This window comes from Podarcis bocagei, assembly GCF_964188305.1.
Source record: "Podarcis bocagei genome assembly, chromosome: 10".
Lineage (NCBI taxonomy): Eukaryota > Metazoa > Chordata > Lepidosauria > Squamata > Lacertidae > Podarcis > Podarcis bocagei.
Genome location: NC_138135.1, coordinates 58609753 through 58753931, shown reverse-complemented (window position 1 = coordinate 58753931; position 144179 = coordinate 58609753). Strand labels below are relative to the sequence as shown.

At 42.7% G+C, this 144179-nt stretch overlaps 1 protein-coding gene across 10 annotated transcripts; it reads left to right on the top strand.

The window, feature by feature from the left end:
• Positions 1 to 83768: 83768 nt before the first annotated feature.
• Positions 83769 to 142992, top strand: ANKRD26 (ankyrin repeat domain containing 26). 10 transcript variants are annotated; one of them, XR_014012523.1, is made up of 39 exons: positions 83769 to 84418; positions 87025 to 87139; positions 87365 to 87538; positions 88862 to 88968; positions 90222 to 90359; positions 90691 to 90833; positions 94973 to 95023; positions 96672 to 96705; positions 96784 to 96847; positions 97310 to 97370; positions 97477 to 97676; positions 99941 to 100076; positions 101617 to 101678; positions 102374 to 102449; positions 102735 to 102779; positions 103827 to 103997; positions 104461 to 104513; positions 106374 to 107399; positions 108186 to 108397; positions 108793 to 108942; positions 111070 to 111103; positions 112175 to 112316; positions 113128 to 113344; positions 114305 to 114488; positions 119249 to 119395; positions 121045 to 122001; positions 122624 to 122776; positions 123413 to 123567; positions 123778 to 123871; positions 124432 to 124509; positions 125962 to 126096; positions 127775 to 127887; positions 129568 to 129709; positions 130028 to 130276; positions 130491 to 130726; positions 131910 to 132156; positions 134303 to 134360; positions 135506 to 135551; positions 141893 to 141983. XR_014012523.1 is itself a non-coding variant. In XM_081211348.1 (38 exons), exons 1-38 carry the CDS (start codon positions 83784 to 83786, stop codon positions 142024 to 142026), a joined length of 7887 nt encoding a protein of 2628 aa, XP_081067474.1. In that variant the 5' UTR covers positions 83769 to 83783; the 3' UTR covers positions 142027 to 142992. The 10 variants fall into 10 exon arrangements, 8 of the variants coding, with proteins under 8 accessions (XP_081067474.1, XP_081067476.1, XP_081067478.1 ...); XR_014012524.1 differs by lacking the exon at positions 141893 to 141983 and adding an exon at positions 138264 to 138432; XM_081211348.1 differs by lacking the exons at positions 97477 to 97676; positions 134303 to 134360 and adding an exon at positions 97757 to 98727 and having other exon boundaries at positions 141893 to 142992.
• Positions 142993 to 144179: the final 1187 nt, after the last annotated feature.

Here is a 144179-nt window from a genome sequence, read left to right as displayed (position 1 = left end):
AGTTGCCAAAAGTTGGGCTGCATGGGCAAGTGTAATATTTGACCACGTTTTGAGCTGTTCAGGAATGTCAAACATACACGCAGTGGGTTTTTCTGTTTGATATTTGCCCTTGCTAGCTGGCATTTGAGGGATTGCTCTCTCTGTCCTCTTTTTCAACTGCCAAAAAATAAAACTTCTCTTAAAATCCTAGATGAACCTTTATAAACATTCAGCTGAGCTCACATGGAATTATTAATATATTACACTCCATTACGGAAGGAAGGTCACAGTGACATCTGGTGGCCTATTAAATTTGTCCCAGCCAATTGCAAAAGGTAGTAAATTAAGAGGGAATGCCAATTCCATTCGTGCAGTGAAGTTATCCCTTTTTCATTATTATTTTCTTATACGTCTAGCAAGGATTAATCAACGCCTTACCAAAGAAGCTGGTAATGAAAGTCTTGCTGAAGAATTGTGGCTTAATTAGGTATCATGTTACTACACACAACTGGTGACACAAGATGCAGAGCTCAGAAGGCTTTTCTAATTAATAAAGAAAAAATCGGAAGCTTTCATAAATAGCAATCAACATTGATACAGCTGGCACTGTAATTGCACCATTACCATGGAAGATAGTATGCACTTGCATGAGTGGAAAATAACTTTAGGGAATTGTTTTCGAGGTGCCATTCAACACCACTCCAATGAAGAATAGAAAAAGGAATTCTAGTTTGCCTAGACTCTCAATCCAGGAATGGGTGAGATCCATACTATTTGTGATATATTCAAATAATTGTATTATCAGTATCATTTTTTATTGATTTTATGCTGTTTGCGTGTGGAGGTCCCCAAGCCACCCCTCAAATAATTCACAAATCACACGTAATTTTAGTTTAAGGTTTTTGGCACTATTTTGGCCACAACTTTATTAAAATACAAAATCAGTGAGTGGTTGCTTAGGCATTGGTTATGGCTATCTGTCCCCGTGTCCCCCCCCCCCCCCGCCTGGGACAGAACTGACTATCCGAACTCCACTGGACGCCAGTGAAGGGAAAACAATGTTGGGGATCAGTTGAGCTGAGCGACAGTCCCTCACCGCTCACCCAAACAGCTCCCCAAGGCTTGCCGGCCCTGGTCCCATTTCAGGGATTGGACGAAATCGTGGCAAGCCCCAGGATTCCTTTAACGGAATTCCCTTCCAGCACCATTGGAGGGGCAGGCACAGCCTATCTTGACCCCTCCACCACCAATTTTTATAACCAATGCCTAACTGCAACCTTACAAGTTGTGATGAATTGCTAAGTAGTAGGCAAAAACCAGATGGCACCAGCCAATCAGCCAAATGGCAAAATTCCTACTAGGCCCCTGCACCAAGGCAGACGTCCCCATGACAGGCAAAGCAAGGTCAACTAGAACACAGAGCGGGCGGGCGGGTGATCCGATGCTCACTGCGAAAGAGAAAGCAGAAGCAGTGAGCCCCAATATTTAAAGCCTATGGTCCCACCCACCCAATTTGCTACATGCAATTTGCCCCAGCAACCCGGTCAGACAATCGTTGCGCCAGGCAATAACCATTAACCTGCCTGGCAACAGAGGGCTGGCCTGATAGCCCCCACCGCAACCCGTGCTCTCATTTTAGGGAGAACACGCTTTGCCACCATATGTTTTCTTAATGTTACAACCATTTCTTGCAAATATTAAATAAATATGAAATTTATCTGGGGGCTGAAGGCTCAGGCCATGTCAAACACGCAAAGTTACTTGATATTTTCCAATTGGATATATTTATGGACACAGAGCAGTTAACGTGTCTGCTGGCAAATATTGATATCCTATTGCCACAGATTTAGCTAGACAATACTCAATCATAAAAAAGGGGTGGGTATATGTATCCATTACAAATTCTCTCTGCGTTTTATTTTTCCAGTCTTAAGTACAGTTTGCCACATATCTGCGTCAGGTTTTTCTTTTTCAGTCCTCATGAAAATTTATGAGCATTTGAGTGCACATTTGTCACAATCCATTTTTGCAAGCAATTCCCACTAATATAATGCATTTTTATGTTATTTTCAGTAATATAGTATGCATTTTGTGCACACTTCTCCCTAACACAAACATTTGTGTAGACATTTTTTCAGTGGAAGGTTCACATTGCAAAACTTGGAGAAGCGTGAATTTTAAAAAGATAACTGCATATCTGTTTGCATATCATTTCAGGAAGGGTGAATTACACAGGTTTGCGTTAACATGTGCACTTATACCTTGAGCTGTGCATAAACCCGAACCTAGAGTCCTTCTTAAAAATCCTCCTCTGCCCTGTCCTCCAGTATTTGTTTCCCACTCAATCCCAGAACTCACTTTCAAGAGTGCATTGCATGATTCCTGTTGATGAAGAGTGGCACAGAATACTGCCCCTCTTAATCCCAACGCAGAAAGGCAAAGTAAACAAACACCTGAATCTGACACATTTTATATTCTGTTAGGTATGTTAAAGTATTTCCCACTTCCCGTGCACGTACAAATGCAGCTTTTTCTACTTAGCTTGTTTTGTTTATTCCAGTCACTAAACAGTAAAAAAATCCCCAAAAGAGGCCTCACCTAACCGACCAGAAGTCTTATAAATCTGTTGGTATTTGCAGATTTAAAAAGTATCATCATGTTGCAAACACACACACACAGTAATTATTAAGGAGAGTGAATTCTTTACACACAGACACACACAGAGAGATAAATCTTAGGTTGTAATGATGCTCCACCAACCTCATTATTTCAAATCATGACCTAATATAGCCCACCCACAGTTGCTTCTACTGCTGTAAATTAAGAACACTAAATATTAATGTTCAGCCTCAGAAACAGTAATACATTTTCCACTGCCAGCTTATTTTATACCTACTGATGATCAAACAAGGTGGGCAATGATTTGGATCAGATCCACTGATTCATCGCAATCTGAAGCAATTCAGATATTTAAATGGGTCTTGCGTGATATAAAAGTCTGTGCTTTGGATCCAGAATGGCCTATATAGTATATAATTTACTGCAGATGTATCAGAGATCTCCAGAGCAGTGAGAGGAGGCTGCTGGATTTACTTTCTTTGAGAGGGCAGATGAATCACGTACCATCTCATTTGGCCTTGTGTTCATTTGTTTGTTTATGTACCACACACAAATATGTGTGCGTGTGTGTGTAGATATCACACTATTTATATACTTCTTTATTGTGATAAAGCCTCAAAGCAGTTAAACCAGCTTCTTAACCCCAAAGCATATTCACAAGGCAGATCACAACATTTAAAGCATAAATTGCATTTTAAAAAACAAAACAGCAACAGATGAAACAACCAGCAACAAAAAAGAACCATCTACAGAAGAACCACCTCAAAGTGATTTCCAATAAATACCCAATTTTAAAACATATACAAATGTAAGAGCAGCATCAAATCACATAAATAAGCAGGGATGTGGGCATTTTAAGTTCTTTCTAAAAGTCACTGAAGAGTGAGGCATAGGAGAACATTGAGAAGATGAAAAGATGCCACGATGAAGAAAGCTGTTTCTTGCTACTACCCACCTCACTTCAGAAAAACGGGGGTGTTTCTGTCACTATTTGGGGATGGGATTCAATCACAACCCAGTAAATTCTTGCTGCAGTTACAGGGAACCAGGCAGAGGGCCTTCTCGGTAGTGGCACCCGCCCTGTGGAACACCCTCCCACCAGATGTCAAAGAGAAAAACAACTACCAGACTTTTAGAAGGCATCTGAAGGCAGCCCTCTTTAGGGAAGCTTTTAATGTTTAACAGTCTATTGTATTTTAATATTCTGTTGGAAGCCGCCCAGAGTGGTATAAATAAAGTATTATTATTATTATTATTATTATTATTATTATTATTATTATTATTTACAATTAAAGATGATTTGGAGCTCTTGCAAATAAAATTTAAAAACTTGCTTCTCCAAAAGATTGGACTTATTGTTACAAGCAAAATAACAGGGAAATGCCCTGGAAAGTGCGGAGGTAACACTTGCTTAACGTTTGCAATGTCATCTAATCTCCCCACAAACAAATCAGGCTAAACGCTCATTAAATATCTGGTGTTGTCTAATCTCTCTGCAAACCAGTCTGGATTCTCATTAAACAGCTCATCTGGGAGCACCCAGACCCTCTGACAAAAAAAAAATTGAAGGGCTGAGCAGATTCACGAGGGAGCAAGAACTCAGCTTGCTATGGAATCCAGCTATTTTAAAAAACTTGTAAATACTGTTTAGCCACTATAAAGTGGCTGAATACAGCAGCAATCTGTCTCTCAAAACTTTGCAACGTGACCTCTAAACAATTGATTAACAAACAAACAAAAACTTCAGGGATTCGGGGGGTGCTCAGAGGTCTCGTTTATCTTCTGTCTGCCAGCCCACCAAAAACTGCCAGCCGTTCTGTTGCAAGCGGCCAAGCCTGCCTTCCTCCATCCAGAATTGCCAGAGGCACTATATGCACTTGAATGGCTTGATTCTAGGGCAAACCTTAATTTAAAATTGCTCTAATAAATTATGAGATTTCAGCATTCAAGTAAGGCTTGTCGGGTTGCTGGCAGCTCAGAAAGTCCATATGCAGTTCCCGCGTGTAGCACAGGCCACTAGCAATGGAGTTCAAAGACACCTCAGAATCAGCGGCGTAACCAGGGGGCTGCAATTCACACCTCCCCGCTTTATATTTTTTCACACAGCTGTTTCATTACGCCTGGCAAAAGAGTTCTACTTTCTTTTGGTGGATCAGCTCAAAAAACGGATGCCGTGCTATTTACATTTAGAGCACTGACACATCAAAGTTACCGCGAAGTTAATGAATCATGCAGTAGTAAAGGAGCTTCCTTTTTCCTTTCCCAATATGGGCCACAATATCAAATGTAGCCACCCTAAGCAAATGTAATAATCTTTAAAAATTATACTCAGTCCCTTGGCGTTGGAACAAACTGACAATATTAATGAAGGATCTAGCAGCACAGCAGTCGATGATCAGGGGAGATATTGGGCGCCACAGGCCAAATGTTTGCATCTTACCTTCCAACCCCTTAAGGGAGTCATAGAATTGCAGAGTTGGAAGGGACCACTGGGGTCATCAACTCTAACCCCCTGCAATGCAGGTATGTTTTGCACAATGTGGGGCTCGAACCCACGACCCTGAGAGGAAGAGCCCCCTGCTCTACCGACCGAGCAATTTTGGGAGGACATTTCTAAACCCAAGTTGCAAAAGCCACTTCCGCCCTTTGGAGGAGGTGGAGTTGCGGGCTTCAGCCCCCCCCCCCCGTGTGATTGGGGGGACTCCCGACTGCGTCACCACCTGGCTAGCCAATCGGCTGGCTCTGGGGGTGTGGCCTGCCCTATTTAAAGCAGGACGCAGCCGGGGATCTCCCAGCTGTTCCTGCTTTTCCCGCCCTATAAGGTTTTCGTTCCTTGACCTTGCTATGGACCTTGGTTGGTCGCCATTGAGGGGCCTGGTAGGAATTTTTCCACTTGGCAAATTGGCACCAGCCACTTGGTTTTCGCCTAGGTAAAGGTAAAGGTACCCCTGCCCGAACGGGCCAGTCTTGACAGACTCTGGGGTTTGTGCACCCATCTCACTCTATAGGCCGTGGGCCAGCACTGTCCGGAGACACTTCCGGGTCACGTGGCCAGCGTGACAAAGCTGCATCTGGCGAGCCAGCGCAGCACACGGAACGCCGTTTACCTTCCCGCTGGTAAGCGGTACCTATTTATCTACTTGCACCCAGGGGTGCTTTCGAACTGCTAGGTTGGCAGGCGCTGGGACCTACCTCATAGCAAATTGTCACAACTTCCTTGGCATTGGCGATTAGGCATTGGTATAGTTCTGTAGATGGAAGAGGGGAGGTAGCGCCATCACCTGCCCCGCATATTGAAAGGTAGTCTGATAAAGGATTCTGGGGGGCATGGCCCTGTCCAAAGCCTGTGGAGGTGAGGGCCTAAGGCACACCCCCTATCAGTGACCCCGGGGGAATTCCTAGTTGATGTGCATCAGCAGGACTCCCCCTACTGATGGTTAACCCTTCCCGGACTTCAAGCGGACAGGCTGAAGGCGGATATAGTCAGTTAGGACCAATGCCTAAGCCAATACTGCTCATCACCCGTAACCAATAAAGTTGTGGCCTTATTTAGCCCATTAACCTTAATAATTGTGTCGTGTCATTATTTCCACTGGGGGGGGCGGGAACTCGCCACACAGCAAAGGGACTGCTAGAAGAAAAAAAGGCCCCTTATTTTGTTTCTGTTCAGTGTCGATTCCATGCAGAGTCATGACAGATCATAAAAGAATAATGCAAATGTTGAGGTAAAGCAGAAAAGCTGACAACCAAGCGCCAATTGGGGTTGGAAGAAGAAGAAGAAGAAGAAGAAGAAGAAGAAGAAGAAGAAGAAGAAGAAGAAGAAGAAGAAGAAGAAGAAGATGATGATGATGATTTTGGATTTGATATCCCGCCTTTCACTCCCTTTCAGGAGTCTCAAAGCGGCTAACATTCTCCTTTCCCTTCCTCCCCCACAACACTCTGTGAGGTGAGTGGGGCTGAGAGGCTTCAGAGAAGTGTGACTGGCCCAAGGTCACCCAGCAGCTGCATGTGGAGGAGCGAGACGCGAACCCAGTTCCCCAGATTACGAGACTACCGCTCTTAACCACTACACCACAATTCATTTCTCTCAACTAGCAACACAAAACCCAGTGAAGAACAAGCACTGCCCCCTGGGTAGGAGGTGAAGCTCCTTGAGCAAGCAAGGCTTTTAAGCACTGGGCGCACTCTCAGCTCTCATGGGATCTTGCGAGATCTGGAAAACCCCTCTTCCCACTGCCAAGACCCACACCACCACCACACCATTTGCACCCTGCGCACAGAGGTGCACAGAGATGTGTCTTCTAACAGTGCCATACGATGTGTACAACCATCAGAAGCAGAGCATGTAAAGTGGCGGCAGCCATGCTGTGCAATTCACTCCCATGTTTACTAAAAATGCTCCTTCAATTTTATCCTTCAGATGCTTGCAAAAATAATTTGTTTAACCAAGCTTTCTCTGAAGATTGGGTGCCTAATGTGCTACTAGTTTATTTGATTGTTGAATTGTTTTTAATGCTTTGCATTTTACATTGCCTAATGCAATCTTATTGTTTGCTGTTTGAGAGAGAGAAAAACCTTTTTGAATGAGAGTATATAAGCTTACTAAATAAAACAATAAAAGTATTAGTACAGTGGTACCCCAGGTTACAGATGCTTCAGGTTACAGGCGCTTCAGGTTACAGACGCTTCAGGTTACAGACTCCGCTAACCCAGAAATATTACCTCGGGTTAAGAACTTTACCTCAGCATGAGAACAGAAATTGTGTGGTGGTGGCGGGAGGCCCCATTACCTAAAGTGGTGCTTCAGGTTAAGAACAGTTTCAGGTTAAGAACGGACCTCCAGAACAAATTAAGTTCTTAACCCGAGGTACCACTGTAGTTGAAGACTACTATCCCGTTTCATTTTCAGGGATGCTTCTCCACTTGACAACTTTTGAGCATTCCTCATGCTGGACGCTTCAGTGATCTGTTGCAGATTTATGATTAGTAGCCTCAGAGTCAAGGATCAGATCTTACAACCCTGTCCCAGTCAGGTTGCCCTTGTCTAAAAGGCAGCCTTGTCTCATCACCAAACTGAGAAAGATCTCACCTTTGAAAGAGGCACAGCATGAATAGTGTTAAGTTGTGGGTGAACTTATCAGACGACACAGCGATTCTTCAAACAGCTCTTGTTTATTCACAGGCCAGAACAGAACTGAACTGAAGGGTTCAGCCAGCCTGTTTATATAGAGCAGTGTTTCCCAACCTTTTTTGGGCAAAGGCACACTTGTTTCATGAAAAAAATCTCGAGGCACACCACCATTACAGCCCCGTGACGTCAGCGCGCAGCGTCACGCCGGGAGGGACATGAATTGCTAGCAAATTACATAATCACCTCCTTGAGGGCTGGCTCATGTTCTCCGAAGGCAGAACCCCATTAATTAACAGCACAGACTCACACCATAGCCAAGACGAGGGGGGAAAACCTCAGTCATGCACAGTCATGCACATGTGGGGGCTAAATGAGGACGAAGACCGGGCAGAGAGCAGGGTTCAAATCACCCCACCTGGCCAGGACAATCCCTGGGTGCTCCCTTGGGCCACTCGCCTGACCCACCTCGCAGGGCTGTTGTTGCGAGGATAACACGGGGAGAACCACGCGCGCCCCCGGGAGCTCCTTGGAGGAGAAAGCGGGCGATGAATGCAATGCACAAAATATATGAGAGGCGACCAGGTTTTGCAGGTGAGGGGCCCCCGCCAGCCTCCGCTTCCAACACCCGGCGCAACGACGCCGAAGTTTCCCCCTGGGCTCGGCTCGGGGAGCAGCGCTGCTCCCCCCTGGCTCCCCTTCGCCCTCCCGGCTCTCTCTGCCGCCCACTGGGGACCCCCCTCACCTGCCAAGTCCGGAGCACCGGTGGAAGTTGCATGCATGCATGCAGGGCGCCGCGTTGCCATTGCATTGCACTGCACTCCATGCAACGCCTGCACGCATGCATTGCCTTGCACACCCGCCAAGGGGTCTCCCCACGGTCCGATGCGTCCCCTCCGGCGCGGATGCAGCATTGCAAAAATAACACACACCCCCGACGCAGCCCTACCTGGGGGGCAGCCTCCGCCTCCGCCGCTCCGCCTCCGCGGGGATCCCCGGGCTCCATCCTGCCGCCCAATCTCCGCGGGGGCGCAGGCAGGCTGCGCGGGGTCTGCGCGGAACAGCCCCTGCCCACCCAGCCGCCGCTGCGCTCATTCCATGGCCGGGAGAAGAGCGCTTCAAACAAAACGCCCGGCCTGCCAGGCCATGCTGGGAAACGTAGTTCGCGCACCCCGCGGGGGCGCGGAGCCCAAGGGCGAGGGGACTACGGATCCCGGCAGCCCCCGCGCCGGGGACGGAGGGGGAGAGGCCGGGTGCAGGGATGGAGGGACGGGTGGGCGAGCGAGTGAGTGAGTGGCAGCCGCCAAGCCTTGGCCGAGAGCCAGGAAGGGCATCCCCGGAGGAGGAGGAGGGAGGCGCAGAGCGGGAGGGAGGGAGGGAACCCCAGGGGTCATCTAGTGACGGCGCCCCAATCGAAAATTTGACTTTTTTAAAAAAATCTTTCGAATTTTTTAATTTTTCCCGCGGCACACCAGGCAACATCTCGCGGCACACTAGTGTGCCACGGAACAGTGGTTGGGAAACACTGATATAGAGCTCCACTAGAACGCAACAGTAACCACTTTCTGTAACTATCCAATCACTGAACGTCACTTTCAATCCCTTATTGAAAGTGAATCTGAGTGAAAACTATCTACAGTATCCCCCTGCTGGCCCAGGGTGAGAACTTCAGTACATAACAAATAGTTTATTTCTTACCTGTCAGACTGGGATCTTCAGCCCAGCATGGTCAAGCTCAAGAAAAGTGAGGGCAGTTGGGATGTACAGGAGCTCTTCTTTCCCCCTGGCGTCTGGTCCCGCCTCCTCTGTGGACAAAAGAACAGCTTATTCTGTTGCCTTTTCTTTTCCTACTGTCTTCATCTAGCAAGTGCTATTTTTCTAGGAAAAAGAGGTGCCAGAACTCACCATGAACGCCTCCCTTGTTCTCTTATAATGGCATTATTATTATTCTTATTATTCTTATTAGGAGGAGGAAGGCTATCCTTCAAGTAACTTTCAGGTAACCAAGTAATTCATGGCTTTAAACCAATACTTTGAATTGTGCTAAGAAATGAAGAGGCAGCCAGGGTAGTTGGCACAAAAGGGAGATAACATGAGCTCTATATGGAAGGGAGTATCTTGGAAGAGGGGCTAGCTGGCTGTCCGAAACCCTGAACATTGCAACATTAAAAGGTGTTTTATTTGCAGGTCATAGGATTATGTGGAGTTGTCTGCTTAAAATTTACTAATAAGTAAGTGAAAACCAGATTCCCTCATATTGTTGTCAAAGCATGTAGGTAAACATCTGCCTTGTTAACTTTGTGTACGTAATTTGTGCCCACTGCTTCTAAAATAAATACTACTGAGCACCTTCTTAAGAAGCTGTGAATTTTGGCTCATCTGTACTGTACCTTTTGAGTGTCGTGTGTAAAATGCATTTTAAACATTTCTGAATATGCTTGTTATTTCTGACTGATGTTCAGCCAAGACTTCTTCTTCTTCTTCTTCTTCTTCTTGGTAGGTTTCTGGTACAAGAGAATTTGTTTTAAAGCAGCATCAAGAAGGAGAAAAGCTCCCCAGAGAAATGCAATCTTTAGTTTTCAAAGTAAGAAGTTTGCTTTCAATTTACATTGAAAACAGGCAGGGCTTCTGGCTTGGAAAAATTATGCAGATATAAAATGCATTGATTTTCCTAATACCCTAGATGCCTTTGAATTTAATGCTAGCATTAATAATTTACACCAATACTTTAACATACACATATATATTGCAGCCAATGGACTTATATATTCTTTAACAAGCAGGTAGCATTCTATCAATGTCAAAGAGATTTGTAATCTACCCTTACCATTTCATTTACACTAGGTCAAGCCGGGATTTTAAATTGGCTTAAAAGACCAATTGAGGTTACTGCCTAACTTGCTGTTTCAATAACACTATGTTATATAAAAAAAATACTTTTCCCTGAGTCATTTTCTCCTAAGGAAAAATAAATGTCTGTTTCTTATTGCAAAACCTTACCAGTTTTAACACCCTGTTCTATGCTGCTGTAATTTAGGGTGCAATCCTGTACTGTAGTTACACCAGCTGAATGACTTGAGAATAGGGTACATTTCCGAGCACAATTCAAATTGTTGGTGCTGACCTTTAAAGCCCTAAACGGCTTCGGTCCAGTATACCTGAAGGAGCGTCTCCACCTCCATCGTTCTACCCGGACACGGAGGTCCAGCACCGAGGGCCTTCTGGCGGTTCCCTCACTGCGAGAAGCCAAGTTACAGGGAACCAGGCAGAGGGCCTTCTCGGTAGTGGCGCCCTCCCTGTGGAACGCCCTCCCACCAGATGTCAAAGAGAACAACAACTACCAGACTTTTAGAAGACATCTGAAGGCAGCCCTGTTTAGGGAAGCTTTTAATGTTTGATGTATCACAGTATTTTAATATTCTTTTGGAAGCCGCCCAGAGTGGCTGGGGAAACCCAGCCAGATGGGCGGGGTATAAATAATAAATTATTATTATTATAGGGCTGGGGGAGCTCCTGTGGCCCTCCTTTTTATCTGGTCCCACAGGTTATAGTCCTCATTGGTCCAGGTTCACACCCCAAGTGTTTCTGCCCACCTTGAACTCTGATTAATGCCTCTTGTTTGTCTGAATGGACGACAGAGAGGGGTGCGTGAGAGAGTACAGGCAACTCCCTATTTATATGCATCCAACTGACACACGACCATGCTCATTACGCCAAACCTGGAAGTACCTTTAAGAAATGTAATTTGGTTGGATTTGTAATAATTTGGAAAATTAATAGAAATAACTGGAAAGAATAAAAATGGCAAAAAACGACCCTAAGCTCAGAAAGCACAAAAATGGTGCCTAGCAATCCCATGAGCGTTTTCACCAACCTTTGTGGCCTGTGGAGAATAGAGTTTGTAAAAGGAGGTTTGGAGGAAGTGATTGTGGTAAAGTTTGGTGGTCTGGGGAAAATGCTGCTGGTTTTTCAAAGGGTTTCCATAGGTTTTTAGAGAATGTTTGCAGGCTTTCCCAATGGTGTTTCAAATATTCATGATTTCACATAAATTGGGAGTTGCCTGTAAAGTGGTACCTCAGGTTAAGTACTTAATTCGTTCCGGAGGTCCGTACTTAACCTGAAACTGTTCTTAACCTGAAGCACCACTTTAGCTAATGGGGCCTCCTGCTGCCGCCGCGCCGGCAGAGTACGATTTCTGTTCTCATCCTGAAGCAAAGTTCTTAACCTGAAGCACTATTTCTGGGTTAGCGGAGTCTGTAACCTGAAGCGTATGTAACCTGAAGCGTATGTAACCCAAGGTACCACTTTATATAGAAATTCCTCTTCTGTGCCCACCACACATCCATTTTATGTGACTTCACGGAGAGCTGAACTAGAGGGACTGAAGGCCATCTGTGCACAATATCGAACTGTTATTGTCAATCATGGTAGGAAGAGAACCAGGAGGAAGGGGACACTGCTAATGGTGGCAAGTCCAGTCAGCTCAAAAGGACAAAGTTGCCTCAAAGCTCTAGACGGCAGCGAGTGGCTAACTGCATCTGAAACACAAAATGGAGGTCACTGTTCTCTGCCCTTTCTCCTAGTCAAATAGACACAGCGTTCTACCTCAGCAGGTTCCACACATTGACACTGCATCGTATGCTCCTCCAGACCACAGCTTACAGTCACCTGCCGATGTTGCAGTTTGTTTTTGACAAGCCCCAGACCAAGCATAAGTTATTTTTCCATCACTGAATTCAGTGGAAAGAGGGATTCACCGTCCACAGCCTGGGCCACATTGGCACAATAACAGGAAGGATCACAAGATATTATGTAACTTCCTTCTTAAAACATTGTTCTGGGCAAGAGAGGCAAAAAGCAGTCGTCACAGTCAGAATTTGCTTCTGGTCTATCAGGAAGTCCCCGTTGAACTCAATTCTTTGATCAAAGTTTTATGTCTGAATAAAAAAGGGTGTGTGGGATCCTCAACAGGGTCATCACATAATGTCCTGGTCGCCCTGAAGTCAACAGAGGGATTAAATTGTTTTACAATTAAATTGTTCACCAGAGCCGAGTTAAAATTTGTATTATAGCATGCCAATCCAGTGTGTGTGTATGTGTATATATATATATATATATGCAGGTTTTGGTGTCTTCGGGTGTCTTCCCGTGTAAGAGTTGGGGTGTCTAGGCGACGTTTCGACGAGGTCTCACTCGTCATCTTCAGGCTGGTGCTTTCGGCTTCTTGTTACTGGAACAGAGCAGGATCTCAGTGTTTGAGTTCCTATAAATACTGTTGAGGGGGTGTGGTGTATAGCCTCCAACGTTCTGGGCAGAGAGGAAGTTCCCAGGTTAGTGTGTCTTTTCTTCTTTTGTTCATTAATTACTTGAGGGATATCTTGAGTGATTTCTTGAGTGATATTCTGAGTACCACTTAGGAGGGTCATTAGGTGTGGATTAGTTGCTAAAGCTTTCGTGTCTTGACCTCTTGACCTTGTGAAGAGTTTTTTCTGAGAAGATGGCTGTACTGCACTTAGTTGTGCTCTGGCTTGGCTTCGTGTATAGGGGCGAGCTGTGGTTTTGTGCCCTGTGCCAGCCAGATCTGTGTAGGGATTGCAGGGGGGTGCAGCATCCGGAGGTGCCACAAGGTCAAGAGGTCAAGACACGAAAGCTTTAGCAACTAATCCACACCTAATGACCCTCCTAAGTGGTACTCAGAATATCACTCAAGAAATCACTCAAGATATCCCTCAAGTAATTAATGAACAAAAGAAGAAAAGACACACTAACCTGGGAACTTCCTCTCTGCCCAGAACGTTGGAGGCTATACACCACACCCCCTCAACAGTATTTATAGGAACTCAAACACTGAGATCCTGCTCTGTTCCAGTAACAAGAAGCCGAAAGCACCAGCCTGAAGATGACGAGTGAGACCTCGTCGAAACGTCGCCTAGACACCCCAACTCTTACACGGGAAGACACCCGAAGACACCAAAACCTGCATTCCTGTACCCGTGAAAATCTACGAAAGCATATATATATATATATATATATATGCAGGTTTTGGTGTTTTCGGGTATCTTCCCGTGTAAGAGTTGGGGTGTCTAGGCGACGTTTCGACGAGGTCTCACTCGTCATCTTCAGGCTGGTGCTTTCGGCTTCTTGTTACTAGAACAGAGCAGGATCTCAGTGTTTGAGTTCCTATAAATACTGTGGAGGGGGTGTGGTGTATAGCCTCCAACGTTCTGGGCAGAGAGGAAGTTCCCAGGTTATTGTGCCTTTTCTTCTTTTGTTCATTAATTACTTGAGGGATATCTTGAGTGATTTCTTGAGTGATATTCTGAGTACCACTTAGGAGGGTCATTAGGTGTGGATTAGTTGCTAAAGCTTTCGTGTCTTGACCTCTTGAGCTTGTGAAGAGTTTTTCTGAGTTTTTCTGAGAAGAGTTTTTCTGAGAAGATGGCTGTACTGCACTTAGTTGTGCTCTGGCTTGGCTTCGTGTATAGGGGCGAGCTGTGGTTTTGTGCCCTGTGCCAGCCAGATCTGTGTAGGAATTGCAGGGGGGTGCAGCATCCGGAGGTGCCACTATGGTTTGGCTACTGGATGGTATCTGTAATTTATCTGTGGAGAGGGTCTGGGTTTGGGTCTGGTGTGGTTGAAATTAGCCCTCCCCACAAAAACCGACACCAGAACCAGAGGCACACAGAACGCCATCTCCAATCAACCACACCAGACCCAAACCCAGACCCTCTCCACAGATAAATTACAGATACCATCCAGTAGCCAAACCATAGTGGCACCTCCGGATGCTGCACCCCCCTGCAATTCCTACACAGATCTGGCTGGCACAGGGCACAAAACCACAGCTCGCCCCTATACACGAAGCCAAGCCAGAGCACAACTAAGTGCAGTACAGCCATCTTCTCAGAAAAACTCTTCTCAGAAAAACTCAGAAAAACTCTTCACAAGCTCAAGAGGTCAAGACACGAAAGCTTTAGCAACTAATCCACACCTAATGACCCTCCTAAGTGGTACTCAGAATATCACTCAAGAAATCACTCAAGATATCCCTCAAGTAATTAATGAACAAAAGAAGAAAAGGCACAATAACCTGGGAACTTCCTCTCTGCCCAGAACGTTGGAGGCTATACACCACACCCCCTCCACAGTATTTATAGGAACTCAAACACTGAGATCCTGCTCTGTTCTAGTAACAAGAAGCCGAAAGCACCAGCCTGAAGATGACGAGTGAGACCTCGTCGAAACGTCGCCTAGACACCCCAACTCTTACACGGGAAGATACCCGAAAACACCAAAACCTGCATTCCTGTACCCGTGAAAATCTACGAAAGCATATATATATATATATATATATATATATATAATCAAGGGCTTCCAGTTTCACTTCAGTATAGGATCTGGGTGCTTATCTCTGTATATTGACTTGGAAAATCTTCTAGTGGAGGTAGTCTGGATCAAAGCACATATCTACCTATGCTAGACTTGAACATAGTATCACATGCTAATAGAAATGGAGATGATTTTCATCAATTGCCCCTCTCTCCTCCAGCCTTTTCCACCCTTAATGATCCAAATGGAGTCCAGAGAGAATTAAGACTGATAATACTTTACTGGGTAAATTGAATAAAAACAGTACACAATATGAGGAGAGCCTTGTTCATAGAAAGAGGACGCTACACTTCAACTGGAGAAATTCCCTCAAACTATACAGCCAGTCAGAGCACAGGTTACCTAAGCATGCCACTCTGATTGGTAGCTAGGCAACACCTCCACCACCCTTCTTGATTGGCTGACTGTTAACAGAGTTAACCCTTAGGTTGCTGATTGAATAGTCCCTGCTGTTCTACTTCTAACATGGAAAACCTCTAGAATAGAAGGAAAGGAAAGAGAATTTGTAAAAATCATCTCTTAGTCATTCTGTTATGCAGGAGCCTGCACTAGGTCAAAGGTCCTTCCATGAACAGAAGGCATATGTCTTTCCAACCAATTTATATTAAGTTTATCTTCTTTTTTACACCATACTTCTTCCCATCCCAAAGACTGCCATGTCCACTTTTAATGTCTTAGGCAACTGCAGAGGCAAACAACAAGAACAATAAATTGTCTACACAAGAAACAAAGAGAAAACACCAGCTCTTGCCTGCTGTTGCCAAGAAAATATTGAAGGCAGAGCGACAGCACAAACTAAGGGCTCTGGGAATAAAAGAGAAAACGACTAAAAATCACGATTTTTTTTGAACATCTCTTATTTTAAAAATATGTGGAGCTGGTAATTCTACTTATCTTCAGTTCCATATGTAGGCCTGTCTGCACTTCACTGGCTCTTTACTTTAAATGTATAATCCAGTATCTGGCACAGAATTTGGCATTTTGAGAATTTTATCACCCTACCCCTTTTCTCTTTTATAAAATCAAAATAAAATGTTGATTAAAGTGTTGGCTCTGTTTTCTGTTGAAAGCTCATAAGCCAGCAGAGGTTTGGGGCAGATAATTCAGCTGTCAGGTGAGTTGTTGTCTGGCCTGTAACAACATTTTCTTCTTTTCCCCAAGACAACAAGCTTTTATCTTCTATCTCCATCTATCCATTTGCAACCCATCTTTCTTCTCTTTCCCTCTCGCATCATGGATTCTGAGAGGAGAATGGGAACTTCCTTTATCAATGTTGCCAATGTTTGCAACTCAGTTTCAGAATAATAATCACAGCCACCTATAATGGCTGTCTCCCAGCTTAGTAATAATTTCGATAGTATAGGGTACCACCCCATTTTTGGGTTGCTATTTTTGTGCTGCTTTTCTCAATATATAAAATAAAGTACCTGGACATGTACGATGCTGCTGTATGCTTTAATCTGTTTTTATATCTGATATTAATATTTTTTAAAAAAATATTTCAAATAGTTGTTTTTAACAACCTTTAACAATTTTTTGGGTTGCTTTATTCTTTTTGTAAACTATTTTAAGGGCTTTTTTTTTACAGTCAAGCAGTGCATAAATTTTCTTAAATAAGAAAGAGATGACTACTGGAACCTCAATTTTTAAGCAACCCCCTCAAACAAATCAAAACAATGATAATAATTATGAATTAAGATCCCATTACACTTCCCTAATAAAGCTCCTTTTTTATATTCTGGATTTATTGTTCTTTCCTAACAGAAAAGCATTCACAGATGTGTATTCTCTTATTATTTTCTTCCCGCCCTGCCCCCACAGGTCCAACACAAAAGTGTTGCTGATTTGTTTGTTTGTTTTTTTACAGCTCTCATAAGTTTCAATAGGACATTCAAGTCTTACGAGAGATTATGTCCATGACAGCCATATGCCAGGTATGGTGGGAAACCTTCACTGATGTGAAGAAATCGGATGCTCGGCACTCTTGCTCTCTTCTTACCCATGAAACAGATTTAAAAGATTTCTATCTCCCTGTAAATGACAAAGAGAGCAGAGGGAGCAAAGAGTGTTGGTAAACTATGGGTGACCAAAACAGCCAATATACCACTAGATAGATCTACTATCACATATTTTTTTTTAAGGATCCAAGAGAAAACATCGGCAATTTGAAATAACTGGGCCTTGCTATAATTCACTTTCGCTAATAACTGATTTTACAGTCTTGTCAGTTTTGCCTGCAGACAGAGGTGGAGCATGGAAGGAAGCCACAATGATGGAAGGAAAATAATAATAGTATAATAATAATAATTTATTATTTATACCCGTCCCATCTGGCTGGGCTTCCCCAGCCACTCTGGGCGGCTTCCAACAAACTATTAAAATACAGTAATGCATCAAACATTAAAAGCTTCCCTAAACAGGGCTGCCTTCAGATGTCTTCTAAAAGTCTGGTAGTTGTTGTTCCCTTTGACATCTGGTGGGAGGTCTGTATTGGGTACAGCTTGCAAGTAGCATGGTGTGGCATTCAAGGAAGAGAGTCCTGTTTCTGCCAACCCAAATGCTGTCAGAATGGCATTGCTCAGCCTGCCTGCTGGATGTGTGCTGGAAGATGGGAAGAAGCAGCCACTGACAGCTGGAGCCCTGGACCCAGTCATGCATTTCTTGGAGGATGGAATACTGGCACTCTTACCAATAATAGTGGGGAACACATGGCCCTCATTCCCATCAGCCCCAGCCAGCTTACCCAAAGATCAGGAATGATGACTGAGCAACATCTGTAGGGCCACACATTCCCCACTCCTCCAACTATACTTGAGAACCTCCAGACTTACTCAGAGAAGAACTGTGCATTTACTCAACGGCCTCATCATTATTAAGTTGTGGGTGAACATATCAGACGACACAGCGATTCTTCAAACAGCTCTTGTTTATTCACAGGCCAGAACAGAACTGAACTGAAGGGTTCAGCCAGCCTGCTTATATAGAGCTCCACTACAACGTAACTGTAACAACTTTCTGAAACTATCCAATCACTGAACGTCACTTTCAATCCCTTATTTGCATATGTGGACCTGAGTGAAAACTATCTACAGTATCCCCCTGCTGGCCCAGGGTGAGAACTTCAGTACATAACAATAATTATCTTGCACTGTCTCTGATATAACTGGTTTCTGGCAAGCTCAGCACAATGACCAGGCAACATTGCCTTTCCCTGTGATGGAGGAAACTGATAGGACCATTTCATACGTACCTAAAGTATGGAGTTTTATTGTGTGCACCCAGAAATATAAAGTGAGGTATGCTCAGCCAGGAGAAGTGACTGGCAGAAGAGCCCAAATGAACGTGCACTTAGAGGCAAACTTATGTTTACCTCTGTGCCATGTGTGAAATGGCCCCTAGGGTCTGGCAGATCAAGTGAAGACCATCTGTGCACTTTCCTGTGGATTCAGAGCAAAGATGGAGTCTGTACCAAACTGCCTTAAGAATCCTGTTTTGAGAAACTGTGCTATTTATCAAATTAATTAACGTGTTTTGAAGCCTCATAATCAGCAAACAATGTTTATTCAGCAAACAGATAATGAGAACAGAGAAAGATTTCAATTAACTGAGAGACATTAATGCTATCTCTGTTGTTCCTTCCTCTCACCTCATTTTCCAAAGTAGTTCTTTAGAAAGAAACATTCTGCCACTTTTGGAACCTGATAAAACTCTCTCGTTCCTTTAACGTATCTGACATATTTTGCAATTGCTTCCTCTGAAGCAGATTCTCAATCCATTTGTCCCCTGGCTAGTTGTTAAAATTATGTAAACTTCAGTAGCTTCTAATATTAGCTGGCTGGCTGAGGCTACAATGCAAGTTAGAGCATTGGAAAAAGAACAAAAATGCTCCAGTTCTTCAACAGTTGCATTCGATTCACTTATTCAAGAACTGTTTCATTTGATTCCCTGGGAAGGCTTTTCTAATCTGCAGGGAAACTAGCAAACTCTTTGAAATGCCAGAAGGCCTATCAGTCCCTTCCCTGACATTCTAAGTTTAAAATAATAATAAAGTACCATAGCAGTAAAAGCTGACATAACATTTCCTCAGCTTTTTTTTTTTTAAAAAAAGACAGTATTCTAATACTCAAATGATTCAGAAAGTGAGAGAAGGCTGTTCTTAATGATACCAACCTTGTCTATGCCAAGCGGCACTGGATAAATGCTCTCGCCATGCTACATTATGAACCCTTTGAAGACTGGTATCCTAAACCCACTGGCAGCATTTGGTAATTTACAAACTTACACAGAGGTAATAGTTGAATACAGCATTCCTCACTTCTAGTCAGGCAAGCTGTGTATCAAAATGTTCATACACTGACAGGCATGGTCAACGTAGGGTAATAAGATGATTGTCCTTAGCAGGGGTGCTAGTTTCATGATAGCTTTATGGAATGCTTATGTGGAATGTTCTTATGTGATTTTATGGTATATGTAAGTAATGTGCTCCGTTATAAATCTAATCGGCCAATCAATGTGTGCAGTGGAACCACCAGGACCAGGCAAGTGGGTGCAGTTCCAGAGCTCTACAGCACCCAGAAGGCCCTGAGAAACCCAGGTGACCTTCAAGCAGGCTGAGGGGGTTTGGCCTTTTTCAGAACAAGGAAGGGCACATGCTGCCTCTTACACTATATATATATATCTATGAGGTGGCTGAGGGTAACTTGGTCTTGTTTTCTAACCTTTAAAAGAATGATATTGCAGTGCTCACAACAGCGCCATGAGACTCTCTCCTTCAGTGTCAACACCCTCAGCCCTCTCACACATTTACAGTAAGGGGTGATTGGAGAACACCTGGAAGGTCACAAGTTCCTCACCCCTGGTTCATAATGTTATAATGTTGACCTTTATAAGGCAGAGGGTGGAGAGGAAGGTCTCAAACTGGGTCTTCCCGTCGTCTATATCCTGCCCCAACCAACACCTTCATATCCACCACAAGTCCTGTCAGACTGAACTCTGTGGTTCAAGGCTGAACTTCCCTGAGCATTAATAGCTGGTCCCAAAGGCCAATCTTTGCCCACCAGGTGCTATGAAGCCCTACCATCGGTCTTGCCAGTTTCTCTTGGGTGTGATGCTCCAGTTTCCTAATCATTGGTAATCTTGATATCTACTGGGTTTTGACCAAATCTGTCCCCTTTGATCCTTGCTTGCTGTTCTGATGTTCTTCAGAAGATGCTCTTGTCCATGCACTCAGTCTATAGCACTGAGGCTTGTTCCTCTACACTTCATATGGCATTTTGCTTCCCTCTTGCACTTCTTTGCTGAACAACTGAATTCAATAACTGTCCTACTAAATTAAGAGTCCTTGCCCATTCTTTTCTTTTTCTCTCCAGTCCTTTAATAACTATACATTGTCTTAAGAAATGCTCTCTTTTGTGGCAGAGTGTGAGCTCTTGATCATATGGTGACACAAGACTCACCGCAGGATGAACTAATGATTCACTACCAGGCATTTGAGGAGCTAAAAGCAAAAGAAAGAAAAAGTGAGGTTTGCCAGCTCCCTGGCAGTGTAGGGTAGCATTCATGTCGAGCTAATTACTGCCTTCAATATAAGCAGACATTCTCTTGGAAATGAAAGAAGCCCAGCTTCCGTTTTCATCTCAAAATAATTCATATTGTTCCAGGTTTTGTGCTTGTTGAACAAGCTCCTTTCTGTTTTTAATTGGACTGTAATAAAGTGAGTTCCCAGGAAAACAAAATGAGTTTGGGTGTATTGTCTTTACCGAGTTACCATTGCAATGCTCATTAGCTCTGCCATGCTAAATGCATAGTGTTACAGGTTACTTTAAAACATGAGGGAGTGAAAGAATGTTTCAGGCTCGTCCTAATTCTGTCACCACCAGGATGACAACCTTTTTTTAATTTTTATTACCGCCAGTCAAAACTTTTTAACCAAGCATGTCTCTTAGAATAAGATACTATTTATTGGCCCTACCACTGGGTAAAGTGGGTGTCATAAAAGTGAGGCAAATTGCTTGCTATTCAATTTATTTGTGCTGTGTTTTTCCTTCCAGCAAGAGGCAGAGGCACTTGTGGGATTTTCTCCCTGTTGCCAAAATAACTTGATCAGCCTTACATAATCATCACCTTACCTGGGAAGGGGATGCCTTTTGTTCCTATGTCTCCGACAACAAAATGTCTTAGGCCAACGCTGACTGTTTATTAACCCAAATTACAAGCCATAGAAGACAATCAAGAACCGTAATCAAAGAGACACACAGAATCCAGTTTTAGAAGTGATGTGGATGTGATTAAATACTGATCTATAAAACTAAACAGGAACTAGAAAACAGTTGAAAGGATGCTGAAAAAATGTCTTAGGCCCAGCATCATATCATAACCTAATTTCATTTTGGGCAACAACAACGACAACACATTATTGTTCTTACTGGTTGGTTGGTTGGTTGGTTGGTTGGTTGGTTGGTTTGCTTGCTTGCAGCATTATTATTATTATTATTATTTACTCATCAGCCAAAAAAGGCTCCCAGAATGGTTTACAAATATCAATACTAAGACAGGCCCTGCTTCAGGCTTACAATCCAAAAGATACAACAAAAGAGGAAAGGGGATTGGAAGGAAGAGGGTGGACTCAGACGCTAGTTCCTAGTTACATATTTGGTTAGCTCCCAAACTTGAGGAACCATCTCAAAAGTCACTGTAATGCAGCTAGATGTTGACGTTAAGATGTAGATCCTCAGCCTTCTTGGGTTTATCGGACAAGTGCAGCCATCTTTTCAGTTCCTCCAAGGAAAATAAGGTATGGGAGGGTTCAGGTGAAACTACCACTCCAGAGCAGATAGCACCAATTGAAGCTTTCTTCCAATACACATAACGGTATTCGGAGCATGGGGGGAGGGTTAGACTTCTCTTCCCTATCTACTGTATTGGTATTCCTGCATAGGTTCTGTCATCAAGGCTATTTGCATTTCACAAAACATCCATGCAACAAATGCATTTAATGTCTTGTTCAGTTTGACCTTCAGGTCCTTGGTGCATGGTTGATAGGCAGAGGTGATAAAAAAAAATAACCGATCAAAATCAACAGACCTTAGAAATGCCTAAGTTTGGCTGGGTTGTGCCTTGCCTGTTTTTATTTCATAGCAAATGATTGGATTTGTGCATTAGAATGCTTGTGGTGCATAAAGCTGAATCTACTATAGCAAATGTCAAGCAGTAGGAGCTAACAACATTTTGGGAAGCAAGAGTATGCCAACATATTGACAGGTTCTCACTTTTTCTTCCCCTCAGTATCTCTGAAGAACTCCCCCCAACACACACACACACACACACACACACACACACAGATCCCAGACAGATCTGCTACATACTAGTATGCCAAGTCACTTTCAGAGAAGCAGACAGATAGATAATCTGCAGACAGAATGCGTGTAGAGTTCTTCAAATATATCACACCCTGATTCATAGCACCAGAAGCCTACATTATTTGCTTGTTGCAAAAACCCATGACTTCATAAACCACCCCTGTGACAATAAAGGTTATTTACCATAGTACGGAATACTACGTACACCCCACAAAGACATAACATATGAACAGATTGTTTGATTATCTTTCACTGCAGATGAGTGTTCTTTCATTTTAGGCTGAAGAACCAGAATTATGCTCACCCCAGCTTTAAATACTTGAAGCTCTGACTGACTCAGGTTTTTATAAGTCAATCACTTCTGCATGAACATTCCAAGGTAACGGCATGCAATCTGAATATATGCCTTTCCCCTCTCTCCTGCAGTTAATTATAGTGAAAATATTGATAGGAAAGCAGCTTTCGACACCTAATTATATTTTTCATTTTATAACTGTATGTTAACTTTGCTGGCTTTCATTCGCAGGTCATTTATGTTGATAGCAGTTTTCCTGTTCTTGTGTAGACAGACAGACAGACAGACAGATAGATGATAGATAGATAGCCAGACAGATAGATAGACAGATAGATAGATAGATAGATAGATAGATAGATAGATAGATGAGAGAGAGAGAGAGAGATGATAGAGAGATGATAGATAGATAGATAGATAGATAGATAGATAGATAGATAGATAGATAGATAGATAGATAGATAGATGATAGATAGATAGATAGATGATAGATAGATAGATAGATAGATGATAGATAGATAGAAAAATAGATGATAGATATAGAATCCTTATCGTCATGAACTTCCTTGGGGAGCCTTTGGGGTGGGGATAGTCCAAAAGGCAGCAAATAAACATTTCTTTAAATGACTAAAACAGTTGCAGCAGCAGCAACAGCTCTTCCTATACCAAGAAATAATAGAACATTCATAATTCCCAGATTTCACTGTGTTGGTAGGTAAGGAAAATGGGACACATAGAATCCCGTCCGGTGAGTCTTCTGCAGCATTTCACTATCCACTTATATTCAGAACAGCAGCAAATTCAATAAGAAGCAAATGTTCTATGAAAAACAAATGTCACTGGCTACATATAAATTAATATACTCACTTGGAGTCCTATAATGCTTAATGCCAGAGATGATGCAGTTAGTGGTAAGGTACAGAAGGATGATGACAGCTGGGAGTAAAGAGATTTTGTACCTTATGTTCTCAGGAAGATAAGTGAGGCAATGGGGAAGAAAACAGGGCATGTGAAACCCTTGAGTGAAATTATAAATCTATACAGCAAGCAGGTAAGGAGGTAATGGGGTGTTACATTTTATTTTGCATCCTGCTCCTAAATGGGGCAATTTATTTAAGGGAGTATAATACAATATTATAGCCAAATAGAAATGTAGAGAGAAAATCCAAGGAACTGTTATTTAAAGCCACACACCTCACGTTCTGAAGTGTCCATTCTCCATAGATTCAGGTTGTTTTCAGCTCAACCCCTATTCATAGTTGTTTTAAAATAGTAAAGGCACCAAATTTGTCTTTTTCCATGGATATGAGTATGCTGAACTGCTTTTGTGTGATATCCTCTATGCAAAAATCACAACATCCTTTTCAAACAGCTCTTTTCTCCAGACTACAATGGGTCACAATCTGAAGGTGCGTTGAACCATTTGCAGAACAAGTTCAACGCAACCAACTCACCATCACTTTAAACTATGTTGACTTCCTCACAAATATACACTGGCAAGTGTATGGGTTGTTGCAGTGCTGTGAAAGCCATACAGTGTCTAAGGAGATAACCTTTGGGGTTCAGCCAGGGGTGCCTTTGTGGCCTCATCCAAAATTGAGAGAGTGCAAAGTGTTAAATATCATATTTCACATTGCATGAAGCATCCACATAATATTATTATGGATATTATCTCAGTTGACTGAATTTGCAATGTGAAATGGAGATGGGGGGCATCTCTTAAAGTATGCCCTAAAGTGACTTTTCTAAAAAGAAGAATTTTCCTTTGAAGTTACCTTCTCTGGCTCATTTCATTCCATGCAACTTGTGGCCAATGAAGGTTTGCGAGTTTTTGTTTTTTGTTGCTCATCACTGCTAGTGATATCCAATGGATAGAGCAATTTTGGAAGGACAAAATTGCTGCTGTTGCATCTTGGCACAGCTACACTCCCTAATCACCCACATTATGTGGCTAATTGTCCTTATTAGTTAATTTCCTCTGTGAATTCTGCCATGCCAAACACACCAACTAAGCCCAATAGCTTAGAGCCATACAGAGCAATCCTAACTGTGTCTACTTAGAAGTAAATCTTATTGAATTCAATGCAATTTACTATCAGGTAAGTGGAGTTAGGATTGTAGTCATAACTGATAACTACAGATTATTTAAAAATATTATGACATGCAATTGAATGAAAAGTTACGTTTTGTGCAAGTTTGTCATGAAGCACCACTTCCTGAACAGAAAGGGAGCTTTAGGAGAGGTCAGTTTTGAGTGCAGAAGAAGCAGAGGGGGGGGTGCTTTCCCTGTTGAAAGCTTTTCTGTTCAAAATAATAATAATTTAATAATAATTTATTTTTATACCCCACCCATCTGGCTGGGTTTCCCCAGCCACTCTGGGCAGCTCCCAACAGAATATAAAAAATATGGTAAAACATCAAACATTAAAAAACTTCTCTAAACAGGGCTGCCTTCAGGTGTCTTCTAAAAGTCAGATAGTTGTTTATTTCCTTGACATCTGATGGGAGGGCGTTCTACAGGGCGGGTGCCACTACCAAGAAGCCCCTCTGCCTGGTTCTCTGCAATCTCACTTCTTGCAGTGAGGGAACCGCCAGAAGGCCCTCAGCGCTGAACCTCAGTGTCCAGGCTGAACGATGGGTGTGGAGATGCTCCTTCAGGTATACTGGGCCGAGACTGTTTAGTGCTTTAAAGGTTAGCACCAACACTTTGAATTGTTTTCGGAAATGTACTGGAAATCTCCTCTCCCGTTGCTTTTCTCCAATGGGCAAGAAAATGGCAATGTTCCGCTGCAATTTCAACTACAGTGGTACCTTGGGTTACAAACTTAAATTCGTTCCGGAGGTCCATTCTTAACCTGAAACCGTTCTTAATTTGAGGCGCACTTTTGCTAATGGGGCCTCCCACTGTTGCCACGCGATTTCCATTCTCATCCTGGGGCAAAGTTCTCAACCAAAGGTACTACTTCCGGGTTAGTGGAGTTTGTAACCCAAAGCATTTGTAACCCAAGGTACAACTGTACTCCCTGGACGATGGTACAATCTAGTCAGGATTTTGTGCTGCCCATTTCCCCAACAGCCTCTGGAGTACTGGAGTTGTGGGACCAAACTAGATGCCATGTCGGAAATCTTTGAATGGTATCTTACATTAACAACAACAATCAATCCCAGAGGCATTTGAATTATGATCACAGAGTTTAAAGGAGGGAGGTTAACTTCCCTGCCTCCACCCATTCATGTTCCTAACTTAAATCCACCCCCAAGCCGCTGGTTTCCCCTCTTGTTGGAAATGAGACATAGGTCACTGTTAACCAGGAATCAGGTGTTTTGCTTGGGTGAAGCCAGGAGATAGAGCCAAGTATCAGGAGGCCAGACATAACGCAACAGAGCCAGAAAGACCACTGTGGCCCAGGCAAGGTCCCAGACTAAGCAGGAATACTTTTATAGTTCTCCCTACTAAGGAAACCAACTTGCCAGCCTGGATGGTGAGAGCCCCTATAATATATGGGACCTTTTTTTCACTGGCCTGCATGTATGAACAAAGACCATATACAGAGATATTTTTTTGCCCAAATACTGTCCTGATGGCTCACCAGCTGTCTATGGGTTCTACATACCCTCCAACATTTCTCTGATGAAAATGGGGACGTCCTATTCAGTTAATAAATTATTATTAGCAGTAGTAGTAGTAGTAGCCAAAATCATGCACCCTGACATTTTGCAGAATTTGCACTGCCTTTAAAATTCTTGCTTCTTAATCATTTCACTACCAATGAATTATAAGCAATTATAAACACTGCTGTGTTTACACAGCAGTAGATTTATAGCATGTTATCCCCAGGCTGTGTTGACATGGTTTTCAACAGTATTTAAAGTCTTGTGGGTGCTGTTCAGCAGCACTGTATTGAACAAATTTTTACACAATGATACACACACACACATTCATAGAACCCAGGTGGCAAATGGGCATATCTGGTTTGTGATCACGTTTCTGCTGCTTAATTATATAAATCAATTAAAGGGAAAATTCTACAGCTGGAGCAGTGGAGGCTTAGTAAACAATTTTAAACACAGCAAACATTTATTCACAGGGGACACCAAACTGAGAAGGTAGAACACATATATGCAGCGGTTTTCAGCGAATGTCATTTTTGCTACCTGATTGAAACTCTCCACATGTATTTGTGTGAAGAAGTGTCACCCATCAACTCTAAAACTCATCTCTAACATCTCTCTCTCTCTCTCTCTGGAAAATATATTTGGTCAGATCAGATATCAAACATAATTTCTTACGTTAATAATACTGGTGATGTTTTGAGCAAATATAACCTGTCTACCAACTTTGCTGCTGTTGACAGCTGTTGTTGTTGTTTAGTCATTTAGTCGTGTCCGACTCTTCGTGACCCCATGGACCAGAGCATGCCAGGCACTCCTGTTTTCCACTGCCTCCCGCAGTTTGGTCAAACTCATGCTGGTAGCTTCGAGAACACTGTCCAACCATCTCCTCCTCTGTCGTCCCCTTCTCCTTGTGCCCTCCATCTTTCCCAACATCAGGGTCTTTTCCAGGGATTCTGCTCTTCTCATGAGGTGGCCAAAGTATTGGAGCCTCAGCTTCAGGATCTGTCCTTCCAGTGAGCACTCAGGGCTGATTTCCTTAAGAATGGATAGGTTTGATCTTCTTGCAGTCCATGGGACTCTCAAGAGTCTCCTCCAGCACCATAATTCAAAAGCTTCAATTCTTTGGCGATCAGCCTTCTTTATGGTCCAGCTCTCACTTCCATACATCACTACTGGGAAAACCATAGCTTTAACCATACGCACCTTTGTTGGCAAGGTGATGTCTCTGCTTTTTAAGATGCTGTCTAGGTTGACAGCTGTACCATCTATAAAAATTTCAGGTGGGAATGGAGAGAGAGAAATGTTAATGTCCTACAACCAGAGCCTTGACTTAGTTCAGATAATCCCAGCTTCCACCAACCTGTTGTCCTCAAGATGTTGTGGACTGCAACCCCAGTCAGCAGATTGGCGAAGGCTGGATCAGCCCTTTCATTCTCGCCATCATATTTTTAGCCATCTGGGTTCTCTTCCCCCGAAACTTTCCTTCTCTTACTGCAACTCAGTGCCTCTCCTAATGTGAGGTTTCCTTCAGGGCTCCTTTCTCTTTAGCTCAGCTCATTTTCTGATTCTGTGCCTCCTCTGTCCTTTTGTCCTTAGGACAACTTCCCTCCCCTTTTCTTGAGTTCCCCTGCATACTTCTCTTCACAATGAAAAAGCACTGTAGGGCTAAAACGAGAGGTATGATTGTGTTACTACTCAGCTGTGGAAGCTGTTGCAGAAGAACCAGAGGAAAGGGGAGTGTTTAGGTGGAGGAAACCTCAGTTCAACAGCATACAGGTGTACAATTCCTGACTAGTCACCCCTGCTGTCATCAGAAGCCGCACACAACCCCCTTTTTACCCATCACACACTCTCCATGTGTCCCTATTTTCCAGAGACAGTTCTGGATTTACAGACGCCATCCCAGTTTCTGATTTGATCCTGAAATGTCCTGTTTTTCCCTAGGACATCCCTATTTTCATTGGAGAAATGTTGGAGGGTATAGAGTTATGTGGTGCCTGAGCCAAAGACATAAGTTGCTATACAACCTTTAGAAGACATCTGAAGGCAGCCCTGCACAGGAAGGATTTGTGTCATGGAACTGACATCGGAGACCAGCAGAGAGAGAAGTCGCCCCGATAGTGCAGGAGAGGGAACCAGCAAGGAGAGAGAGGGGGTTTCCGAGGGGGGAGGGAATCAAGGTGACTCCAAGAAGGAAGGAGGGAATGAGAGCACTTTGGAGGGAAGGCTCAGGGACTCTTCCAGTGAGATCAGCGGGGAGAGTGCCGGACCACCGCTGGGCACGCCTACTCTGCGCAGAAGGCTTCCGCGCAGGGAGGCTAGGCGGAGACTGGCTGTCAAGGAATTCTTATGTTGGAAAAAGTTTAGGAAACACCCACTAACGGATTCTGCCAGCGACTGAAGCAGACGCACAGGGGTGCGCTTCAGTTAGGGAAAGGTTTAAACAAACAAGCAGTTTAGGGAAGTCGGTGACTTATACACAAGCAACTACAACTCCCATTACAATTTGTTTTAATGTTTAATTTTTTATTATATTTTTATAAGTTGGAAGCTGTCAGAGTGGCTGGGGCAACTCAGTCAGATGGGTGCGGTATAAATAAAATTATTGTTGTTGTTGAATAGGATGTCCCTGTTTTCATTGACGAAATGTTGGAGGGTAGGCCATCATGCTAGTGATTCATTCTAGTGAACCACAGTTTCCTTTGTTATGGAGCTAAGACAAGAGCTTTAAAGGTTCCTTGTTGCTTATCATCAGAGTGAAATACTCATTCGTTCCCACTTTGACCCATAGAATTTAATGGGGCTGATGAGAGCTGATCCAACAAAGAAAATGAGGGGGTGGAAATCTGACGCCTCTCCCAACTCAAATGGCACCCCTCAGTTCATGACATCCCTCATTTTAAGCTTCGTTGCTTTCTCCCATACAAGTGACTGCCTGCTATTCACCTCTGTTGAGGAAAGCAAACTGCACATGAGGGGACATGTTGATCTTCTGTGGTGTTATGAAAGCAAAAAATATAATCCATTGATGATATTGTGCAACCTGTCCTCCACTGACAAGAATTCTGCATTGAGTTTAGGTGTTTGGGTAAGCGTGCAGAGATGCACTAAATCTGCACACATTCATAACTGGTCTTTCTCCAGTTACTCATAAAAGGAATTACAATGATTTGCTTTTTCCACAAAGAGTCCTATCTGAATTTGCTTTTTTGTGCACATACAACAAAAAACTGTGAAACCTCACACCAGATGGCCTAAACTTTCCCCTCATACACCTTCCTGAGGGATTTCAGTTCAGACCAATGGAAGTTCAGCAGAGATGGGGGTCTAAGAGAGGTGAAGTTGAGGCAGCTTAACAGCACCTGAGCTTTGACCTACTCTTGCAACAGCTCGTGTTGGCATGTCTGAACTAGGGAACAGAAGATGAATGACAGAGCTGAGTGAATGACAGGCATATGGCAAAGTCGTGCTCCTATTTCCGGAAGTCAGCTCAAACCCTAAAGCAGGCATTTGACTCTATCTGCCTTTGACAATTTCCAGCATTGCCTTCTACCTTCAGGTATATTTGACAGGAGGAAATGATTTAGTGGAGTCTGAGTGTGTGAGGAGATGTGCAGGCAAATTCTAGAGCTCCATCTCTTCACACAGCAGTTGTCAACTACAGACAGACTGTCCTCCGCAGGACAAGTATGCTGGCTGTCACCAGTCACTTCAGGCTAACAACAAGGCTGGCTGAACTGTGCGTAAAATGTTCTATTAATTCTTTGCCTGTGGCTCTATAAATCCTGCTGCACTGGTAAATCTGCCAAGGCATTTCTAAAGATTAGGCACTTTGTAGAATTTCCTTTTGATGACTGGCATCTGAAAAAAAAGTCTTATGAAGTAAGGTGGAATCATTACCCTTTGTTTGAAAGCCAACGTATATTTGTTCCTAAATATACCTCTCAATTTTGACTTTCATCTGTACTGAGGAATTGAAGAGGTTGCTACATCAGCCTCGGCCCAGTATGCCTGAAGGAGTGTCTCCACCCCCACTGTTGTGCCCGGACACTGAGGTCCAGTGCCAAGGGCCTTCTGGCAGTTCCCTCCCTGCGAGAAGTGAAGTTACAGGGAACCAGGCAGAGAGCCTTCTCAGTAGTGGCACCCGCCCTGTAGAGCACCCTTCCTTCAGATGTCAAGGAAATAAACAACTATCTGACTTTTAGAAGACATCTGAAGGCAGCCCTGTTTAGGGAAGTTTTAATGTCTGATGTTTTATTGTGTTTTTAATATCCTGTTGGGAGCCACCCAGAGTGGCTGTGGAGGCCCAGCCAGATGGGTGGGGTATAAGTAATAAATTCTTCTTCTTCTTCTTCTTCTTCTTCTTCTTCTTCTTCTTCTTCTTCTTCTTCTTCTTCTTCTTCTTCTTCAACCCCCAATAAAACGTCTGCCCTAGCCAGAGCAAACAGCAGGAACTGGGATACAATGGTTGCTTCTCCACTCTCAAAGTGGAGTTTAGGATTGCTCCACTATGGTCCTAGTTGTTGAGCACAGGTTTCAGGGAATCTAGCGGATAATATTAGAGTAGAGGATATAGTATAACCCAGGGGTCAGCAAACTTTTCAGCAGGGGGCCGGTCCACTGTCCCTCAGACCTTGTGTAGGGCTGGACTATATTCTGGGGGGAAAGAAATGAATGAATTCCTATGCCCCACAAATAACCCAGAGATGCATTTGAAATAAAAGCACACATTGTACTCATGTAAAAACACGCTGATTCCTGGACTGTCCATGGGCCAGGTTTAGAAAGCGATTGGGCCGAATCTGGCCCCTGGGCCTTAGTTTGACTACCCATGGTATAATCTGAAGATTAAATTTTATTAATGATACTCTAATGCATTTGTTGTAGGCAAAACCATTTACTGCCTGAACCCATTAACCCAATATGGTCTACCTGTAAAACGTTCTAAACTGCATTGTGATTTGTTATTGTGAAAAATTTAATCAGAAAGTTAGGTTTGCATACCTCAAAGTATTATTATTATTATTATTATTATTATTATTATTATTATTATTATTATTTTAAAAATCTCCTTAGAAACTCTTTAATTAATGTTGACAAACTTGCTGGTGCATCAAAAGACATCTCATTCTCTACCTCTAGCAGAAATGCCAAAATGATTTTTCAATTTATATGCACTGTTACTTCTGCAGAAGAATGTCTTCTTCGTTAATAACATGCGTACATTAGATACCAATCGTTTAAGCACTCATTCTCAGGTGCTCTATAGGCACTTTGATCTGCTGTAGAGAATACTAAGTGTTGCCAGCTAACAGGTTTTGAAGTTTTGCTGTTGTTCATAGCCTTTTAAAATATACACAAGGGAACGACCCCTTCCATTCCATTCCGCCCGCCCCCCAAGAAGAAAGATTGTTTCTCGTTTAAGAGATGTAACCCAGCCTTCAAAGGCCTGGTTAGAACTCACATCCTTTTCTTTCTCTAAACTCTTGAGAAAAGAATCTGGAGAATACCTAAAGCTAAACTTGAATCTGAATGAAAAAACGGACTGAACCTTATTACCAAACCCTGCTCAATCTAACGCCCATAATTCCAGAAAGGAGGCAGCACATGTGTACAGAGAACAAAAATATTTGTTCTGAGTCAACACAAAACAAAAATGGAATGAAATAGAAATGTGGTTCAAAGCCTGATAAATAATAGAATTGCAGTCCCAGCCACAGTGCCTCGCCCAGATTAATACTATGTAAGGTGTGACAGCGCAAACTCAGGCGGAAAACAATCTGGGTTGAAAATAGCCACATTTATTGATTACAGGTGTAGGTGAAACTTTGGCGTAGGCATTGGGTGTATATCCACTCCAGCCTCCTGGTGGAGGGCTAGAACCACTTGAGAGTCAAGCCAAAGATTTGGCCTCCCCAAGATGCCAATCTACTAGGTGGCTGTCCTAAGACTGCCACTGGAAGCACTATGACCTGTCTGCACCCACGCTTGGCTTATGGATAGGGACACCCTCTGAGACCTCTCTAATGGGGTACCCAGAATACACCGCTGCTTCAGTACTGGTTGATGCACCAGGGACGTGGGTAGCGCTGTAGTCTAAACCACTGAGCCCCTTGGGCTTGCCAATTGGAAGGTCGGCGGTTCGAATCCCTGTGACGGAGTGAGCTCCCGTTGCTCTGTCCCAGCTCCTGCCAATCTAGCAGTTCAAAAGCATGCCAGTGCAAGTAAATAAATAGAGACTGCTGTGCCAGGAAGGTAAAACAGCATTTCCATGTGTTCCTGTTTCCATCACAGTGTTCCATTGTGCCAGAAACGGTTTAGTCATGCTGGCCATATGATCCAGAAAGCTTTCTGTGGACAAACGCCAGCTCCCTCGGCCAGAAAGCGAGATGAGCACCGCAACCCTACAGTCACCTTTGACTGGACTTAAGTGTCCAGGGGTCCTTTAGCTTTACCTTTTTACTGATTGATGCACCACTTCACCCAACGCTTGAAGACTAGGATTCCACCCAGTGCCTTACCCACCAAAAGTTGTGGCATTTTGCTATGGGAAAAGCAAAACCTCTAGACCAGCCAATTTGTCTGTAGGGAAATTCCTTCCTGGCTCTGAATACGGCAACCATAGCAAGGTCAAGAACCACTGAGTGTTTTTACTGAATAAAACATAAAGAGGAAAGGAAAGTTAAATAATAACCTGAAAAGAAAAGAAAAATCTAACTTCAGGAGGGAAAGAGGCCAGCAAGCTACCTTCCTTTTTCCTATGACATCCTTTCCCATTCCACTTTACTATGAAGTGGCTTCTGCAATGGGCATACAGAGTGATATTTCCCATAAGGCACCATAAGAATTCCCACAGCCCTACTAGTACGTCTGCCATTCAACAGTAAGCATCTTGGGAGTCCACTTTTAAACCTAGAGAACCTTGTCAGAAGAAGAGACAAAAACAGAGCGGCTTTTTCCTCCACAGAACTTCAGCTAGATACGTAGGTATAGGTGAGAAAAACGAGATATCATAACTGTCAATACAATACATTTGTATAGGGAAGGTTTTTGATGTGTAAAGATTTATTATGCTTTTATATATGTTGGAAGCCACCCATAGTGGCTGGGGCAACCCAGTCAGCTGAGCAGGGTACAAATGACAAAATGATTATTATTAAATTATTATTTGAAGTAATATAACTCATGGTATTAGGGTAAGCCCACCCCACTATAATGAGGTGGCTGCCTCAGGTAGCTAATTCCATACCCCACAAGAACCTGGGAAAATCAGAGCATGGAGGCCATTTTGGGTGCTGTGATCTCATGCTGAGACCTCAGACACACCCCAAGTGCTTTTTGGGGATGCAATCTCATTGTTGTTGTTGTTTAGTCGTTTAGGTCCGACTCTTCGTGACCCCATGGACCAGAGCACGCCAGGCACTCCTGTCTTCCACTGCCTCCCACAGTTTGGTCAAGCTCATGTTGGCAGCTTTGAGAACACTGTCCAACCATCTCGTCCTCTTTCGTCCCCTTCTCCTTGTGCCCTCCATCTTTCCCAACATCAGGGTCTTTTCCAGGGAGTCTTCTCTTCTCATGAGGTGGCCAAAGTATTGGAGTCTCAGCTTCAGGATCTGTCCTTCCCATGAGCACTCAGGGCCGATTTCCTTAAGAATGGATAGGTTTGATCTTCTTGCAGTCCATGGGACTCTCAAGAGTCTCCTCCAGCACCATAATTCAAAAGCATCAATTATTTGGCAATCAGCCTTCTTTATGGTCCAACTCTCACTTCCATACATCACTACTGGGAAAACCATAGCTTTAACTATACAGACCTTTGTCGGCAAGGTGATGTCTCTGCTTTTTAAGATCACTGCCTTGTCGTGGCAAAGGGGCTTGAATAACTCAAAGAAGCTATGAGTTATGCCGTGCAGGGACAGCCAATATGGACAGGTCATACTGGAGAGTTCTGACCAAATGTGATCCACCTGGAGCAACAACCGGCAAGCCACTCCAGTATCCCTGCCAAGAAAACTCCATGGACAAAGACAACAGGCATACAATCGCATACGGTGCCCCAAAACACATATTTTATCAGTGCTGTGAGAGCACATTCCCAATAAAACTGTCTTTCAGGCTCCTTAAGCTCACATGGGTCATGTAACTTCTGCAGAAGCACGGATGGGAAGGCACACATCCTAGTTTTGGGACCCAACATGTTGATGGGTATGTAATTTTGGGTGTCACGAAAGGACAACAAATTTTAGAAGTACAAAATTCTTTTTTCAGCTGCTCCAAAACAGTTGAATGATGACCGAGTTTGCTCAGAAGCCACAGAATGTAGAGTGACAATTGGAAAAGGAAAATGGGAATTCAGCAAAGGGGGAAGTGGGATGCCCTGTTCAAAAGGGATGGGTGGCTGGCTGGAACCTTGAAAGGGAACATTCCTTTTACAAGGGAGGATGTACTGCAACAATTTGTTCCCCAGTCCTTTGTTACAGGACTATTTGAAGCTCAGGAGTTTCTTTTATTACACTAATGCTAGACCTACAAGGGGGGCAAACGACAAGTATGAAGTGCCCAGCTATGTTTCCCAAACTTGGGTTGCCACCTGTTTTCTGGACTACAACTCCCATCATCCCTAGCTAGCAAGACCAGTGGTCATGGATGATGGGAACTGAAGTCCAAAAACAGCTGGAGACCCAGGTTTGGGAAACAATGGCCCAACTCTATGGTACTCCCTCTCAATTTGCCCCTGGCAAAGTTTAGGCAACAGGTCAAAACCAGTGCTTTTTTCTAGAAAAATAGGTACTGGTACCCACCATGAAGGTGTTACAGTAAGTGCCACACTCTTTAACAACAAAACGGTGCCGGTACTGAGTACCCATGAGTACCCCCTTAAAACCTGCACTGGTCAAAACCATTTTATTTCAGGAGGCCATGAATGCTGCTCTTGTTGTTCTTATTTTCTGATGTTTTAATTTTTTTTCTTTGTAAGACTCTTTGAGACACAAACTAAAATATTTAGTTTCCCATGCATCTTTCACAGAATGATTATTTTTTTATATATAAAAAAAGCTTTCCAACGTCTTCCATTTGTCATGTACTCCAACAAAATAATGAAGGCCAGTCAATAGCAATCATCGGCAACATGTGCTGCGAAGTGAATCATTCCAAGCTGATTCTGCCCCTTCTTGTGGCTAATGGTAGCTGATCCAGAAACAGCGAATTCACTGTGTACACAGTCCAGGTCTGGCTATGGCTGATACATTTGATAAACAGCTTCAGCTGCAGGACTGCCAGTTACAGCCAGGAAGGCAGATGTTGTCACTGAAATTGCCAGTTAATAAGGTGCAAGCCAGGCTGAGAAGCCAGATAGCCTTTACTCTCAGAGCACCGGCCAGCGGCAGGCGAGAAACGATAGCATGAATCACCAGCCACAGAAACAAACATTATCTGTAGAAAGCGAGGCACTAAGCTTCAACTCTGATTAGAAACTACATTTTCCGACCTGGAAGCTCTGCTGCCAAATCCTAGGTGATTGAGGACCAAACGAGCCACAATATTAAACACATCACCTGAAGTGCTGCGTTGGCTTATTATTAGCTACCACAGAGACAGGAGAGGGCAAGGCTCTTTGGGACAAAGGCATGGAAGGAGGAACACGGAAGCGTTGCCTCCTGGCACAGCCCCAACAAAAACCACCCATCCCCTGTTATGTACTAAGCTTGGATCCTAGAACAATAGGCAGGTAGGATCCTAGAATGCAGCAACTGATTGGCTTGCAGGAGAAGACCAATCAGGCTCCAGGAGGAAGTTAATCAGCCAATCAGACGGGACTCATTGTGTAAATAATGTATATAAAAGCCTGAGGTTTGGGGGGAAATATGATCACTGTTTTACAAGCCGCAATAAAGAGCATGAAATCACTGCAGGACTCTGAGTATATTTCACTCCCCATCCCCTGTGGCAACTAATAGCATTATAAGCTCAGGGATATCTCAGATGGTAGAGCATGAGACTCCTAATCTCAGTAGTGTGGGTTCAAGCCCCACGTTGGGCAAAAGATTCCTGCATTGCAGGCAGTTGGGCTAGATCAGGGGTCACCAACCTAAGGCCTGGGGACTGGATCTGGCCCAATCGCCTTCTCAGTCCGGCCCGCAGACGGTCCAGGAATCAGCGTGTTTTTACATGAGTAGAATGTGTCCTTTTATTTAAAATGCCTCTCTGGGTTAGTTGTGGGGCCTGCCTGGTGTTTTTACATGAGTAGAATGTGTGCTTTTATTTAAAATGCATCTCTGGGTTAGTTGTGGGGCCTGCCTGGTGTTTTTACATGAGTAGAATGTGTCCTTTTATTTAAAATGCCTCTCTGGGTTAGTTGTGGGGCCTGCCTGGTGTTTTTACATGAGTAGAATGTGTCCTTTTATTTAAAATGCCTCTCTGGGTTAGTTGTGGGGCCTGCCTGGTGTTTTTACATGAGTAGAATGTGTGCTTTTATTTAAAGTGCATCTCTGGGTAGTTGTGGGGCATAGGAATGTGTTCATTCCCCCCCCCCCCAAAAAAAAAAATATAGTCCGGCCCCACCACATGATCTGAGGGACGGTGGACTGGCCCACGGCTGAAAAAGGCTGCTGACCCCTGGACTAGATGATCCTTGTGGTCCCTTCCAACTCTATGATTATACAATAAGGTAAACTTTCATAGGTGCCTATGGAAGCTTCTAGGATTTATTATAGCCACCATAGTGGCAGACTGACATTCATCAATGGCATGTGATGGACAGCTGGTGGGGTGGGTCAGCACAGCATACTTGGTCTCCCATCAGCCACGTCATTGTGCTTGCTGCATACCCTTTCAAGTGTCCCTATTTTCCAGGGACAGTCCCGGAATTTTATTTTTTTTTATAATAAATTTTTTATTGGGATTTTCTCAAAATTTTTTAGACAAACACAAAAACATAAACATATACAACAACACTACACACAAATAAAACATATAATTTTAAAACCTTATTTTCTTAACCACTTTCCCGGACTTCCCCCACCTCCCCTTCTTGCATCCCAATTCCAAAATTTAGCTCAGTAAGTTCTTTATACCCAACTTATCCCTTATTAATATTTTGCTTAATTCGTCTTAATTAGTCAATTTTAAACTTCTAAACCTCATTTTAATACTCGACATTAACCCCTTTTTCTAAGGTTGACCCAAGTTCCCTTTCACGAAGTTCCCAATTATTAAAATAATTATAAGACTACCTATCAAGTAAAACATATAATTATACCCCTTTGGATTCCAAATCTTTCCCCCCCCTCCCCCAGTTTCGATCCCCAGAAATTGTCCTTCAGTCTGTCGGCTCTCAGCCTGGATCTATCACATCCGAGGCTCTTAAATCTCTCTCAGTCCCTTTCAGCCGATTTTGTTGACAGTCCTTTATGTTGAACATCAGATCTCGGAGCATCTTTGACCCAATAGGGTCTGTATTTTCTCCAGCCAGACCATCATATTCGAAGAAAGAGTCCAGATCTTGCTTCTTACTCTTTCTAAGTCCAAATGTCCCAAATGTCCCAAACATTCCAATTTTCGCCTTAATCAAATTTGTAATCCATAGGTCTTCCAGACTCCCCATAGGGAAAAATCCTCAGTCCTCATTCTCCATTTCAAACCAAATTTTCGTCATCCAAACCTTGCTTTCCTTATATTCCAACTTAACAGGCCTCTGGCTGTCCTTTTTCACTTGTTGCGTCTCTGCTCCTCCTTCGCATTCTTCCAAAACAGCACATGTATCTTCCTTTCCAGCTGCAGATTTTTCTTGAGTCAAGTCCTTAACCGCTTCAGCAGATTTGTTTATTTTAAGATTCAAGGTTATAAGATTTGTAGCCATAACATCACTCTGCTCTTGCAGTTTTCCCAGGAAATCAAACACCCTGTCCAATTCTGCCTTTAATTTTCCATCTGTAGCCATTGTAATGTCTCAGAACCCCTCTAGAGGGATTCTGGTTACAAAGTATTCTTTCTCCAACAATCAGGTTATTTTGTTCTTATTTCCTCTCTTATTTCAAAAACTCGCAGTCCAATGTAACAAAAATAACCGGCACAAGTAGCAAAAAATAGAATTTCCTGACTTTGACAGCTCGCTTGACAGCTGTCAAACTCTGTAAATATCTTCTGCAGGCTCTCTCACGGATCGCTCCCGGTCCCGGGGGGGGGGGGTGTTACACTTCAACTCTAACGTTCAGTTCTCATCCTCCAGTAATATATTATATATCCAAGTCGTGAAATTAAAAATTTTTATCCCGAAAAGAGGAAAACAGTCTCTCGACCTTAGTTATCTAATTCTTGCTTTAAGTTGCCTGCAAGGGGGGGGAGGCGGACTTCCTTTTGGCACCTCCCCCGGTTGTACCGAATTCAATTGAAAACGTTTTTTAATTCCAATTTCCGTATTACTCACGGGTTGTTACTTTTTGTAGTCCAAATGATCAAGGAAAGAAGTCAGCGCTCTCCAGCCATGGCTTGCGGCTTCACTCCGTGGAAGAAGCGGTCTACTCACAGCACCACGCCGCTCTTCGCCACCCGCTCCGAAGCCTTTAAAAAGGCTTTTTTGCAAGTCGGAGGGGGCGCAAATGGTGCCCGCCGAGTCACCAAGTCCACAGGCATCCATGCCTGTGGTTTCTAAGGGTCCCCGCGTCACCGCCGCGGCAGGACCCCTCTTCCACCGAGCCGATTCCCTCCGGAGCTCGGAGGGAATCCGCCATTTGCTGATTGCGCTAACCCGGAAGTCCGACAGTCCCGGAATTACAAAAGCCATTGTGAATTCTGATTTGATCCCAGAATGTCCCTGTTTGCTGCTGCCAAGTTCAGGGAAGAGGATGAGCCACTGCCTGTCCTTGGCAGTGGCGGCAGCGAAGGAGCATCTCATTGCCTCTCCATGGCTGCCACTGCCAGCCTCCTCCCTCTGGCAGCTCATAGCAGCTGCTGGAGAGTGGGCAAGGTGGATGAGAGGGTGTCGCTGCCAAGACCCAGGCTCGTGTGACATGTTGATTCTGAGGTGCAGACAGAGGGCAGGAAGAAAGGGGGAGCGGAGTACAATGTTTAATCCATTTATTCTAGCAGTTCACTCATCGTAGCCTTCCCCAACACCTCCAGGTGTTGTTAGACAATAATGTCCATCAGCCCAAGCCACCGTGAAGGCCATTTGATCTTCTGTGGCAGAAGTGGCTAATCTGGGTCCATGCAGATTTTCTTAGACTCCAACTTCCATCAGTCCCAGTCGGTGTGGCCAACGGTCAAGAGATGATGGAGTTGTAATCCGACAGGTTTGCCACTTCTACTCCACGGTGAAGGAATGATCGCCGGGTGTTGAGCACACTACCACCCGTTGGGTGTGGAGCACACTTCCACCTTCAGACAGGCCTCAGCTGTCTGAACATCACGCCATCTATCTAACCTTTGCTCACTTAGTGGTCTGCTGTGCCCTGTCTGTGACCTTTGTCTCTTTCGTCATACAATGTTCAAGGGGAAAATGACGCGGTAGAAACAGGTGCCAAAATAACTATGTACCACCCCACAATCGCGGGATTGGAAGATGTGTAAAGATCACAGTCCCAAATATATCTGACTGGTTTTGCATATTGTGCTAATAAAAAGAGCCTCTACAGAGCTAGCAGGCAGCTTGTCTTGGAGCATGCTTGCCAGCGTGCTTCTGCACAGCTCACCTGCATCCAACCCCCTGTCGTCCTCCGTTATTCCTACACCACGGAGTACTCAAAGTACAAAAGCCCTCTAAGAATTTACATTCTCAGGCAACCACTGAGAAATGGTGAAAAACTAGGAAGTAATATGGAAGGGGTGGGAGGAGAGACTGTAGAGTTTGAAATTTTACGTAAATAATGTGAGGAAAGAAGGGCACACTATGTGTGAGGAGCATCGCAAGTGAAGAAAGAGAAGGGGGAGCACCTGGGAAATAGAAAAGTTTTAGACAAAGTGCACAAGTTTGCTAATAAGCCACAAATAAAAGCAAAAGGCTAGGCAATCCTTGGAAAGTGCGTGCCCCACTGCCGAGGCTACAGCAGCCACACGGCGCCAAAGTTCATTCGAGATGCTCGCCTTTAAATTAAATGTGCCACAAAATTCCCTCGCTCACCCAACTTCACTCGAGTCATTATTCTTGGATGTCAGCTACACATCAAATTGAAAGCTGAATACATCTGTAGAGATTCAGGCAAGATGCGGGAGGTTTGCTCTTTCTGTTGCCCTTTTGTCGTTCTTTTTTTTTATAGATGAGCAAAGGAAGCTTCAGTTTAATTCCTCTTCTTTCCCTCATGGAGCTCTGGAGAATGAGACAAGCTAGATACCTGGCTTCTCACTTGATGCAATTTGAAGTTTCTCTGTAGACCAACGAACCATTGAGGAAAGTTGTGGGGCAGAACCTTTTTCTAAAAAGGGGTTAGTTCAAAATAATATTGAGGATTTCTGCTGACCACACTCAGGGGAGCTAACACTTCCGATACCTTTGTGGTTCTGCTAAGATTCTCTGAAGAATTTCAACAGATGCGAGTTGAGAGGGGAAAGGATACACAAAAACATACCGAAACTGAAAGTGAGCTGGAATGTGGGGAGAGGGAGGACAGTAAACAGGAAGCAGCTGTAGGAGAGAGATTTGATTCAGTGGGTCTTTAAAGGCTCTAAGTCTCTTTAGGTTGCCTTGGGCAAGATAATGCAACTAACAAATTTACTAATAATAATGGTGAACCAACATCATTCACACTTTCCTAAATGATATGCAAACCAAAACAGCTATCCTTCTTTGTGTTGCAGTTTGTCAGAAAAAAGTAATAAAGGAGGCTGCCTGGGAGGGGGGAGGTAAAAGCACATGGATCCTCAGGGGTTTTGCATTGGGTCACCCCAAATTCACCATCAGATCACATAGCATGTCCATGGCTATAGTCTGCATCAAAAAATCCCGCATCCACTGTTTCGTGGGGCCGCAATGGCACAAAAATGTAGTTACAAAGCACAGATCTACATGGATCCTCAGGATTTTTGCATTGGGCTACCCCAAACTCACCGTCAAATCACATATCATGTCTGTAGCCACAACATGAACCACAAAAATCATACATCCACTGTTTCATTCAGAATATTTTTTTTCTTGCTTTCCTCTAAAAACTAGGTGCGTCTTGTGGTCAGGTGCATCTTATGGAGCGAAAAATATGGGTATGTACAAAAATGCATATAGTACTGACAATAACATCCAAAATATATGTTTTATTAGGGGATTTGCATTGCAAAAATATGTATCTTCGGTGTGTATCTTCTATCAACCAACCTGCTACAGGTTTATAATTATTTGGCAGGGTTAACCATGGTTAAGAATCACACATCAAATCAGGGTGACCCCTCCAAGATCCCCCATTTTGGATGTGCTATGGCTCATCAGCCCTGTCTGGGCATCCGGACGGAAGTACCTCCCACTGGATTGCTTTAACAGAATATCCTGGTTCCTTGGTAGGGGCTTCTGCCTCCTGCCTCCCCCCGCAATTCCATGTTGACTAAGAATCCAGCCCAATGCCTTATATGCTATCAAGTTGCAAAAGTTGCTACGAAGTAGGCAAAATCCCCTTGACAGGCCCAATCTTGTCTGAAGGATAATTCTCCCTGGCCCCGAATACCACACCCAAATATTCCCAAATAGAAGATATTTGGCAAGACCTGCCCAGTTACTTCTGGGCAGGTCTTCAGCATAATGCTTAGGGTAGGTGGGTGGAGAATGCAGTGCCAACTGAGGCCAAGTGCAGGGTGCAGCTGGCATAAATAGCCATGGAGTGGACCAGAAGAAGTTTTCCCTCTGGTCTGGTACCAGAGCCATACCCCCGCCCCCAACTTGCCCATGATTTGCTGCAATCACAGGTGAGCCCCAGCAGGCAGCGTGGCCTGTAAGGAGGAAGTAACATCTTCCCCCAGCCTGCACCAAAACCGGAAATCTGCCTGGCAACACCATGGCCATGCCAGACCACAACCACCAGTCACCTCTAGCAGCCACTGAGTGGCCCTTTCCTATTATATTCCAAGTGTACCGTTAAAGGATTGTTTCAACTGTCTTTCAGGCTACCCATATCTACGGAATTGTACAGTAATTCCTCTGCCTATTTTTTTATCATTTCATTTTTTAAAAATGATTTATTATTCTTTCTGTATCCTCCCAAGACCCTTCAACTTCCAGTCGTATTTCTGTTAGATTTAACAGGACCTACTTTCTGAAGCGGGAATGTTTTCCGCTAATTACAAAGCCTTCATTCTTGTAACAGTACAGGTTATATATATATATAAATAATATCAACATGTGTATCACATTACAACAGATTTTCCTCAGTACTTCACTATGAATGTGGCAGCATTCTTGTCAGCTAACGGCTCCTGTGAAGAACAATGGCAGGCTATCGATGACAAAGAAGAACTGTCTAATTAGTCTACATTTTTCAAAGAATAATTGCCTGTCAAGTGGTTAAACCATCTTTCTGGAAACACATTTCCCAAAGCTGCAATTGAAATTACAGGTATGCTCATGTGGATCCTTAGTAATATAAATCTTTCTAAAGAAGCTGTCCCACTTCTATTGTTTCATACAAAAATATATTTCCACTGTTATTTTATGTTGGAACTACAGACCATAAAATTAAGCGGGGGGCAAGGGGGGGGGATATATTTAAAGGGCATTCAGATCTCCAGAAGCTGTTCCGTGCAAACGGTGTGCAGTAGCTCATTCCAAATAACAAGGCCAACAACTTATTTTACATTTCATGGCAAGTGTTCCCCATTTAGAATGGTCTAAAACACAGCTATTAGAGCCCACCTCCCTTTCCCCCAGCCCCACTAGATGCCATTGGCACGAATACAATACAGTCGGGTTGAAGACTAAGGCTCTGAATATTAATGCTGACACACAAGGTAAAATGGGAGCTATTTTTAGTGTCTCCTGTTCGGTTGTGCTCAGAACAGTAATTTATTCATTATCAGCCTCCGTAGGGAATTTTGCTCAGTAAAACTTACTCAATCTGCAGTGTAACAGGGGTAAAAAAAAGACTACCCCGGAAATCATAAAGCACATTTCAATAAATATTAGTATCTTTAGCAACGCTCAAAGGAGATATTTTCCAATACCTCATTATGTCTGGTGCCTGCTAGTTCTAATGGTAATTACACACTAGGGGAGGGCCAGATCTGAAATCGGGATAAACAACTAAATTAGAGTTGCTATTTGCCTATTGTGTTCCACCTGTATCGCTGCCCCAGAAACTGAAGCTGATAGAGACAAAACAAATAAAACACTTACTGTGGAACACTCTGTAGACATTCCTGGCGACTTTCTTTCTGCTGCTGCTTCTTTTTCAAACTGCAATACGAAGAATTTGTCAAATCAGCTAATATCCTGTATTCAAAAGCAAGAGGTTTCACAATGCAGAACACCTTAATGCAAGTATATATTTATTAGATCAAAAATATAATTTATGTATTGCCGCAACATTCATCCACTATATAGTGCAATATTATGTATATTATTTCATGCTGAGAGTATATATTTACATGCTCAGTACAAGAAACAAACAGCATCTAGAATAACTAAAAACCTAGGAGCTGATAAAATGCATAACCAGTACTCTTGTTTATTCTTTTTTTCCCCCTCCCAGGACAGATATGTCTGTGGCATAATTTAGCCAAGCATCGATACCAGTTCCTCTTGTTATTCACATTATATTGCTCATCTTGTGTTTGGGAGCTTCAACATTTATTTGATCGGGGTGATGAATAATGATTTATTCATAAACCTTTGCAAAGAATTAGGGATTTTTTTTGCAGAAAGAAGTTCTGTTCTCAAGAAAGGGTTGTAGCCAGGTATCCATTCATTGTGCCTGAATAAGACTCCAGCAGGGAGCAGCCATCAAGGCACCCAAGCAAGCACCCAGCGCCCGGAAGATGTTGTGGTCAGGAGGGAGGAGGAAGACAAGACAGCCAAGCATTGGACCCAGCTCCACCTGAGATCCCCTCCCACCCCACCCCAAAATTCACCAGCCGCATCTAGCATTCAATGTAATGAAGGCAACTACCCATTCATTACACCCAGGTAGATGTTGTCCTTTCAGATGCCATTTGGGACCATTGGCCATGTTGCCTGTGGCTGAAAGGAGGTGGCATCAAAGAAGATATGAAAGGCCACAGGTTTCTTGAAATATACCCGGAGTCGATTTCATGCACTTTATTCAGCTCATAGTAGGGAGGAATGAAAGTTCCCCCAGAATGTCTGCTTTATATACATTATTTACACAATGGGCAGCATGTGATTGGCTAATTCCGGGATTCTCCTGTAGGCCAATCAGGTTGCGGATTCACTTCCACCTGGAGCTGGATTGGGTGGCTCCTGTGGACCAATCAGACTGCTGCATTCTGAATCCTGTTGTTCTAGGACCAATCAGACTGCTGCATTTTGGATCCTATTCAACTCAGTACATAACATTTCTCATCCTTCCTTCACAGCAACAAATGATTACTCTGGATGAGGCCCGTACATGACCTCCCAAACAGAATGCGGTACGTCAGCCATACATGGGAGCCTAGCTTTTCCACTCCCTACTTTTGACTGCACAAACCAGTGACCTACCGGGTATTTGTTAGGCCACAATACATGAGTGGTGTTAAGCTCTGTGGATAATAAGCATGCAAGGCCGTGGCACACGGTGCAATAAAATGATGCACCCTGAGCTTACGCCTCACAGAACTGTGGTTCTCTGCACACTGACTCATTGTGTCTTCTCTCCCCTATGGAACAGTCAAGGCTACCTAAAAATTATTCTTCCTGTACAGTGGTACCTTAGGTTAAGTACTTAATTTGTTCCGGAGGTCCATTCTTAACCTGAAACTGTTCTTAACCTGAAGCACCACTTTAGCTAATGGGGCCTCCTGCTGCCGCCGTGCCGCCGGAGCACAATTTCTGTTCTCATCCTGAAGCAAAGTTCTCAACTCAAGGTACTATTTCTGGGTTAGCGGAGTCTGTAACCTGAAGCATATGTAACACGAGGTACCACTGTATTAACTCCCCAAAGAAAGAAGCCCCTGAGCCTCTAAAAGTAGGTTGTTTCCTGCTGAGTCTATATCTGATCATAGGCTTTTGCTTCATTACATAGCTTAATTCGGGGAAAGCTACACCATGGACCCCAATTTAGACCTGATTGTGTGAGTTACGACTACCCCAGTCACGTTGTTGTATCATGATTTACATTACACAGACGGAAACAGTGGTACACTACGTGGCATTCCCAGCCTCTCACGGCATGATGCTGATATATTATTCAGTTTCTGTATGTTTTGACATATTTACAATATTCAGCTGCCAATAAAAGCAAATGCAATTCAACAGAAGCAAGGCCCCCTTCCAGTTCCTTACATTTTAATGTGTCCTTGAAGAATAAAATTCTCTCCCACAATCAAGCAGCAGGAGCCCAGTCAAAAATCCATGCCTTTTTGCGTGCCACATTACAGACTTCACAAACAATAAAACTGCAGCATATATATCTCACAGTAACCATGCTAATGTTAATTAAGAGTAAAGGCAGAAGTGCACACATTATGCAGTATGTAGTTTCTGCAATTCTCTCCTCTGCTCCAATCTGTATTTTATTAGCTGCAGGTGACTTCATTCGGAGAAAAAGATTGGAGATGGGAGGAGTTAAATTTTAACCCTTTCTTTTCCAGCTTTTTTTTAAAAAAAATTATTCAGACAAGGATTTATCCATATTAGTAAAATAAAAAGGATAAAGAAGTTTGAAATTTATAAGGAAATATCAGCAGCAAAGGCAGCAACCTGAGAAAAATAACATTACAGGGGTACCTTGGGTTACATACGCTTCAGGTTACATATGCTTCAGGTTACAGACTCCACTAAGCCAGAAATAGTACCTCGGGTTAAGAACTTTGCTTCAGGATGAGAACAGAAATCGCGCAGCGGCAGCAGCGGGAGGCCCCATTAGCTAAAGTGGTGCTTCAGGTTAAGAACAGTTTCAGGTTAAGAACGGACCTCCGGAATTAAGTACTTAACCCGAGGTACCACTGTAGAGGAAGGGACAAGGCACAGGACATGGGTAGGCAACCTAAGGCCTGGGGGCCGAATCCGGCCCAATCGCCTTCTCAATCCGGCCCGCGGACGGTCCAGGAATCAGCGTGTTTTTACAGGAGTAGAATGTGTCCTTTTATTTAAAATGCATCTCTGGGTTATTTGTGGGGCATAGGAATTTGTTTATTTTTTCCCCTTCAAAATATAGTCCGGCCCCGCACAAGGTCTGAGGGACAGTGGACCGGCCCCCTGCTGAAAAAGGTTGCTGACCCCTGGCACAGGAGCTTCCTCTGGCAATACAGCAAGACTCAAATGCTTCACAGGGGAACACAAGAAAACGTTGCTGTTTTTTGAAAGTGCTTTGTGTCATTTTAACATACAAACAAATAAGCAAAGTGCATATACATAGTACTTCCATCCATTTCCAGTAGTGCAGGGCCATGAGTACTGTTTCAACCCTTGCCACATAGTTTTTGGGAAGAAGGTCTTCCCAGAAGATTATAATGGTAGGCCAGCCCTACTGTTAGGCAGAGAGAGGCGACCGTCTCAGGTGGCAGAGGCTGGAGGGCAGCAGCTGCCTAGCTGCTTCTCCAGAGCCTAATGGCTATACGTATATTGGAGGATAGAGTTGTGTGCCGTGTGACCTGCCCCACACACCCACAGCTAGCTGGCTTCCCACTGCCATTACTGAAATAAGATTCAGTTTTCAGTTCAGTTGGCTTCTGCACATGGAACAGTGAGAGCACCTTGTTCTTCACCTCAGGCATTTATGGTATCTGTGAGAGCTATGAAGGGAAACTAAACACCTACAAAACAACCTGGCTGCGCCAGTGCTCAGTATACCGCATTTTGCGCCCTATAGGACGCACCGGCCCATAGGACGCACCTAGTTTTTTTTGGGGGGGGGGAATAAAGAAAAAAAAATTATTTCCCTCCCAGGTGCGGGGCTGGAAGAACCAGGTCGGGGAACAGCTTGTCCCCCCGAGCTTGTGGGGCTCCCGATGGCTGCGCAGAGCTGCGCTCACCCTGGGACTGCAGGCAGCTCTGCGCAGCCTTCGGGAGACCGGCGCGAAGTGCACACCGACCCCTCTCGCTCTCCAGGCTTCAGCGAAAGCTGCATTCACCCCATAGGACGCATACACATTTCCCCTTCATTTTTGGAGGGGGGAAGTGCGTCCTATAGGGCGAAAAATACAGTACCTGAAATATACTCGGAGTCGAGTGTGAATTTCATGCTCTTTATTCAGCTCATAGAAGCAATGAATGAAACTTTCCCCAAAACGTCTAGCTATATATACATTATTTACCCAATGGTCCCCGCGTGATTGGCTAATTCCGGGCTGCTCCTGTAGGCCAATCAGTTTGTGGATTCACTTCATCCAGAAGCCTGATTGGCAGCTCCTGCAGGCCAATCAGGTCACTGACTCACTTCCACCTGGAGCTGGATTGGGTGGCTCCTGCGGACCAATCAGACTGCTGCATTCTGGATCCTATTGTTCTAGGATTCAGCTCAGTACATAACAATACCCTATTTGGCTGTGTTCACTTCACTGCCAAGGCCAGTTTCCACACTTTATCAAGCCAGTCTCCTTGCATAAAAGAGGATGAGGATCTCCAAAGGTGTGATCTCTCCATCCATGCTGCTACACACATAATAAAGGTAAATGTAAAAGACCCCTGGACAGTTAAATCCAGTCATCTCTTAAATAATATTTATTTGAAAAATACAGGCGTATAATAAAACAAAGGTAAGCATTTCTCTTTATGTGGCGGGACCCAACTAGCTTATTAGCTTTTTTTTATTTGCTATCCCTCTCCACAGAGGGGTTGGTCACTTTCCTTAAGTATCACTATTTAATGTTCTACTTCCTATCTGTTAGACTGTGGCCCATCCTAGGCTTTGTAAAGAGCAGAAAACCTCACAGAATGAGAAAAGTGAACCAAAGAAAAGTAAATGCTAGATGTGGGAGGGATAGAGAATATGTCGCCCTCCAGATGTTGTCCATGATCACAGAGAGAGAGTTGTATATGTGATTATGATTTTCTTTCCCAGGGATATATTACATTTTTTTTTTTTTTTACAAATAAAATGTATAAATATAAGATTTGGCTCCGAAGCGCCCTCTCTGATTGCATGGAGCCCTGACAACCTGTGGTTTTCCACGGATCTGAGGGCAATGAAACAATTGTTGAGACGGCTAGAGCGCTGGTGGCAGATAACTCATTCTGAAGCTGGCCGGACACGGGTTAGAGCTCAATGTCGAGCCTACCAAGTGGCAATAGTGACGGCGAAGAAAACTTTCTTCACCGCCTCTATTGCATCTGCAGAAAACAGCAGCAGGAGACTCTTTCAGGTGGTTCGCAATTTAGCGGAACCACCTACTCCATCGGGGCAACATGATCTCCTGCAATGATTTTGCAAAGTTGCTCAGATTCAAGAAGAGGTAGACTCCACCGTGGGAGCAGGGCTGGGGTGGGAGAGTGCTAGAGTCCTGTCTAGTCAAGTTGTGTGGGATCAATTCCAATATGTTACCTCTGAGGATGTGGATAGGCTGCTTGGATGAGTGAAATCAACCATCTGTCTCCTTGATCCTTGCCCATCCTGGCTTATAAAAGTTAGCCGGGAAGGGCTGGGCGATGGGCTTCGCTGGGTAGTGAATGCTTCTCTCTGTGAGGAAGCCTTCCCAGACCTGCTGAAAGAGGCGGTTATCAAACCGCTTCTTAAAAAAACCATCTTTAGATGCGGCCAATATGACCAACTATTGCTCAGTCTCAAATCTTCCATTCTTGGGCAAGGTGATTGAGTTAGTGGTTGCTGAACAACACCAGGCACACCTGGAAGAAGCAGATCATTTGGATCCCTTCCAGTCGGGATTCAGGCCTCATCATGGGACTGAAACTGCCTTGGTCGCACTGGTTGATGATCTCCAGCGGGCTAGGGACAAAGGTGAGAGCTGTTTCCTAGATCTGCTGGATCTCTCAGCGGCTTTTGATACCATCAACCATAAAATCCTTCTGGACTGTCAAGAGGGGCTAGGAGCTGGGGGCACTGTCATACAGTGGTTCCGCTCCTTCCTCCTGGGCCGTTTTCAGAAAGTGGTGATGGGGTATGAGTGTTCAGACCCCTGGGCTCTTACTTGTGGGGTGCCTCAGGGTTCTGTCCTCTCCCCCGTACTTTTCAACATCTACATGCAGCCGCTGGGAGAGATCATCAGGGGGTTTGGGCTGGGTGTTCATGCAGATGATACCCAGCTCTACCTCTTTTTCAAATCAGAACCAGTGAAGGCGGTGAAGGTTCTGTGTGAGCGTCTGGAGGCGGTTGGTGGCTGGATGGCGGCTAACAGATTGAGGATGAATCCTGACAGGACAGAAGTACTGTTTTGGAGGGACAGGAGGCGGGCAGGTATGGAGGACTCCCTGGTCCTGAATGGGGTAACTGTGCCCCTGAAGGACCAGGTATGCAGCCTGGGAGTCATTCTGGACTTACAGCTGTCCATGGAGGCACAGGTCAATTCTGTGTCCAGGGCAGCTGTTTACCAGCTCCATCTGGTACACAGGCTGAGACCCTATCTGCCTGCGGACTGTCTCGCCAGAGTGGTGCATGCTCTAGTTATCTCTAGCTTGGACTACAGCAATGCACTCTATGTGGGGCTACCTTTGAAGGTGACCCATAAACTACAACTAATCCAGAATGCGGCAGCTAGACTGGTGACTGGGAACGGCCGCCGAGACCACATAACACCAGTCTTGAAAGACCTACATTGGCTCCCAGTACGTTTCCGAGCACAATTCAAAGTGTTGGTGCTCACCTTTAAAGCCCTAAATGGCCTCGGTCCAGTATACCTGAAGGAGCATCTCCATCCCCATCGTTCTGCCCGGACACTGAGGTCCAGTGCCAAGGGCCTTCTGGTGGTTCCCTTGCTGCAAGAAGCCAAGTTACAGGGAACCAGGCAGAGGACCTTCTCAGTAGTGGCACCCGCCCTGTGGAAGGCCCTCCCACCAGATGTCAAAGAGAAAAACAACTACCAGACTTTTAGAAGACATCTGAAGGCAGTCCTGTTTAGGGACGCTTTTAATGTTTAACAAACTATTGTATTTTTATATTTTGTTGGAAGCTGCCCACAGTGGCTGGGGAACACCAGCCAGATGGGTGGGGTATAAATTTATTATTATTATTATTATTGGCACAACCAGTGCTATTTTTCTAGAAAAAGTGGTGCCGTAACTCACCATGAACTCTTCCTTCATTCTCTTATAATGGCAATGGTATTCATGGTGCCGAAACTGAGTTCCGGCTGAAAAAAAGCCCTGGGCAGATGAAAGTTCCCATTTATTTCAAGGGGAGAGCTAACACACACTTCACTGGTCTGTCCAGTGAAATCAATGGATCTCAGAAGTGATTCACTTTCTCAAGATTATATCCAGGTTTCTTGGGCTATGGATGTTAAGCAGTTTTTAGACTGAAACCTATTTGGAAGTAAGGTTCATAGAGATCAACTGAGCTTTCGTCTGATCCTAAGCTCATTAGCCCTGAGAGCCACACTTTCATGTGTCACACAGCCTTTCCCATCTTTCTGTTCTTGACAACTGTTTCCAAGGGCCTCATGTCATGGCTGAGGAGAGGTTGTCATTCTGACAGGGTGGGCTTATCTCAGGCATTCTTTCTGACCCAGCTAATTCATAATAAAATGAGCTTTCAAGTTTTCAGGTTGTTTGTCTGCATTCCCGATTAGAAAATATAGTTAATTGGCTCTAATGATATTGACATGGATGTCATAATTTCAGGAAATTTCTTCATGCCCGATAGCATGACTTTTAATGCAACCAAAATACTTCCAACCTTTCTTACCCGTTTGTGTTAAGGATAAGTTTATACAATCAATTCTGAAGAAAAAGCGTCAACCTGAGGTGACATTTTCCTTTCCTTTTCCATAAGTCATTAGTTCTTTTTAAAAATGGTCTTATCAACCTCATACATCCTTGGGACTTGAGGGTGAATTGAGACGCAATAAAAATGCAAGGGTTGTGTTTTTGTTGCATTTATGTGGTTGTAAATGTGCCATTTGTACATCTGCAATCATTAGTAACTAACCAAGATAAATAGTTACAGATCTGTGTATCTGAAGAAGTGTGCATGCACACGAAAGCTCATACCAAGAACTAACTTAGTTGGTCTTTAAGGTGCTACTGGAAGGAATTTTTTTATCAAGATAAATAGAAATGCCTTTCACATTGTAAAGGTCTTTGTCCGTAAAATCTAACTTTTCCAAATCCTGCCTCTTTCTTCTCATGCCTTATATTTGTGCTTGCCTGATTGGAAGTGTTCCCTAATCCAAATTCTTAATGTAGAACACATGTCACTGTAGTTTTAACATGCTTTGACATTATTTTCGAGGACAGACCCTAGGTATCATTAGACCCTTTGTACTAATGTAGATTCTCTGGCTCTTATATCCAATACTAAAGAGCCTATGTAATGCAACTCCAGCTGAATTCAATATATGTGGAATCTACTTTGTCAAAGTGAAGTGCTCATTACTATAGTGAAGTTAGCAATCCATATTCTCAACAAAGACATTATAAATCCTCTGATAATGCCAAATCTTAAAGGTCACCCAGGGTTTCTTTGAGGAAACAATTCAGACCCTCACAGAGTCACCGTCAGAGTTTAATTTCTAATAATAATCCTTCAGGCAACTGGAGACTACAGTGAAAAACAAGAAGCCACTAAACAGATTTGAAGTGACAGAAGAAGAAAAGCACTCAGAAAAGTATATGAAGCATTGCAGCCATCCACTTTTCCATGGCAGAACCCCATAGAGCTATTTTATGTAATAGCTGAGTGGTGGTGGGTGGTGTTTTTAAAAAAATGCAGCCAAGTTTCCCCAAAGGGAGCGAATATCCATTACATAGTCACCAAATAGAACTGTTTTTGTGGGCTGAAGTGGTTATATCTACAGGATTTTTTTATTCCTTGCTGGTATTGTTGCACACCACCTGTAATGATCTCCAGCAGGCAAGCAAGCTCCGATAACAATTAATGAGTCTCTGGCAGTTTTATGTATGTTTCTTTACAATTTACACCCAGAGAGCGGCTCCGGCTCTGCTGCCATTAGCTACGAGTTGGTCACTCTGAGTCTCCACCCTTCTCACAGCATGATGGGCATCAAAGTCCTGTCCTTCCTCTCTTAGCCAGTGTGGTGTAGTGGTTAAGAGCGGCAGTCTCGTAATCTAGGGAACTGGGTTCGTGTCTCCGCTCCTCCACATGCAGCTGCTGGGTGACCTTGGGCCAGTCACACATCTTTGAAGTCTCTGAGCCCCACTCACCTCACAGAGTGTTTGTTGTGGGGGAGGAAGGGAAAGGAGAATGTTAGCCGCTTTGAGACTCCTGAAGGGTAGTGAAAGGTGGGATATCAAATCCAAACTACTATTCTTCTTCTTCTTCTTCTTCTTCTTCTTCTTCTTCTTCTTCTTCTTCTTCTTCTTCCACTTCCATTGCATTTTAAGCTCTTCAGCTCTTCTGGTTCAAGGAGAAGGTGGGTGAACTCCGCCCCCCACCCCACCCCGGCTATCAAACGAAAATTCCTCTAAACGCTGCCTGCCTCCTGGTTGCATAGCAACCCCCTCAATGTCATCTATCTCCTCCCCTCCCTCTGCCTGTGGGCTTTCCGAGTCTGGGAACCCTTGGTGAAGGGGGGGCGGACTTGCACACTCCTGCTCTAGCTGTGGCTGCGATTCCTTGTCTCCCGGGTCAGCCTCTGTCTCCCTTTGTACAGGCATTCCTTCATCTCCAGAATCTGGCCCTTCCCGGGTGTTTGATTCAGCCACGTCCCAGACACCACCCCAACCTCCAAGTGGTGCAAGATTGGGGAGTTCCAGACACTTACTCAGGGTCCATGTTTCCTTTTGGAAATGAGGCATGGCAGAGACTGTGATGTCTTTATGGCATATGGTTTACTGACAAATATATATGTGGTATGCTGGCTTGACAGCCCCAGACAGAAAGTCTCTACAGAGGGTGGTGAATACAGCACATGATATCATAGGCTGTCCCTTGAGTCCGCTAGATGACATCGCAAGGGATTGTTGCCTTAGGACAGCATGAAAAATTCTCAGGGATGCCTCACACCCCATCACCTCTTTAATCTTCTACCCTTGGGCAGGGGATATAGAAGTATAATCAGCCGTACCAACAGGCTAAAAAATAGCTTCTATCCACGGGCTGTTAGGCTGTTGAATGGAAAATAACACAGCGCAACTGACTTGTGAGGTGGTGTGTTGTGCGATAATCACACAGAGTGTGGTGGGGGAGGGAGGCTCATTTAGTTTCATTGTACACAGGTTGTACATTGACAAGGTATTATTATTATTTACAACCCGAGCTTGCGATGGGCAGGGCGGGTTCACAGCATCAACACTCCAAGTGGGTCTTGCTTCTCCTTTAGTGGCAGCCTTGGATTTAAACAGAAATCCAAAACCGAGCCCTGCCTCTCTGCCTTTCCAGCCTGCCGCTGTTCTCCTAGGTGACATTACACAAACTCTGCCCTGTCTGAACTCAGGCCTTGTCTTAACTAAGAGATGGAGGACAGGCTGCATCCATAGGGCAACTGGCACAGAGCTCCCCTCTCCTTTGTTGTCTTAATGACCCATCACATTTCTTTTGTTCTCTTAGTGGCACATTACCCCAAGCAATCACCTTTACACAGGAAGTTAGCCTGGCTTTTATTTTAGCACTTGCTAGAATTATAGGTGCCTGGCACCCACAAACTCATAATATTTTTATGTCCTGGCATCGAGATCAATGTTGTGCAAGGTGCAAATGGAACCACAGGGTTCATCACATTTGTTTCAAGGTAGTTGGTGGTGAGGGAAACGACTCCATTTGTTCATTGAAAAATAAAAATCCTAAGCAAAATAAGAAAACAGAAAAACTCTCCTGGAAATAGGAACATCTGTGTAGTACTGAGCGCTGAATCTATTATCCCTCCACTGAGGCCACATGTTAAACACTTATAGCTCCCAGAACTAATTGAAAATGTTTATCTTCCCAGAAAGAACTTAGGCAGTCTTCACTGAATGACTCTGTAGAGCACTCCCAGCCATTTTCTCCTCTACTCATTCTTGGCAGCTGTCCAACAGATCATATATAACTGAAGTACTGTAGCATTCACTGGAACTGGAGAGCTTACCACTTTAGCACGAAACAGATGATGTAATGGAAAGGCTAAGGCAATCCCAACCACTTCCTTCTTTCCCCTTCAGTCATACCCTTAAAAGCATGCATGCTATGAGGGGAAAGGTCTGTGATGTTGACAGATCTCCCTCTAGAGACCTCTTCAGACAAGAATTGAGGCTCCAGTATGGGTACCAGAGAGCTGGATGAACTATCTGAGGTCACCATGCTTTCAGAGAGCACATTTAAAACTTTGAGAGTGTGTCATGGACACCATTCCTTTGGTTGGTCCTCCTCCTTTGCCCAAGTTACTTTTCCACTGCCCTCAGACAGACAGAAAAACGTGCTCCTTGATTTTCTACGTTAAAGGATTTCAGGGATGGGGCAGAGAAAAAGGCAACAAACTGAAGGGTAAGAAAAGTGTGTCATGAAGCCCTAGCCTACACAGTGGCAAGTCAGTATGTCAAGTCCAAAGGTCAGGAAACACAGTCCAGAGTCAAACCCAAAGCACAGTCCACAGAGGTCCTGGACATGGAGCATCCAAGCCAAGGTCCATCAACATGGGCAGTTGAGCAACCACAACACCTCTGCTCTGCTTCCCTTTTATACATCTGCGCTTGATGAGGCAGGTGACCCTTGCCTGCTCTGAGCCTACTCAAGCTGAGGAATCACAACCCTCCTCCCAGAGCTAGCGAGCCCCACTTGGCCAGCTAGGGAGCTGGGCTGTGGGCCCTTGCCTCCTGGAGCACCCTTCCTGCTCCGTACGCCTCAGAGCCCATTGTGTTTGTGGAGACAAGGACTCCTCTGTCTCTGGTGATGGGTCCTGCTGCTCTGGTTCCCATGCACTGACCCTCATTACTCCTCGCCACCCTCTGTCGCCCTGTGAGGACTTCCTTCCTCGTCCCCAGCTTGCCCTGGTGTGTCCCAGTCCCAGCTACACCCCTCAATGGGATCCTCTTCCTCCTTGCTGTCATCCTGCCCATTCATGACAGAGAGGAGAACTGCTGACTACGGAAGGGAATATTAAAAATATATATATCTGAAAGTAAGGTAGGGTAAAGGTAAAGGACCCCTGGATGGTTAAGTCCAGTCAAAGGTGACTATGGGGTTGCGGCGCTCATTTCGCTTTCAGGCCAAGAGAACCAGCGTTTGTCCACACTCAGCTTTCTGGGTCATGTGGCTAGCATGACTAAACTGCTTCTGGCACAATGGGACACCATGACAGAAACCAGAGCACATGGAAATGCCGTTTACCGTCCTGCCACATTGGTACCTATTTATCTACTTGCACTGGTGTGCTTTTGAACTGCTAGGTTGGCAGGAGCTGGGACAGAGCAACGGGAGCTCACTCCGTCGCGGGGATTCAAACCGCCGACCTTCTAATTGGCAAACCCAAGAGGCTTAGTGGTTTAGAGCAAAGCACCTCCCTTATCTGAAAGTAACCATCTTGTGACTGAATGGAATCCAATGAAACTCCCAGGCCTCGCTTGAATTACAGTTTATCTAAGTACATCTTCATTTGTTCTTCTAGAAGTACAAGTGGGAAAGATACATAGGAGGGGGAAGAGAATAACACCCTCTCAGACCAAAAAGTGCAGCCAGGCCAAATAATGGGAAATTGCATGATTCCCTCTTCCACCACTCCACATGTCCTTGTCAAGATCTGTGTGTGAAGCTATCACTACCTTTCATTACCTTAACGAACACTGACAGGTTCAGTTATGATGCTGTGCACTGTAATATGAAACAGAGTGTACTTGCAGCACAGACTATGATAGTCAATAACCTTCCCTGTGGTAATCTGAGAAAATCAAAAACATCATAGAAGGTAGATCAGCAAAATCCATAAATCTAACCAAGATATCTGCATTAGTCTTTTCTCATGTAGGAGAGACAAGGCAGGCTGCAGCCAGCAGTTGTCATATATTTAATTTCTGGCAGTTTTCCTGTTAGAGTACATCAAGTAGTAGATAGTAGCCACTATACCCTCAGTTTTGTAAGGTAATAAAAGTGAGTAAGAATGAATGTTCAGGATAAAAATAGAAGCATCAGAGCTGGACATAATACAAGAAGCAAAATCTCTCAAAATCACTTAGAAGTGTATGGCCATCTAATATAATCAAAGATGTTTTTATGGTGCTTCACTTATCAAATAAATTGACTGCCTGCAGTATAGCATAGTGCAATATGACTCAAAGAAGCACACACACAAAAATCTGGCTGCCCTTCTAGTGAACCTTTCCTCTTGGAATCAACATGTGTTTCTTGAGCTTTAGCAACAACTTGCAGTATTTAACCTTGTTTACTAGGGACAGAACATGTTCCGCTTAGTTCTTCCTCTTGGTTTTGAACCGTTTAGGAAGGATGTGCAGTGCTTCTAAAACTCAGTTCCTTGTCAAACCTAATTTATTACTGATTTGTTTCATTCCATCACTTCTCATGAAATATCTCAAAGTGATTTTTCAGTAATTTCACCAGCAATAAAAACAAGTTCATATGTAAAAAAAAAACCAAACTAAAATAATTCCATATACAGTGGTACCTCAGGTTACATACACTTCAGGTTATATATGCTTCAGGTTACAGACTCTGCTAACCCAGAAATATTACCTCGGGTTAAGAACTTTGCTTCAGGATGAGAACAGAAATTGTGCTCCGGCGGCACGGCGGCAGCAGGAGGCCCCATTAGCTATAGTGGTGCTTCAGGTTAAGAACAGTTTCAGGTTAAGAACGGACCTCCGGAATGAATTAAGTACTTAACCCGAGGTACCACTGTATAAACAATTTAGAAGAATCTCATATGAGAACAATACTGAATCCAATACACATAGGTGTAAGGACCTTCTGCCATCCCAGCAAATGGAGAAAGATGATAAACCAAAGGTCCCAGAGTTTACCAAGGTGACACCAATCAAAATTCAGTCTGTTGGATCCGATGGAAAACTAACATCTCACCTTGATTTCAGTGAGTCTACACTGTATAACTGACACCGTCTCGTTCCAGTCTGCTAAACTGGATTAACTTGCTTTTGCCAGCTTTATACCATATTGACTATCCTGGTTTTATAAAAAATTCCTGTAGGAAACTGGTGTCAGGGAGCTGTTTAGAATTATTTCCCATAGAACTACAATTCCCACAGTTCCCAAGAAAAAGAGAATTAGAGTTAGAGGGGTTGAGCTCTGCAGCAAGGACATTCCACAGTTATTTAACTATGGAAACAAAGACTTTGCCTGCTCCCAAACCTACCAGGACACGGGTGGCACTGTGGGTTAAACCACAGAGCCTAGGGCTTGCCGATCAGAAGGTCGGCGGTTCAAATCCCCACGACAGGGTGAGCTCCTGTTGCTTGGTCCCTGCTCCTGCCAACCTAGCAGTTCAAAAGCACATCAAAGTACAAGTAGATAAATAGGTACCGCTCTGGTGGGAAGGTAAACGGTGTTTCCGTGCACTGCTCTGGTTCGCCAGAAGCGGCTTAGTCATGCTGGCCACATGACCCGGAAGCTGTATGCCAGCTCCCTCGGCCAATAAAGCGAAATGAGCGCTGCAACCCCAGAGTCGGCCACGACTGGACCTAATGGTCAAGGGTTTACCTTTACCTTTAAACCTACCATGACACAACTTCTGGGGAACGGAAGTTTTATTAGGAATACCATGTGTCCTCCTTTACAAAGGACTTACATAAAAATGCCCCACCATTTGTGGCGAGCACAAAATGCAAAGTCCCCTCCCCCTAAAATTAAAATTGCATCACTGAAGGCTCAGACCAGCAAATCCTTGTTAATTAACAGCCTCCAGAGAGTTTGGACACTGACGCATGTGGAGTGAGAATTCAGACTGGTGAGGAAAGCCGTAATTTGAAGACACAAGACTACAGTGCAGCAGTGTTTCAAAAAGTAGATCTTGCTTGGAGCAACTCAGTGAGAAAGTACTCCTCTCCAAGTTGGCAGGCAGCCATCCAATAAGAAGTGCTGAGGACTACTTAAACACTCCCCCCCCCCCCCGCATATTGATTCATTCAACACAACATCATACAAGTCAGCACAAATATTTGCATCAGCTATGATAATGTGATATTATTGGTACAAATGGAGCAAGCGCAGACAGATGAGAAGTTACATTTACATTTCTGCTGCTTCGGCAGATTCAACCAATATTTACTTCACTTGCCTTAGCTTTAATATGAACTGCAAAGAGATTTCAATTCCTCAAAATGCTTTGTCTCTTTAGGAAACCAGAATGATGGATGTAAAATGACAACACTGCAATTAATCCAGAATGCGGCAACTAGACTGGTGACTGGGAGTGGCCACCGAGACCATATAACACCGGTCCTGAAAGATCTTCATTGGCTTCCAGTACGTTTCCGAGCACGATTCAAAGTGTTGGTGCTGACCTTGAAAGCCCTAAACGGCCTCGGTCCTGTATACCTGAAGGAGCATCTCCACCCCCATCATCCAGCCCGGACGCTGAGGTCCAGTGCCGAGGGCCTTCTGGCGGTTCCCTCACTGCGAGAAGTGAGGTTACAGGGAACCAGGCAGAGGGCCTTCTCGGTAGTGACACCTGCCCTGTGGAACGCCCTCCCAGCAGATGTCAAGGCAATAAACAACTATTTTACTTTTAAAAGAAGAAGAAGAAGAAGAGTTTGGATTTGATATCCCGCCTTTCACTCCCCTTCAGGAGTCTCAAAGCGGCTAACATTCTCCTTTCCCTTCCTCCCCCACAACAAACACTCTGTGAGGTGAGTGGGGCTGAGAGACTTCACAGAAGTGTGACTGGCCCAAGGTCACCCAGCAGCTGCATGTGGAGGAGCGGAGACGCGAACCCGGTTTCCCAGATTACGTGACTACCGCTCTTAACCACTACACCACACTGGCTCCCAGTGTGACAACTAAAGGCAGTTTAGGGAAGTTTTTAATGTCTGATGCTGTATTGTTTTTAATATTTGGTAGGAAGCCGCCCAGAGTGGCTGGGGAAACCCAGCCAGATGGGCAGGGTATAAATAATAAATTATTATTATTATTATTATTATTATTATTATTATTATTATTATTATTATTATTACTACTACTACTACTACTACTACTACTACTACTATGCACCAGTGTCTACAAAGAGCCAGAGGCAGAGCAGTGAAAGCATGGGGAAGTAGCAATGTGAGCCCATTCTCTAAACCATGAAGAAAGCCTGTTGTGTGAACCAGGCCCTTCACACAACTGCCCATTTAAAATTATCTACATCTGCTTTTTTTTAGGAGAAAGGATGGCATGAGCCAGCCCTCCATGCAACTGGGCATCCGTGTGGCCCTTTTACTCCACAGGCTGGCTGCATTGTAGAGGCTCACAACATCCCTCTTGCAATAAACTGCAGCCTTTCCTCACTAAATGTATAAACCAGAGCTGAGAGGAAGGGCCATGGAATGCAATTACAAGTAATTTTGCCTTTTTCATGCCTCTTAGTAGTGCACCTGCTGGACTTTCTTTAGAAGCAGCAATTATTCGCCAGCAATAATGTGTTTAGATCTTGCCCAATCGCATTTTTCAAAAGCAAACAAACAGGAGGAGAGGCCCAACTTCAACAATTCCATCCCCTCGATGGAAGAAAAAGTTAAGAACTTAACCATTATTTCTGAAGCAAGCAGTATACCGTATTTTTCTGTGTATAAGACTAGCTTCTTTTTTCCTTTAAAATAATGTAAAAAATCTGGGGACGTCTTATACGCAGATATATCTCCCCCCCCCCATGGGGGCGTCTTATAGACAGAAAAATACGGTAATTTCTCTTTCTTTCTTTCTTTCTTTCTTTCTTTCTTTCTTTCTTTCTGCAATACAGATACATGTCATAGCAGGGCATCATCTTAGAAAAGACATTCCTCCATGAGAGAAAAGTGGGGGAATATGTCTTTTTAAGACGCTGCTTGGCACATGCAGTTTTTATAAACACCTATATTAAACCAGGGGCTATGGCCATTGCTTGCTCTGCTCGCCAGTGCTGCCAATCCCCTTTGCCCCCTTTTCTCCCCACCTGTTCGCCTCCTTCCTTTAACACGTGACCAGCCCTGTCACCCCTCACTCACCCCACCCTACACAGCTTGCTCCAACTGCTCCTCTGCTCAGCATACCCCAACCCCACTGTTCTCTGCCAGCTCACCCAAACCCCCACCCCATTCCCACACATCTTGCCCCAAGTACACAACCTCATCCCTCACAGCTTGCCATTTCTCACAGCTCATTAAATGCCTAACAGGGGTTGGGTGCTTCAGAGAACAGTTTGCTAAACCATTCTCCAAAGCACTTTCCACCCTTCTTTAAATGCCACTTCTATGACCTTGAACAGGGAGGTGCTTCAGAGAAAACCACTCTCTGAAGCACCTCTAATCTTCCTTTAAATGTTTCGCCTTCCTCAACAGCTTGCCAGGGCTGCCTGCCACCTGCGCCTCTTGCTCGCTTCTTGTTCTGTTGTCACACTGCAGTCGGCATGGCCACCTAATGGTGTGAACTGCAGAACAATGACAGTTATGCCTACAAAAATATACCATATAGAGAAATATAGCATAGAGCAATTTCCATATAATAAAGATACATGACTGTTGCCATGATGTAGTTTTCATGCTGGCAGACAGATGGCGCTGCGAACTACTATATCAGGCTTCCTCAAACTTGGCCCTCCAGATGTTTTGAGACTACAATTCCCATCATCCCTGACCGCTGGTTTGAGGAAGCCTGTACTATGTGATGACAGGCACTGGATGGGTGACCCTGGTGGGCTGCAGAGGGACAGTCAGGACAGGCTGCAGCAGCCACCCAGTAACTGTTCTGCTGGCTCCTCCCCATGCCAGCCCTAGGCCTTAGTCCTCTGGCGACGGAGGAGGGAATGAGAAGCTCCCACTGGGAGCTGAGCTGAGTTGTAGGGACAAAGGTGATGGGATGGGGTTGGTGAGCAGAAGCAGGAAGGGCTCTGCCCTTACATACAAACATATGTATTATGTATACACATGCACATATATATTTAAATGCTACCCAAATAATTGGTGACACCAATTTCAATCTGTTCATCTTATTGTTTGATCTATCAAACACTACCGCAGCAGCATCCCACAACTTGAAGTTTCTGTTCAAAGGTAGTATGACTGGAAGAGAGTAACATGAGCCTCTACACCATGCCATAACATAGGTATAAATAATCAGAATTGGTGTCCTGGGCAAGAAACATCTGATGCCTTCTTCTCTGCTTTCAACAGTTTTTTTCTTGTAGAACAAGAATCTGTTCCATCTTACTTTTCTTTCCAACATAGGTAAAGGGTAAAGGGGACCCCTGACCATTAGGTCCAGTCGTGGCCGACTCTGGAGTTGCGGCGCTCATCTCGCTTTATTTGCTGAGGGAGCCAGCGTACAGCTTCCAGGTCATGTGGCCAGCATGACTAAGCCGCTTCTGGCAAACCAGAGCAGCGCACGGAAATGCCGTTTACCTTCCCGCCAGAGCGGTACCTATTTATCTACTTGCACTTTGACGTGCTTTCAAACTGCTAGGCTGGCAGGAGCAGGGACTGAGCAACAGGAGCTCACCCCGTCACGGGTATTCGAACCACCGACTTTCTGATCGGCAAATCCTAGGCTCTGTGGTTTAACCCACAGCGCCACCCGCATCCCTTCTTTCCAACATATACAGATGCAAATTTCTTGCTCTGCTTTTGCAAAGTTTCCAGTAACCCAGTTCCATAAGTTTAATCCTGAGCTACCATGGGATTTTGACCTAGACAATTCATGCCTTCCAAATTACGAACGTGCGTGGTCCAGACACATATGTTGAAAGCGCATGATTTTGCATATTGTTGAGAATGCATGACTGTTAAATTTATATATGGGTTGAAATTGGCTATAACAGCTCTCCATTCATCAAAAGCAGGTATATTTTGCATGTGCATAGATAAAATCTATAGAGGCAGCTAAGTGCCCCTGAAAGAACTCAATTCAATCCCAGCTAACATACCAGATGATAGACTGCTATTGAGCTTTAGCTATTGAGAAGGTGCGCTATGTCATAATTATTGAAGTATGTTTGTTTGGAGTTGGGCAGCTCAGACTTATTAGCCATTTCCAAGACTGTGTATTGCTTGTTGTGGGTTTCTCTCAGAGGTTGTGCCAAAATTATGCCAAGCTATGCAACCTAATTAATCTTGCTTTATGATTGGTTAGTTTGGTTTACTGTAATTATTTACATATGCTTGGCAGTATGACTGGTATATATATAAACTTAAAACATGAAAAAATACCCATTAGTCTGCCCCTTGATTAATATGTAGTCCTAGCTATAATGGCACAATGTCTTCGGTTCCCAGCAATCCTTTAGCTTGTCGGTCAGGTGCAAATAATTCCTGCATATTTTTGAGTTAAGATTCCTGCAGAGGTTCAAATGAAGTATGGGGGAGAACTGTTCAGAACAAACAGCATGGCTGCTGAGCATGCATAATGTAATAGCACCTAATAAGGCAAAACAAGCAGGCTAATGGGAACTTCTGTAGTGGAATATTATATATCTAATAGGTGTGTTCAGCCTGAATAATGAGGCAAATAGGGGTGATTTGAGTGAGTTTTTCGGATGACCAAATTGGATTGTGTCATTAACAAGTCATATCAACTTGGAACAGTGACTCCCTAAAGTCCCAAGTCACTCTCTTTATAAAAAAATGGCATTTTGGCATTAAAAATAAAGTGACCAGTGTGGTGTATGGGTTAGTGTCGGACTAAGGAAACCTGGGTTCAAATCGCCATTTGGCCATGAACCTCACTGACTGACCTAGGGCCATTCACTCTTAGCCCAAACTATCTAAAATGTGATTTTATGTTGCAAACCATCCTGAGACCTGCAGGTATAGGGCAGTATACAAATTTTAATACTATTACTACTACTACTAATAATAATAAATAATAAGGTAAAGGTAAGGTAAAGGACCCCTGGATGGTTAAGTCCAGTCAAAGGCGACTATGGGGTTGTGGCGCTCATCTCGCTTCCAGGCTGAGGGAGCCGGCGCTTGTCCACAGACAGCATGTGGTCAGCATGACTAACCCTCTTCTGGCACAAAAGGATGCTGTGGCGAAAACCAGAGCAGACAGAAGCACCAGTTGCCTTCCCGCTGCAGCAGTACAGTGGTACCCCGCAAGACGAACGCCTCGCAAGACGGAAAACCCGCTAGACGAAAGGGTTTTCCGTTTTGGAGGCGCTTCGCAAAACGAATTTCCCTATGGGCAGGCTTCGGCATGCCGGCAACTGTCCGCCAGCAGCGGCAGCGCTGCCGCTGCTGGCGGAGAGGTCCGCGAAGCCTGGGCGCGCTGATGTCAGCGCGCGCAGGCTTCGGCATGCCGGCAACTCTCCGCCAGCAGCGGCAGCGTTGCCGCTGCTGGCGGAGAGGTCCGCGAAGCCTGGGCGCGCTGATGTCAGCGCGCGCAGGCTTCGGCATGCGGGCAACTGTCCGCCAGCAGCGGCAGCGCTGCCGCTGCTGGCGGAGAGGTCCGCGAAGCCTGGGCGCGCTGATGTCAGCGCGCACAGGCTTCGGCATGCCGGCAACTCTCCGCCAGCAGCGGCAGCGCTGCCGCTGCTTGCGGAGAGGTCCGCGAAGCCTTGGCCGGACAGCTTTTGAAGGCAGGCGGGGGGGGAGCAAAGACTTTCGCCCCCGCCAGCCTTCAGAAGAGGTCCAGGACCTCTTCTGAAGGCTGGCGGGGGGCAAAAGTCTTTGTCCCCCCTGCCTGCCTACCCAGGGGCTTTTAAATCGCCCCGGACAGCAGAGAAGTCCTCCGCTGTCCCGGGGCGATTTTAAAATGCCGCCCGCCAGCATTTTAAGATCGCCCCAGACAGCGGAGAAGCCCTCCGCTGTCCCGGGTTTTTTAAAATGCTGGGGGTGGGAATCAAAGCCCTTGTCCCCCCCCCCCCAGCCTTCAGAAGAGGTCGGGGGACAGACTGTCCCCGGACCTGGTCTGAAGTCGGTTTCCCTAGGAACGCATTAATTGATTTTCAATGCATTCCTATGGGAAACCGTGCATCGCAAGACGAAAAACTCGCAAGAAGAAAAAACTTGCGGAACGAATTAATTTCGTCTTGCGAGGCACCACTGTACCTATTTATCTACCTGCACTGGTGTGCTTTCGAACTGCTAGGTTGACAGAAACTGGGACAGAGCAATGGGAGCTCACCCTGTCACGGGGATTCAAACTGCCGACCTTCTGATCAGCAAGCCCAAGAGGCTCAGTGGGTTAGACCACAGAGCCACCCGCATCTCCTGAAGAAGAATAACAACAACAACAATAATAATAATAATAATAGGAGGAAGAGAACCATGTTTGCTACCTTGAACTCCTTAGAGGAACAGTGGTATATAAGTGGAGGGGGGACCAATTGCCTTTCCAATGAAAACAAGGGTTTTCCTGGAGAAATCACCAAGACAAAAAAAGAAAGAACTGCTTGGACACAGATCTGGAAAGCCCAGAACTGTGCCTAGAAACACAGGGCAAGCATGGTGAGCCCTCTCTCAGTAGAATTTTCAGTGTCATCCAGTGGGGCAGAACTTGGGTGGGTTCTTTGCAGATTTGCAGATTCAGATCTCCCACTCTACCATGATTATTATCACCATCAGGAATTCATTTACCCCATAAGAACTTATTTATTCAATGCTACTCATATGACTTGGGACTTACTCATCAAGCCGTCAGGGCACATAGTGGATATAGGTAAAGAATTTGCTTGAAACTGCCTGTTAGTGAACTGGCTGGGAGTTGTGCATTTCAAGCACTGCTTGGCAGGGTTTGACTTTTGTCACACCTTTACTGCAAAAGCACAAAAGGAACATTTTTAACATTCCATCTCTGCATGACTGTTAACTGATCTCATTCACGGCCGCCTCCCTAATGTTTTAAAGACCGTTGTCTACTGAAGGCATAACACAGTAATCAACATTAAAAAGAATTTAGAAGAACTCACGTTTTAAAGGAACCCTCCTTTAATCCATTTCCTGTATCCATAACTTGATTAATGATGCCAGTGTCTTAACAGAGCATTTGGTTAAATGGCAAAAATACTGCTGAGTCCAGGAATTATCCCTAATTTTGATCAGCTGTTCTGTTACCATCATCAGCACATTTAAATATCTTACTGTTCATTCCCTCATTTTCTGTCACTTATGATAGATAAGGCACTCTAATAGTCTTAAAGATGTTCCCAATGGTTTCTTCACTAATGGCCGTCTACCAGCATGAATATCTGCCATAAATAACGCTCTTTTATACTCTCTTGCTAATTTTAATATACTGTTTCTTTTCATGCAGTCCCAGCAACTGCATTTTACAAGAAAATAGTTTATGTAACTTTTTAAATGAAATAGCCATCCTTTATATTTTATTGGCTCAAACAGAAAATGTGTTTTCACAAATCTTTTCATCCAATCCAAGATACCAATGTAGCTTCTGATCTCACGGTCAGCTGTGTAGATGATGCTCAGTTATTGACTTGACATCATACTGAAACTGGGGGCAGATAGCCCAATTTCATGAATCATAGAATTGTTGAGTTGGAAGAAACCCCAAGGATCATAGAGTCCAACCCCCTGTTATGCAGGAAAATGCAGCTGTCCCATACAGAGATCGAACCTGCAACCTTGGCATCATTAGCACCACGCTCTAGCCAACTGAGCTATCCAGGCTGAAGTTATGGATCAACTGTGTCATGGTCCAGTTCACTGGTGATCAAAGTCCTGGCTGGGGACGTCGGGACCGGGGGCAAGATGGCGGGGTGGGAGCAGGAATGGGAGTCCAGAAGCCAGGAGTCAGGAAGCCAAGAGTCCGAGGGTCAGGAAACCAGGAGTCAAGAAGTCCAGGGTCCGAGGATCAAGAAGCAAGGAGTCACAAAGTCAAGGATCCGAGGATCAGGAAGCAAGGAGTCAAGGAGCCCAAGGCAGGAAACACTTTGCTGTGGCAAAGAGCCAAGGGGAAATGCTGACCTTATATCCCTTATATCTTCTTGCCACCAGGTGCTGGGAGTTACCAATCGGCCTCACCTGTGTGGCATTGACTTGCCTCTTCAGAACAAACTTAGGAAGGTCCCAGTCCTGCAGCCCTTCAAACAGAGCAGACATTCCAAGTGTCCCTGTTTTCCAGGTACAGTCCTGGATTTACAGAAGCCCTCCCATGAGTCCCTGTAATGAGTCCCATTAGTTATCACGGATAAATATGTTACCTCAAAATTCCTCAAAGGTTTCCAATCCAGACAACACCCACTTAATGGAAACTACGACGGCTCCTATCCTTTTTCATTTCTTATTCTGCATTTCCAACTCCACCACTACCACCACCACCTACCCACACTGCTTTCTTTCTCAAGCAGTAATTTAAAATAATAATAATAATAATAACTGCTGCATTTTGCTTACAGAATGTGACTAGAGCTATTTAAATAAGAGTTGATGTGTAATTTTTCATGAAACGGTGGCATGATGAAAGGAGCATTTTATGCATACACTCAAGAGACTATAAACACAATAAGAAAAATTGCATGCCACGTTGAAAGTGTAAGCACCAGCAATATTTGAATTTTATTAACAAAGAGCCATTTTAATAAAGACAATACCAAATTGTTAATTAATTAAACTGAAAAAAAATTGTTATTGCATTCAGCCCATTTGAAGGGGACGATATGAATGTAGCCAAATCCATTAAATGCCAACAGAAACGTCAGCACTACCTAACAGTATGTACGTGGTGTTTCAAAAGACTCCATAATACACCAGAGATACAGTCTTTTTACTTTCAAAGTTCCCGGTGGGGAATTTAATCCTGCCTTCTTACACAATGACTGTTTTCTCTCAGGAAAATAGTAAAAAATAACTTCAGCTATATGGGAATGCTATCACTGAACCAGTAGTTTGCAACCAAATCCTGCTCAGGGGTCATTGGCATAGTTTGTGATGTTTATTCACTTCAGGGAGTATACTCAGAGTAGGACTAAATTGAATACCACCCATTGGGACAAAACAAAAAGCTTTTTCATATGACACCTTTCTCTTCAGGGAACACATGGAGAGGGGCAGCAGGATTGTGCCCAGTACATTCTCCCCAACCTCCACACAGGCAGCTGAATGCCTTCATAGATCACACACACACATATACACATACAGAACTTTCTGCACAGTCACAAACCCTGGAAAAGCCAAGATTCCAGTTGCACAAACACCCCATGCGGGCATTAAATGTGGGCATTCAAAATAAGTTAGGAGCAGGATGTTGAAAAGGTCTATATTTCCACATTTTACATTTCTGCATGTTTTGTGATTTTTTAATCTCTCCTGGGGCTTTCTCACCAAAGAGTATTTGCCCCCAAACCTGGATCTAGGCACTGAGGGAATCCTCCATTCCTTTTACCATATTTAGTATTTCCCCCTCTAAACCGACCAACCAACCAAACAAACAAACAAAAAAAACCCCCAAACACTTACAATGAGCATGCTAGAGACCATATGAAGCTTCTGGGTTTAACCTGAAAACCTTAATTTCACACAGTCTCATATCTTGCTTCTTTGCCTTTGCTAGTACCTCAGCGTTGTGAATTGAAGTTAATATATAGCTGTTTTTACTTTAAGACGGAAGAATATACTTGCCTTCTGCAGATAACTATAGAGCTATTTTTCCTCATACATTTGTTTGCCATGCATAATAATGCAAAAACTTTTGACACGCTTTCTTTGACAGCTTCTTTCCATAAATAATAGCAATCCGATCCCTGTGAAGCAGCTCATGGTGATCAGTGTTTTTTGTTCTGTTTAATCTTTCTAGCTCTCCTTCTTACATTCTCTCTTCTCACATTGTAGGATACCTCTGAGCTCTCCCTTTCCTCTCACCAGCTGCTCTGAGTGTAGTTTCTTACATTCCTGCATTGTTTTCCACCTCCCTAACTATGATGGTCTTTCAGCCTTTTTTCCTAGTAGACCGTGCCTGTCAAGCGCTGGCAAAAACAAAATCAACATTCTCCTCAAACTGACATGTTCATAGTGCCAACAAGATAAATTGAATCATTTATACCCTGTATTCTTCCTACATTCTCATTTATGGTCTAGGGCATTTGCATAATTTCTGTTCACATCATAGTAATATTAGTTTATCTCTTTTGTTCTATCCGTAATGCCAACCACGGAGTTTTGAATTCTGAATTGCCTTCTGTCCTCATCAAAACATTAACAGAGAAGGGATTAATTGTTTATCTTGTGTCTCCACCCAGTAAAACCCTCGCTGGGAAATGAACTCATTTCTTGACACTTTAAATAAAACACACACACCCTGAAAAAAACCCCACACACCTCCTTTTCTGCCATCACTACAGATTTCAGAGACCATCGGTGATTTTCTTCCTAGTCTACAATGTGAAATATACTCTGTGGACATTTTGTATTGGGCAATCTCAGTCAACATGCTGTACGCTATAATAACGAGAACTGATCTAAGCAGTTTGTCTGTGATGTTAAGATTAGCCAGTCATTTTGGCAGGACATAGTACCCACGTAATACGTTTTGCGCTCAAAATGAAAGCTTAAAATGTACATCCCTTGTTCTTAACTGACTCAGGTTTTTTAAAAAACACACACACAGTGATGGATTGTGTAGATAAGGAAAGCTGCACCACTTCTGATTTGAGAAGCTAGGGTTTAACAAACACGTTAAAATCTGGTCCATCCTAGACACTGATATTTACAACACGGTTCAAGGGATGCATCGCTCCCACCATTTCTCTAAAATCTTTTTCTATCATTTAAAAACCGGCAATCCAGCTGCCCATAGCCTCAAGCTAAAAGAGCGGGTTTTCCCTAGTAAAGGAAAGGGGAAACCCCTCAGAACCTGCTTGGTTGAGCCCTCCATGTTTAACTATTCCAAAGTTCTCAGGTGATCTTTAACGCAGCTATCTCTTTCACAACAGCTGTCTGGTGCCAAGCATCTTATAGAATTGCCTACTAATCCAGATGGTGAACTGGTCCTGCTTTAGACTGCAAGCAAAACAGATACTCTGTGCATGATATCCAAAATTAATAATACTTAGATTGAGAGTTTACTCTATGTATCACTAACATTGACTGTCTCTCCTTGTTCTGTATACTTTGGAAGAAATATGGTTACTGTGCTATTGGGGGGGGGGGGCGGATGGGGACGACCAGGAGTTTGAAAGTTATGTTGTAGCTTTTGCAGCTGAGCGTTTTGTACATACTTGGATGGTATCTTACTGCAAATATGGTTTATGCTGCAATATCCTCTGCATTTTCCCATTTTTATGATCTGTAGTTATAGATAACTATATACTCAGCTAAAAATAACACGTCAGATGGTTCCAGCATCAATCCCTAAATTCTTTCTCTGATGTCTAGAGTTTACTGCTGATCATTTCAGACAGAACAAAGGCAGAAAAACTCTGAAGTCCGTAAAATGAACAGAACAGCAGGGTACAAAGCCCACTCTGCCCTCAGAGGCAGGAAATGCAATAATTAAAGTAGACTCTTGAAAAGGTATTAAAGTTAATGGACTGTCCTGCAGTTTCTTGGAAAAGAAGATACAGTACGGTAGACTTCTTTTCAACAAAGTAACTAACTTTCCTCAAAGCCAATTCAGTTAACAACATATTTTACCAACTCTTCCTCCGTTCTCTATTCACCCCTATCGATTGCCATTAAGAAAAGAAATTGTTTACTTGGTTTGCCAGAGGTATGGCAACTTTTAACCCATGTTCTTGATATTGCTAATGGGAGATCTAATACAGTGGTACCTCAGGTTAAGTACTTAATTCGTTCCGGAGGTCTGTTCTTAATCTGAAACTGTTCTTAACCTGAAGCACCACTTTAGCTAATTGGGCCTCCCACTGCTGCTGTGTCGCCAGAGCCCGATTTCTGTTCTTATCCTGAAACAAAGTTCTTAACCTGAAGCACTATTTCTGGGTTAGCGGAGTCTGTAACCTGAAGCATATGTAACCTGAAGCGTATGTAACCCGAGGTACCACTGTATGTATCTGCAAAATGGGGGACGGGGGGTGGTAAGTGGTCAGTAAACATAACCATAAATTGAGCTATAGTGTATTCATAGCAAAACTAAATAAATACAGAAGACTGTTCATTGGTATGCCAGGGAATCATGCTATCGAAAATAATGACTGAAATCAGGGAAACCATTGACAAGATTAAGATGCAGGACATGAAATGGGAAAAGGCTTTGCTGTCCTATATTCATAAACAGTGGCCCTTGACACCAGGGCAGGTTCCTGATACTAATCACAATGTACAGCTCAGCTCCCTTGCTGGCTCAATAAGATGACCATACTACGTTAATGTTCTCATCCTCCCAAGGACATGGGTGGTACTGTGGTCTAAACAACTGAGCTTCTTCGGGTTGCCAATCGGAAGGTCGGCTGTTCAAATCCCCACAATGGGGTGAGCTCTCATTGCTCTGTCCCACCTGCTGCCAACCTAGCAGTTTGAAAGCACACCAGTACAAGTAGATAAATAGGTAATGCTGTGGCGGGAAGGTAAACAGCGTTTCCATGCACTCTGGTTTCCGTCACGTTGTCCCATTGCACCAGAAGCGGTTTAGTCATGGTGGCCACATGACCCAGAAAACTGTCTGTGGACAAATGTCGGCTCCCTAAGCCTGAAAGCGAAATGAGCGCCGCAACTCCATAGTTGCCTTTGACTGGATTTAACTGTCCAGGGGTCCTTTACCTTTTTACCTTCCTTCCTCCCAGGACTGGGCCCCTTAATGGTGACAGGATAACATGGGGAACATAATAATGTGTTGAAATCAAGCCACCTCCTCCACTCTAAAATATACCCCACCACTTTGCCTATGTATGATGGCCATAGGAAGTATATTGCAGATCATTTCAAAATAGGTATATATTATGTACCTAATTTTTTCCCCTTGCCACCAAAAAGGAATTGAGCTTGGAACCTTTTGCATGCAAAGTAGATGGTCTACCACTGATCTAGTGCCATTTCTACCTGTCTGGGTGCCTACTGAGACCTTCTCAGAAAACTGCCATTATTTCAACAAGTGGGACCCCAGTTGTTGAACTCTCTTCCCAAGAAAGTCAGCTGGCATCCAATTTGTGACTGTTCAGGTGCCAAGGGAAAACAGTTTCATTCTTGCAGACATTTAGTATTTCACTCTGCTGTTAGGATTATTATTTTAAAATTGATTATATTGTTTTAAATTGCATGTGCAAGACGTATTGTTGATTATATAATGTGTTTGCATGATTATCGTTTTGTGGATGCCTCTGTGATACATTTTGTGAGGAACTGTGTATAAATATGTAATAAATAAATTATCAAACAGTTTTCGGTGGAAGAATGACAGAAGCACCTGTAGAAATGGAGAGATGCCAGTATTTATATACCAGGTATACGACTACTAGGTACTGAATAGGGTTCTTTGTAAAATAATTGTCACCATTTATGCTCTACTCATCGGTATGGAAAATGATTTATGCCCTCACTAAATCTTCATATTCCATTTTGTATTCCCACCAAAGGCGAAAAAAATTGTGATTAGCAGCTGAAGGCAGAAATCATGTCCAGTTCTAATTTCCTTGTTAGTAGTGAGAAATGGATTCAAATGTAATAGCATTCACTGAAGTTCACAACATGAACCAGCTGCAACAGCAAATGTGCAGGAATAGAGTGATACCTGCAGACAAAATCAAGTAGTGCACCTGGTCTTTTTCATGCCAAATGAAGAAAAGGTTTTTAAACAGCATTTTGGGGTTATCCATAAAAAATTCTCTTGATTTCTGCTATTACAGTGGTACCTTGGGTTACAAACGCTTCGGGTTACAAACGCTTCAGGTTACAGACTTCACTAACCCGGAAGCAGTATCTCGGGTTAAGAACTTTACCTCAGGATGAGAACAGAAATTGTCCTCTGGCAGTGCAGTGGCAGCAGGAGGCCCCATTAGCTAAAGTGGTACCTCAGGTTAAGAACAGTTTCAGGTTAAGAATGGACCTCCGGAACGAATTAAGTCCTTAACCCAAGGTACCACTGTATTGTTATTATTTTATATTTATGTTTATACCCACTTTTTCCTCCCCTGACAGAGACTAGGAAATATTCAGGCATGAAAGAAGAAAGATCTGTCTGTGATAAGCAACCACAGAACAACAGGTACGAAGTCATATACGTAACTGATTAACTACTAGGACAACCTTTGGCATATTTCCAGATCTATCATGCCATGTGCTACTTCAGGCATTTTCAATATAAAAGTGGGATGTAAATAATGATAGTGAATTGTTATTACAGTGGTACCTTGGTTTGCGAACTTAATCCGTTCCGGAAGTCCGTTCTTAAACCAAAGCATTCTTAAACCAAGGCACGCTTTCCCACAGCAGCGGGGGACTCAATTTACAAATGGAATACACTCAACATGAAGAAAAACATATTCTTATTCCAAGGCAAAGATCACAAACCAAAACACCTACTTCTGGTTTTGCAGCGTTCTTAATCCAAGTTGTTCATAAACTGAGCTGTTCTTAAACCAAGGTAGCACTGTATTCCTGTTATTCTTATATTGAAATACATGGCCCACTGAGGGACAGGATAAGCTTCGAAACACTAATGCCTAGCATCAATTGCCTGGACTCCATGGAGCGAAGACTTGAGAGACAAGAACTGGTATAAAAGATCTAAAGTATTTTAACTATTACTTACAATATTCAGCAGTTAAATACAATCAAGTTTTCTGCTGTGGGCATTTAACTCTTTAGAGTCCAGAGTGGGTAGATAAGCAAATGGCCCCTGTATCCTAACATGGGCAACTCCACCCTAGCTTGAAGCTCCAGGAATAGGCTAGTGCGCAGCTTTATTGCCATCTCACTGTGAAGATGTACTGAGGAGGCACTTGCTAACTGTTCAGCATTAGGCAGTGTAACCTCAGCAGGTCCTAAGAATATCAAGTCAAGTCGTCCTTTTCCCTGCACACACACACACCTCGTGCTGGAAGCAATGGGTGGTGGGTGGTGCGACGCTCTTCACGCCAGAATGCCTCAGAAGCAGCCAAGGTATTTTACCTGACTGCCAGCACTAAAGCTGTGACAGAAATAGCAAGGAGCACTTAGTGGCCTAAGTAGGCACTTTAGTGGGCATGGTGAGCACTTAAGTGGGCTAAATAGACACTTAAGTGGGCATGGTGGGCACTTAAGTGGGCTAAGTGGGGAATTAACTGGGGACTTAAGTTAGCTAAGTGAGAACTTAGCCAACTTAAAGCAGCGCCTGGAAGTCATGTCAGAAGCCTTGCAAAGGCCTCGGAGGTCATGCTTCACGAGGACCCGGAACACTACATCTTTTAACAGCAATTGGCAATGCTCAAAGGCAGGGAAGGGAGAGAAAACACTGCATTCATGCTCTACAGTGAAATGGCTTTTTAGTGTGTAAAGGTAAAGGGACCCCTGACCATTAGGTCCAGTCGTGGCCGACTCTGGGGTTGCGGTGTTCATCTCGCTTTATTGGCTGAGGGAGCCGGCATACAGCTTCCGGGTCATGTGGCCAGCATGACTAAGCCCCTTCTAGCGAACCAGAGCAGCACACGGAAACACCGTTTACCTTCCCGCCGGAGCGGTACCTATTTATCTACTTGCGCTTTGACGTGCTTTCAAACTGCTAGGTTGGCAGGAGCAGAGACCGAGCAACGGGAGCTCACCCCGTCGTGGGGATTCGAACCGCCGACCTTCTGATCGGCAAGTCCTAGGCTCTGTGGTTTAACCCACAGCGCCACCCGCATCTCTTTTAGTGTATAGGTGTCACCGTATCCCTAGCCTTGAGCTGTGGCCTAGATGCCGACTCTGAGAACAAGTCACCAGAAGGCTGTGCTCTGCAGTCTACAAAGGAACAGGGTATACTATATCAGATACAAGCACAACTTCCAAATTAGCAATGAAACTGCAGGTAATACCATCATCCGTGCTTTTATGAGTTATTATATTTTTTTAATGTCACTGTAACTAAGCATAATATTTGATCATATTAATGCTTTGCTGCTAATTTGGAGATTCAGCTGGGAAGACTACTATCCCTGCCTTTTTATAATATAAATGTACTCCAGTAAATGGCTCGTTGCATCTGAATTAGCCATTATCAGTACAGGGGAAGGGAATACATACATTTAAGTGGTACTGGAAATGATACCTCTAGACATCAGCCCAATGCAATCTACAGAGGGAAACACAAGTATTTCAGAAGCTCAAAATTTTGCTGCATGGCTTCTTAAAATATAAATTGGTTTGGTTGGGTTGGTTTGCTTTGACTTTAAGGAAATAATATTTGTCAGTGCCACACAAAAAAAATCACAACACATAATATTTCAAGGGTGTAAAACACTATGTTTCTGCCAGTAAAAAGGTAAAGGTACCCCTGCCCGTATGGGCCAGTCGTGTCCGACTCTAGGGTTGTGCGCCCATCTCACTTAAGAGGCCGGGAGCCAGCGCTGTCCGGAGACACTTCCGGGTCACGTGGCCAGCGTGACAAGCTGCATCTGGCGAGCCAGCGCAGCACACGGAACGCCGTTTACCTTCCCGCTATAAAGTGGTACCTATTTATCTACTTGCACTTGGGGGTGCTTTCAAACTGCTAGGTGGGCAGGAGCTGGGACCGAAAGACGGGAGCTCACCCAACCATGCAGTTGGCAAGTCCTAGGCACTGAGGTTTTACCCACAGCGCCACCCGCGTCCCACATTTCTGCCAGTAGGTGGCAATAAATATCTACATCACATATAATAGCAATTCAGATTCTGAACTAAAACTTTTAAAGGCATTGTCAGGAGGCAAATAAAATTAACATTTCGCTCCTTGAAATAAATAATCAGATTTATGCTCATTCCTTACTTCCCACTCAAGCTCTTTGAAGAAGAATCTGTTTTCTTGGGTTAATTTTCCAAAATGACATGTTCATATATATATTTAAATTCAACCCCCACCCCACCCCCAAAAAACCTAAAGAGATTCACTCGGTTGTCTCATTTATACAGCAAAACTGAGGCATTGGTTAGACTATAATTTACCCTTTTTTAATATACCACAGAATAGTTAAAAGCGTCATTCAGATCAGGCAAGTTTTGAAAGCATTTTGACTTTTTTATGGCTCATTACTTGTGGCTCTGTAGGTTTTGGGCTACATGGCAGCTCCTTAACCATAGCTGAGGAGGAGGTTCAGGTTCAGACATAATGCTAAGCTATGGTTAATATTAAGTATAAACCACCTACAAATTTTGATTAACCATCAACCTTAAGCTACTGGACTGGGTTCACACACAATGCAAAGCCATGGTTTAGTTTCATAAACCATGGTTTAGGATTACATGTGAACCAGGCCAATTTGAGTTTATAGCAGATTACACCTCCTTAGAAGGATGTACCAAAACAGCACCCAGGTTGATATGGTTGACTTAATCAGTATTTATTTTATTTAGCTAGATTTTTACCCTGCTTTTTTAATACAAGATATTAAAAAATAGCTACAAAACAGTAAGACATAACCGATAAAAAATAGATGGCATAGCAAAACATGCAGAAGAGACACAGAGACTTCAGAAACATCAACAGGTCGCATTCAAGTCAGCAACAAAATATCATTTGGAATAAAGAAGGTTCTATAGCTGCCTTTTGAAAAGCTAACAGCACAGCAGTAAAATCACTAGGGTTTAACGTAATCTAGATGCCACTACGAAGTGGGCAGCTTTGAAAGTATGGGTTAGCTGGTCAAGTGCCAACCTATTTCTGCCATCTGTCCACAACCTCCTGGCAGACAAGGAAAACTTTCTGGAAACCAATCTGATCCACACTTTCAAATACAGTCATACCTGGGAAGTCAAATGGAATCTGTTCCAGAAGTCCGTTCGATTTCTAAAACATTTGGAAACCAAGGCGTAGCTTCCGATTGGCTGCAGGAGCTGAGTCGGACGTTTGGGTTCCAAAGAACATTTGCAAACCAGAACACTCAATTCCGGGTTTGTGGCATTCAGGAGTCAAAACGTTTGACTCGCAAAACGTTCGACTTCTGAGGTACGACTGTACATCTCATCCTTTTCAGGCTCAGAGCTGGACAGCTTCCTGGCTAAGAAAAGCAGAGGAGAGGTTGGGAGAAAAGCGAAGGGTGGACCTGGCATGGCAGCAACTTAGCGGCCTCAATGTGCTCGTTTCACCTCACCCTCCAGTCCCATGCTCTGCACATAAGTACATACAAAGGCAGTCTGAATTTCCTTTTCTGGGGCTCTATCTACCTTTCCCATTTTAAAAAAAAGAATTTCTGCTTTTCTGCAAATGTCAGCATTCACATGTGGATGTGCCATTTTGACTCCATAAACAACAGCACTCACCACATGAAAAGTGAAAACAGAGGTTGGTGGTAATATTATGATTATTTCAATTCATAGTTCCAGATCAGGTTAACAACACTACGGTGAGTACAGCTAATATGTTAAATATGGAGAGTTTTTTAAAAAGCTGTGCATTAACAAGTGGAAACATCACCTTGTACAGAATAACAAAACTATTATAAAAGCTACAAATTCTGCTAAGGCTTAACACAAATATCCTGTCTCCGTCACTTCCCACTCTGTGGAGTCAAAACATATACCCTCATGTGATAGACAACAATCCCATGACTGCAATCATGGAGCAGGAATTCTAACACCGCCCCCCCAAACCCCAGGACGATGAGCCCAGCCACCTTTTATTCACAGTCACATAAGCACTAGAATACAGCATGGCCATAAACCTGTACGGCCAACCGCTGAAATACACACCCAACATGTAGCAATGGAGATTTATGTTACTGCTTTATGAATGAACACTGTGTTTTATGAGTGGACTCTGTATTTTTGGAATTACCTAAGAGCCACCAATAGGGAGCTCTAGAATCTGACAGCTAACCAATTGGGGACTACCAAACCGCGATCCCTATTGCTGAAAGCAGGTAACCAGCAGGAAACGCTTCAGCTCAGCCTTTGCACTGTTGACTGAAAACCCTCTGCTGTGCACATAATGGAGAAAGCTCATAAATTGTATCCCTTCTTTCGTCCAGGCCAACTCTATTGTTGTTGTTGTTGTTTACACATTTAGTCGTGTCCGACTCTTTGTGACCCCATGGACCAGAGCACGCCAGGCACTTCTGTCTTCCACTGCCTCCCGCAGTTTGGTCAAACTCATGCTGGTAGCTTCAAGAACACTATCCAACCATCTCATCCTCTGTCGTCCCCTTCTCCTTGTGCCCTCCATCTTTCCCAACATCAGGGTCTTTTCCAGGGAGTCTTCTCTTCTCATGAGGTGGCCAAAGTATTGGAGCCTCAGCTTCACGATCTGTCCTTCCAGTGAGCACTCAGGGCTCATTTCCTTAAGAATGGATAGGTTTGATCTTCTTGCAGTCCATGGGACTCTCAAGAATCTCCTCCAGCACCAGAATTCAAAAGCATCAATTCTTCGGCGATCAGCCTTCTTTATGGTCCAGCTCTCACTTCCATGCATCACTACTGGGAAGACCATAGCTTTTACCATACGGACCTTTGTTGGCAAGGTGATGTCTCTACTTTCTAAGATGCTGTCTTGGTTTGTCATTGCTTTTCTCCCAAGAAGCAGGCGTCTTTTCTATTACGCTGGTGTAAACCCTGGTGTACCAGGAGCCCAGAATAACAGCAAAGAAAATCTGCTCTTATGTCAGCGACTGATAAGACTTGTCAACCTGTTATTCCAAAGTCTTCCTAGATCATAAAGCTCCAAAATACAGACCAAAAGAGAGCAGGTCTGCAAAGAGTGAGCCATACAGTGGGCAGCACCAGTGAAAAGGTCCTGTTCTGTGTAGCTCCTGCCTTGTCATTTGATAGGGTGCCCACTTGTCCTCCTTCTTGACATGAAATGCTCTCTATTGGCTTCTCCAGGTCCAATATAAAGACCATAAGAAGGGAGAGCAGGGACCTTCAAGTTCCCAACAGCTGTTAATCAAGCAAGCAAGCACACAGGTCACCTTTGTCACAGGACGCTTATGTCCTGGCCAGACCTGCACCCAATTTTGTTTCTGTACACTCTTGTTTGTTCTCAGTAACCAAAATCATATATCAACATATACAAGGAGAAAAGTTGTTTTCCTTCATTTGCAAGGAATTGTACAAAACAAAGTGGCACTAATAAAAGTTCCAGGGTGGCAACAGAAAGCAAACTAAAAATGCTTTTGCAGTTCATCAGAACTATCCAGCAATGTCAAGTTATAGGAAAACCGGTGCTATTAACAGTAACCGTAGTTGGTTAATTGATTTGGCACATAAGGTCTGATGCTAATCCCCCTCCCCCCAAGAGTTAAATGATAACTCATCAGAGGCAGCTACAGTTGCAAATGGAAACAAAATATATATGATAGGAAGAGGAGCAGGTTTGTTCAAGTGTGTTGCAGGTAGAAATACTGTTTGTAATGAAGTGAGAGCAGTAGCTGCTCGAATAAACAAATAAGAAAGTTTTGAGGATTTGCATGCGAGATTAAAATTCATTTTAATGACCTGTCAGGTGATTAACTCATCTGTCAGGAGAGCTATGAGATTCAGGTGAGGGTGATATGGCTTGTCAATCCCAGCAGGTATATAACACGAAGGCCGATGGCCTGCCCAGGCCATACCTGTCAACATCCTTGGCTTCACTCAATTTTGTATATAACACTCTTCCATTTTCTTCTAGTTGTGAGGGTGGGGGGTGGGGAGGGGCCTCACAATTGGAGTAGCCTAGGGCCTCTCTTCATCTAAATCCGGCCCTACTCCTGAGTCTCACAGGGGTGCCGCAGAAAGACTGTGGCTGGTTAAGGGAGCCATGGCCTCAAAAATGTTGAGAACCTCAGCTATAGCAAAACGTACTACATCACTTTTCCCACTAGATGTCATAGCAATGTAGCTGTAGAAATGTTATCTTAAGAAGCTAGGCTGATTTTCATGGGTAACACTAAAAACAGGATTGCAGGTGTGCAACTTCAAGACTGAGCAATAAGTGAAGGGGATGCTTAATGTTTCTCCTGCCTTCACCTTCTCTTGTGATCTCACTGCTTTCCCCACGGTGGATTTTTGTGTGTCAATATCAAGAGCATTACCTACAGTGAGGACTTTCATTAATAATTTGGTGTAATAATTTGGCTCCTACACATTGTGGAACTATCAAAACTGATTCTTTTTTCTGGTTCTCTTAGCACACTAGGAAGTATTGGGTTGAAATTAAATAAAGAATGGACATCTATAAATGGGGCAACTCATATTTATATTTTAAAGTGGCACTGGTCCCTCCTTCTTTCCCACTACACATAGTGTACGAACACATCGTTTTCAAAAATCCAGCCAAATTGCAAGTATGCTCCCAAGATGCCTCTGATATATACAATCCATGAGCAAAACAATGAGCAAAAGGCAAGCAAGGTTCAAAGCAGCATAACAGGGCAAAGGCAGCCAGGATGAATGCATGTTTGAACCATTATAATGTGGCCATTCCGGGCGATTGATTCAGGAGAGTTAAACGGACACATTTTTGCATGGACGCTATATTTATGCTACTTATCTGCACATGTAGTCCAAACAGGAACAGAGGCAGCTCTGTACTCACCTTCACCTCAGAGTAAGCCTTGTGTAAAAGTTCTGCATTGCTTAAGCTTCATTTAAGCTCCACATAAAGATCTTAAGTAGAGATAATACTTTGGCCACCTCATGAGAAGAGAAGACTCTCTGGAAAAGACCCTGATGCTGGGAAAGATGGAGGGCACAAGGAGAAGGGGATGACAGAGGACAAGATGGTTGGATAGTGTTCTCGAAGCTACCAACATGAGTCTGACCAAACTACGGGAGGCAGTGGAAGACAGAAGTACCTGGCGTGCTCTGGTCCATGGGGTCACAAAGAGTCGGACATGAATGAATGACTAAACAACAACAACAAAAGTGATATATAAATCACTTTAAGCTGTGTCAAAATTCACCATTATAATAATGTTGTCAACCTAAATCCACATGCTTTTTTATCATAGAATCATAGAATCATAGAATCATAGAGTTGGAAGAGACCACAAGGGCCATCGAGTCCAACCCCCTATGTCTCTCTCTGTATGTGTTCAGAGCAAAGTCATCACAGGTAAGTTCCCAAAGGTGACAGATGGAGTCTTCTATATCAATTCTGGACTTCCCACTATGTCCATTGCTGTCATAGGCGCCGACTCCATGGGGCCTGAGGGGGCCGGAGCCCCCTCAAAAATTCATTTGGGGGGGCTCCGCCCCCCAATAATCTCGGGCGCCCCTCCAGCAGAGTGCCACCGCCGCCCCTCCCCCAGCCCAAAATGCACAGGGTCGGGCTGCATGCCTCCTGCCCTCCCTCCCGAGCAAAAGCTCCACCCAATTTCCTTCGGAGCTGATTAATAGGCGCAGCACGCTCTCCCCTATTCGCTCACGAGGAGGCGGCGCCACTTTATCTGCATATTCATGAGCTTATTTATTATTCATGAGCTTTCCCGGGCCCCCCCAATATTTTTTATAAGTCCGCGTCCCTGATTGCTGTCTTTGCTCTCAAGGCACTGAAGGGAGAGAAGTGGGGATCAAGGGCTTGGTTCAATGTGTAACTGAGAGGGCTTGGGTGAGACACCCATGAGCCTCAACATGTCAGGCCGCCTTGGGACTTTTGTGGGTTCTTCCAGATCTTTAGTTGTAGTGGGGGTTTTCTATGGATGGACAAGACTCTTCCTCAGCCGAGGTCTCCCTGGGATCCTGATAAATGCTCCCCAAAGCACTTGAGATTAATCAGAATCAGAAGAATCTTTATTTGCATCAGCCACTAGCCATAGCAATAAAATGTACTGAAGATAGAGGTAAAAAAAACTTAACTATAGAAAATACATTTTGGGGGTTTACATCGATAATAAAATAATAGATCTTATTCTAATTGCCCCCGGTTAAAAACCTTGCAGTTTTTGCTGTCACCTGATCATCTTGATCTGCTAAAGAAAGGACACACTTACAATGGTTGAGCGACCCGGCATGGACAATAATAGAGGGGTGATAACTTCACTCCTCAAAGCTTTATTTATTTATTTGATTTTCCAAAATATAAACATACAGTGGCGTAGCATGGGGGGTGCCAGGGGTGCCAGCCGCACCGGGCGCAACATTTGGGGGGCGCGTTTGGCCGGCCCTCCTTGAGGAAGCAGGAACGCCACTGTCCAGGCGGAGAGACCTCCTCCCGCCGCCAGCCTTCGGAAGGCTGCTCCGAAGCCTGGCGGTGGGGCAGAGAGCAGTGGCGTAGCGTGGGGGGTGCAGGGGGTGCACGCCGCCTGCCATGCCGCCCTGGCTGCTTCAACCGCGTCCGACAGCCGGCTCGAGGCTCCTTCCGGCCGGGTCTCCCGACGGGGCGCTGCGGGCGGAGGCTCCGGCACCAAGCGCCACGCCGCCCAGGCTCGGGTCGCTGTCTGGACGCGCGCAGCCCGCCAAACGCACCATCTGCGGCGCTCTAGTGCCTGCGCGCCAAGACCGCCCACCCGCCCCAACGGGCCCCCCCTCACCCGTGCCGGAGGCCGGCCGACGCACTGGCCCCAGAGCCGCCCCCTCCCCGCGCCAGAAAGAAGCCGCGTCGGGACTAGCCGGGCCGGGGAGGGGGACTGAGAAGGCTGCGCCACGACGCCCAAAGATGCGCGTCTTGACGCAAAGGGGCCCGCGGCACCCAGACGCGGAAGGGACCCTCTCCCCCTGACCCGCCACTGAACTGCAATTTCCAGCTCCCTTGGCAAATCCCAGTCCCCAATCCCCAAGATGCTTTATTTGAGGCAGGGGTCCTTTAATTGCAAAAACAACACCACGGAGGGCAGTAGTCACCACGACGTTTGCCCCAGAGTAGAGCCGTCAGTATTAATGACCATGGTTAGGGGTTAGGGGGCGCAAATTACTTGCCTTGCCCCGGGTTTGGGGGCGCAAATTACTTGCCTTGCCCCGGGTGCTGATAACCCACGCTACGCCGCTGTAAACATACAACAAAACCGTTTCCAAATCTACTTATTGAGATTACTCTGAATCTCCTGACTCCCCCACCCTGCTCCCTTCTATGGGCACTGTTGATTCTACTTCAACTGCATATCAATACATCTATACATTCTGTTACATTACAAGTGTGTTTAAAATCCTGCTAATGTTTTGACCTGTTTACAATGATTTTGTATATACATTATAAATATTTCCCATTCTTTCTTTAAATTTCTTGCCTTCTTGATTCCTGAGCTTCCTAGTTAGTTTTGCCATTTCGGCATAGCCCATCAACTCGAACTCCTCAAATCTTTATCAAGAGTGCAAGCCAGAAGCACATGAGCCACTGACTCAATACTGTCAAGCACTGGAGATGGTTTACAGTGTCACACAAGACCTGGCGGCGGGGGGGGGGGGGAGAGAGACAAAAACAATGGGGGCGCCAGCAACACTGGAAGTGGGTGGCACGCAGCAGTAAAAGAAAGGGTCCCAAACAAGACAAAGGCTCCCAGGATAGCGCCCTGTGGATGTTGCACGCTGAAAACACAGTGCAATGCAAACGCAGCGTAGGAATGGGCACAGCATAGCTGTCAACTTTTCCCTTTTCTTGTGAGGAATCCTATTCGGAACAGTGGCGTAGCGTGGGGGGTGCAGGGGGGGCCGGCCGCACCGGGCGCAACATCTGGGGGTTAGGGGGCGCAAATCCACGGGTTAGGGGGCACAAATTACTTGCCTTGCCCCGGGTGCTGACAACCCACGCTACGCCACTGATTCGGAATAAGGGAATTTCCCCTACCCCACCCATCTTCCCCCCCTCCACCCCTTTTCCCCCCTCCCCCTAATGTCTCAACAAATGAAACGGATTTGTAAAACTGTTACATGAAAAAATACGAGAGACATTACACATACTTCTGTAAAACAAGAAAATCTTTTAATAATAATATAAAAAATACTCAAAAAGGGGGAACGTTGACAGCTATGGGGCACAGTTGTGTGAAACAAAGCACATGAAATAAAGCCACAGAGAGTTTTTGTCTCGAGCCACGCGTGCAGTCCTCCTCATGTAACCCTGGGGCAAACCGAGGCTTCGCACGCAACGCACGTGGCAACCCAGCCACGCGCACTTAAGAGCGGATGAGAGGAAGAGAACCCGTGAACTTCCAAGGGCAGCGCGGATGCGTCACTTTAAAAGGAAGAGACCTCGCTGCCGGAAAGCCTTTCTCTCCGAGCGCATGCGTAGCTCCGCCCCGAGGAAAAAGCCGTTGCCTTGGCGGCGAGCCGCGCTTTCCTCGCCCCGCCCACCGTCGCGGTTCTGAGGCGGCCGTTGGCGGCTCGCGCGGACGGCCTTCTCCCCCCACCCCCATCCCCAGTTTAGCCAATGGGCCGTTGAATGTCTGTCAGGGGCCGCTTTCGTTTCCCGGCGAGAGGGAGTCCAGTCGGCCGGCGGCTGCGCCCCCCGAGAGCCCCGCCGCCGCCGCCCCGCTTCCCTTCCCCCGGCCTCCGCCGACAGGGATGAAGAGGCTGAAGGGGATCTTGAGGCTCAAGAAGAGGCGGGCGGCGGAGCAGCAGCCGGCGTCGGCGGCGTCTAGCGAAGCGGCCGGCGAGGTTGTCGTGTCCGCCTGCGCCTCATGCCTCGCCAGCGATGGCGCCTACGTGGTGCGGAAGAAAGAGTTGGGCCAGCTGCACCGGGCAGCGGCCGAAGGGAGCCTGGGCGACGTGCAGCGACTCGTGCAGAGGCACGACATCAACGAGCCGGATAAGGACTCCAGGTGATGAGGGCGAGCCGCGGAAAAGGCTCCCCCCTCCCCGAATCTGAGACGGAGGAGGCTTCTTGGCATTTTTTTATTATTATTATTATTATTATTATTATTATTATTATTATTATTATTATTATCATTATTGTTGTTTCGGGAATATAGCGCCTCCTCCTCCTACAAGATTTGGCGCTCAGCTTGGCCTGCTGCTGCTTCCTTTGAAGATACAGTGGTGCCTCGGGTTACATGCGCTTCAGGTTACATATACTTCAGGTTACAGACTCCGCTAACCCAGAAATAGTACCTTGGGTTAAGAACTTTGCTTCAGGATGAGAACAGAAATTGTGCTCCGGCGGCAGCGGGAGGCCCCATTAGCTAAAATGCTTCAGGTTAAGAACGGACCTCCGGAACGAATTAAGTACTTAACCCAAGGTACCACTGAACAGTCACTCCACTGTATCTTCACAGTAGCCCTGTGAGGTAGGCCAAGTTGAGAGTGAGTGAGTGACAGTACCCCAAAGCAAGGAATTCAGTCCCCTCCTTGGTCGGTGCCTGGCCCTGAACCCACTGCATTCTCATCCTGAATGCTGGAGATTGCTTTTTCAGTGATTCAAAGATCAATAATAATAATAATAATAATAATAATAATAATAATAATTTATTATTTGTACCCCGCCCCCCATCTGGCTGGGTTTCCCCAGCACTCTGGGCACCTTCCAACAAAGACTAAAATGTCACACATTAAAATCTTCCATGAACAGGGCTGTCTTCAGATGTCTTCTGAATGTCAGGTAGTTCTTTATCTCTCTGACATCTGACGGGAGGGCGTTCCACAGGGCAGGCGCCACTACCGACAAGGTCCTCTGCCTGGTTCCCTGTAGCTTTGCTTCTTGCAGTGAGGGAACCACCAGAAGGCCCTCGTCACTGGACCTCAGCGTCCAGGTAGAACGATGGGGGTGGAGATCCTCCTTCAGGTATACTGGGCCAAGGCTGTTTAGGGCTTTAAAGGTCAACACCCACAGTTTGAATTGTGCCTGGAAACGTACTGGAGCCAGCTCCTAGGGGTTGAGGTCCCTTCAGCCTCCCCTCCTAAAATATTTGAGGGGGCCAGTCCTCGTCTCCCAATTTTTTATTCAAGTTGGCACCAATTGAAGGAATGCCAGGTGATATAAGCAACAGTCACTGTATCTTCACAGTAGCCCTATGAGGTAGGCCACGTTGAGAGAGAGAGAGTGTGGCAGTACCCCCTTAAGCAAGGAATTCGGTCCCCTCCTTGGTCAGTGCCCGGCCCTGAACCCTCTGCATCCTCATCCTGGACGCCGGAGCACTATTTCAGTGGTTCAAAGATCCATAGGAGCCAACTCCTAGGGGCTGAGGTCACTTTGTGCCCCTCCCATAAAATATTCAAGGGGGCCAGCCCCTACCCCCAAGTTGCTGGGCATGGCTATTCACGTGATGTGTGTGCACCATGTCTTGTTGATTGATTATGTGGGGTGGGGCTTACCTGTTGTCGTCCAATATTTTATTCAAGTTGGCACCCCTGGAAGGAGGGCAGAGCGATATACACAGCAGTCACTCTGCTGTATCTTCACAGTAGCCCTGTGAGGTAGGCTAAGTTGAGAGGGGGGCAGTACCCCTAAGCAACGAGGCACCACCTCGGTCGGTTCCTGACCCTGAACCCACTGCATCCTGGACGCCGGAGCACTTTTTCAATATGCACTTGTGTCCAAAGATCCAGAGGTGCCAACTCCTAGGGTCCAAGGTCTGTTCGGGCCATCCCCAATAAAATATTTGAGAGGGCCATCCCCCAAGTTGAGGGGCATTGCCATTCAAATGTGTATGTGTGCTGCATCATGTGATCTGTTATACTTGGCACAGCTTCCCCCCCCCTCCGAAAATATTTTATTTAAGTTGGCACCCCTGCAAAGAACACATAGCACCTTTGAATGCTTAACATCTGGATTTAGGGTGGGTCGAGCAGTTCCCCCGCACAGGGTGCTGAACTGAGGGGGTGCAAAATTGGGAAGATTTGTGATTGGGAATATTTATTAGGAAGCGCCAAATTTTGGGCTCACACAGGGGGCCATATTATGAAAGATTACCAAAGTCTGCCCTTAACATTACATGAATAGGAGCATAGCTAAACTATGTGTCTTGAAAAGCAGCAGCCAAAGATGCTTCTGAGTAGGAAATAATCGGTCATTTGCATGATGTTTCCCTTACATGGTAGAATGCAGGGATTGTGTAAAGCAGTCTTGGAGTCTTCAGCCCCTTCAGTACATTCCTTGGGGTTGTTCTTGCCTCACTATTTTCAGGCACCTGTTAACTTCTTGCAACTTCTTACTTAATAAAAAAATAATGTAAATAATGCACTAATATTGACCACGAGAAGCAGTAGGTGTGGGGAGTCTTTATTAAGTTGTGACCATACTTGTCCTATGAAGTTTAATAACTATGTGTCAATGAATAATCTCTCAGGCTTTACTTTTAGGGTTGTTGTGAGGGGAAAATGGGCAAAACCAAAAGTGTAAGATAACAAATATTAAGTCAAATAACACATAGGAAAAAACTCTTGCTGTTCTGAGTGATGTATTGATTGTACTCAATGGTATCCCTTCCAGAACACCTTTGCATCTTGCCTGTGCTGGTGGATATACAGATATTGTTGCTTTCTTGGTAGGCAACAAATGCCAACTAAATTTCCGTGATAATGAAGGGAAAACTCCATTAATGAAGGTATGTATGAAACAGTAATACAATACCACATTCTATAAATGCCATATCTACGTAGTTGAAAATGCCAGTTTAGTACCACTTTTTTTGTTAATGACAACCATCAACAAGTTAATTATTATAATGTTAAAGTTACTGCTTCATGTTTCATTAAATTCCGACAGCATTAAATATTTGTTTGTATTAACATAATTTGTGGGCCTAATTTCCTTTCTTTAATTGTTGCAGGCTGTACAATGCCAGCAGGAATTTTGTGCAATTTATCTGCTTGAGAACGGAGCAGACCCTAATATTGTGGATGCTCACAGTAATACTGCCCTCCACTTTGCTGCTGCTAATTCTGGTGTAGCTATTACAAAACATCTCCTTAAATATAATGCTGATATTGAAGCACAGAATGAGGTAAAGTAAAATTAGCTGAATACCATAAAATAATTTTTGCTTCTGAATGCTCTTTTGAATGTTAAAATAGTTTATTGAAGAAAAATAATGTTGCTTATGTTGTCAACTTGCATGCAACTTGTCTTTTGTGGCAAGAGAACATTGTAATGAGTAACTTTTCTATATTACCCACCCCCAATCAAGTGCAACATGTACAATTTACCAAGCATTCATGTGAAAGCATAGCATTCTGGTTCTGGATTGAGTGGGATATTATTCAAATGATTTCCCCTCTGTGGGAATAGGAAGGAGAATAGAGAGACCTACTCAGAGTAATTAGGGAGTGGCGCTGCCCTGTCCTGCCGCTGGTTACTGAAGTGGGAAGAGAGTAATTCAAAGAAGCCTGAAGCCATCCTATGTGCTTTTAGCACCTTGTATAGTACTAGTTTGGGTGCACAAAGCCCTAGAGGCCTTAAGATTCAATGAGTATTCTTCAATGTTCTTCAGTACAGTGGTGCCTCGCAAGACGAAATTAATTCGTTCCGCGAGTTTTGTCGTCTTGCGATTTTTTTTCGTCTTGCGAAGCACGGTGTCGGGAAAGTTTTGGAAAAGCTTCAAAAATCACTAAAGTCTTTAAAAACCTCAAAAAAGGCTAGCACACCGCGTTCTATGAGTTGCTTCTCGAAGTCAAGTCGCAACTGTGTTAAGAACTTTCTTAACAGTGTTAAGAAAAAGGAAACAAACTTGCAAGACGTTTCCGTCTTGCGAAGCAAGCCCATAGGGAAAATCGTCTTGCGAAGCAGCTCAAAAAACAAAAAACCCTTTCGTCTTGCGAGTTTTTTGTCTTGCAAGGCATTCGTCTTGCGAGGTACCACTGTATTCTTCAATGAGACCTGTGAGTATAGGGTGGTATATAAATTTTAATTATAATATAATATAATGTAATGTAATATAATTAATATAGCTGGGAGCATTACGTTACGTTACATTACATTACATTACATTACATTACATTACATTACATTACATTACATTATATTATATTATATTATATTGTTCCCAGCTGTGTTGGACTTCAATTTTGGTCATCCCTAGACAGCTTAGCAAGCTGTTCAGGATGGTGGGAGCTGTAGTTCAACAATATCTGAGAGCTCTGGATTGAAGAACACTGTCTAAAGGAGCTCCCCTCACCTTCAGACTTGGAGTTCTACCACCTTACTTTGTGCAAGCTCTGTTGGAGGCAGACAACTTTGGTCCACACACAAATGTCCTCAAGTTCTATGGAAAACAATAAATATGTGTGTATTGCAAATTTTGTCTGCTAATTCAGTTTTATGCTTACAGGATGGGAATACTCCTCTAATTGTTGCTGTCACAGAAAACAATCGAGAAATTGTAGAGTTTCTTTTGGAAGAAGGAGCTTCTGTAAATGCCACAGATAATTCAGGAAGGTACAGTCTGGTTCATTTATCTGATCTAAAGACTTAAGGACTATTTCTAAAGAAAACTGTTGCAGTTTTTGTCCCATGAACTGTAATATATGAAGAGACTATGGGTTGTATGCAAGAAAGTAATTGCACTTGCAGAACTACTTCTACTTTTGCAACAAAAGTTCTCCCACCGTGTGCCCTGTAGACCCCCCTGCAATCTGCTTTGAAGGTTCCTCCAACCTTTTGAAGCGGATTTGAGGTAGGGTCTGTTCTTAATAATCACCAGCTCTCCATGTTTTTATTCTTGCAGTAGAATTTCACAACATTTAACTAGTATGCTAATGTGGACAAAGACTGCTGCAGTGAATAGATTTTGAATCTTATTCTGAAAAGTTGCTTTGCTGGTGTAACAATATAGTAGCCTAATCTAGACCTAATCTTGACCAAAAAAAGAGAATATCTGCATGGAACTTCCTTTCTGTGCTGCCCACCTTTTTATGTCCCTGCTTTCTTCTTGACTCTTATTTCCATGCTTCTTACTCCGTCCTTTTTGGCAACCTGCTTTACACCTCCATTTACACCTTCACCCCAGTCTTGTAATGTGCTCTGTGTGGGGCTTCCCTTGTGCCTGATTCGGAAGCTGCATTTAGTGCAGAATGGTGCAGCACAGTTGCTGATAGGAGTGAGACCTTGTCAGTATATAACCACCTGTGCTCAGATTCACACTGGTTGCTGATTTGTTCAAGCCGTTACTATTAGTATATCAAGCTCTTAAGAACTTGGGACCAATTCACCTGCAAGATCGCCTTACCTCATATATGCCCACTTGACCAGTTTGATTGGCAGAATCGGCACTAATATAGGTGCCACATAACGCACGTTCCACATTTGTAAGAAATCAGTCTTTTGGTGTGGCAGCATCTGCATGTTGGAACTCATGCAGGTTGATTGATATCAGGCAGGCGCCTTCACAGTGCCCACCCCGAAACACCACATTCTGTGAGTATACCCTGACTACTAGTGGCAGGGATTGCACTAGTGGTAGCTTACACCTGTGCTGGATTTAGATAGGCACAGTTGAGAGTTCTGCAACACTGGTCCCACTCACTACTGGCAGAGTTTGACAAAGCTGGGAGGAGGGGATGCCTTGCCTTATCTACATTATTTCCAGTGTAGCAGATCTTGGTTTGTATTGTTCTGTTAACCAGCAGCGGGTAGAAGATCTAAGTTAAATTCATCGATAAAATTCAGCTGTCCTTCCCTTTCTGTTTCAGAACTCCACTGTTGACTGCTGCTTCTGAAAAACACCGTGATTTAACAAACGTTCTTCTTCGACATGGCTCAGATGTTTTTCATAGAGATGGAAGTGGATGGTCAACAAAGGATTATGCTCTGAATAGCGGAGATCCCATGTAAGCTTTTATTTCTAACATTTAAGATTATTCATTGACCATAAATAAATAGGTTGAATTTGTTTAATCATTGCTGGAATGAAAATATCTATGTAGCTACTCGCGCGCGCGCGCGCGCACACACACACACACACAAATAAATAAATGGATCAACTGTTATGTGAGAGTGGATCTTTAGAAAGTCAAAGACCCTTTCAAAAGTTAGGGTTTTACTCCTTGAGTTGATGTAAAACTGTTCTTCTGGTTTGAGGTATGTTCTTATTCTCTTCATGAAGAATCAATTGTTTGTATTGTCATGATTTGTAAAAATTATCTCCCTTCTACCCCTTAGTCTTCTGCAATATGTATCTGAATTTTTGAACTACAAAAATAAAGAACAGAGCTCTGGAGATCAAAAAGTCTTAACTTTATTGAGCAGCCCAGAAAAACCTGGATATTCTGGCATGTTGGGCGCACCAGCTACAAACAAAGAAGGTACGATTTTATATACTAAAACGAGAATCGGTCCTTGTTCTGACATGCAGTCTATGCAACCGAAGTGATCAGGCAAACTGAAGCTACCCTTTCTATGTTTCAAGTACCCAACTGGTGACTAATAATATTCACAAAATGATAAGAGTTGGAAGGGAATTTGGAGGTCAGTTAGTTTAATCCCTTGTTCATTGCAGAGTAGCCACATTCCTTATGACTTCTGTGTGCCTCCTACTAGGGGTTGAGTTTTCATCCTGAAACATGCCTGTGCAGTATGTTAATATGGTGCAGAATGAGTGTGTGTGCGTCTAAGGATTTCTTAAAGTTTATGGCACCTGAAGAATTCAGGGTTTAGGCTACTGAATTACACTGTACCTATATGCAAACTTAGTTAAATGTATGCCATATTTGAGGGGCTAGAATAGAACAGCTTCTATAATACTGCAGTTACTTTGTGTCATTGGCTGCTTAGTAAAAAATAGTGCATTTAAGCATTTAAGTTTATACACACACTTTATAGAAGTAATTAATATTTGTCCTCTTAAACCCTCATTGTAATCCTGAACTTAATCATAATATCTCCCCCAATGGGGAAAGGGGGGGTGGGACTTGGGAAGGGGTGGTCAGTTTGGAGAGAAGCAAATTCCATGACAAGGTACAAGAATCAAAACAGCAGTACACTAGGATTACTTTTTTATTCTTTGTGGGGTGTCTGCTTATTAAAAGAAAAAGAAGTTCAGGATCTTGCAAGGAAGGTCCACTCTTTGATCTGCAAACTTAGTGCATGTGTATACTTACAGAGCTAGGCCCTGATACAAAAAATGATTGCCACAATGCTGCTTTGAAACATTACCGTATTTTTCGCCCCATAAGACGCACTTTTTCCCCTCCAAAAATGAAGGGGAAATCGGGGTGCGTCTTATGGGGCGAATGCCTGCAAGCCTCGCGCGCCCGGCAGGAGGTCCGACCGGGTGCGCGAGGCTTGGGGCGGCAGCCTGTCGCCCGAAGCACGGGGAGCCCTCTGGAGGGCTCCCCCTGCTTCGGGCGAGTGTCTGCAAGCCTCGCGCACCCGGCAGGAGGTCCCACCGGGTGCGCGAGGCTTGGGGTGGCAGCGGACTGCTTGCGCGCACCGAGAAGCTTGGGGCGGGCTGAGCTCAGCCCGCCCCAAGCTTCTCGGTGCGCGCAAGCAGTCCGCTGCCGCCCCAAGCCTCCCGCACCCGGCAGGAGCTCCCGCTGGGTGCGCGAGGCTTGGGGCGGCAGCGGACTGCTTGCGCGCACCTAGAAGCTTGGGGCCAGCTGAGCTCAGCCCGCCCCAAGCTTCTCGGTGCGCGCAAGCAGTCCGCTGCCGCCCCAAGCCTCGCGCACCCAGCGGGACCTCCTGCCGGGTGCGGGAGGCTTGGGGCGGCAGCGGACTGCTTGCGCGCACCGAGAAGCTTGGGGCCAGCTGAGCTCAGCCCGCCCCAAGCTTCTAGGTGCGCGCAAGCAGTCCGCTGCCGCCCCAAGCCTCGCGCACCCAGCGGGACCTCCTGCCGGGTGCGGGAGGCTTGGGGCGGCAGCGGACTGCTTGCCGGCACGCAGAAGCTTGGGGCGCGCTGACCTCAGCTTGCCCCAAGCTTCTGGATTAGCGCAGCGCACCTGGGGGGGAAATAAATTTTTTTTCCTTTATTTCCCCCCCCCTAAAATCTAGGTGCGTCTTATGGGCCGGTGCGTCTTATGGGGCGAAAAATACGGTATATACCTACCTTCATGTGAGACATCATGCTGCAACTAGTGCAACACATACTGCCTATTCACTTATTTAATGGGTTAAAAGGAAAGATGAGTTACAAGGTCACTTCTAGCTCTGTCATTCTGTGTGGAGGGTATTGCTTGCACGTTCAGTAGCTTTGGTTGCATGATAGATTCAGTTGCATTTTCTGGTGTACAGAGAAGTCTGGGGCTTAAGTCTACCCCCCTGCCACTGAAAGCTTTAAGGTAGTGGTGAAACTTCAACTAACCAAAACATATGATACCATGACATATTCATATTGCCTAAAAAAAACATTGCTAAGGATGTGGCCCTTAGCAGTTGCAACTTCCCAGCGTTTTGGAGCTTAAGTGACCATGGAAATCCCTAAACATAGCATGTTAAACTGAAAGGGGTGCTTTTTTGGGGGTGGGGACATCAAAACTTTGCTTCAGCCATTTCATCTCTCATCTTTGTGCTGTCACTTCTGCAGTAGAAACCTGAGTCATAGTTATTGACTTCTAGTAATATTGTAAATTGCTTCTGGATCCCTCATGGGAAGTGATTCATATATTAAATGATGATGATGATGATGATAGTAATAATAACGTCTCTGAATGCACTGTGGAATGAGAGTTGCAGCTTAATTTCTGGCTGCATATCGAGCTTGCCAACAGTATTCAATTTGAACAACAGCCCTGGGTTCTCAATAGTGGTATCAAAACAGCCAAATGAACAGTGCTCATAGAAAGTAGCTATAAGCTGGTGGAATCTAGGTTGGATACGTATTTCTTTAACCATAATTATCATAGTGTAAACCAGGGGTAGGGAATCTTTAGGGTCCAAGGGTTGCGTTTTCTAATGTCTAAGCTCCCAAGGGCTGCATATCAGCCATGGTTAGGACTAACATAAAAAAGTGGATGAGTCTCCTGGCTCACTCTTATACATATGCAAATTGTTGCATATTCACAAGTAACATGTTCATAACACTCATTCAATCATGCCCACAGCCCTTATACACAGAGAGAGACATGCACATACACATTTAAACTTACTGTCAACACCCTTTTTACAGTTAGTTAATCTTTCCCTCCTCATCTGTAATCTCAGCAAGGATCCTCACACCCTTGCACAGTAATTGGGCTTAAAAATGCTCTTTCGTTGGAGCCACTGAGATACTTCCCCGCCCCCATCAAGCCTAATTAAGTCCTGCACGGGATGAATATTTGATGGCATTGCAGTACATGTGGAGGGTTAAGTTCTTCCTGCCCGGCTCTCCTTTTGCTGCACATCTTCCCCTCCCTCCTCAGCAGTTGGGCTTATTTTTTAAAAAACCTTCTGTTGCTCCTAATGGAACAAGCTCAATTGTTGTGCAGGGGGCTGTTGGGGGGACAGACGTTTGTTTCTGCATCCTACTGTCCAGATTCTTTACATTTACCCTTTTTACATATGTGTGTGTGTGTCTGTATGTATATATCTGTCTCATGTGCCCCTCAATCCTGTTTTAACTGTTTAGTTTGGTGTTTTCCAACTGTTAAAGTTACATTGTATCAGTGTTTCCTAAGAAATCAAAATGTAAGTCTTTCCTTCAACATTGTCACTTTTTTTTTATTTAAGAAATGATCAGGAAGCTTCCTGCCTGTATATATAACAAAAGTGAATACTAATGTGTCTCTTCTTAATTGGTGTTTATAAATTGCTCTAGAGTAAGTTTGTAGCATGAGAGAATTTATTTTGGTTGTTGTAACATACCCTAATACCGGAAGGGTCAGGAGGATTAGATAGGCCCATCCGCTTTGTATCCTGAGAAGCTGCAATCCTATATAGTGCTCATTTAACTGGAAGTGAGCCACATTTATCTCAGCTGGACTTATACTGCTATCTTAGAAGTGCCTCCTGAGAAATAAGACAAGAATGTTAGCATATTCATCTCAATACATTAATCTATGTAATCTACCAAAATATGTAAAGAGAAAAAACGTGCTTTCATACTTGTTAAGACCAGCTCCAGATTCACAGGCAAATAATGCTAAATGGAATGGAAAACTTTCATGCCCTGTATTGGTAGCCAGTCTACTTAGAGGGGGGGGGGCATATCTATTAATGTGGTGATCAGGTACTGTATTCCCAAGCAGAGAACTAAATGTATCAGCTACATCTTTCCAAACTACATTTTTTATCTCTAGTTGTGTCTTTGATCTTTTATGAGAAGTGGAGAAATCCAAATATCTGAGTGTGGTAGAGCGTTGGATGATTTGCCTTTCTTGAACTTGAATTGGTGGTTTGTTTTTCATTGCAGCATACTCATTACATTGAATGACTTGTTAGTGTATATGTGTATTTGTGTTTCTATATTTGTAATTGTTTTATGAATTCACTCTTTTTATCTATTCCTTCCATGCCTTGGCCTAAATAGATAGACAAGTGCACCTGACACTCAGTCAAACAGCAGGAGATTCAGGGAAAGGTATAACAGTCTCCAAGGGTCAAATATGTAATGATTCATTTAGATTTAGATTTTTAATTCAGATTCCCTGCTTTGGTTTGTGCTTACTGCTTTTAGAAAATCCATAGTACATAGTTCAATTGTAGCAAGCTGATGTGGAAATAACGGGCAAACTAGATGATGGGTTTGTGTGTGTCAGGATTGAGAAATATGGTAACCAAGGATGGATGCTTAAATCCTCTCCCCCTGCCATAGTTGTCGTCCCCCCGCCCCATGCTTTTCCTCCTGGGGAAGAAGTTGCTATAAGCATCAGTTTTATCTTTCATGGACTTGGGTCTGATCAACATCCCCATATCTGCAATTTGTTTTAAAATGCAGAAATGTGAAATGCAATTTCTCATTTTACCTATCATCTAATTTAGCCCTTGGTATCTTGTTCTCTTCAAGAGTGAATGATTTAGAAGCTATTGTTGCTGTTCTGTACTTCTTGGATCCACTGTATGCTAGAGCTCCCATTGTGCACATGATGGGATTGTCTAAGCTTCACAGAGAATGTTCCTCAGGCAGTGAGGAACTTCTCATCCATGGGGTAATGGCCTTGCTTAACTAGCGCTCACAGTGTAACATGTCAGCAGAGGTAATTTGGATGAGTGAATTGTATCTTTGGTCTCTGAAAGTTGTTTCTCCGTGCACTAGCCTATGTTAGGATGTGGGCTGTTTCTTCTGTGTAGCTTCTCATTCCTTTTCAGCCTGTTATGGGAAGTGACATTCTTCAGTCTCCTTGATTTATCTATTTGGAGGGGGGAGAGAATTTCCAGAGTTCTCATGCATGATGAACAGGCTCAGAAGCTTCCTTTGCAGAGAGCTGGAAATTTAGGAAAAGTACTTTGCATTTCCTACCCACCCCCTGCCCCTGAAACAAGTAATTTTGGAAGACAATAGGGCTGACAATGGTAGAACTTCCGTAAATCAGAACTTTTTGAGCTTTGGATAACTCTTGGGGAAAGCCCTGATTTCTTTCCCCTCAGAATTTCCCCAAAAAGGCTCAGAAAGACCCAGCCATTTGGAATTGAGATAGTGTGAGTGCTCAAAATTACTCCCAATATGGAAGGTGGCTTGTGTGCTTGTTTTATTGATTGATTTTTTTAAGAAAAACAACACTGACCTGCCTTTCAACAAGGCCCCAAATACACATCGAGGCATCTGTGAAACTTTCTTGTACTTTGGCTTTAAAGACAACTTCAAAATTAAAATAAAGATATGCCTATGGAGCCATTTTTTTACATTGATGCAATCAAAAAGCCACGACTTGAAAAGGAGTTGTGTTTACATAGGTCCTTCTATTCATGCACACTTGTATCCATGTATATCGTTGATTATGGATTTGTATGCTAAATGGTCATCATTTCCACCATTCCCAATACCATAGGGAGTGATAAGCTTTACAATGGGGGAATCTTAGATCCCTGCTTGCTGTTTTTTATTTAGCTAGTGAACATGTACAAAAGTGCACAAGGCAGTTATTTTCAGATTTTTAAAGATAATTTATCTATGTACCTTAATATCTTTAGAGATTTGTACAGTTTAAAACGTTTTAACTGAAATTGTTCCTTAAAGTTTGTTCATTGTCTTGATTTTTATGTTTTTATTGTGCATGCTTTTTAAACAGTTATTGATGACCATTCCTTTGGAGATTCATTCAGGTAAGATTTTACATGCTTTTGATAAAATTAGTTCTACAAAACTGGATTTTTATTCTGATTTTTAAATGTTCATTTCAGAGATTCTGGAAAAGCAGATAATGACAGCTGGATTTCTTCAGAAGAAGAAGATTTCAGTCCTAAGGTATGTTATAACTTGCAGAAGTCAGTTGAACCATAACCTGTTAGACTTGGGTCCACCATCTGCTATTGGTACTACACCATACCTCAACCAGTGTGATCAGTGTTTTTTGTTCGCCTGTGAGTTTTCCCTGTTTGCAAACTCTAACTCCAGCGATGTACATATTTTAAGTACACTTAATTAATATATTGATTATTAAACCCCAGATTGATTGTTCTTATTGTTTATGTAGAGAATTATGCAGAAATTATTGTTTAAATAGGCTGGCTGTTTGCCATAATAAACACATTGGTTGGTTGATCCATTGATTGATTGATAACTCCAGTGATGGGTCATTATGTAAAAGTCTTGGAGCTTTCTTCACCCACTGCTGAGAAAGAAACAACATAATGTGGCCTTGTTAAAAATATAATATGTGAAGTGTTGCTTCAGCTAAATCTTAACATGCTTAAATTTTGTTTCCAGAAACCAGAGAAACCAAGTTTGGCTCAGATAATGAATCTTTCCCAGCAAATCAAGAAAAATGGTAAGTTGCCTGTAAAACAGGTTTATTATAACTTGCTTCAGCAATTTTAAAAAATAATTATTTCTCCTGTGTTTAATTTTTTGTGTGTGTTTGTATTTTGATGTAGTAGATGAGAAAAGTAGCATTATCAGAGCAGAACCTATAGCCATTTCACAACAGAATAAATCAGATTCTGAAGCTGAAGATCTGAGAAAGTCCCTTCCTAAGCCTTTGTTCCAAGTTCAATCCTTTCCTCATCCTGTTCTGTCCTCACCCGGCTCCTTTTCAAAGTGTTCCCAGATGACTCCCAAACTGGACCCTAAGCAGGTAAAAAAATTAATTTACAAGTTTCAATCTATCATATGTTTATCAACTGTATTTTTATACCCACTTATGTTTGTATAAAGACAATGAAAATAATCAGTCATCAAAAGAAAATATACAAGCAGTATCCATTAATTCCCCAAAGCAAGAATTGAATGATCCAAATGATTCTTCAATCATTGAAGAGGAAGAATGTGAGGAGGAGGAGGAAGAAGACGAGGAAGAGGAAGAGGAGGAGGAGGAAGAAGAAGAGGAGGAGGAAGAGGAGGAGGAGGAGGAAGAAGACGTGGAAGAGGAAGAAGAAGAGGAAGGAGAGGAGGAGGAAGAAGAGGGGATAAAGGCAGAAATGGAAGATAACTTCAGTGAAGAAAAGGAGAATAATTTTAGTGAGGAAAACATAGAAGAAAGTTTGGGCAAGATAGAAAATGTGAAAGGGGAATATATTGAAAACCCAGAAGGCAGAAAAACTATTGCATCCAGTGAGCTTAAGCAGGAGGGAAATGCTTCTAATACTAATAGTGAAATAGATTTACAAAACCAAGCACTGAAAGAATCTTTTGGCGTCCCTGTATCTTTTATTGATGGGCAACATGAGCGTTCAGATGAAAATAGAGCTATTAGCAGTGTAAATAATGAACTGTCCAATTGTTCATTTGAAAAAGAAAAAAGTTCTAAATATGAAGACCAATTCCAAGAAAATGAGAAAAGCACCAATATGTCACATGAGAGCCCATCTGAGATTTTTGAAGCAACCAAAGATTGTACAAAAGATGCATTTTCATCTCCCTCAAACAGTTGCCGTGATAATGGGGTAGATTCAAACATGGGTGATGACATTGAAAACGTTGATGATCCTGGGTCTGAGACAGAACTTGAAAAACACAAATCTAGAAAACAGAATTCCAAGGATGCTGATCTTTTGGATAATCAGAACATTGGAGAAGAACAGTACATGGATTCAGAAGAACTGGAAGAAGCAGTATTTGAACCACTAGTTCAGAAAAGTGAGAATATTGAGGAAGAAAATCTAAAAGCTTTTCAACCTAGTGCCAAAGTAAGTAAATATAAAATGATGGAAAAAATCATGTAGTAAAGCAAAAAATGAAAGGTAAAGATGAACTTCAGCGAAGGAATCTGCATTGTGAATTAAAGGTAAAATCTATAGTTTCATATTAGCCACCCCGTCATTTTTTGTATAACTGCTGTTGGATTACTGCAGAGATAGTCAGCCGGGCTAACAGCTAGGGGTGAAGGGAGCTGTAGTCAAAGACATATTTAAGATGGCTCATTGGCTACCTCTGAACTAGTGTAATGCATTTTATAAATGACTGCCCTTAAAAGTTATTTGGGAACTGCAGTTGGTTCAGAACATAGCAGTGTAATGGTTAACCAGTAAGTGCTAGCTTTATTGTGTTTCATCAATGCTACAAAATCTGCATAGGCAGATAGGCAGTTTGTTTCTAGTCACAGTTCAAGGTGCTGGTTCTGGCCTGTAAAGTCAGAAATGGCCTGGGACTAGGATACAAGAATGACAGCTATGAGCATGCACAGTCTTTAAGAACTGCCTCAGAAATCCGTCTTAGGGTGTCTACTCTTTTACAGTTGATAATTACTGTTTTTTAATTGTGAACTGCTTTCGTAAGTCCATAGAGGAAAAGCACATAGAATTACAACGATAACGGATCAGTAATAATTTATGGTTAATAAAATAATGGAAATGGAACTATGTTAAAAATAAGTAAACTATGACAGCAGTGGCCTACAGGCCTATAATTAAGCCCAGCAGGTTTCCCCAAGCCATGCCAACCTGCCACACACCTCATATTATATCTGATGTCTGGTGAGGGTAGGTAAAGGTGTGGCTGCAAATGAACAATCAAGAGTTCTTAATTGTTCCTTGGCAAGTAGGGCTCACTGACAACACCAATCAGCTGACTGGTTTCTGAGAGAACCCTCTTCAGAGTGGTTTGACAGATTGATGGACATTTCTCCCCCTATAATACATTGGCAGCAGTCTGAAGCAAGATGTTTCAGGTAAAAAGCTATTCTTAGTGTCTCCCACAAGAGGACCCTAGAGTGGTATTTTTAACTTTACAACACAATTCTATATGTACATACTCAGAACTAAGTATCATTTTGTTCAGCGGAGCTTACTCCCAGGTAAGTAGTACAGGACTTCCGCCTTAAATCTTACAAAATTTATTTGTATGTAGATTAAACAATAAGTGGGAAGTTTAATTTTAAAATTAGTACATTCTTTGCATTAGGGAGAATCTTCAGAGGAAGATGCTGAGAAAGAAGATGACGAAGAGAAAGATGGGGGGGAATCAGATGTTGTCGATAAAAAAAGGATACATATCGGGAGCCCTCAGAATCCCCTACAAGATGGTGTTGTTAAAAAGGGTACAAAACTCAAATTTTCTTTATCCATATCACAGATTATAATGTTAATATCATTTTGGAATTTCGTTTTGGTCACTCGCATATTTAAAATCTGCAATACAGTGACTTGTTGCAAGCATTGGTCTCAGTCTGCCCTCAGACAGCCTTTACCTGTGTAACTGCCTACCTCTAACCCCGTGGTTCCCAATGTGGGGCACACGCCCCACAGGGGGGCAATTTGATTTTTAAGGGGGGCAATTAGGAAGCTTGTTTAGACCAAGGTAATGGCCTTTTAGGCTTCCTCCACGTGAATAGGAATTCACTTTTTGAATAATAAGAATTATATGTCACGGGGGGGGGTGCATCAGGATTTTAGAGATGCTTAGGTGGGGCATGGCCAAAAAAAGGTTGGGAAACACTGCTCTAACCTGTCCAGGGGATGGAATTGGCTGTCAACTTCTTCCGCCTTGTGTTGCTCTTGTAGAACTCAACAGGAAGGAAAATGGGAACACAATAAGAATTAGTTGACTGCTTTCAATTGAGTTTAGTTCCACCGACTGTTGGTTGACCTGTCCAATGCCCAACCAGCCACTACTGGTTGCAAGTATCAGCAAGTAGCAGAAAATCATATTTATTTGTGTGCGAATGCTACTATAACAGGATGATCCTATTCATATTCTCCTCTAAGACAATGTGCTCCAGCTCAGCCATCTTTTGTCAACTCAGAGTGTTCCAGCATCAAAATAAGGATTCCTAGACATGATGACACTCTCCAAATGTCTTTGGCATATGTATTTTATCCTAAAATGCTAGGACCACCACCACCCCGTCTATCCTATGGCCATGCACTCTCAATCTTCACCCACTTAGATCATAAACATTTCCTTACTCATCCTTGATTTGTTCTGAACTAGGTGCTGCTTATTTCCTGTCTTTCCTGCCTCAATCCATTAAAAAATTTCTCTGCCTTTTTAATTTTAAGTCTTAACTGTCTGGTTCCATCCTGTTTCAAGTGGAGTTTTCTTCTTTTGGACAGACCCTGTTTGTCCCAAAATTTTCTCTGGTGCTAAACAAATCCAAAACCCTTTCTACCAACACCACTGTCTCATCAAATATAATATAACTTGCCATGGTACTCCAATCTCTGGTGACTTCCAGATTGCATTATCCCAATGCATTCTATGTGGGGCTGCCCTTGAATCTACTCGGAATCTTCAAAATGCAGCAGTCAGATTACTGGCTGGGGTTCCCTTTAGAACTCATATAACCCCAGTTTTAAAGGAGCAGTATTGGTTGCCAGTTTGTTTCCAGACCCAATTAAAGGTACTCACATTAGTTTTTAAAGTTGCTTAGGCCACAGATATCAGAAAGAGTGTCACAGTGCAGTTAAACTGATACTTTGATTAAATGAATACTAGTATTTTCTCTAGCCAAGCAAATGCTCAACTCAGCTTTGCTGCTTTGTCACTTCCTGTGATGATTTGTCAGCTGGGGGTGCCCTCTTGATTGTGGCGGAAAAGTTCTTTTATAGAGAAAAATCCGTTGATCTTTTATTTTGTAGCTGCATTGACATTTGGAATGTATGAGGAAGAGGAAGAGGAAGAATCTTCATGGACTTCAAAGGTAGGCTGCTTTGCACTACTGACAAGGCTTTCAAAGAAACATTGCTCTTTTGAGCCTCTTCTTGATTTCCTTATATATTATCCCATATGGGGATTGAACTTGCAATCTTGACATTATCAGCACCACACTCTAACCAACTCAGTATGTTCTATACATACTTACCAAATCATAGTGCATATATGTGAGGGAACAGGTCATAGGTAAGCTTTGGAAGTGTAACATTGAATAGCAGAATATGCTTTTTTTTAAAAAAAAAAATTATTAAAGTTTTCTTGGTTTACAAAGGTATGCGCAATGTCTCTTTTTTCAAGTTACATTTTCCATAGGTCAGTTTCATTTGTTGAGACATGGTAGATGAGTTGCAACCAATGTATCATGGAGAAGCTGCGATACTGAGGTCACCAGTAATGGTCCTAGGAAATGTTTTGCTGCAAGCATTTGACCCTGCTTGAGTGAATTTTATTGTGTGAGAACAATGGGAGATATGTTAATTTCTATATGTAGTACCCGGCATTCAGTCATGAACTTGCTTTACACCATTAAAATTACTGGTCCAGCAAACTTCCCACAGTGGAAGAGGGTATCCTACACTGAGTTGGTCGTCTCACATGAATCTAATTACTTCAGTTAATCATCATAGCTAACGGTCCAATTCAGATGTTTCGTCTTTCTTTTTTGGATTATCTTTGTTGCAGCCAAAGTCTGATAAAGCTAACTTCAAACATGATGCTGATCCTCAGAGGGCAGAAAGCAAAGAAAAGCAAAAATCAGGTAATGCGTTTTATGATAAATTATTTGGAGGAAAATACACATTTTGTTTAATACAGTCATACCTCGGGTTACAGACGCTTCAGGTGCGTTTTCGGGTTGTGTACAGCATCGAACTCGGAAGTACCGGAACGGGTTACTTCCGGCGCATGCGCAGAATTGTGACCCGCGCGTGCTCATACGCAGCGCTGCGGGTTGCGAACGTGCCTCCCGTACAGATGACGTTCGCAACCCGGCATCCACTGTATCATTTTCAGCTGACGTACTTTGTATTTTTTCTTCTTTCAGATTTAATGGAAGAACTTGGACTAGACGCTGCAGATGATCTTGAAGGTTCTTAGTTATTTTTATTTGTATCATGCACTGAAAATACAACATAAACTATCCTATGCTTCTGAAGAAAGAATTTAAGGCCACCATATATTAGCTTAGTCTCTCTCAGGGCAGGTGTCGGGATCAGGTCAGCAATAATTCAGAAGGTGTCAATGAATTAACTCTTTATTCAAAGAAACAAAACAGCTCAGGCTTGGTGAGCACAGGACTTCTTCCCAGCAGGTCTTGCCCTGATGAGGCAGTTGCAAGGATTGAAGGCCCCTGCCTTCTCATAGCTCCCTAAGTGTCCTCCTTCCCCGGGTTCTCCTCAAGCAATCTGAGGCTCCTTTGTCTTGCCCGTCTTTGCTCTGCCTGCTTCATACCTCTCCAGTTCTGGGAGACCAGGGAGGAGGAGAGCTGGTCATAGCGGGAGACTCCCTGGCTTCTTCAGCATCCTGCTTCATCTCTGCCTCATGCCCCGCCCCCCAGCCCGCTTCTGCTTCTGGACTGTTCTCTGTTACGGACTCTTCCTGCTCACTAAACCATGTTACCTGTTCAGCTTCTGACACCTCCTCCTCTCCCTCTGACCACTCATCATTGTCCCACCAACAATCCCCAGGCTCTAAGCCTTCTTCCCTTGCGGGTTCCCTAGCTGGTTCCTTTCACCACTCCTCTGCATCCAGCCAGTCCATGACACACTGTCAAAAATAAGAGAGAGATTCCCACCATTAAGTTCTTGAGAAAAGGCAGACAATGTGGACTTGGTACATTCATTGCTTCCATATACAAATGTTTCTCTTGTGAGAGGCATGAGCAAGTATTGTAAACAAGATCCTTGCAAAGAGGGCTACCACTGAAATTCCTGAAGGAGAGCTGTGGTCATCTATTTTGCAGAGATGAGTATTTCAACTCTACGGAGCTTTCCTTTGTTCATAATAGGCCATAGATATTTCTATCCATAAATTGAAAACATTAGGTAATTTTGTCTGTTTTCTAGAAAAAGTAAATGTTTCATGGCGTTTACTTAAATGCATTTTGAACTTTCTAAAACTATTCTGACTTTATCAGATACATCTGACTGGGATTCTACCAGTAATTCATTGAGGACTGTTCCTTCTGCTAAACCGTTTAGCTCTCTGATGCAAGATGATGCATCTCCACTACAGTTAACTAAAAATACCGGTGTTGCTGGGAGAGCAAAAGAGTTATCTGATGTTCGAACAAGAATTGCTTCAAAAGGTAGTTGGTTTCATCTTTGCAATATTAAGATCTGCTTATATACCAAAGAGCAGAGAAAATGCCTTACAATTCTATTCACAACTAATTTGATATTTAGTGGGCCCACTTAACAGAGTTGTGGATAGGTTTGAAACTGGGTTAGTTGTTTTAGTTAGTTCTGGTTCTAAACTATGTTGAATAATTAATTTTAGTGCAAGTTGGTATTTAGAGGGACGTCCTAACCACATTTCCCCCCATTTTTTGGATTACTGCTGGAAATATTCTGTCAGTTCTGAGTGCTCTGGAATGTTATTTGATTACTTGCATTGGAAGTCTGAATACTTCTCAGTTTAGTATAGCTAACTTGTTAGGTTTTTTTATTAAAAAAAACCAACCATCAGAAGTGTTTATACTATCTGGGTTTTCTGTGGAGTACAGTGAAACACAGAAATTATAATACACATTTTCATGTAATATTTTACAGATCAATGTAATGAAAAAGAAGGCATGAAAGAATTAGAAAAAGATGAGAACAAGGTAAGTACTTGAATTTGTACACAAGTACAAATGAAAACATTTGAATACTGAAACTGAATATTGTTTCTTATGTGACTGCAATAATCCTTAAGATTATTATTTTTTAGTTTTTCAGTGATTTTGAAGGTAAACTGATGAATTTGATACCTTCATCATCTCTGCTTCCAAACTCTGTTTTTTTCTACTTGTTAATTTCAGCCAGATTTCTCATCACTGCCCATTCTCTATTTCTAGAACTGTATTGTGTTTATTTGAATGGGAACTCCCTTAAGGCTCTTGGTTTCTGTGGTCTCAACACATTTATAGATCCTTTCCTCTATGAATGAATAAATGAAAGAGGTAGGGTAAATACAATTATTTTTGAAAATATGGACTGCTGCATGTCAAATGTTGAGCAAAGGAAAGAATTAAAAGCTATGCCACTGATAGAAAAGTGTATTTAGAAAGACTTTTAGCAGCAAAATGGCAATTACTGAGGAATTCAAAATAATGGGCAGACCTTTGCAGTAGTCTAGCAAATCAATGTATCATTCTTTCACATGGAATTACTTGGGCGTATTACTTCCTGGGGTCACTGAAAACCACAGCCCCACCAAGAGAGATTCCCCAGCCTACATTTTACCACAGAAGCACTTAAACATACAGTGTCAAAATTTCTCCAGTAATATTCAAGTATCTTGTAGTTTCGCAAGGCAGGAAGATATGTATTTAGAATAGATACTGAACACCCTCCAGTGATAGCAAGAAAAAAATTAGAGCTCCAATGAATTTCAGTACCATTTCCTCCTTTGGGAGCCAGATCCAAAAATGGAGATGTCTCAACCTTCTGTGGACTGTCTTTGGATCATAACGGTTCTTATTTGTTGTATTTGCCTTTCTATCCTTCCCTTTGTTGACCATGTGGGAAGTCATTCGATTCTGTGGTTTGTCTGGTTCCCTTCGCCCGCTGTTCTGCCCAACACTTTGTTCTTCTCTCGATCATTCCCATGTCTTTTCTTGGGTCTGTTTCTTCCTGTCTTCAGTGTTTCATCCACTTGTTCATTTCCTCCTTGTGTTCTCCCCTTGTTTGAGGTTTTTATATCATTGTTTCCTTAAGGTTTCTCCATGGGTGGAGAGTTTCTCCATGAGTGTTCACAGAGCTGAGCACAGGGTCTTAAGAACTGAATCTTGTCCGCGTTCAGCCGTTGCCTCATAATGGGAAAGGCTCTTCAAAAGTCTTGTTTTTCCCATAAACATACATTACCTGTCTGCTTCTTCGGAAGCTGCATCAGCCCTTCAGCCACAACTAATGCAGTCATTGTTTTCCATTGTTTTGCAAGTGGGTATGTGTGGCTTGCACAGATTCCCTGTGATAACCACCAGTGCTAGTCCAGGCAAGTGGTGACAGTTACTGAATGGGAAGTGTAACAATGGTGTGTGAGGCTTCAGGTAGCTTGGGAAGAAGTTGTGACCTGTTGAGTATTCCTATCTATCTGAAGACATTAGATTTGCTGAGTTCTAATGGTTTTGAGAGCCGTGAATTCCCAAAAGATTCACAGCTCTTCTCCAGCTTCCTCAGTTATTCTTGCTACACAATAATTGAAAATATGTACAGGGAATACTTAATATTAGTACTTTGATTTTTTATTTTACTTTATAAATCTGTCCAAAGTGATGAGTTTAGTAAATTACACACACACACACACACACACACACAGGTGCACGAAAGGAAGAAATATATTTCATTTATTATGATGCTGCAGTCCCAACATTTTTGTTAAAAAATAAAAGGCCAACATTGAATTCCTTCTTATAATATTTGTAGCATAATTATTGGTTATCATTTGCTAATTCTTCTTTGTCCATACTTGCTTGCATAAGGATATAAATATAATAGGCACATCCAACTCTATAGAGAAACCACCGCCTGAAAATCAGACTGAGAAGGCAGAAATTGCATATACTTGTGATGAAAAGAAAACGAAAGCAGCTGTTTACAATGCAGAATCAAACAATAAATACAATCATTTGTATTCAACACTCTGGGAAGAAAGATATGAAAAAATGTGGGTTGCAAGTGAAAAAAGGGAAGTCAAAACACATTTTAAGAGCATTACAGCAGAACTAAAGCAGATGTTCGGTGAAATTAATGGAAATGAGAAAATATGCAATACTACTGAGGAAGGAATATCGCAAGATGGCTTCAGTGGTGTATTAGAGGGTACGAAAGAATCACCATCACCTCATCTGTCTAAAGGTACCATTGGTATACATGGAAGGAGTGATGGAGAGTCAAACTCTGTGATCACTGAAATGGAATTCAGTACTGAAAACACAGTTTTATATCCCCAAAATTCCATTTCTCAGAAGCCTCTTTTTAAACTGTGTAAGAATGAAAATCAGAATATTGAGCAGCATTGGAACACATATGATGAGGCATTGTCCAGTAATACAGGAGTTACAAAAGTGAATCTAGGTGAAGAAAGGAGTGACAATACAGTTGAACACTTGGAAAGAAATAAGAGTGGAAAGACTTCAGCTCCAATAACAAGTTCCAATTATTCACCATTGCATACTTGTAAAGACAGTGTTTCAGATGCAAATTTTAAGACTGCAGGTATCAAACAACCGATCATGACGGACGATTCAAACTTACATTTTGATGTAGCAAATGAAACAAGTAGAAAAACTCTACATAGTTTTAAGACTGTTGTAAGCAGTTGTAAAGATACCGATACTGAGATTGGAAATAAAGTGAGAAACTCTGAACAAAGCTTCCATCAAGCATCCAAAAAAGAACTGGATAAAGAATTGGAACGTGATGTCGCAAGGTTTAAAAATGAGGTAGGAATGCTGCAGATAGTGTTCCTGGCTTTGGAGAAAGAAAAAGCCCAACTGCAAAAAGAGGTAGAGGTGTACCTGCTGCTTTTCATTCTTTGATCTTTCTTGCACTTCAACCATCCTGTTCATTTTAGCTCTTCAGCATTTATCGGAAAGCCCTCTTTTTAAGCTTCACACAATTATTCTTAAGCGGATCACAAAGGAAGAGATATATGCTTTCATTCCATTAGACGATGATTTTAACAGTTAATTCACCAATTTGTTTTTATCATGTATTTTTTTGTTTTTTTGTATTTCTATGCTGTGAACCACCTTGAGATCAAGGGCAGTTTACAAATTGAATAAATAAATGAATAAATAAATTTAATAGTTGACTATACGAACATGAAAAGACTGTAAATAGGTGCAATGGCCTAACAAATTCACTGCGCCCATTTTAAGCAGGGTAAGAATTTGGGCCAAAATGTGAAAGTGGCTTCTGAACAGGGTCTTGATCAATATTTCCATTTACTGTCATTCTTGCTTGGCACTCTTCACTTTTGCTGTGTGAAATGTTACTCTTGTATGATTCATTTTCCTCATTTATAGTATTGTTGGTCACTTTTCCAAATAATATTTTATCTGCTTTCACTTAAATATTGTGTGTTTTTTTCTGTCACTAATACATGTATTCTTTCATTACTACCTGTTATGCAATACAAATTCTTATTAACTTGCAAGCTTAGTAGTGAGTGTTTTCTTTTCAAGGGTGAAATGGTTGTTTTCCTGGAGTGTTAAGGGGGGGAAAGAACAATTAAAAATTCTTGGCTTTCTACTTACATTCTGACAAATATATTGCCTTGTTTGTTTTAGGTTGAAGAGGAAAAAAGAAAGCAGAAATGGGAGGAAGTGGAGGTCGTTGGAAAAAAAGAAACTGCAACTGTTGGGGAAAAACTGGCTATGAATATTGAACAAAGGGATCTAAAGCCCTCAGAAAATGAAGGTGAAATCATGGAAGAAAGTCAATTAATGAGCAAAATTTCCTCAGTAGAAAGAAAGGGATTACTTACAGTAACTTTTAAGAAGTGAGTATGAATAATAATATACAGAACTGTACTCATATGAATGTACTGAATGAGTTTGCACAAGGAGATAAGTAACTATACAACCATCTGATGTAGACTATATTTACATCTCCTTCCTGGACATGTGAGAGCATAGTTCATCATTTTGAAATGAAATAGTCATACTGTTGTAGTTAGTAGCATTTAGTTCTAATTTTCCTCAAAGAGTCCCAAAAATCATCTGCCAATAATTTTTCCATCTTTAAGTATGTTATGGTTTCATTTTTGTCACTGTATAATTTTTTTTGTTTTGCTACAGGTGCATTTGTTTTAACCCAGTGCATATTATTTAAGGTAGCGTGGGTTACAATAGTTTGTTGTAGCTTCTTAAATACTATATTTTTTCTGCATTTGAGGGAAAATCCTATTGCCAAGGTGAAGGATGTAGAAAAAACTGAAAATAAAAAATGGATTTCAAAGCAGAAAACCAGTCAGGAGATTATTGAAAATCTGCATGAACTTCATGATGACAGCAGTTTAAGTGAAGCATCTTTGGAAGAAGAGAGGTACTAAAAGCCATAATGTTGTTTGTTTACAGGGCTCAGCAAACTTTTTCAGCAGGGGGCTGGCCCACCGTCCCTCAGACCTTGTGGGAAGTCAGATTATATTGGGGGGGGGGGAGAGAGAGAATGAATTCCTATGCCCCACAAATAACCCAGAGATGCATTTTAAATAAAAAGACACATTCTACTCATGTAAAAACACGCTGATTCCCGGTCCATCCATGGGCCGGATTGAGAAGGCAATTGGGCCGGATCCAGCACCCGGGCCTTAGTTTGCCTACCCATGGTTTAGAACATTAGAATCATAGAATTGTAGAGAGTCATCTAGTCCAACCCCCTGCAATCCAGGATATCAACATGGGACTTGAACCCACAACTCTGAAATCAAGAGTATTATGCTCTAAAAACAGAGCTTATCCCACCATTGAATGCATGTTACTTGTGTGGTGGGTGTAAAAAGCTTTGTTATTTGGAATAATGGCAGTGATATATTTAGCCAAGTATTGCATCTCCAGATTTACCAGAGCCTTCCAAGTTCTCCTGAAGAAGCCTTTGCTTTGTGTTCATGCTGCCATTTTGCATTTGGTTTAATTTTGAATTTGCCATGGCTATGCATCAGTTCTCTGTGTACCCTGAATTATCGGGTGATTCAGGATCTGTCCTGATATTTTTGAATCTGTGCCTCTAACAAAGTGTCTCAAAGCCTCACAGAGACTCCATAAGATTCCAAGTGTCTCTGTAGTCTCAACTCAAATGCCTCATTATTTCAGGAAGCTGACTCAGGAAATACCCAGAGCTTAAGAGGTGTGGGGATCATTTGTTTAGACCAGCATTCAACAAACTTGGGTACCAGCTTTTGTTGGACTACAATTCCCATCATCCCAGACCACTGTTCCTGTTAGCTAGGAATAATGGGAGTTGAATTCCAACAACAGCAGGGGCCCCAGGTATGAGAAACACTGGTTTAGACACACAGGTCTAACTTTTAATCGCAGTTAATTATTTCCCGAAAGAGACACGGGTGGCGCTGTGGGTTAAACCACATAGCCTAGGACTTGCTGATCAGAAGGTCGGCAGTTCGAATCCCAGCAACGGGGTGAGCTCCTGTTGCTCGGTCCCTGCTCCTGCCAACCTAACAGTTCAAAAGCACGTCAAAGTGCAAGTAGATAAATAGGTACCGCTCTGGCGGGAAGGTAAACGGCGTTTCCGTGCACTGCTCTGGTTCGCCAGAAGCGGCTTAGTCATGCTGGCCACATGACCCGGAAGCTGTATGCCGGCTCCCTCGGCCAATAAAGCGAGATGAGTGCCACAACCCCAGAGTCGGCCACGACTGGACCTAATGGTCAGGGGTCCCTTTACCTTTACCTAATTATTTCCCAGGGCACTCCAATCACAGTGATTTGTTGTGGGACAATTAAAAGCTGTGTTTTTACTGTGGATCTATGTCTGCCCCTATGCAAGTCAATAGGGACATCTCAGTTGTATTCCCACAAACTCAGGGAGGGGGTGTCTAGAAGCCTCCTCCACTTTTTACCACTACTACCCTGAGCCATTAGAGTAGCAGGATCATTGTGTGTAAGAGGGTGATATTTCCTCTACCCTAATTTCTTGGAGTTCCATACTCACACCTTGCCCCTATGCTTCCTATTGTACCCACCAAAAAAACAGTCAAGGGGATGACCATGTCTGCAAATTATATCTGGTTGTGATAGAAAAATGAATAAGTTACAAGTAAATACAATATTTCTATTAAAACGTCAAACTTTAAAACATCAGACTTTAAAAGTGCCTTGCACGCACCCTCACACTGGGTTTATCTGCCTAAAAATTGACAGGCTTCTGCACTTTGTTGGGGCTGCTACAGGGGCTGCTAATTTCACCCACTTAAGTTAAAATATATGTACTGTTTTTAGATTCCTCATTATAGTGAATGATGGGGAAACAGTTTAGTTTTTAACAGATCTAATGTAGTTCCAGATAAAGAGCCTAATTAGAAACACACAAAGTGGCTCCAAAACAGACTGAGTTGCTGCCCAAAGATACAGATACAAAATTTGTGTACATTTTTAAAGTTAAAAGTAGTTTACTTGCAACACTTTCATACTGAAAAGTGTTATGTTTGTTTTCTAGACATCAAGCCCGAAGTGTGAATGAAACAAAAAAGGTACTGTAAAATAGAATGTCAAAATTTTACCTTAACTTGTAAACATTTGTACACAACTATAAGTGGCAAGGGTATTTTCACCAATTTTTGAGGAAGAAAGAGTGGCCACACTCATGACATGCTGTGCAAAAGCAGGAATGAGTTATAGCAAGCCTTGGATGTGGATGTGTGAAGAGATCTCTGTGTGGGAACAATCTGCACTTGGTGGTTGCTAGCAAAATAACTTGCAGTTAGACACTCATAATCTGCCACTTTCAGGAAGTCAGTTTAATGATTCAGTCAGACCAATGGAACTTTTTATGACTTCTTTTAATACAGAACTGGATATGAGCTATAATAAAGTTGTGAATGAGGGGCAAATTATGCCAATATTCTGGTCATGGCTTTATAGGACTGTTAAAGAAATTGGGAGAGAAGAAGTGTGGATACCAGCACCTGGGGAGTTAGAAATCAGCAGCACTATTAGGAAAGCTAAGAGCTGTTTGAAAGTTGTTAAGTAGGCAAGTTCTCAGCTAGCCTTCCGCCTAGGGAGAGCCAGCTAATGACAATATAGGTGTACTGCTATTATGCAACTAATGCTTTGGCATAAAATCCAGAGACTGTTTGGAAGTGGGTGAGCTGACAGAGAATGTGACACAGCCTACAACTCCCATCAGCCTCAAACAGCATAGCAAATGGTCAGTTTCAATGGGAGTTGTAATCCAATTTTTGGAAGGCAGCATGTTGGCTACCCTGGATGTAGCGCAAAGATGGGTTTGTGTAACAAGCTAAACCCTGGTTTGCTTGCATATTGGACATCAGGCCATTGTTTAGGACCAAACTGTAGATCTGTTCACATGTGGACAAGAGGGGAGGATCATGGCACCAAGGTCAAGGACAGTCATGCTTCTCAACTGTTTTGTAGTGAAATAACCAGCATGTGAATTGATCATGGTTTGATTTGACTGAATTGTGCTGAACTGAGCTATTGCTGTATTCTTGAAACACTATTTATGGCCTAATAGTTAAAAAGAAATGGGTTGATTTGTTATGATGTTTTACTCTATTTGATTATGTATTTATTACTTATAGATCTATAGAGCAATGGGAGTTGCCAATGATTTTGATGACTTAACTCCGTCTTCAGATACACCTACAGACGATATTGAGTTACCTACTTCATTCTATAGAGAAGCTATGATGTTGATAGAAAAACTTAGTTTGGATAGTAAAGGTAAGCACAGTGCTATTGTTACCCATAATATTCAGAACAAAATAAATTTAACACCCAACAGTGTCAACCTGCTTGCACAACTTTTGCTCTTGTAAACAAGACTTCTTCTCCCTCTATTTTACCCTGTATGCCCCTAAAATCTAATTGGCAGGGTAAGGGTGGGGCCATCTGAATATGTTTGTATGTCCTCCTCTGGGTGATTTGCAGTAGATCTACAAGGCTTTTTAACTCCTGGCAATAGCAGCAGCAACAAAGCAACCACTCATCAGGGAATTTGGACCAAACAACTAGCAGTATGTTGATGACATTCAGCTCTGTGTCTCCCATCTATAAGTATTAGAAGATGCAGTGCAGGTCCTGAATTACTGTCTGGAGACAGTAATGTGGATCAGTGAGTTCAGCCTTAATCCAAACAAGACTGTGGTCCTGTGGGTGGGTAATTCCTATGTCTGAGATTTGGTGGAACAGCTTGTTCTGGACAAGGCTGCACTCCCCTTGAAGGAGCAGGTTTATAATCTGGGAGTGTTCCTATAGCCATCATTGTCACTTGAGGTCCAGATTCTTGGAAGTGCAAGTGCATTTACAATGCGTGTGCAGCACAGCCCTCAACACTGCGGTGAATTCAGAACCCTAAACTTACCAGGAATTCCTTATGTGAATCACACCTCAAGAGTACAATCAAGGCGTGTGTTTTTTCCAAGCACATTTTTCCCAGGGTATTGATATAAAGCTATACATCACTCACTTTTTCTTGTTGCTATGAATTAAAATTTTGAATAAGTAAGTTAATACTACACTGTTTCCCCCAAAGCAGATTCTGTGAGTCTCCTGAAAATTCAAAATATATGTCATGAATATGAAAGTTTAATTGAACGTGAAAGAGCATGTTCTATTCATCTTCGAGGAAAAGTAAAAAAAATTGAGAATGAGAAAAAAGAGCAACAGAGAATACTGGAAGAAATGACAGAAATGAAATCTACACTGGATCATAAAAAAGTTGAATGGGAAAGTACTATCAGCAGTCTCAAGTAAGCTGTCATAAAAAAATCCAATTCTGATAATCTAAAATAAATAAATAAAGGAATCAGTTTTATTAGATAGTAAAGGTAAAGGTAACCCTGACCATTAGGTCCAGTCGTAACCGACTCTGGGGTTGCGCTCTCATCTCGCTGTATAAGCCAAGGGAGCCGGCGTTTGTTCCGCACACAGCTTCCGAGTCATGTGGCCAGCATGACTAAGCCGCTTCTGGCGAACCAGAGCAGCACACGGAAACACCGTTTACCTTCCCGCCGGAGCGGTCCCTATTTATCTACTTGCGCATGACGTGCTTTCGAACGGAGCGGTCCCTATTTATCAACTTGTACATGACGTGCTTTCGAACTGCTAGGTTGGCAGGAGCAGGGACCGAGCAACAGGCGCTCACCCCGTCACAGGGATTCGAACCGCCAACTTTCTGATCGGCAAGTCCTAGCCTCTGTGGTTTAACCCACAGCGCCACCCGCGTCCCAGTTTTTTATTAGATACTTCTGCTGTAAAAAGTTGGAGACTTCATAGGACGGAGTCAGCATTGCTAAGCTAAGGTTTGATTAGAGTAGCTTATTATTAAAGTGGAACAACATACAGAAATGGCATCACTTGATGTCTGCACATTGTCACATTTCCACAGGGACCTGTGTACTTAAGTCCAAAATGTGTAGGCCGAATGTTGCTATCAGTGTGCATATGTTTTATTACTTAGCTTCTGTTTTTGTGTTGCAAACTGCCCTGAGATCTATGGATGAAGGACTGTAAACAAATTTAATAAATAAAAATACTACAAAGGTTACTGTGCAAACATGATAGTCTAATGAACAGGTGGCTGGAGCAGGGCAAACAAGCACAGCTCCCTCATGCACATAGCCTCAAACATCTCCTATAGAGGTTTTTTACCTAACATGAAATGCCTGCCTCTGTATTCATACACGTCTTTTAAAATGGTTATTTGCCAGATTTTCTTTGAAACAACAAGAAGAAAAGAGGACAAGTGCTGAAAGGTTGTACGAGGAAAACCAAGAACAGTTAAGGAAGAAAGAGGAGCAGTACTATAAACAAACAGAAGAAAAACAACAACTTGAGTTAATGCTGAGAAGTCTGGAAATGGAATTTAGAACACTGAAAAACCACTTGAAGCAGGTTAGATTAATTTGGAAACATTGAACTGTAGAGTTGGAAAGAACCCAAAGGGTTTTTAGTGCAAACCATTGCAATGCAGGAATCGCAGCTAAAGGCAATGGAGAAATAAAGTAAAAATGCCTATGAAAGTACTGAAAACTTTTTTAACAGCTTGGATTTGTAGTAAGCATTTGTCTGAAACAACAAATTAACTATTGTACTCTCATGTTATATTTGGTTGTTTTCAAAGAATATAAACACAAACGGTTTTTTGTGGTAGGATTTTCTTACTCATATTCCATTACCTCTGAGTCTAACATAAATTTGTTTAGAGGGTGATTCTAATTATGTTTACTCATGAGGAAGTCCCATTTATTTCAATAATATTTACTTTGGGCTAAATATAGTTAAAACTACTTAGAAACAGGCATTATTTCTGAACATTAAATTTGGCCTGGGATCAGTGATTGAAATATAGCTCACCATCACCACCAATCTTTTGTGAAGCATCTCCTTAGCTCCTGTGTTAGAAAGCTCCAGAGATGACTTAATTTGCCTCCATACTTCCATTCAGAGACCTCCCATGCCTCCCTACCTTAAGCTACCTTACTGTGCTGGCTGGTATCAAACCATCTATCCTGTGATTCATTCATGCAGATCCCAGGCAAGATCTCACTTTAACTAGTTGCTTGCCTGCCTGTCCTTACTCAGGGTTTTGTCAGCTGATTCCAGACACACAATTCCGGCTACCTTAGAATCTTGGTACATTTTCTGGTCTAGGCAAGTGGAAACAGCTTTGCTAACTTGGGCTATGTCGGAATCCAAAATAACCCTGACTCCAGAAACAGCACATTATTGAACTCCTCCCTGTCTTTTCTTCCTTAATTCCTTGCTGCAATTTAACTCTGGGGCTGGCACACAGAAGGGGTGCTTTCTGTCTTGTTGGGGTGGAACCTCTGGGGGCAGATGGTGAACTTTTGCTGCCGAGGAAATGCATAGCCCTAGCCAGCTTCTTTGTGAAGATCTAGATTGGATAAAATCAGTGTACAGATTTCTGAGAGAAGTTATGTAGAGTTGAAGGGGTGTTGAGAATACATTCCCATGCAAAACAAGGCAAACCGATGTGAATATTATTTTGTCTGCAATAGGAACACAGACTAGTACAGAGAGGTTGCTGGCCAAAGGGATCTTGACTAATGAAAGAAATAATTCACTGTGCATCACTGATAAGCTGTAGCAGATGATTCTGTTTCGGGAAGGTTTTCTGTTTGGTGAGCCCAGCATAGGAGGGAGGGCTGAACAGAGATTGTCTCTCCCTTTCTGGAGAACTAGTGAGTGCAAAACAATGAAGATTTTTCAGATCTATGCTTTGTTTTGTGAAGGTAAAGGTGAAGGGACCCCTGACCATTAGGTCCAGTCGTGGCCGACTCTGGGGTTGCGGCGCTCATCTCGCTTTATTGGCCGAGGGAGCCGGCGTACAGCTTCCAGGTCATGTGGCCAGCATGACTAAGCCGCTTCTGGCGAACCAGAGCAGCACACAGAAACGCTGGAGTGATACCTATTTATCTACTTGCACTTTGGCATGCTTCTGAACTGCTAGTTTGGCAGGAGCAGGGACCGAGGAACGGGAGCTCACCCAGTCACGGGGATTCGAACTGCCGACCTGATTGGCAAGTCCTAGGCTCTGTGGTTTAACCCACAGGGCCACCCGCTTCCTTTGTTTTGTAACAGGTGCCAATAAATAATGCTCATGAGAAAGTAGACCTAGTTATTCTATTTCAGCAATAGGAATAGGGACTGCGTCTTATGAGGACCAATAAGAGACAGTGAAATTGGAAGTCAGGCAGGAAGTGGAGCTTACGGGTCCACTTCATGAGCATTATTGAACCCCTTTACTCCCCCATTTCATAATTCAAGTGTTGACTGGAAAGCTGGCCAATTATTGTCAGTTGGCTACCCAAGTTGATTTTTCTCTTATTTGATTATGCTATTTCTCCATTTAGCCAAGAACATTGACCTACCTTTTTAAAAAGTCAGACTATTCCAGGTACTGAGCAAAATAGGGATGGGCTCCACATTCATGTCTTGGGTTAAGCTAATGTATTCTAAACAGTGGCGTAGCGTGGGTTGTCAGCACCCGGGGCAAGGCAAGTAATATGCGCCCCCTAACCCGTGGATTTGCGCCCCCTAACCCTAATCCCCAGATGTTGCGCCCGGTGCGGCCGGCCCCCCCTGCACCCCCCACGCTACACCACTGATTCTAAACCTACTGTCTCAATATATGTAAACAAAGTTCCACTAGAAACCTTTAGGTTAAAAAGAGTGCTTGCTAGGACTGCCCATTCTCTCCCTTATTACTTAATCTATTTACTGAACTCTTGGGTGAAATCATCCAACCAAAATTTAGAAGTATCTAAAATTAATTTTCTATGCAGAAGATAAAGTATTACGATGATTGCCAACCGTTTTGGGGCTTAAAGGCAAAGGGACCCCTGACCATTAAGTCCAGTCGTGGCCGACTCTGGGGTTGTGGCGCTCATCTCGCTTTATTGGCCGAGGGAGCGGGCATACAACTTCCGGATCATGTGGCCAGCATGACTAAGCCGCTTCTCGCGAACCAGAGCAGCGCATGGAAACGCCGTTTACCTTCCCACTGTAGCGGTACCTATTTATCTACTTGCACTTTGACATGCTTTCAAACTGCTATGTTGGCAGGAGCAGGGACCGAGCAACAGGAGCTCACCCCGTTGTGAGGATTCGAACCGCCGACCTTATGATCAGCAAGTCCTAGGCTCTGTGGTTTAACCCACAGCACCACCCGCGTCCCGTTTTGGGGCTTAGGGGGACATTTGTGATTTTGAGAAGATGCTAAAGGGATCAGTCAGAAAATGGCCTAATACCAGATTGCTGCCATTTCCAAAGGAGCAGAAAAGGAACGTAAAATGTTTCAAGTGTGGGAAAATCTGTTTGTTTTATTTTAAATAGAAATGCAGAATCTTTAACCAGGTGGCCTATGTGCCAGCTTACTCATACTGATGGTGGGCAGTTCAAGACCGCTGCTCGCCCTTCTTCTGATTTAAGAAGAATCACCTTGGACTGGACAACCCTTTAAATAGGAGACACTTTCAAATAGAGAACTGTCCACTTTCAATAAGAGACATGTATAAGCGGTGTACATGTCTCCTTAGAAATAAATGAGAAATACATTTTGAATAAGGTTTACCCTCTGGTAGGTGTGCATACGTCAAAGGGAGTGTAAGCTGAGCAGTCAATGGTCAAAATTCTAAATAGTATATGCAGTCTTGCTACTTTAGCTTCTGTTAAAGGCATGAATGAAAAAATGTGACTTCAAAAGGTCCAGAAAGGCTGCCTAAGGCCTATTTTATGACAATGTTTGATCTCCTAAATACCAACCTGATAGAATACCAAATACCAACCTGATAGATATAAGTATTAAATCCTCTAATTTAGGTAAAAGTAATAACTGATAATCAGTAAGCATGTTTTGCTTAATTAGATCTTACTATTTCTGTTGCATTTAACTTAAATGTTTTAGGGAGCAAAAGGAAAATAGACTTTTAAAAAGTTTAGTGACCTCATAATTAACCAGATAGGCTATGTGTTTTGTGATGTCAGCTGAAGCTCAGAAGGAGAAATGGCTATGTCAGTTCTGTAATAGACAGCTTTACAGTGCTCATCCATATTTTAATGTTTACACTGTTTAAAACAGTATGCATTCTCCTCGTTTGAGTTCAGTTTTAAATATTTTTGACCCTTTCCGTTTCCTTTTGATACTGAAGAAGCAGCATACTTAAGGACTTTTTGTTACTCCTTATTTGCTTGATACCTTGAGTCTGAATTTCCTTTCACAAATAGTTTTTAAGTTTCTTGCTTCTAGGTGGTATGTTAAACTGAACAAAATGTTTTAGTAGGGTGAGAAAATGCAAAATACTTACATTATTTGAAAATGTTTGGTCATCTGCCAAATCTGATTACTGAAAATTGGTCGTTACCAGCATTCAGAATATGTAGAAGTATTTTTATCTAGTGCCTATGAAGGCTGGGGGTAAGCTACCAGCTGTATTCTGTTTTTAATAGAATGAAGAAAATTGACCAACCTAATCATGAGTGGATTTCCTCATTTCCTAGTTATCCTCGGGGCAACTCTAGCACTTACCTATTGGGCAGAAAATTTACATCTGGTAGATATCAAGGAAGCTTGCTTCCTAGTCTTTCCTTTTCTATTCCTCCTGTGAGAGAAACCATTTTAGAGAGGATCAATTCCTCATCAAATGCATTAGATTTGAGTTTCAAGGAAACGCCTCAGGCAATGCAAGACCTTGTGAATGCTGTTCGACAAATGGTAAGCTTGTTCAGAAATATGAGAAACTCAAAATTAATATGCAAGCTCTAGGTTTTTTCACAGCTTACGTATTTTGAAAAAAAGGTAACATGTACTTTCTGTTCTTACAACAATAGTATGTACTTTGAACTCCTTTCTTATCAAATAAAAGAAGATGCTTCAAAAAATGTAAACGAATACTCTTTAGAAAATATGAGAAATTGAGAATTTCACCTTAATTTCTGTTAATCCCAGAAACAGAATAAATGCATGGAAAAACAATTATTACGTATAACATTCAGTGCAGTGACTTCTGTTTTTACTAAAAGTTTTCACTTTTAGTCTCTTTTTTAAGGACAGCTGTGTTCTGAATTCAAATGTGTGGTTTTTTAAAAATTGTATATCGTTCTTTTAGATATCTTTAAATGCATTTTTGTAGATTGAAGAAGAACGCAATGAAGCCCAGCAACAGCTGTCACAAGAAAAGTCTGCCAGAGCTCTGCAAGAGGGTATTTTAAATAGTCACCTCTGGAGGCAGAAGGAATTAGAGGAAGAGTTGAAAAAAACAGCAGCTATACAGTCAGAGGTATCCATTTTATCAAATCCTTAAAAGTGTAAGAGAGTTAAGCACAAATATTTTTCCAAGACGCACTAGCACAGAACACTTCCATAAACTTAGGTAAAGACTGGACCATTAGGTCCAGTCGTGACCGACTCTGGGGTTGTGGCGCTCATCTCGCTTTATTGGCCGAGGGAGCCGGCATACAGCTTCTGGGTCATGTGGCCAGCATGACTAAGCCACTTCTGGCGAACCAGAGCAGCGCACAGAAACGCCGTTTACCTTCCCGACAGAGCGGTACCTATTTATCTACTTGCAGTTTGACGTGCTTTCGAACTGCTAGGTTGGCAGGAGCAGGGACCGAGCAACGGGAGCTCACCCCGTTGCAGGGATTTGAACTGCCTACCTTCTGATCGGCAAGTCCTAGGCTCTGTGGTTTAACCCACAGCGGGACAGTAAATTTTTGCTTTGAGTTCACTTTTACTACACTGGGATTTCTTGCAGCAAATTTCTAAAGTGTGAGTATGCATTCTTGCACTCCTAGATATACTGTATTGGCCTGAATATAAGCCGCACCTGTAAAATTGGGAGGGAGGGGAGAGAGAAAATACCCAAACATAAGCCGCTCCATTCCTTGCTGCTCCTGGATGCATACTGGGCGATGGGGGGAGCCGTGCTGCATTGCCGACGGCCTTTCCCCTTCTTTGCTCTCTCCCTGGCCTTGGGGGAGAGGATGCGGGAGTACGCGTGGGATAGACGCTGCTTTGCCACGCTCCCAGCTGTATACCATAAGATCACAAATATAAGGCGCATTTTAACTTTTCACAGTCAGAATTTGGGGAAAACGTAGGCTTATATTCAGGCCAAAACGATATGTCAAAGGGCTCACTGTGTTCTAGTTACGGTTTCTTGGTACGTTTAAAGTCCTTCATTTGTCACACTTTCATGTGGATTGTATTTTTTGTGCATAAGCTTTAGTTAAACATGATTAATATCTGTACGCAAGGTATTTCCAGGTGTACAATAGGCGATGGGAATTGGGGGATTGGGAAGCAATTCGAAGAGGTTCAGATTCCAGAGAGGTCTCTCCTGAACCAATGTGCAGATCAGATTATGGCCTCCTTCTGGAATTTGCACTCCACCAAATTATTTTAGTCTTTCTTCTTCCTCTTTCTTTAACAAGCACTGCATAGGAAAGAAAACATGGACCTGTAAGGGGAGCCATATGCTGTTCTTGAAGGTGGCTATTATCACCAGTTCTCTCAAAGTAATTGCAGCCCCTTTTACATCTTGCATGGCAACAACTATGCTTCCTGTCTGTTCCAGCTGGTAGATATCAAAGATGTCAGCTGCCCTGTGGCTTCCTGTTTGTGGAATGCCCTCCCCAGGGAGGCTTGCCTGGTGCCATCATTACATATCTTTAGGTGCCAGGCAAAGGTATTCCTCTTCTCCCAGGCCTTTAGCTATTTAAAGCTGGTGGGGGTATTGTTTTGTTTGTTATTATGCTATTTTTTTTTTTTGTGGTTTTATCCTATAATCTGCCCTGTGATCCTCAAATGAAGGGTGGTATATAAATCAAATAAATAAGTATATAGATCCATGATAATAATGAGGAAAATAAAATAATTTTGGAAGATTTTTTAATTAACTTTACCTTATGTTTATAAATCATTCAGATGACTGATAATCATGCCCAAGAAAAGGAACTGTTAAATAAAAATCGAGTGCTCGAAGATGAACTAACGGTGTTAAGATTAGAGCTTGAACACATAAGGGTCAAGCACCAGGAAGAGGAAACTAGATATTTGGAAGAAAATGAAGCTTTGAAAGAAAAAATAGAAGAACTTAAAAAGGAGCTGAAAGTAAATGAAGAAACTTTGACTCAAACAATTTTTCAGTACAATGGACAAATAAATTTATCAAAAACAGAAGTTGCAATCCTAACATCCAAATTAGAACATTTTAAAGAAAATAAAGAAAGATTGGAGGGAGAACTTGACTCAGTTCGTTCCCGTTCGACTTCTGCTGCTCAGGAACTTGAACGATGCCAGATATTGAAAAATGATCTTGAACGAACACTGCAACGAGAGTGCGATGAATGGCTTCGCTCGAAAGAGAAACTGAACCATGATCTATGTCATCTACGAGAAACAAACAATGGCATGTCTGAGCAATTAAGAAAAGCTGAAAGTAAAGCTAATAGTCTCGAACATGAACTTCATCAGGTAACACATAGTCTTAGAGAAAAAAGCATGCAATTAGAAAGCGTTCAAAGGGATTTAAATCAGGCACACTCTCTAGTGAAGGAACTTGAGAATACACGGCAAGTTGACAAGGAGCAAATGAACAAATATGTGGTAAAACAGGAATCTATGCAGGAACGATTAGCGCAGCTCCAGAGTGAAAATCTTCTACTCCGGCAGCAATTTGAAGATTTTCAAAACAAGGGTATTATCAAAGAAAAAGTAGTGAGTGATGTTCAAGATCGATTCAATGATATTTTCAATAAACTCAGAGCTGATACCGAAAAACAAGTGCAGATGAAGGAAGAGGTAAATAAGGAATTAATTGCAAAATGCAATAATTTGAAGGAGGAAGTCTTGAAATATGAAGCAGAAAAAGCAGATAGAGAGGTAAGTGTGATATATTCAATCAGTGCATCTCTAAACATTAAAATACAAGTGATGCAATTCTCTTAGCCACTAGCAAAAGTGTGATTGCATTAACAAATCTCTATTTACACCTAGCAGTACTATGGTTTGATATAGAGAATTTTTCTGCAATTGTCTTCTGAATGAGCCTTATCCTCAGATGTTAAAATTGCACACCATATAAAACTGTGGAATATACTACAAAGGGGAACTGCATTTACAACCAGTTTGTGTATTTAAAACACTTGGAGAAGTCCCTTTTTAAATCTTTACATTCGGAATAAATAGGAATGAGTGCTAGCTAGAAGCAATCGGCATGCGCTGTCCGAAATTTGAGTTGGTATTTAGTCTGAAAGAAAATCTATTGCCAGGTGCAAGAGTTTTGTATGAATCATGACTTGAGAACTAAAGTGGGGCTATTTCAGAGAGATTCAGGGCTTCTTGGCTTCAAAGCAGGATCTTGCTGAATCACCCTGAACTGAAACAGGATCCTCTGAAGCACTTAGGGGTACTTTGGAGATTTTATGAAACACTGCAGATAGTATTCTGCGAAAATTTCTCTACAAGCTATAGGGATCATTTAAATCACCTTTTCTTTTCTTAGGGTACAATAAGGCAACTTAAACAAGAACTTGCAGATTCTCTTAAAAAACAGTCCATGTCAGAAGCTTCACTGGAAGTTTCTACACGTTATCGTATTGACCTAGAAGAGGATAAGCAACATCTTCAAAAGGAGATAGACAGGATGAAATTCAAGGTATGATTAAAATAGTTTATTAAATGTTGACTAATATGTCTTCAGCCCATTATTCGCTTTTTGAAATCCTCGTTTTGAGGCAGAATAGTGGCATGTATGAATGGAGATGGATTTAATTTCAACAATGTTTGTACCTTTATATAACCAATCTCGCTTGAAATAGAGATTCAAAAGGGTTGTGCCATAGATATGAAGAGACTAGATTTCATTTTATTCCATCTGGTGTAGGTACCGTATTTTTTGCACCATAACACTCACTTTTCTCCTCCTAGAAAGTAAGGGGAAATGTCTGTGCGTGTTATGGAGGAAATGCCTACGGGTGACATGCCTACGGATTTTCCTCCTCTAAAAACTACGTGCGTGTTATGGTCAGGTGCATGTTATAGAGCGAAAAATACGGTATTTTAAAGCTGATCTGTATAGCCAGGGGAGACATAGAGGAGGTGCAAACCTCTTGGTTCTCCTGGAGCTTCCAAGGGCATCCTTGCTGCTAGTGGCTTCAGAGACGAAATTACCTTCTTTCTCTCACTTCATAGCAACTTTGTTCTAGTTCTATAGTCAACTGGAAACATGATTATCATATTACCAAGCCCCTTTAGCCAATCATGTTCTGTTGTGGTTTCTTTGTTTTTACAGTTGCAGGAGTCAGAAGAGCAACATCTTCAGTCTGAAAGACATATTCATGAATTTAAAAATACTTTGAGTGACAAGGAACAAAAATTACAAGATCTGGTGGTAGAGTTAACAGGAACAATTAATTCTAAAAAACAATTAGAAGACCATATACAGAGGTAAAATATACTGCCACTGTGTGGACATTGTATTTTAAGCATGTGTTGAAATGAAGAGCTGCTATGTATCAAATGATAATGTTATCAAATAGCAGTGTTTAATGAATTGTATTTGCTGTGGAAACTTACACTCAAATGTATATAGAATATATATATATTTATTATGTGTTGTCTTGAGACTTTGGTTTTTTTTTATTTATTCCCTTTAAGTCTTGAAATAGAAAATGCCAGACTGGAAGCAACAGCTGCTCAACAAGCTGGTCGAATTGAGATACTTCAAAAGGACCTGCAGAATAGTGTCTCTGTAAGTCATCAGTAGGATTGGGAAAGGAGAGGGTGATGGGTAGGAAGATTGTTTCTAGATGATTCCAGCAGCTGTCAGTTTATTATTATTATTGTTATTATAAATTAAATTTATTAGTCACTTTATCTTGCCCAGGGCAACCCAAAGCAACTTAAAAGGACAGAAAGGAAAAATTCCACATAGATACATTGAAACCAAGGTAGAAAAGAAATACATTATAAAAATCCTAAAAGGCCCCACATAGTTAAAGCCCAAAGGCCTGGTAATAGAGGAAAGCTTTTGCCTGGCACCTAAAGATATATATATGGGTGGTGGTAGGCGGGCCTTCCTGGGGAGAGCATTCCACAAACAGTAATCTGTTACAAATTATGTAGGAGCAAAGTAATGTTATGAGAGCATTCAAATATCTGTTAATATTTTAGGTCACCTTCAAAAACTTTAATCAGGTTAATTCAATGTTATTGAAATGAATGTAGTAGCTTCAAGATATCTGGAGAGAACTATTTCAGTTTAGCTTAATAATTTAATTTTTGGTTTCCTTTCTTTTTTTGAAAAAATAGATTCACAGTCGTCTTGAGGAATTGATAAATGGTTTACAAAGAGCAAAAGTCAATTTAGAGGAGCAACTAAAGCAACAGGTGCGGTAAAGATTTCTAATGTGCTGATGATTTGTCTGTGAGTATACATGCTCATAGGATAGAAGTGAAATATGGGGGGTTTTCTGTTTTAAAATTATGAAAATTAGCATGCAGAGTACCTTGTGACTATCCCAAGGTGAGGGATAAATGTTGATCCTTGCACAGTCAAAATGGCACCACTTACACACAAGAGGAAGATATATCAGCAGGCTTGGGGGAACCATGAGATTTCTAAAAGAACTTAAAAAAGCAAAATCTTAAGAAAGCAGAAAGACAGTAACCCTAAACAGAAAGAAAGATGTGTCAGGTATGAAATCACTTAGAAGAAGAAAGGAAAGGAGCACACCTGTCCTTCCTCAAGTAGGGCAGGTTTCCTCTTCTGGACTACCTCCCCACTTGAGAAGGGAAAGCTTTAAAGGCACAGATGGAGTCAACTGATAGCTGACCCAAGTTGTGCTTTCATGGGCTCAAAGATGTTCAGCTGGGGATGTGGAGAAGGAAAGTGATTATTCAGGTGACTCTCAACTTCCATGGGGGTTATGTTCCGGGGATAGCGCGTAAAGCCAAAATCGCATATAGTCAACATTCATTGGGTTCAAAGGCAAGTGGGATTGCCAAAGTCTTTTTTCCCAGACACCGACACACTTTCTACCCCCTTTTAAATTATATATATTTTTTGCTAAGTGCATACAGCTCAATGGGCATAAGCTAAATGTGTGTAAGTTGCAGTCAGTGTCTTCTACATAGAATTCAAACAGGGAAAGTTTAAATGTGACAGAAATCACTGGTGAATAATAAAACTAGCTTTCAGCTGGTAGATTGAAGGCAAAGGGTGATAGCCAACCTTAATCATGCACAAAGCAGGCCCACTGAAATCAATGTATCAAGTCAATTGATTTTAATGGGTGTCTGAGTTTTATTTTGTTGAATATCACCTCAAGTCTTTAAATATTTATTCCGAAGATTAAACAGAATTTGGTTCATAAGGCTGAAAATAATACTTTATTTCTTACTCCATCATCATCATAATTAAATAATAATGATGATTACATATAATTTTTATGTATAATTTTAATAATTTATATTTAAAATGTATGTAGCAAATTACTCTTCTCAGTTGTGATGCAAAAAGGACTGATACAATTGTTTAAGTGGATTTCAATACCTGTTTTTGAGGGAAACTACAATTAGTGGTAACCACAGTTTGCCTAATTCAAGCATTGTAGCAAATGGTAGCAAAGCATTGTAGGAGGAGTATATGTACCAAGGGCTGGTGGGGGTGTGGGAATTATGAAGTGAGCAAGCAAGCCTGTGGTTACTGCTCCTATCGCCAAATTATGGCTTGGTAGTTGGCTCTGTGACAACCTAATGGAGTCTATATTTTTATATAAATGTCTGGATGGCTTTTTCTGTGATAGTTCTTCATCAAAACACATTCTGATTGCTCCATAGGTCCAAACGCAAACCATATTTTCAGCAACAGCACAAGATACTCAAAGTATGTGGGAAGAAGAAGTAAAGTCAAAATCAAAACTTGAAGCTCGCCTTTCTGAGCTTGAGAAGGAAAAGACAGAGCTAATGGCTCAGGTGAGTCCAGTGTGAATGCAGTTAAGCCTGTGTCAAGCTGTTCTGTGTTCTGTGTTACTCAGAGTAAACATTAGGTACCTCCCTAGTAATTTTATTTAGTTATTTATTAAATTTCATCCAATTATACAGTGGTGCCCCGCAAGACGAATGCCTCGCAAGACGAAAAACTCGCTAGACGAAAGGGTTTTGCGGTTTTTGAGCTGCTTCGCAAGACGAATTTCCCTATGGGCTTGCTTCACAAGACGAAAACGTCTTGCGTTTTTTGCAAGTTTGTTTCCTTTTTCTTAACACCCTTAATACAGTTGCGACTTGACTTCGAGGAGCAACTCATAGAACGCGGTGTGGTAGCCTTTTTTGAGGTTTTTGGCGATTTTTGAAGCTTTTCCAAAACTTTTCTGACACCGTGCTTCACAAGACGAAAAATTCGCTAGACAAAAAAACTCGCGGAACGAATTAATTTCATCTTGCGAGGCACTACTGTAATTAAAAATAATAATACTCCCAAAAAAGTTTTAAAGGCCATAGATTGTTTAACTAGCCAAAAGCCTAGAGGAAAAGGAATGTTTTTGCCTGGTGCCTATTTTTTTGTGAATCATTGCAAGTAAGTTCACAAAAAATACAAACCTAAATATTGTTTTTTGTAGCCAACCTCAAATGGGCACCTCCTTTGGGGGGTAGTCTCAAAGTAAAAGCTCTCAATGAGTAAACAAATATATATAACCAGCATCAGAGAACAGTTTTTTAACCTTTTCTGGCTGGCAATTGAGCAGTGAGGCCTGGATAGACCTGAAAAGCCTGTCTTTCAGGTCTATCCCTCCACTAGTTCTCAATGTGTAGGTTTGCTGCCCATCTGTGGGTGGGCCTGGCATACACCCAAGAGCCCACCAGAGTCTGCAAAGCTATACTGAATGTTTTCCAGGCCGTTGCCTTTTTAGCAGGTGCTGCATCGGATGTTGATAACACTTCTCACTCAGATTTAGCTATGGTAGGTTCTGTAGCAAGATCTTTGGTGGCACAGCTCTCCAGGACTTGCTGGTTGAATCTAAAGATAAGAAGAAGGTGTTTTCAACGGCCTGAAAGAAGGATGATCAACATTCCTTTCAGAAGTCTTTCCAGTGGTACCAGTCCCCCCAGTCCTTTCAGTTCCACCGCCTAAGGCAAGTGGATGGAATTTTTGGTCCTCTCATCCCACTTGGTCTGAAAGCTGAAGTGAAGCCAAGAGACAGCAACAGTATCAAAGTTTGGTTAGTCCATCCTGTCAGAGACTTCTAGGAACCAGTTCTGATGCTTCCCTCCCTACCAGTAGGAAGCTGCCTAAACCAGGTAGTGGGACAGATGGTGGAACGTAACATCAGAACACGTCTCAGAAGTAGCTTTTATCCGGAACTGTATTTGTGGCCTCTCCACACCTTCTCCCTATCTCTGGGGGTCTTCCTCTGAGAAAGAGGAACATGGTCTGCTTAGCAATCAAACTTCTGGAGATTGTGGGGAAATGGGAATTTTCCCAATCAGAGGAATATCTTTGCATTTTGTTTTCTGTTTCTCAGTTAGCACTTGAACACAGGAGGCAAAACATTCTTTCTGTGATCAGAAGGGCACTTGCATGCCCAGCTTGATGTGTTTCTTAAATGTTAACGAACAGTGTTAGTGTAAAGATGTTGTGCTTACTCTCTTGAAGTTGGAGCATGAAAAGAAAAAAGTGAAGAAGTTAGTGGAGTTGAAGCAATCAGTGGAAGCACGGCTAGAAGAAGAAATGAAAAGAAACATAGAACTACAAAAAGAATGCAGCGGGTAAGGAAGTTTCTATTGTTCTGCTAATAATAAATGGATGCTTTGGTTTTATAGAAATCCTGTTAGAAATACTTTTAACATTACCCTGTTGAAAGTAATCATTCATTTAAAAGGCAGTGCCCTGCTTCTGTTGAGTATTTTACTTTGCATTTAGTGCCCTGCACCCTCTTGAACTGTAAAGAATTATCTTTCCACTGTTTAATTGGGAGCAGCAGTTGTGTGGAAGTGGGAGCGAGGTGAGCTTGCTGAGCAATGGAGGTATAGTTTTCTGCCTTCTATGGCTGTGCCTGAGGCCAGTGGAAACTCACAAGACCCCAAGAGCCAGTCAGTACTTCTGGGGAGTGGGGCCTCAGAGGAGTTCTGGGTGAAAACTTCACCAATACCGGTCTGCTTTGGGGGAATAAGAGATCATAGAATTGTAGAGTTGAAGGGATCCTGAGGGTCATCTGGTCTAACCATTTGCAATGCAGTCAAGAATGTAAGTGGTAAAATTGCCCCTGCAGTCTTTACTGGAGTTCCCCTCCCACCCTCCTTAATTTTTGGTGATTTCAGGGTTGCCCAGGGTTACCCTAGTTTCAGATCTTGCTCTGAATAGTTGTCAGTCATTGATTTTTTTAGGGCCAGGGAGGAATTTGTCCTGCAAGCAAATTGTCTAAATCTGCGGGTTTTGCATATCTCATTGCAGTTGTCACAACTTTGAGGGCAGAAGAGACATTGGGCTGAATCCTTAGTCACAGCAGGTTGGGGGTGGGACCTTGCAGGACAGCACTTCCTGTCCAGATGACTGACTTGGGTGCTGGCCCTGCCAGCTTCTGGATTCACCAGAAGCAGTTTTCACCATTTGTCCATCCAACAGCAGACAGGCTGATTAGATACATGCCAGTGCCTGCACTAAACCTGTTTCATCTGTAATCAGTTGTAGCCTAAACTGATCCCAATACATGTCCCCTTGTGTTTGTTTTCTGTCTGCTCCCCCACCACTGCTTTACTGTGCATGGACCCACAGTGTGTGCAACATGAAGACCCTGTGGTGTCAAGGGATGAAATAGTTATTGTATCTCAGGGTAAGCAGTGACCAAAGATCCTGCGGCTGGGTGAGTGAAAGTAAAAGTGGCAGCACTACAGAAGACAGGGACCTGGAAAGGGAGTAATAATGTCTTCTGTGGCAGTGCTGTTGTCATTACCAAAGGCTGACTTGCCTGCTTCACCAGTGCAGTCCATCAAATGGATGTGCACATTTGCTAAGTAGTCCAGTTACCTATATTGTGAAATAACTACTGTATTTTTCGCTCTATAACACGCACCCGGCCATAACACACACATAGTTTTTAGAGGAGGAAAATCCGTAGGCATGCCACCCGTAGGCATTCCCTCCATAACACGCACAGACATTTCCCCTTACTTTTTAGGAGGAAAAAAGTGAGTGTTATGGTGCAAAAAATACGGTAAGTCCATTTGAGTTTGCCTAATTTTGGAACTGAAATTGAGCCTACATGCGTTGGAAGGAACAAACCATTCTACTTTCAGTTCTCTTGTATATTCAGCCATGAAGACTATGTTTCTGCTGGAGTAATGAGAGAGAGAGAAAGATCTCTTGAATTTTTTAAGCAATTTGAGTAAAACTATAATCCAGGTTTTCTCATCAGTGTTTAATGTGATTTCTATAATATTACTCTTTAGAGTTAAAAAGTTTCTAAAAACAGCTAAAAAGAAGATAAAAGAATATGAGAGTCTAGAGAGTTCATCTCTTACTACTATACATGGAGAAATGAAGAACAGATTCTCTAATGCTGAGATGGAAGTTAGCAACCTAAGAACCCAGGTATATTTCCCTCTTGCTTTAATACAATTAAAACATTTTCTAAAGTAATCATTTTTCATAAGTGATTGTATTAAATAGTATTTTCAAATGTTTTAGTCCATTTGTTCAACAATAATGCATTCCTTGTTAAAAGCACATAGTCAGTTTCCTCAACCTACATCTCCCTAGGTCTGTAACCGAATCCTCAATATATCATTTATTGCTACAGAGTTAAATGTCAGCACTATTCTTGTGAACTTATGTAAACTTTTCTTGATTTATTTTATTTTGAAGAAGTCTTAGTTCCCTGTTTGAGTTCTTGCTGAACTTTCTCAACAGTTGGAGGTTGAGTCAGCGAGACGTGTTCAGGTGGAATCTACAAATTGTGAACTACGTGATCAGTTGTCTTCCATGAAATTACTGGAGAGAAGCAAACAGAAGCTAGAAGAAGAAATAACTAATCTCAAACGCCATATACAGGACAATATGATGGACCTCAGTCAAATTGAGCAGTACAAGAGAGAGATTGAAGAAAGAGCTAGGCAAGATATAAGTCAAAAACTGGAACAAGTCAATTTGTTTTTGCAGGTAAATGTATCAACCATTTGTTGTAATTTCATAGACAACATAACTTGCTAAATCTTTTTATCAAATATCTGAACCTAGGTGATGTGGCAGCCAATAAGCACTCTGGTTAATCCTTCTTGTCTGTCTTTTGGGTTTCTTTAAAATATGGGTGTTATGAAGACAGCTATCTCAATATAAATCTTCTAAATTAATACTATGACACTTTGTGTCCCAGACGCAGGCTGCTTCACAAGAAACAATGGAGCAGATGAGAGCTACTAATTATGCTTCCTTGAGAAATCAGCTGGAGAACAGAATAAAAGATCTAGAATGTGAGCTGGCTATACTGAGAAACAGACCGCAAGACAACAACTTACAAAGAGAATCAGTGCATTCAGAATTGGAAAAATATAAAGCACTGTACTCAGAAGAACGAAAAATGAGAAAGTCTTTGGGAAGTAAATTGGATCGGTAATTCAGAAGTCTTCTGACAATTCTCTTCCTTGTGGCTTGTGCCAGGGAAATTTTAGGGAGAAGGATACATTAGGATGGGAAAGAAAATGCTTTCTCTTAGCCTAATAGAATTTCCCTTTCAAGAACTAAAATGAAGGGACAGAACCAACCTCTCTCCCAAAATCCTCTCCCATATACAGCAGAGAGAAAAAGATAAGTAAGTACATCCAGCTAACCTACACAGTAGTACAGTGGTACCTCGGGTTACATATGCTTCAGGTTACAGACTCCGCTAACCCAGAACTAGCATCTCGGGTTAAGAACTTTGCTTCAGGATGAGAACAGAAATTGTGCTCCAGCAGTGCACCAGCAGCAGGAGACCCCACTAGCTAAAGTGGTGCTTCAGGTTAAGAACAGTTTCAGGTTAAGAACGGACCTCCGGAACGAATTAAGTACTTAACCAGAGGTACCACTGTACTCAGGTCTGAGATGAACTATAGAATATATTTCTAACTGTTCAAGTCCAGCCGCTATTTCCGGAAGGGCCACAGCTTATTCATTGTAATACCACACTTGATTGACCCATGCTTATTAGCTGGGCAGGAAAACAGAACCAGAGAAGGTAATGATTTCTGCTTACTTGAGAATTTGCCCAGTTTTGCAAAACAAGTACGTATTTGTAGATTTAAAAAGAAAATAATGGGTGACCCTAAAAACTGAGCATGTTTATTAACCTTCCCACTCCCATAAAAGGATGCAGTTGTTCATGATGGCCTATCATTAGCAGGTGATGGGAGGAAAAATCCTCCCTTTGCTATATAGAGAGGTTTTAAATGAGGAGAAAAGGGGCATCTCTTTCCTTTTCTTCATAAACCACCCATCCCCACAATCATGTTTGGGGCTGACAGCCAGGCTTGTACCCAGCCCTTAGTCTTATATAGCACAGTGGAGAACAGTTTCAGGATGGAGAAGAAAGGGGTGCCACTTTTTCCTGAGTGTCCCTACTGACTAGCCCCATGAATCTGGAATAGCAGTACAAGGGCCCTTTTCCAGGCTAGCTTTAGCCCTGAACAGGAGCATTCCTGTTATGGGCTGGAAACAACACTTTATCTAGAATCCCACTGCTACAAATGTTAAATGTTTCCACTCTTTTAAGACAAACTGTTGCTTAACTTCTCACTTGCCTTTGAAATTTTCACAGAGCTAATGAGAAATTAACAGAAGCCAGCACCAAGCTCTTACATGAGCGCCACAAAAGCAAGTCTTTACTTGCTAACAGCTTTATGAGTGGCAGCTATTCTTCAAGTCCTGTCTTGGAAACAGTTCAAGTGGGGAGTCTTGGCAGCAACTTAGCATTAAGCAGATCTCCTGGCTTTGGAGGTGCATTCATGAACCCAACGGGAAGTACGGCATCCTCAAAAATGAGAGTGGAAGGTTATCTAGCAAAGGTGAGTAACCGTGAATGTCATTCTTAAGCTATCATTTCTGTAAGGCTGTAGCTTTAGATCATGTTCACATGAACAGTTATTTCTGTTTAACAAACACTATTTAAAACAAAGACATTGGCATTCTTTAGTTCTTTTCCTGATACTAGCAAGACAAGAAATAAAATGCTGACTGTAGAGTGGAGATCAGTTCAAGGTGGTCCTTGAGGTTTTGCAGTCCTCAGCTACTTAAGGCTTTATAGGTCAAATCCAGCACTTTCTGTTGGGCCCAGAAGCTTATGGACAACTGGTGCAGTCAGGCCAGGATTGGTGTTATGCTCAAACTGTCTTTTTCTGCTGAGCAATCTGGCCATTGAGTTTTGCCCCACATATAATGCATTGCGGTAATCTAACCTAGAGGTTACCAGAGCATAGACAACAGAAGTTAGGCTATTTCTGTTCAGATAGCTCAGCTAGGCCAGCAGCTGAAGCTGATGGAAGACACTCTGTGCCACTGAGGCCACCTCAGCCTCAAGTGATGGCAAAGGATCCAGGCGAACCCCCAAGCTACATATCCTCCCCATCAGAGGGAGTGTAACCCCGTCAAGAGCAAGCAACCCCCCAGCCATCTGGTCTAAGGAACCACCTATTAACAGTGCTTCTGTCTTACCTGGATTGAGCTTCAGTTTGTTGGCTCTCGCCTAGTTCATTACCAAGGCAAGAAGTAGGTGCAATATGATGCTTCTTGTTCAACAGAAAGCATCTCTTAGAGGTAATATCATCTACACTGATGCCATTGGCATTTAATACTAGATCAGGGGTTCCCAAACTGGAGTCCGTGGCATATCTGTAAAAATACAATTAAAACACAATTAAAACTCATATACCTTCTAGCACACCGCAGTATAATTTGCTCCAACAGGCAGAAAAATATTTAAGTGGTCTTCCAAGATCTTTAGCAAATTTCAAATGGGAAAAGTTTGGAAGCTCCTGTCTTAACAGACTCCAGTTGAAACTGATCAGAGTAAAGCAGGGATAAAGAAGCTGTGGCCCTTCAGTTGTTGCCGGACTGCAATTCCCATCATTCCTGCCCATTGTCCACATGGGCCGGGGCTGACACACTTGGAGTATAACATCTGAAGGGTCACAGGTTCCCCAGCCCTAAGATAAGCTGTAAGGCATGGGGGGGAAGAAAAAAGAAAAATATGGCAATGCCTACCTTAAGTAGCACCTTTGTAGTCTTGTTTTCAGTGTAATGTCTTTTGTCTTTCTTTTAAGCCTTGCCTTCTTTCTCCTTCCTCCCAAAAATCATTTGCTTGTTTCTAATCCCTCCATCACAAGGATATTATAAAATTGAAATTATGAAAAAATGCATAAAATGGAGAGAACCTCTGCCTAAAACCCTGCAAAAAAAGGAAACATTTAAAAATTGAAAATATATGCATTTGAAAAAGATGTTTACTGTAATGCCATGTCTTAGAGAGAACTAGAATTGACTATGGTATACCCTTGCTCTTTCCTGCTGTTACCTTCCCTGTCTTCCATTCCAGCAGTGCAAATGGGCACCAGCTATTATTAAATGCTAACAATTTTTGTTATGGTGTAAGTTTTTGTGGACTAGAGTCAATTTCATCAGGTGCATTAACTATAATCCTCAGTTGTTGCAGGTATATATACATATGGGTGGTGGAGAAGGATTCTAAGCAGGGAGCCCAGTGAGAAATGCAATACAACAAGTACTGATAGTGACCATTCAGTTAAGGCTAGAATGCATGCAGAACAAACCCTTGCCAGAATAGCTGTTCCTCTGGGAATTTGTGATCACGGCCTTTCTAATTACTAATTCTGGGCAGGACCCAGAGGAAGTCACACTTTAGTTCTAGGCATGAGTATCATGTCATTGATTTTCAATAGACTAAAACATGCCTAATTTCCTCTGGCTCCAACCCTGTTTCCAGGTTTGCAGCCAGATGCTATGCATGTTTACTCAGAAGTAAAGCACACTGAGTTCAGTGGGACTTACCCCGTAAGTCTATATGATTGCATCCCCAGAGTAGATTAGAATTTTTTCATTGTAAAAGTTTCCCTTTTTCCTCACACTTACAAATTGGTCATTTTCCTTTCTGCCTTCAAGACCTATACACTTATGGCTTGTTCTTTACTTCTTCAGCTCCTTGATCAAAAGTCTATTTCTTCCTTTTCTTCTCTACAGCCAGACACTTAACAAGGTGTGTACTCCGCATTGCTCAATGCCATGTGATTCCTTGTACTGCACAAAATTCAGTGACATTTTAGTTTAAAATTATGTAAAATTATGCAGTAGACTAGCTAAAAAGAAGCTAAACTTTTGCTGCTACACTACATATTTAAACTTCTCAGATGGTTTTTAATATTTATATTTTTTTTTCAAAAATATGTATAGCATAATTTCAATACATTATACTTATTCCATTACCTTTTAGAACAAAGAAAAAGAAAAATAGAAATAATTAATGAAAACTGTAGCCTTAGTCATATATGCCTCAATTAGTTCCTGATTTGGCTTCTCAGTTAGAAATGCCCTTGTTTTACCAACACTTCCTTGCATTCACCTGAAAATGGAGATTCCATCTAATATAATGGGTACTAGTAAGTAGGGAAGATAGTAGGCATCTACACAGCATGTAGATCTGATCTCCAGTTTAGACATTTAATCCTATGCGAATATTCTGGAAGTAAAACCCATCAAACATAGCAGGGCTTACTTCTGAGTAAACATGCATACGATTGCGCTGTGAGTCTCTGAACAATTCAAAGAACACGTGAACTACAATGAGTACTGTCTTCCTACATTAAAAACCTTGACATGGGATTGTGGGTGATTGCTCTTAATTTACTCAGTTTGCTTAAGTAACTAATCAGAAAAAGAATAATTTAATTACCTTTGCCACTTTCACCCAAGGATGTTGAAAGTGATTGAAATTACCTGCTTCTTAGAACATGTACTGTATGTAGAATTCCTCTGAAAAGATTTTTTAAAATCTTTTTTAAAAAACAAAAAACCTCATTTCTTCCTCTTTTTTTCTTGGCATATACTGTGGTAGTATCTTATATTTATGATCCACACTTTCAAACTATCCTTGACTTCTGATGTCACATTACCTCTCAGTTGCTCATTTTATCAAATAGTCCAAGTTTTTTAAATAAAAAGTTAATTGTCTATAATTTGATTGAGGCTACCTGAAAACAGGGAGCTGAAAATTGGTATCAAAATAAGAGGTGGAATATTTGACCCAACATGAAAGTTGCTCTGATGTTGACATTTCATAATGAATAATGTACATTTGCATCTATAATTTTATAGCTACTAAAATATCACATAATGTAATTTCAGATGCGGACAGAACTAGAAAAAACTATCGCCAAGGAACTAGAACAAGGTATGTTAACAAAACAGCGTGCTAGCAATTTAAAAACTCATCCTGCTGTGAAATATTCATTACAAACTGATACCAGTAATAGTATTCAGAGGTGATATGCCAAAACACTGTTTTATTTTTGCAGTTTCCAAATTAGATAAATAAATAATAAAACCTTACTGAACGATTCTTTTCATGAACATTTTAATTGGTATAAATTGTACATGATAGCTGCCTTTGGGCTTTATCACGACTGTTTCAGAATGTGCATTATAATTTTCTTTTACCAAAGATTCTCAGTAGCTGAATTGGTGTACTGATCCTCTAACGAGTAGCAATGCTTTAGTGGCATAAAGTGCAAGAAGGCTGGGCTTTCATTATTTTTTTCATGACATGTATTGCCAGTTCTCCATTGATGAGCTTGTTTGTCTTCAGTAATAAAGCCACACATGGTTTTATACATAGTCATAGATAGCTTAGTTGGTGGAGTATGAGACTCTGAACCTCAGAGTTGTGGGTTCAATCTGCATGTTAGGCAAAAGTTTCTTGCATTGTAGGGGGTTGGACTAGATGACCCTCATGGTCTCTTCCAACTACAATTCTGTGACTCTATATGTACAGTTTAAACAATGTGATTGAAAACCTAGCTTAAATCAAAGTATCCATTCACGTTGGCTTGCACCATTTTTTAAAATGAAGGATTTTCGCAGATCTATATTTTTAAGCAAATGCTCAATACAAAGTGTTCATTTAATGTACTAATAATAGCCTTGTTTTCCTTTCCATAAGAGACTAACAACCATATTAAGGTATGCCATGGGCTTATTGTATGGATGAACACCATAACGGTGTAAAGGACTATACAAATAATTAAGAAGTATACAGTCTAGGGCTGGGGTCTGCAACCCGCGGCTCCGGGGCTGCATGTGGCTCTTTTACACCTTTGCCGCGGCTCCGGGGCGGATACTAGCGAGGGGAGGAGGCGCATTGTGCGCCCCGACACTCCCCACTGTGGCGGGCGCTGTACTGGCTGTGATGTCGCATGGGGGCGGTGCGTGCGTTAGTCACGCACCGTCCCGACGTCACCTTCCCACCCGCCCGCTACATTGTAAGGGGCATGTACACTGGTTACTGCATTGAAAGGGGGCATGTATGCTAGTCACTGTTTTGAAGGGGAGTGAAGAACACACACACACAAAAAAAGGTAACTTGTTAATTTAACGTTTATTTCTATGAGGAGGAGTAATTCTGAGGGCTCAAACAAAGAAATAATAAAAAAGTGAGAAAAAAGTTATTTTTATAATGACAAGTTTTGCGGCTCCCAGTTTTTTTCCCTTCAGAAACGGGTCCAAGTGGCTCTTTTTGTCTTAAAGGTTGCAGACCCCTGGTCTAGGGCTAAATAATTATATGGTTGGTTTTGTTTTTAATTCAGTAAGAGCGTTTTAACATTAAAGAATCTCATTTTTTCTTGGAAAACTGCTTCAAAAGGGATTTATGAAATGAAATAAATTTGTCGCTAACCAGTAAGATCCAACAGTGGAGACTGTGGGAGCAGGGCACTGCCCCTCTAACCCCCGTTGGCCCTCAGCTAGCCCCCACCTGCCTCCCTTCTTACTTACAACCAGTCCAAGGATAGAACTGTCCATCAGGTTTTCCCCCCTGAGTCTCAGTGTTGTCCTCAGAGAACTCAGCAAGGAGCAAGATGGGGACAAAAGTAGAATTACTGGGAGTTCCAACATTGTGCCAGTAATAAGACTTCCACTTCTCTGCTCTCCCAGCAGCACCCAATGCTCCCAGCATCTTCTCAGGAGCATAGGAGGACTCTTCCGTGCAGATTTTGTGGGTGCATGTGGGTGGAAAGGAAAGCCCCATTGGACAAACAGATTTCCACTGTGCTAGCACGTAGACATTATTGGATGTCACCCGCAGCTACAAAGATGAATGTCCCCCCAATAGGAATTTAGTCCCTTGAAATCCACAGAAGGTAGTCATAACTACATCATCCCTTTTGAAATCCGTGGAACTAACAGATGTCTTACTTGGTGTGAATCCAACTCAAGGTCATGCCCAAGTCCCTGCCTACATCCAGTGGTGAGGTAGGATCTGAACTTGGTCTGCCAAGTTGTGCAGCCATTTATCAATCCTGGCTGCTTCCAGACTACAGGGTTAATCTAGATCATCGTCATTTTTTTCACTCCCTTGTTACTGATCATCCAGCTGCAGCTATTGTTCTTTCATCGCTTCCCTGTTCTTCTGTTCCCTTTAAGACCTCATTGTTTTGTTACTTAAATTCAGAAGAGGAGCACAAACTCAACTAGAGTAGATTATCTGAGCACTACAGTTTCATTTTCTGCTTTAGACTTAAAGCCATGGTTTCCCCTCTCCTCATTCCCATGTTGCACTGAAATGTGTGCTTAGGCTCTGAGATGGGGGTGGGGAGCAAGGGGCAGGCCCTTCAAGTTGGAGGTGTTTGCAAAGCAATGCAATGCCTCACTGTTTTACTAAAGCTCTCTGCAGAACTGTGCCAGGAGGAGTGATTCCCTTTCCCTTTTTTTTTTACTTTCATGGTACCATTGAGCTTTTTTAAAAATTCAACATTTTATTCAAATACAAAGTCACAAGCCACACACATGCAAAGTAGAATAGATCTAGCAGTAGATTTTATCAATCTTAGCACTTTATGCTACTTTTAACGGTCAATGTAGTCATGTCTCTTCTTATTGCTTTCTGCAGATTGACTTACCGGTTTATACGATCAATCAAATTTTAATGAAGGACCGAATGTTATCCCCACTTTGTGCATCTTATACCAAGGTCCATATTTGAAGATACATAGGTGTTGGAGGATGTCAAAAATCTGCTCAGTTAGCAAATGTAATAAAACTTCAATACCACACAGAAAGATTCCAGAGAGTCTAATCTTCTTATCACCCTTAACTGGTGTGTAAAATTTCTTGGCGATGGCAATATTCCAAACATATACCAGGGTCTCAAATTTAGCTACTTTGAGGTCTTCTTCCACTGCTGGACAGCCATGCTGCTGTTATTTAAAAATATGCGCAAGACGTCGGGCATGCCAATGTAATGAATGGCAGGTGCATGAAACACTAGCTCTGTCTTGGCTGCATTGTATTTTCTGATGCCCCTATAAATGGAAAATGAGCAAAATCTAGGAACACTTACCATAACTACTCTCTTATTTGACATACCAAGGGGTACATTTGGACAGACAGGCAGAAGTGTGATCAGCACAAATATGTTTTACAATAAGAGATTTCATGTGGCATGATGCCATCTCAAAGTCTTAACAAACCAAGAGTGTCCAAAGAGAAGCCATGCATTTCAATAACTTGTAGTATTTCCTGATTCCAAGATGGAATTGCTCTATTGTTAAGATTCAATGTCTGCCTGAATGCAGAAAGTACTAAAATGGGCCCTATCGCCTTTTAAAATCTTAGTCAATATCTAAGGGCATGGATATGCAATGTGGCCTTCACTGAACGAAGACCAGCTTCCAAATGGAGAACAGAAGTCTCAGTTGCTTTGGGGAGCTCAAAAGTAACACAAGGATATTTATTTTGGGGTATTTCCAGGTTCAGTTTTTTGAAGAGATCCCTATATTTGTGTGCCATAACAGATTGTGAGGTGACTTTGGCTTCATAATTTTTGAGGGCTGGGGAAATATCTCTAGCTCCATTACACCATTAGAACCTTGATAAAGAGTTCACTGCATTAATAACCAGTATTTGCATATGAGAAGTGTTTATTCCAACTTCCAGTTGAAGAAAAGCATAAATCTATATATTTAAAGGATTTCGCCCACTCATTGGGGTGCCCATCAATTTGCCACTTGTGTTTTTTAAACCTATTGGCAAAAACCAAAACTTTTAGTTTTTCTTGCACTGCCAGTTGATTAAATGATTTCTTAACTCTTCTTGTGCCTGAGACAATAAAATTGGGAAATTAGCATACATAAGTATCGTAACTTTCTTGGTTCCCATTACAGTGGTACCTCGGGTTAAGTACTTAATTTGTTCCGGAGGTCCGTTCTTAACCTGAAACTGTTCTTAACCTGAAACACCACTTTAGCTAATGGGGCCTCCCGCTGCTGCCGTGCCACCGCACAATTTCTGTTCTCATCCTAAAGCAAAGTTCTTAACCCGAGGTACTATTTCTGGGTTAGCGGAGTCTGTAACCTGAAGCGTATGTAACCTGAAGCGTATGTAACCCAAGGTACCACTGTATAAGGGGGTACATAATTATCATTGTTACTCAAATCATGAGTAAATGTTAAACGATGTTGGTGCTAATAAGCATCCCTAATGGATACCCTGTTTAGCATGGATCGGATCTGAGAGTGAACCTGAAAGGGATATCCTAGTATCAGAATTAAGTTGCTAGATCAGCTTGTTACGAGGTTTCTGGCTGCTATTCATGTACACCACAAAACAAAGATCTCTGTGGTATAATAGCAGATCTGGAAGGTTAAAGCTGTCTCCTTGGATTGGAAACTATAGCTCATGTAATGTACTTCCCAACCTACCATATGTTTTTGAGGTCTGTTGTGGACATAAGTGCAAACATTTGTTTAGCTGTGCATGTATACATTTTTTTAAAAATGACATTCCCCCCCCCCCAATATACCAGGTTTGCACAAAAGAGCAGTCAGTAATTTTTTAAACCTTTGTGTTGCTTCAAGCGAGAAAAGGATTTGAAGTCACTCCTGTGAAAGGCTGCCACTTCCTTTTATCCCCTTTCCGTTTCCCGTCCCCTGTAGCTGCAAGGGCAAATGTTACTATTATAGCTGTTTTGCACAAGAGCATTTCTGTACAAAAGAGGTGTTTTGAAAATAAACATGCCGCAAACATGCCGGTACTGACAGCCAGTGGGGAAGGGCAGGCTGCATCCTTTCCTTTGCGCTGATGGAAGCAGAATGGAAGTCGGGTTTGGTGATAAGCACCCAGCAAAATGTCAGCACACATGAAAAGAATCCCTCCCATACAATGAGCTTCATTGCAACTGCACTTGGATAACATGATCTTTTCTTCTTTTTTCCCCCTTCCTTTATTGGATTATCTGCAGATTGGGAAGATCTGGGGGAACATACATGTTGCTACTTGGAATAAGAGGATGTCATGTGGACACTGCAAAAAAAAGAGAGGGGGGTAGAAGACAAAGCAAATTCAGATCCACTGCTATGTGGATGAGCCTTCAGTATCTAGTAATACAAGTTCAGGTTCAGTCTTGTAGCAACACACTGTCACACTACTGACCAAATTTTGTGATAGCTTTAGTGAAGTGGAGGGACACGGGTGGCGCTGTGGGTTAAACCACAGAGCCGAGGACTTACTGATCAGAAGGTCAGCGGTTCGAATCCCCGTGACAGGGTGAGCTCCCGTTGCTCGGTCCCAGCTCCTGCCAACCTAGCAGTTTGAAAGCGCGTCAAAGTGCAAGTAGATAAATAGGTACCACGGAAATAGGTTTCCGTGCGCTGCTCTGGTTCACCAGAAGTGGCTTCGTCATGCTGGCCACATGACCCGGAAGCTGTACGCCGGCTCCCTCGGCCAATAAAGCGAGATGAGCGCCACAACCCCAGAGTCTGTCACGACTGGACCTAATGGTCAGGGGTCCCTTTACTTTAGCTTTTAGTGAAGTGGTCCAGAAAACTTTCCATTTGTTTCAGTCCTAACACTACTTGCATGGGACTAAGCCTCACAGATTTCAGGCATACTAAAACTAATAACTATTTTCAGTTACTTTAAAAAAAAAAAAACCCAACATTACATGCTTTGAAATATTTCCAAGTATTCCAGTAAAAATAATTTCAAGGTAAAGTCTTGAATTGGTTTCAGTGTAACATTTAAATCAGAGCCAGTGCACTTTTAATCTTACTTTTTTCCCGCATATAATATTTCAACTATTTTGGGGTGTTTGAAAAAAATGTTTGTGATGCTTGTAAAATTAGCATGCATATACTTCTTTTGTACTAAATACAAATGAACACGCAAAATCAGACTCGTCTATTTACAGTGCAGAAAACTATTAGATTTTAAATCCTCCAGAAAAATTACATCACTGAATTGTCTGATCTATGGTTGTCTGATCACACTGCAATTTGCACTTAAGGCTCCAATATGACATTTTCTTTGAAGCTAACATATAGTAGCAATCTAAGTGGAGCAAGATCATATCATACCTGCATTTCATTGTTCACTAGCAAAATAAGCACTGTTTTCCAATAGTTTCAGCATTTGTTGTGAGAAACAGTCATCCACTGAATTATTATTTTTTAGCCACCCTAACGATAGATTAATGCCGTTTTTGAAATTAGTAGGAAACCATAAGCCTTTCTTGTTTTTCAGCTACAGTTGAACTTGATACCGGACCTGTTAGAGTCTCCCCTATAGGATCAATTGATGAATCATCAAAACAAGATGAAGTGTCCAAGGCCAGAAAGGAGTATCTCGATGTTTTAAAGAAAAACTATATGATTTGAGTAAATTCTGATGAGCTTGTAGAATGAAGATGCTTTATAATATTAAATAAAATGTAATTTTTGTAGTTTGAAGTATATTATAAATTATAAATATTTCAGGCATTTTGCACTTGTCTGGAAAAATGTTGTATAGCTGTACAGCCATATGGTTCCTTCTTTCATTTGTTATGAAAGCTGTATTATTATTATTATTATTATTATTAGCAAAAACACACACTAGCCTAGAGATGTTTTACAGAACTGTCCATGTCCCCTTGTCCTGTATATTTAAAACCAAAGTATTTCTTGACATGTTTAGCGTAATTTGCTACTTGAAATGTTGTGCAGGATTTGTTTGTCGTTGGGTAACAGTTAAAATGCTGGTCTGAAACATTTCCTGTGTACCTTTTCCTGCAGTCTGTACATTTACTACTTTTGTCACTAGTGATTTTGCACAGCTTAGGACTGCCATAAGACATTCAACAATACAGTGGACGCTCGGGTTGCAAACGTGTTCCGTGCAGGAGGCACGTTCGCAACCCGCAGCATTCGCAACCCACAGCGCCGTGTCTGCAGGCGCGTCCATAACCCGAAAAAACGCAACCTGAAGCATCTGTAACCCAAGGTATGACTGTAGTGGCTTTACTGCAGTATTTAAATGCTAAACAGTGGTACCTCGGGTTAAGTACTTAATTCGTTCCAGAGGTCCGTACTTAACCTTAAACTGTTCTTAACCTGAAGCACCACTTTAGCTAATGGGGCCTCCTGCTGCTGCCGCCACCAGAGCATGATTTCTGTTCTCATCCTGAAGCAAAGTTCTTAACCTGAAGCACTATTACTGGGTTAGCAGAGTCTGTAACCTGAAGCGTATGTAACCCAAGGTACCACTGTACTGACAGAAGTGCCAACAGACTTGTTATTTGTATTTTTAAATGGTACATAAAATGCACTGAAGTTTTTAATTGAATAAAAACTGGTCTATACGGAGTTCCTGATACTTTATTCCATCGGGTAGTAGTGACATCTACCTCCAATTTTCTTACCATTTCCCAAGCTTGATGCTGTTAAATAAATGTAATTCATTGTCCTATTTCTCTCTTACTACATAGATATCATCTGATGGTAACAGATATTTTATATGGAAAACGAGTAGTTGGCACTCTTGCCTGATGAAAGTTTTGTCACACAAACGGCAAGACAGCTTAAGTATCATAGACTGGTTGGACATCTTAAGATTGGTGAGAGGAACCAGCTAGGGAACCAACTGTTGATCCATGTGCTATATTCAATACATACAAGAAAGACCTTTAAATTTTTAGAACATATTCATATGTGGGGATTATCTCTACAATTGGAGAGGGGGCTGCTTTCCTGTAACTGATATTTTCTTTTTTCTTTTTGCAAAACACCATTTACTTCCCAAGGTGGGGAAGAGTGCAGAAGTGGCCACTCAAAAACAAAGCATTGATGAATTCAGTCTGTAAATTTAGTGGGACGTAAACCTACATAGGACTGCGTGGGACGTAAACCTACATAGGACTGCCTGTCACTTCTTAATGTTATATTGTGTTGAGAGTTTATTTTGAAAAGTTTGTCCTTAGGACAATAAACTGAAAATGGGCATGTCCCGATAGTTTGTGCTGCTCTGTGTACATACAGTGGTGTACTATAAATCTGTTGTCTATCAGCAAAGAATTTGGACTTTCCGTAAATAAGTAAATCTGATTTCTTGATATATTCAGGTATTCAGAAGGCAAACAATGAAAAATTAAAAGGAAAAGTTTGCACAAACAGCACATAAAATTCATTTATGCTGACAACTTCCTAATATATTTATGCTGAAAATATATTTATGCTGCAAACCTCCTTATATTTATATTTATGCTGACAACTTCCTGATGTTTTACTTGGTGATAAGTTTCTCATTGTATCAGTCATACTAATTTTGGTTAGTTGCTATTGGTGTAGGCTTAACCAAAGGATAAAATATAGATGGATAGTTCTTTGGAAACCAGCTTCTATCTGTCGGTAGATTTTCAAGCACATCACTTCCTCCTGTTGTGATAGTAGAGCTTTCTGTGTAGGAACAAAGCTTCCTAAATCTGGTTCCACCGAACAACTCGGTGCAATTCAGCTCTTTTAAAACCCATCTAGTCCTTACGTAAGCTCAGACC

Excerpts from the sequence above, each read along its gene's own strand:
- ANKRD26 (XM_081211348.1), top strand. The coding sequence starts at position 83,784 with ATGAGAGGAAGAGAACCCGTGAACTTCCAAGGGCAGCGCGGATGCGTC. Across the intron at positions 96,706-96,783 it reads TCCTTTGGAGATTCATTCAG|AGATTCTGGAAAAGCAGATA; the intron begins GTAAGATTTTAC and ends TGTTCATTTCAG. Across the intron at positions 102,780-103,826 it reads CGCTGCAGATGATCTTGAAG|ATACATCTGACTGGGATTCT; the intron begins GTTCTTAGTTAT and ends TGACTTTATCAG.